This window comes from Lineus longissimus, chromosome 3 (assembly GCF_910592395.1).
Source record: "Lineus longissimus chromosome 3, tnLinLong1.2, whole genome shotgun sequence".
Lineage (NCBI taxonomy): Eukaryota > Metazoa > Nemertea > Pilidiophora > Heteronemertea > Lineidae > Lineus > Lineus longissimus.
The window spans coordinates 950,373-1,072,785 of NC_088310.1; the positions used below are offsets into that span (position 1 = coordinate 950,373).

Consider the following 122,413-nt stretch of genomic DNA (forward strand, 5'->3'; position numbering starts at 1 on the left):
TCATTGACAGAGATCGAAGCTACTTCCCTCACACCAATTCTTGACAAGAGTGGAAGACCTGTGGTTGATGAAAATGGGCAGCTAGTCAATGCAGCAGACATTCAAGCCAATGCGAAGATCTCCCTGTTTGACAAGGAGGGCAAACCACTCTTATTGACAGAGATCAAGGCAACTCCGCTCACGCCACTACTAGACAAGAGAGGACAACCAGTCTTTGGAGGAAATGGAGAACCCGTCTTGCTATCCAACGTCCAGGCAGATCCAGAGATGCCCCTGTTTGACAAGGATGGGAAACAAATCTTACTAGCTGAGATCGACACAACACCCTTCACACCCGTTCTTGAGAAAAGTGGCCAACCAGTATTTGGGGAAAATGGGAAGCTTGTCATTCTGGCTGACATTCAAAGCAATCCAGAGATTCCACTGTTTGACCAGGAGGGCAAACCTGTTACATTAGCAGAGATCAAAGCAACTCCCCTCTCACCAGTTCTTGACCTGAGTGGAAGTCCTGTGTTTGGTGAAAATGGGAAGCCAGTCACTGAAGCCGACATTCGATCTAATGCCGAGTTTCCACTGTTTGACCAGGAGGGCAAACCAGTCTCATTGACAGAGATCGAAGCTACTTCCCTCACACCAATTCTTGACAAGAGTGGAAGACCTGTGGTTGATGAAAATGGGCAGCTAGTCACTGCAGCAGACATTCAAGCCAATGCGAAGATCTCCCTGTTTGACAAGGAGGGCAAACCACTCTCATTGACAGAGATCAAAGCAACTCCGCTCACGCCACTACTAGACAAGAGAGGAAGACCCATAGTTGGTGAAAATGGGCAGCTAATCACTGCAGAAGACATTCTTACAAATGTCAAGATTCCTCTGTTTGACAAGGAGGGCAAACCAGTCTCATTGACAGAGATCGAAGCTACTTCCCTCACACCAATTCTTGACAAGAGTGGAAGACCTGTGGTTGATGAAAATGGGCAGCTAGTCAATGCAGCAGACATTCAAGCCAATGCGAAGATCTCCCTGTTTGACAAGGAGGGCAAACCACTCTCATTGACAGAGATCAAAGCAACTCCGCTCACGCCACTACTAGACAAGAGAGGACAACCAGTCTTTGGAGGAAATGGAGAACCCGTCTTGCTATCCAACGTCCAGGCAGATCCAGAGATGCCCCTGTTTGACAAGGATGGGAAACAAGTCTTACTAGCTGAGATCGACACAACACCCTTCACACCCTTTCTTGAGAAAAGTGGCCAACCAGTATTTGGGGAAAATGGGAAGCTTGTCATTCTGCCTGACATTCAAAGCAATCCAGAGATTCCACTATTTGACCAGGAGGGCAAACCTGTTACATTAGCAGAGATCAAAGCAACTCCCCTCTCACCAGTTCTTGACCTGAGTGGAAGTCCTGTGTTTGGTGAAAACGGGAAGCCAGTCACTGTTGCCGACATTCGATCTAATGCCGAGATTCCACTGTTTGACCAGGAGGGCAAACCAATTTCATTGGCAGAGGTCAAAGCATCTCCCCTTACACCAGTAATTGACAAGAGAGGAAGACCCATAGTTGGTGAAAATGGGCAGCTAATCACTGCAGAAGACATTCTCACAAATGTCAAGATTCCTCTGTTTGACCAGGAGGGCAAACCAGTCTCATTGACAGAGATCGAAGCTACTTCCCTCACACCAATTCTTGACAAGAGTGGAAGACCTGTGGTTGATGAAAATGGGCAGCTAGTCACTGCAGCAGACATTCAAGCCAATGCGAAGATCTCCCTGTTTGACAAGGAGGGCAAACCACTCTCATTGACAGAGATCAAAGCAACTCCGCTCACGCCACTACTAGACAAGAGAGGAAGACCCATAGTTGGTGAAAATGGGCAGCTAATCACTGCAGAAGACATTCTTACAAATGTCAAGATTCCTCTGTTTGACCAGGAGGGCAAACCAGTCTCATTGACAGAGATCGAAGCTACTTCCCTCACACCAATTCTTGACAAGAGTGGAAGACCTGTGGTTGATGAAAATGGGCAGCTAGTCACTGCAGCAGACATTCAAGCCAATGCGAAGATCTCCCTGTTTGACGAGGAGGGCAAACCACTCTCATTGACAGAGATCAAAGCAACTCCGCTCACGCCACTACTAGACAAGAGAGGACAACCAGTCTTTGGAGGAAATGGAGAACCCGTCTTGCTATCCAACGTCCATTCAGATCCAGAGATGCCCCTGTTTGACAAGGATGGGAAACAAGTCTTACTAGCTGAGATCGACACAACACCCTTCACACCCGTTCTTGAGAAAAGTGGCCAACCAGTATTTGGGGAAAATAGGAAGCTTGTCACTCTGGCTGACATTCAAAGCAATCCAGAGATTCCACTATTTGACCAGGAGGGCAAACCTGTTACATTAGCAGAGATCAAAGCGACTCCCCTCTCACCAGTTCTTGACCTGAGTGGAAGTCCTGTGTTTGGTGAAAATGGGAAGCCAGTCACTGTAGCCGACATTCGATCTAATGCCGAGATTCCACTGTTTGACCATGAGGGCAAACCAATTTCATTGGCAGAGGTCAAAGCATCTCCCCTTACACCAGTACTTGACAAGAGAGGAAGACCCATAGTTGGTGAAAATGGGCAGCTAATCACTGCAGAAGACATTCTCACAAATGTCAAGATTCCTCTGTTTGACCAGGAGGGCAAACCAGTCTCATTGACAGAGATCGAAGCTACTTCCCTGACACCAATTCTTGACAAGAGTGGAAGACCTGTGGTTGATGAAAATGGGCAGCTAGTCACTGCAGCAGACATTCAAGCCAATGCGAAGATCTCCCTGTTTGACAAGGAGGGCAAACCACTCTCATTGACAGAGATCAAAGCAACTCCGCTCACGCCACTACTAGACAAGAGAGGAAGACCCATAGTTGGTGAAAATGGGCAGCTAATCACTGCAGAAGACATTCTTACAAATGTCAAGATTCCTCTGTTTGACCAGGAGGGCAAACCAGTCTCATTGACAGAGATCGAAGCTACTTCCCTCACACCAATTCTTGACAAGAGTGGAAGACCTGTGGTTGATGAAAATGGGCAGCTAGTCACTGCAGCAGACATTCAAGCCAATGCGAAGATCTCCCTGTTTGACCAGGAGGGCAAACCAATTTCATTGGCAGAGGTCAAAGCATCTCCCCTTACACCAGTACTTGACAAGAGAGGAAGACCCATAGTTGGTGAAAATGGGCAGCTAATCACTGCAGAAGACATTCTCACAAATGTCAAGATTCCTCTGTTTGACCAGGAGGGCATACCAGTCTCATTGACAGAGATCGAAGCTACTTCCCTCACACCAATTCTTGACAAGAGAGGAAGACCTGTGGTTGATGAAAATGGGCAGCTAGTCCCTGCAGCAGACATTCAAGCCAATGCGAAGATCTCCCTGTTTGATCAGGAGGGCAAACCACTCTCATTGACAGAGATCAAAGCAACTCCGCTCACGCCACTACTAGACAAGAGAGGACAACCAGTCTTGGGAGGAAATGGAGAACCTGTCTTGCTTTCCAATGTCCAGGCAGATCCAGAGATGCCCCTGTTTGACAAGGATGGGAAACAAGTCTTACTAGCTGAGATTGACACAACACCCTTCACACCCGTTCTTGAGAAAAGTGGCCAACCAGTATTTGGGGAAAATGGGAAGCTTGTCACTCTGGCTGACATTCAAAGCAATCCAGAGATTCCACTGTTTGACCAGGAGGGCAAACCTGTTACATTAGCAGAGATCAAAGCAACTCCCCTCTCACCAGTTCTTGACCTGAGTGGAAGTCCTGTGTTTGGTGAAAATGGGAAGCCAGTCACTGTAGCCGAGATTCGATCTAATGCCGAGATTCCACTGTTTGACCAGGAGGGCAAACCAATTTCATTGGCAGAGGTCAAAGCATCTCCTCTTACACCAGTACTTGACAAGAGAGGAAGACCCATAGTTGGTGAAAATGGGCAGCTAATCACTGCAGAAGACATTCTCACAAATGTCAAGATTCCTCTGTTTGACCAGGAGGGCAAACCAGTCTCATTGACAGAGATCGAAGCTACTTCCCTCACACCAATTCTTGACAAGAGTGGAAGACCTGTGGTTGATGAAAATGGGCAGCTAGTCACTGCAGCAGACATTCAAGCCAATGCGAAGATCTCCCTGTTTGACGAGGAGGGCAAACCAATTTCATTGGCAGAGGTCAAAGCATCTCCCCTTACGCCAGTACTTGACAAGGGAGGAAGACCCATAGTTGGTGAAAATGGGCAGCTAATCACGGCAGAAGACATTCTTACAAATGTCAAAATTCCTCTGTTTGACCAGGAGGGCAAACCAGTCTCATTGACAGAGATCAAAGCAAATCCGCTCACACCTCTACTAGACAAGAGTGGACAACCAGTCTTTGGAGAAAATGGAAAACCCGTCTTGCTATCCAATGTCCAGGAAGATCCCGACATGCCCCTGTTTGACAAGGATGGGAAACAAGTCTTACTAGCTGAGATCGACACAACACCCTTCACACCCGTTCTTGAGAAAAGTGGCCAACCAGTATTTGGGGAAAATGGGAAGCTTGTTACTCTGGCTGACATTCAAAGTAATCCAGAGATTCCACTGTTCGACCTGGAGGGCAAACCTGTTACATTGGCAGAGATCAAAGCAACTCCCCTCTCACCAGTTCTTGACCTGAGTGGAAGTCCTGTGTTTGGTGAAAATGGGCAGCTAGTCACTGCAGCAGACATTCAAGCCAATGCGAAGATCTCCCTGTTTGACAAGGAGGGCAAACCACTCTCATTGACAGAGATCAAAGCAACTCCGCTCACGCCACTACTAGACAAGAGAGGACAACCAGTCTTTGGAGAAAATGGAGAACCCGTCTTGCTATCCAACGTCCAGGAAGATCCCGACATGCCCCTGTTTGACAAGGATGGGAAACAAGTCTTACTAGCTGAGATTGACACAACACCCTTCACACCCATTCTTGAGAAAAGTAGCCAACCAGTATTTGGTGAATATGGGAAGCTTGTCACTCTGGCTGACATTCAAAGCAATCCAGAGATTCCACTGTTTGACCAGGAGGGGAAACCTGTTACATTAGCAGAGATCAACGCAACTCCCCTCCCACCTGTTCTTACCCTGAGTGGAAGTCCTGTGTTTGGTGAAAATGGGAAGCCAGTTAATGTAGCAGACATTCAATCTAATGCCGGGATTCCACTGTTTGACCAGGAGGGCAAACCAATTTCATTGGCAGAGGTCAAGGCAACTTCCATTACACCAGTACTTGACAAGAGTGGAAGACCTGTGGTTGATGAAAATGGGCAGCTAGTCACTGCTGCAGACATTCAAGCCAATGCGATGATCTCCCTGTTTGACAAGGAGGGGAAACCAGTCTCATTGACAGAGTTCAAAGCAAATCCGCTCACACCTCTACTAGACAAGTGTGGACAACCAGTCTTTGGAGAAAATGGAGAACCCGTCTTGCTATCCAGCGTCCAGGAACTTCCAGAGATGCCCCTGTTTGACAAGGATGGGAAACAAGTCTTACTAGCTGAGATCGACACAACACCCTTCACACCCGTTCTTGAGAAAAGTGGCCAACCAGTATTTGGGGAAAATGGGAAGCTTGTCACTCTGGCTGACATTCAAAGCAATCCAGAGATTCCACTGTTTGACCAGGAGGGCAAACCTGTTACATTAGCAGAGATCAAAGCATCTCCCCTCTCACCAGTTCTTGACCTGAGTGGAAGTCCTGTGTTTGGTGAAAATGGGAAGCCAGTCACTGTAGCCGACATTCGATCTAATGCCGAGATTCCACTGTTTGACCAGGAGGGCAAACTAATTTCATTGGCAGAGGTCAAAGCATCTCCCCTTACACCAGTACTTGACAAGAGAGGAAGGCCCATAGTTGGTGAAAATGGGCAGCTAATCACTGCAGAAGACATTCTCACAAATGTCAAGATTCCTCTGTTTGACCAGGAGGGCAAACCAGTCTCATTGACAGAGATCGAAGCTACTTCCCTCACACCAATTCTTGACAAGAGAGGAAGACCTGTGGTTGATGAAAATGGGCAGCTAGTCACTGCAGCAAACATTCAAGCCAATGCGAAGATCTCCCTGTTTGACGAGGAGGGCAAACCACTCTCATTGACAGAGATCAAAGCTACTTCCCTCACACCAATTCTTGACAAGAGAGGAAGACCTGTGGTTGATGAAAATGGGCAGCTAGTCACTGCAGCAAACATTCAAGCCAATGCGAAGATCTCCCTGTTTGATCAGGAAGGCAAACCACTCTCATTGACAGAGATCAAAGCAATTCCGCTCACACCACTACTAGACAAGAGAGGACAACCAGTCTTGGGAGGAAATGGAGAACCTGTCTTGCTATCCAATGTCCAGGCAGATCCAGAGATGCCCCTGTTTGACAAGGATGGGAAACAAGTCTTACTAGCTGAGATTGACACAACACCCTTCACACCCGTTCTTGAGAAAAGTGGCCAACCAGTATTTGGGGAAAATGGGAAGCTTGTCACTCTGGCTGACATTCAAAGCAATCCAGAGATTCCACTATTTGACCAGGAGGGCAAACCTGTTACATTAGCAGAGATCAAAGCAACTCCCCTCTCACCAGTTCTTGACCTGAGTGGAAGTCCTGTGTTTGGTGAAAATGGGAAGCCAGTCACTGTAGCCGACATTCGATCTAATGCCGAGATTCCACTGTTTGACCAGGAGGGCAAACCAATTTCATTGGCAGAGGTCAAAGCATCTCCCCTTACACCAGTTCTTGACAAGAGAGGAAGACCCATAGTTGGTGAAAATGGGCAGCTAATCACTGCAGAAGACATTCTCACAAATGTCAAGATTCCTCTGTTTGACCAGGAGGGCAAACCAGTCTCATTGACAGAGATCGAAGCTACTTCCCTCACACCAATTCTTGACAAGAGTGGAAGACCTGTGGTTGATGAAAATGGGCAGCTAGTCACTGCAGCAGACATTCAAGCCAATGCGAAGATCTCCCTGTTTGACGAGGAGGGCAAACCTGTTACATTAGCAGAGATCAAAGCAACTCCCCTCTCACCAGTTCTTGACCTGAGTGGAAGTCCTGTGTTTGGTGAAAATGGGAAGCCAGTCACTGTAGCCGACATTCGATCTAATGCCGAGATTCCACTGTTTGACCAGGAGGGCAAACCAATTTCATTGGCAGAGGTCAAAGCATCTCCCCTTACGCCAGTACTTGACAAGGGAGGAAGACCCATAGTTGGTGAAAATGGGCAGCTAATCACTGCAGAAGACATTCTCACAAATGTCAAGATTCCCCTGTTTGACAAGGAGGGCAAACCACTCTCATTGACAGAGATCAAAGCGAATCCGCTCACACCTCTACTAGACAAGAGTGGACAACCAGTCTTTGGAGAAAATGGAGAACCTGTCTTGCTATCCAACGTCCAGGAAGATCCAGAGATGCCCCTGTTTGACAAGGATGGGAACCAAGTCTTACTAGTTGAGATCGACACAACACCCTTCACACCCGTTCTTGAGAAAAGTGGCCAACCAGTATTTGGGGAAAATGGGAAGCTTGTCATTCTGGCTGACATTCAAAGTAATCCAGAGATTCCACTGTTCGACCTGGAGGGCAAACCTGTTACATTGGCAGAGATCAAAGCAACTCCCCTCTCACCAGTTCTTGACCTGAGTGGAAGTCCTGTGTTTGGTGAAAATAGGAAGCCAGTCACTGTAGCCGACATTCGATCTAATGCCGAGATTCCACTGTTTGACCAGGAGGGCAAACCAATTTCATTGGCAGAGGTCAAAGCATCTCCCCTTACACCAGTACTTGACAAGAGAGGAAGACCCATAGTTGGTGAAAATGGGCAGCTAATCACTGCAGAAGACATTCTCACAAATGTCAAGATTCCTCTGTTTGACCAGGAGGGCAAACCAGTCTCATTGACAGAGATCGAAGCTACTTCCCTCACACCAATTCTTGACAAGAGTGGAAGACCTGTGGTTGATGAAAATGGGCAGCTAGTCACTGCAGCAGACATTCAAGCCAATGCGAAGATCTCCCTGTTTGACAAGGAGGGCAAACCACTCTCATTGACAGCGATCAAAGCAACTCCGCTCACGCCACTACTAGACAAGTGTGGACAACCAGTCTTTGGAGGAAATGGAGAACCTGTCTTGCTATCCAATGTCCAGGCAGATCCAGAGATGCCCCTGTTTGACAAGGATGGGAAACAAGTCTTACTAGCTGAGATTGACACAACACCCTTCACACCCGTTCTTGAGAAAAGTGGCCAACCAGTATTTGGGGAAAATGGGAAGCTTGTCACTCTGGCTGACATTCAAAGCAATCCAGAGATTCCACTATTTGACCAGGAGGGCAAACCTGTTACATTAGCAGAGATCAAAGCAACTCCCCTCTCACCAGTTCTTGACCTGAGTGGAAGTCCTGTGTTTGGTGAAAATGGGAAGCCAGTCACTGTAGCCGACATTCGATCTAATGCCGAGATTCCACTGTTTGACCAGGAGGGCAAACCAATTTCATTGGCAGAGGTCAAAGCATCTCCCCTTACACCAGTTCTTGACAAGAGAGGAAGACCCATAGTTGGTGAAAATGGGCAGCTAATCACTGCAGAAGACATTCTCACAAATGTCAAGATTCCTCTGTTTGACCAGGAGGGCAAACCAGTCTCATTGACAGAGATCGAAGCTACTTCCCTCACACCAATTCTTGACAAGAGTGGAAGACCTGTGGTTGATGAAAATGGGCAGCTAGTCACTGCAGCAGACATTCAAGCCAATGCGAAGATCTCCCTGTTTGACGAGGAGGGCAAACCTGTTACATTAGCAGAGATCAAAGCAACTCCCCTCTCACCAGTTCTTGACCTGAGTGGAAGTCCTGTGTTTGGTGAAAATGGGAAGCCAGTCACTGTAGCCGACATTCGATCTAATGCCGAGATTCCACTGTTTGACCAGGAGGGCAAACCAATTTCATTGGCAGAGGTCAAAGCATCTCCCCTTACGCCAGTACTTGACAAGGGAGGAAGACCCATAGTTGGTGAAAATGGGCAGCTAATCACTGCAGAAGACATTCTCACAAATGTCAAGATTCCCCTGTTTGACAAGGAGGGCAAACCACTCTCATTGACAGAGATCAAAGCGAATCCGCTCACACCTCTACTAGACAAGAGTGGACAACCAGTCTTTGGAGAAAATGGAGAACCTGTCTTGCTATCCAACGTCCAGGAAGATCCAGAGATGCCCCTGTTTGACAAGGATGGGAAACAAGTCTTACTAGTTGAGATCGACACAACACCCTTCACACCCGTTCTTGAGAAAAGTGGCCAACCAGTATTTGGGGAAAATGGGAAGCTTGTTACTCTGGCTGACATTAAAAGTAATCCAGAGATTCCACTGTTCGACCTGGAGGGCAAACCTGTTACATTGGCAGAGATCAAAGCAACTCCCCTCTCACCAGTTCTTGACCTGAGTGGAAGTCCTGTGTTTGGTGAAAATAGGAAGCCAGTCACTGTAGCCGACATTCGATCTAATGCCGAGATTCCACTGTTTGACCAGGAGGGCAAACCAATTTCATTGGCAGAGGTCAAAGCATCTCCCCTTACACCAGTACTTGACAAGAGAGGAAGACCCATAGTTGGTGAAAATGGGCAGCTAATCACTGCAGAAGACATTCTCACAAATGTCAAGATTCCTCTGTTTGACCAGGAGGGCAAACCAGTCTCATTGACAGAGATCGAAGCTACTTCCCTCACACCAATTCTTGACAAGAGTGGAAGACCTGTGGTTGATGAAAATGGGCAGCTAGTCACTGCAGCAGACATTCAAGCCAATGCGAAGATCTCCCTGTTTGACAAGGAGGGCAAACCACTCTCATTGACAGCGATCAAAGCAACTCCGCTCACGCCACTACTAGACAAGTGTGGACAACCAGTCTTTGGAGGAAATGGAGAACCTGTCTTGCTATCCAATGTCCAAGCAGATCCAGAGATGCCCCTGTTTGACAAGGATGGGAAACAAGTCTTACTAGCTGAGATTGACACAACACCCTTCACACCAGTTCTTGAGAAAAGTGGCCAACCAGTATTTGGGGAAAATGGGAAGCTTGTCACTCTGGCTGACATTCAAAGCAATCCAGAGATTCCACTATTTGACCAGGAGGGCAAACCTGTTACATTAGCAGAGATCAAAGCAACTCCCCTTTCACCAGTTCTTGACCTGAGTGGAAGTCCTGTGTTTGGTGAAAATGGGAAGCCAGTCACTGTAGCCGACATTCGATCTAATGCCGAGATTCCACTGTTTGACCAGGAGGGCAAACCAATTTCATCGGCAGAGGTCAAAGCATCTCCCCTTACACCAGTTCTTGACAAGAGAGGAAGACCCATAGTTGGTGAAAATGGGCAGCTAATCACTGCAGAAGACATTCTCACAAATGTCAAGATTCCTCTGTTTGACCAGGAGGGCAAACCAGTCTCATTGACAGAGATCGAAGCTACTTCCCTCACACCAATTCTTGACAAGAGTGGAAGACCTGTGGTTGATGAAAATGGGCAGCTAGTCACTGCAGCAGACATTCAAGCCAATGCGAAGATCTCCCTGTTTGACGAGGAGGGCAAACCTGTTACATTGGCAGAGATCAAAGCAACTCCCCTCTCACCAGTTCTTGACCTGAGTGGAAGTCCTGTGTTTGGTGAAAATAGGAAGCCAGTCACTGTAGCCGACATTCGATCTAATGCCGAGATTCCACTGTTTGACCAGGAGGGCAAACCAATTTCATTGGCAGAGGTCAAAGCATCTCCCCTCTCACCAGTTCTTGACCTGAGTGGAAGTCCTGTGTTTGGTGAAAATGGGAAGCCAGTCACTGTAGCCGACATTCGATCTAATGCCGAGATTCCACTGTTTGACCAGGAGGGCAAACCAATTTCATTGGCAGAGGTCAAAGCATCTCCCCTTACGCCAGTACTTGACAAGGGAGGAAGACCCATAGTTGGTGAAAATGGGCAGCTAATCACTGCAGAAGACATTCTCACAAATGTCAAGATTCCTCTGTTTGACCAGGAGGGCAAACCAGTCTCATTGACAGAGATCGAAGCTACTTCCCTCACACCAATTCTTGACAAGAGTGGAAGACCTGTGGTTGATGAAAATGGGCAGCTAGTCACTGCAGCAGACATTCAAGCAAATGCGAAGATCTCCCTGTTTGACAAGGAGGGCAAACCACTCTCATTGACAGAGATCAAAGCAACTCCGCTCACGCCACTACTAGACAAGTGTGGACAACCAGTCTTTGGAGAAAATGGAGAACCTGTCTTGCTATCCAACGTCCAGGAAGATCCAGAGATGCCCCTGTTTGACAAGGATGGGAAACAAGTCTTACTAGCTGAGATTGACACAACACCCTTCACACCCGTTCTTGAGAAAAGTGGCCAACCAGTATTTGGGGAAAATGGGAAGCTTGTCACTCTGGCTGACATTCAAAGCAATCCAGAGATTCCACTCTTTGACCAGGAGGGGAAACCTGTTACATTAGCAGAGATGAACGCAACTCCCCTCCCACCTGTTCTTACCCTGAGTGGAAGTCCTGTGCTTGGTGAAAATGGGAAGCCAGTTAATGTAGCAGACATTCATTTTAATGTCGGGATTCCACTGTTTGACCAGGAGGGCAAACCAATTTCATTGGCAGAGGTCAAGGCAACTTCCATTACACCAGTACTTGACAAGAGTGGAAGACCTTCGGTTGATGAAAATGGGCAGCTAGTCACTGCAGCAGACATTCAAGCCAATGCGATGATCTCCCTGTTTGACCAGGAGGGCAAACCACTATCATTGACAGAGATCAAAGCTACTTCCCTCACACAGTTTATTGATGCCGATGGCAACATTCATCATGAGCCAGTTGAAATACAGAAGCCAGATGGAAGTGTTGTCCCAATTCCAAAGGAGGGCAGCAATGTTCTTGGCACACTTAATGACATTTGGAACGAAGACAAAGGGAATTCTGCACCAGACAGAGATTCACAGGTGGAGGTAACCATCTCTGCCACTGGTCCAATGCGTTACGTGAATGAAGATGATGGAGTGGAAGTTTCCACTGCTGCTGCGGGAGATGAAGTTCCAGTTGATATAGTCGGGCCAGCTCAAACTATCTATCAAGGAGGCAATGTGCTCTATGGGTCTATTGAAATACAGAATCCTGATGGAACTGTCACCCAAGTTCCAAAGGAGGTGGGAGAAATTCCTGGGGCTCTTGATAAGTTCATTGACCACAGAAAGAAGACTGCTTGTCCATCTGTAGCTGATATACCTGACAATCAGAATGAAAAGCCCCTGACTTCAGAACTCAATAAACCAGTGCCTGCCCACCTGCCCAAGGAAAGTTTCGAAAATGATGAGAAACCAGTCTCAATGGCCGAAATCCACTCTATTCCACAGACCCAAGTTGTAAGTGAGGAAGTCAGGACTCTTGATTACTCAACTGTCACACCAACCGACATCCAGGGAGATCAAGACTTCCCATTGGTCAACAGGAATGGAAAACCAGTCTCATTGGCCGAGATCCACCCTATTCCACAGACCCAAGTTGTAAGTGAGGAAGTCATGACTCTTGATTACTCAACTGTCACACCAACTGACATCCAGGGAGATAAAGACTTCCCGGTGGTCAACAAGAATGGGAAACCAGTCTCATTGGCTATTCCACAGACCCAAGTCGTATGTGAGGAAGTCAGGACTCTTGATTACTCAACTGTCACCCCGGCCAACATCCAGGGAGATAAAGACTTCCCAGTGGTCAACAAGGAGGGGAAACCAGTCTCAATGGCCGAGATCCAAGCTATTCCACAGACCCAAGTCGTAAGTGAGGAAGTCAGGACTCTTGATTACTCAACTGTCACCCCGGCGGACATCCAGGGAGATAAAGACTTCCCATTTGTCAACAAGAATGGGAAACCAGTCTCAATGGCCGAGATCCAAGCTATTCCACAGACCCAAGTTATCAGTGAGGAAGAGATTGTACCATTGTCAGATGATGACATCGAGACTCTTGATGACTTGACTATTATCAGAAAAATGAGAAGTGTAACTCCTGATACAAGGAATTCTGCACCAGACAGAGATTCACAGGTGGAGGTAACCATCTCTGCCACTGGTCCAATGCGATACGTGAATGAAGATGATGAAGTTGAAGTTTCCACTGCTGGTGCGGGAGTGGAAGTCCCAGTTGATATAGTCGGGCCAGCTCAAACTATCTATCAAGGAGGCAATGTGCTCTATGGGTCTATCGAAATACAGAATCCTGATGGAACTGTCACCCAAGTTCCAAAGGAGGTGGGAGAAATTCCTGGGGCTCTTGATAAGTTCATTGACCACAAAAAGAAGGCTGCTGGTCCATCTGTAGCTGTCATACCTGACAATCAGAATGAAAAGCCCCTGACTTCAGAACTCAATAAACCAGTGCCTGCCCACCTGCCCAAGGAAAGTTTCAAAAATGATGAAAAACCAGTCTCATTGGCCGAGATCCACGCTATTCCACAGACCCAAGTTGTAAGTGAGGAAGTCAGGACTCTTGATTACTCAACTGTCACACCAACCGACATCCAGGGAGATAAAGACTTCCCATTGGTCAACAAGAATGGGAAACCAGTCTCAATGGCCGAGATCCACTCTATTCCACAGACCCAAGTTGTCATCGAGGAAGAGGTTGAACCATTGTCAGATGATGAAATCGAGACTCTTGATGACTCGACTATCACACCAGCTGACATCCAGGGAGATAAAGACTTCCCATTGGTCAACAAGGAGGGGAAACCAGTCTCATTGGCCGAGATCCACTCTATTCCACAGACCCAAGTTGTCATCGAGGAAGAGGTTGAACCATTGTCAGATGATGAAATCGAGACTCTTGATGACTCGACTATCACACCAGCTGACATCCAGGGAGATAAAGACTTCCCATTGGTCAACAAGGAGGGGAAACCAGTCTCATTGGCCGAGATCCAAGCTATTCCACAGACCAAAGTTGTCAGTGAGGAAGAAATTGTACCATTGTCAGATGATGAAATCGAGACTCTTGATGACTCGACTATCACACCAGCCGACATCCAGGGAGATAAAGACTTCCCAGTGGTCAACAAGGAGGGGAAACAAGTCTCATTGGCAGAGATCCAAGCTATTCCACAGACCAAAGTTATCAGTGAGGAAGAAATTGTACCATTGTCAGATGATGAAGTCAGGACTCTTGATGATTCGACTATCACACCAGTCGACATCCAGGGAGATAAAGACTTCCCATTGGTTAACAAGAATGGGAAACCAGTCTCATTGGCCGAGATCCATGCTATTCCACAGACCAAAGTTGTCAGTGAGGAAGAAATTGTACCATTGTCAGATGATGAAATCGAGACTCTTGATTACTCAACTATCACACCAGCCGACATCCAGGGAGATAAAGACTTCCCAGTGGTCAACAAGGAGAGGAAACCAGTCTCAATGGCCGAGATCCAAGCTATTCCACAGACCCAAGTTATCAGTGAGGAAGAAATTGTACCATTGTCAGATGATGACATCGAGACTCTTGATGACTCGACTATCACACCAGCCGACATCCAGGGAGATAAAGACTTCCCAGTGGTCAACAAGGAGAGGAAACCAGTCTCATTGGCCGAGATCCACTCTATTCCACAGACCCAAGTTGTCAGTGAGGAAGTCAGGACTCTTGATGACTCGACTATCACACCAGCCAACATCCAGGGAGATAAAGACTTCCTAGTGGTCAACAAGGAGGGGAAACCAGTCTCATTGGCCGAGATCCAAGCTATCCCACAGACCAAAGTTATCAGTGAGGAAGTCAGGACTCTTGATGACTCGACTATCACACCAGCCAACATCCAGGAAGATAAAGACTTCCCAGTGATCAACAAGGAGGGGAAACCAGTCTCATTGACCGAGATCCAAGCTTTTCCACAGACCCAAGTTATCAGTGAGGAAGAAATTGTACCATTGTCAGATGATGACATCGAGAGTCTTGATGACTCGGCTGTCATACCAGCCGACATCCAGGAAGATAAAGACTTCCCATTGGTCAACAAGGAGGGGAAACCAGTCTCATTGACCGAGATCCAAGCTTTTCCACAGACCCAAGTTATCAGTGAGGAAGAAATTGTACCATTGTCAGATGATGACATCGAGAGTCTTGATGACTCGGCTGTCATACCAGCCGACATCCAGGAAGATAAAGACTTCCCATTGGTCAACAAGGAGGGGAAGCAAGTCTCATTGGCCGAGATCCAAGCTATCCCACAGACCCAAGTTGTAAGTGAGAAAGAGATTGTACCATTGTCAGATGATGAAATCGAGACTCTTGATGATTCGACTATCACCCCAGCTGACATCCAGGGAGATAAAGACTTCCTAGTGGTCAACAAGAATGGGAAACCAGTCTCAATGGCCGAGATCCATGCTATTCCACAGACCCAAGTTGTCAGTGAGGAAGAAATTGTACCATTGTCAGATGATGAAATCGAGACTCTTGATGACTCGACTATCACACCAACCGACATCCAGGAAGATAAAGACTTCCCAGTGGTCAACAAGGAGGAGAAACCAGTCTCAATGGCCGAGATCCAAGCTATTCCACAGACCCAAGTTATCAGTGAAGAAGTCAAGAATCTCGATGATTCGACTATCACACCAGCCGACATCCAGGGAGATAAAGACTTCCCAGTGGTCAACAAGGAGGAGAAACCAGTCTCAATGGCCGTGATCCAAGCTAATCCACAGACCCAAGTTGTCAGTGAGGAAGTCAAGAATCTCGATGATTCGACTATCACACCAGCCGACATCCAGGGAGATAAAGACTTCCCAGTGGTCAACAAGGAGGGGAAACCAGTCTCAATGGCCGTGATCCAAGCTAATCCACAGCCCCAAGTTGTCAGTGTGAAAGAGATTGTACCATTGTCAGATGATGAAATCGAGAGTCTTGATGACTGGACTATCACACCAGCCGACATCCAGGGAGATAAAGACTTCCCATTGGTCAGCAAGGAGGGGAGAGCAGTCTCATTGGCCCAGATCCAAGCTAATCCACAGACCCAAGTTGTCATCGAAGAAGAGGTTGTACCATTGTCAGATGATGAAATCGAGAGTCTTGATGATTCGACCATCACACCAGCTGACATCCAGGAAGATAAAGACTTCCCATTGGTCAACAAGGAGGGGAAACCAGTCTCATTGGCCCAGATCCACGCTATTCCACAGACCAAAGTTGTCAGTGAGGAAGAAATTGTACCAATGGCAGATGATGAAATCGAGAGTCTTGATGACTCGACTATCACACCAGCTGACATCCAGGGAGATAAAGACTTCCCAGTGGTCAACAACTCTGCACCAGACATAGATTCACAAGTGGAGATAACCATCTCTGCCACTGGTCCAATGCGATACGTGAATGAAGATGATGAAGTTGAAGTTTCCTCTACTGGTATGGAAGATGAAGTCCAGGTTGATGTTGTTGGGCCAGCACAATTCACTGATCCAGATGGCAGTGTTCACCATGGACCAGTTGAGATACAGAAATCAGATAGAACTGTCATCCAAGTTCCAAAGGAGGTCGGAGAAATTCCTGGGGCTCTTGATAAGCTCATTGGCCAAGAGAAGAAAACTGCTGAGCCAGATATAGATGATATACCAAGGACATCAGTATTCGGTGAACCTGTCCAATCTCATCTTCCAGAGGAAAGTCCAGTTGCAGACAATTACTTGGGTATGGATAGCAGGAGATCTTCACCAGGTATATCAACTGTTCTCGGACCTGCCCAGTATGTAGATGAAGCTGGGAATGTTCATCATGGTCCTATTGAAGTCTTTAGGAAAGATGGAGCAGTTGTTCTCTTGCCAAGCGAGAGTGGGGCCATCCCTGGAGTTGTATCAGCAGCGCTGAAGACCTACCCTGCTGACTCACATAGTGAAGACGAGTCCCAACCACATCTACGCAGTTTCCGAGGTAAAGAGGTATTGATGCAAGACATGGCATCTCAGACAGAAAAGTCACGAAGGAAACTTCAAGACAGATCCAAGTTGAAGAAAAGACAATCATATGGTCTCCAAGATTCTACTGTTTCATGCAGTTCGGACTATAGTGAGGATGACTACAGCTTCATCAGTTCAAGTGGAGTTGACGACATTCCTGATTCCCAAACATCAAGGCTGCAGAATGATTCTGCAACACAAACAGACCAAAACTTAGCACAAACCTCCACACAGACAGTTCCAGTTGTTGAAGCTAAGCCAAGGCAGGATGCTAAGCTTGCTGTTGGTGAGAGCGGCACACAAACTGATGCACAGCTTAAGCCGGGGCAGAAATCAGATGTTGGATCACAAACTCCCAAGATTCAGGATCCACCAACTTATTCTGAAGCTGAGGAAGACACGTGGCCCACTGATCCAGCCCAAGCCACTCAGACATTCTTTGCCTCAGGTGACGAAGATGAATCTTCCGAGTTCTCTGACTTGTCCGATGTGGATGAAGACTACGAAATTGGTTTAGGGAATGAAGCCGGCCGAGGCATTTCAGCTTTACAGAAGAAGCCAGTACCAAGTGAGATATCATCAGTCAGTGGTGTTGAAGCAGTTGTTCATGAGACACCAGTTTCTTGCCTTGTGGATGGCATAACTCAAACAGATCCAACTGAACCTAACAGTGTGGCTGAGGAGGAAGCTGTGATGAATGACAACCAAACACAAACGGAAGCACCATCCCAGGAGTTCCCAGCGATCATGGAAGAGCCAGAAGACATGAGGCCACCAAGGACAGCTCCCAAGCAACATAATGACATCTCAATTCAAACTGATGCTGATCCTGAACCCCTTGGAATCGCTCCTGCCTCAGTGAAACAAGTAGCCACTACTTCCAGCCAGACCTCCAACTTTGAGGACCTGAGGCCAGAAGATGACTCACACGTCTCTGAATTGGTAGATCCAGATACTCTATCCAAGTACAGAACATTTAGAGATAGGGAATCGTCATCTTCACGGTCAGACTTGGGTTACCAGAGTTCTGACTCATTTGTCAAGCCTGACATACCAGTGGTATCGGGACAGCCACAGTCCGTTGAAGTTACAGCAGCACCAGTAACGAGTTTGTCACCTAGAGCCCAATATGATCAAGACACACCACCGCATGTGATGGGATTACCTGTAACACCTGAAGCAAAGAATGGAGCGACCACGACTGCATCCCCAAGAGGTTATCAACCGATTATTCCTGCTGAAGTTGATATTGTTGCCAGTGAAATTGCTTTAGAAGATTATCCCTTGATAAATGGCCACAGACCACCTGGGAAAGGTCTTGTAGACATGACAGTGCAAACTGACTTCTCTGCAGACACAATTCTTGGTCAGCCAGGATGGATACATCCCCCAGCTGAGGAAGTTGATGATGAAGTACCTTCGATATCTGACACGACAGGTATCATCACAAACAACCAGATGGATTCATCAACACAGACAGGTGATTCTCTCTTGGACATTGATGAGCTGCTTCTGTTACCACCTGAAGCTTTCACAGAGTTTGATGAGGAAACTTTGATGAAGATCCTTGATGATGATGATGATTTGAATGACTTCATCGAGACAATGTCGCTGCCAGACTTGACCAGATCAGATAATGACAGCACCCACTTTAGGTCATATAGCTCAATGTCACACATGGTAAACGGAGACAGTTTTGAAGATGACGGCCACCCAAAATCCTATCATGCATCAAGGGCAAGGAGACCATTACCAAGAAGCCAAGTTCTCACTGATGTGCCTCATTTGGCTTTCCATATCCCTGGGCTTGATAAGCTGAAAGAGGAACATGACCGAATGATGGAGCTTCTGAGAAGGTCACACGAGAACCGGGAAAACATCAAGCAGAAGCGGCGCCAGATCAGGAGCACCAAACCCTTGTATGATGATGAGGAGACAAAGGCCTACAGCTACTCCACGGAGAGTCTAGACAGTATAGAATTCTCTCCTATCAGTAGAGAAGACCTGAGGAATGATCAAGAGAAACCTGACTCTCCAGTCCGTGAGCCGTACACCCCGGTTAGTGAACCTCCAGTCTACATACCACCAAGGAGGCAAGAGAACGAAGCCAAACGTAATGGTACCCAAAACCCTGTTACCATTAACAGGACTAATATAGTTAACATTGAGAGAGATATTATGGCGGATACAACAAGACACCGGGAGACCATGGACAGAGAACACCGTGATGTTATAAGGAGACACACCCTGCCGGAAGTTGTTGTCAGTGAACCCAACAAGAGGCAGCTGTATAAAGATGTGGCCGGAGATATTTCCAACTTGTCATCACAGCCTTCTGAGTTCAGGCAGACCCGAGCAAGTCTGGATAGACCGAATGATCCAAGTGTTGCCAAGAATCTAGAAGTGGACAATGAGATGTCACCACACTCCCAAACTAGTAACGGCTTGCCACCTGATGATACCAGTCCACCATACAGGAATGGATTTGATCACCAAGTCTATCATAACAATGTGTCCAGGTTAGAGTCATCCATCGAAAGATCTGGCAGCCCAATTTCTGACCAACTGTCAGAGCCAGGCGACACTGGGTACAGGATCAGCCCCTTGGAGGAAACACCATCTGAACACGATGACCGTGTGCACCAGAATGGAGCGGGAGCCCCGTCAGATGGCTGCCAGACTGACTTCACCATGACTGATGTCACAATGCAAGATGAGGCAAATGAGACCGAATATGGAGAATATCTGGATGAGATGGAGAGATTACGTCGAGAGCGATCTTACATCATTGAACTGCTTGGTAGAGATTACGTTCCATCGAAAGTCTGGATTGAACTGGTTGAGGCCCAACTGAACTACACCATTGGGCAGACAGACACCCTCTTGGATGCCCTGGAGAGGGGTGATGATATCCCTACAAACTCCTTCACCATCCCTCCACAACAACGTGAGGAACACCTGACAGAGATTACCAGCGTTCATTTGACAAACTACAGGGTCCAGTTGGAACAATCAAAACGTGATATTGAGGAAAGACTTGCACATTTAGAGAAGACCAAACCAAAACGACCAAGCAGATCAAGACGAGATCAATTTGGTGACATGAAACGACAAGCAGAAGTTGAGATGTTCAAGTTGGAGCGTGCGAGAGAAGTTCCTCATGGCACGCCATCATCCAAGCCTCCCTCAGAATCTGAAGTCAGCACCAGGTTGTTTGTGACGAGTTCTGGTCAACCCCGCCATCTAAGTGGACATCATTGCCACATGACGCCAGCGCAACATCACAAGTACCTGCAGGATCTGAGGAAGACATTGGTTGAGTCGAGCCAGGAGGTCGATTACTTGGGAAGGCTACCACCCACTCCAAGGTCTCTCTCTGGAAGACGAAGGACGGCATCAGACAGGTTTGTACAATTTCTGTGTGTTATGATATGTTTTATATCTCGATACTCGTCTCAATGATATTCGAATGTTTATAAATTTCAACAGCATAATCGTTTTAACTCCTGAGATTTCTTCTTTCAAACATTGAATCTTCTGTTGAAACTCTGAAATCACTATTCCTTGTGTATGAAAAGTACCCTTCCGCGCTCCACCTTACTTGATTTTCCTTTCGTTGCAGGTATGGCTCTCTACCAGAGTGTAGCCAAAGCAGTCATGATTACTCACCCTATCGTCCTCACAGCCAGGACTCGGCCCGCAATAGGAGTCACACATATGGAAGCCCTCGTGACTATCATCCACATGAGGTTCAGAGCCCCAGCTACGGTAGCCACTCTGACTACTTCAGCCAGACAGGTCGTGGATTAAGACCAGCATCCTACTACACAGGGCCTAGACGTACTCGATCTGCTGATGATGGCAACTTGCAGCAGACAGCTGACTATGTTCACGGCCTCCATGCTGAGCCAGAGAGAATGCTTGCAGAGTACCAGCATGTGCATGAGAGGAGTAAGTCTGAGATTGCACAAGCTCGGGAGAACCTTGGAAGGACCACACCAAGAGAACGATCCAAATCGGACAAGACTCTAACGTAAGTTGCTGAGTTGGTATCGTTTAGATGAGCTGTTGAGGTTGCCTGTTGCCAGGAGATTGGTATGAGTCATTTGATTCTACTCTGACACTATGAACCTTAACAGTTAAATTGATAGATGGTAGAACATATTCAATGATCTGTGGTTCAAATCTCAGTCAAAGCCTGCATGAGTTTTCCGTCCTTCTGCTTTGAATCATATTACCTTTCGTTTTATTTCACCATTTAGTTTCTTGTGAAATCACTTCATGTTTGATTATTTAATGATGCCATCCTCTTTCTTCAGCTTGAAGAGTCCACCAACTGTTTCCTCGACTGCTACCAACAGGACTTTGCGCCCTCCAGAGGACAGACTGCCATCATACAACAGCATGTTCCCAGACGGGCCACCAGGCAGCGGCATGTTCCCGAACAGACCTCAGGACAGAGACATGGAACGGGTAAGCAGACTTAATGATGATACGTTGAATGTGCATCCGGTGGGTTATGAGACATGACTAACCATACTGACACCATTTATGTTTATCATTTGTCACGTTGCTTAGTTCTTTAAATTCTTTCCTTCTGGTGATAGCTTCGTTGCTCCTTGGAAATGTTAGGTAACAATGCAACACAATGATAATTATGAATGGTGCCAGTGTTCTGATATTGGGTTGGATTCTCTCTGAACTAATATGTCTGCCATCATGTTTGCTGCATGGAAATGCATGGAGTTTCTGAAGTGTGTTCTTGGGGTTGCTGGGCTTTCAGTTTAAAGATAATACATCTCTAGCAGGTTGTGATTGGCAACTTCTGTCATAGAACAACATTTGAGCCAGATTTTTTCTAATATCGTTACATGCTCTCTTTGACTGATTGACATTTTTTCATAACCGTTCACAATAAAGCACATCTGAATAACAGCTCTGAGGTCATCATGGTGTATTTTGTCTGGTCTACTGTATACATGGGTTTCAGCCAGCCAAAAGGCATCTTCACCAGACTGGTAAAATAGGGCCAATTTGAAGGCGCCTTTTGACTGGCTTAAACTCGCTCACACAGTATGATGCCTAATTTGTGTTGGGGAAGAACTGGTTGGCTGGGGGTGATGAGTCAGTGACTGATACTTATAGATATTAAATGACCTCGGATCTGCTCTGACGAATCCAAACTAAGATGTATTAAGTATTCATATCCGTCCTCATATGAATACTCAGTATAGAGTTTGCCTTGTATGTTTTGCAGCAGTCCACTCCTAAGGTGAGTCTCCTCTCAGACCCTAACAAAACAACTCAACAAAACATTACATTAGATAAAATGTGTTCTAATGAGCTAATCTAATTTATTTTTGTATAGGTATATTGACACATAACATTTCTCTTAGTCAATCCCTTGAATGATATTTTGGAATTTACATGTATGTGTAAAATTGAAATTCAAGAGCCGACCATTTGTCAACAGCACTTAAGCTTCTTCTCGTCTTCTGTCGACGCTGGTTTGATGAGGTCACATTGAGTGGAAATGACTACTTTGGGACCAATTTGTGCTTAATATGGAGAGAACCCTACGGACCAAGGTGTCTGCTATGGGAGGTTCTACTATAAGTTGGCTTAAAAAATGTTTTGCTCAAGAATTTAAAACTTACAGCCCCATTGAAAGAGTGAAGAGAGTTCTGGTGTTGTTGACAAATGATAGATCTTGTATAGAAGGTGATTGAGGTGCATCTACTTGCATGTTTCATAGTGTAGCTGGTAACTTGTTATTTTGTTTTGATACAGCCATGCACGGTCATTGATGACGTCATGTCATCGGACTCTGAATATGATTGGCCTCTCGTAAGTGTTTTGCTCTGGGAAGGATGTGACGTCTTGCATGCTTTATCGCTAGCTCCTCCTGGTGATGTGTAATAGAGTTATATTTATCCTCTGTTTCTCTTGGCCTAGGTAGTGGGACAAGTTTCTAACCAAACGTATTAAAATGATATTGAGAAATGTTCCAAATTAACTAAATCATGCCTTAATTGTCAGGTTAATTTGAAATACCACACAATATGTTTGGTTTAGGGAAACCTAACTGATGGTTAGGGAAGCAAGTCTGAGTCTTTCAGTGAAGGACAACTCTCTAATAGATTTGAAGTTATGATCCGGGTCTAGTTTGTACAAGGTTAACCATGTTCACCTAGACTAACTCTACTACGCATCATCATGTGGAGCAGTGTTGTCCTGTGCTATGTTGGCTTCTGACCAGCTTTATATCAGCATTTGGTGGTAACAGGACAAGTGGCAATCCAATCCTTTGCTCTATATCCAAGCACTGGTGACCATTCCCCATTTTGAATATCTTACCACAACTTTTGCTGGTGTAAAGCTATTTGTCTGCTTTCTATGTTTAAACTTCCAAACTGTAAAAAGATATCAAAGTGAGGATCTGTGTAGGTGTTTTAGTTAGACCTTCATGTACAGCGTCTACCTCTGAAAACACTAATGAAACGATAGATGCAGGTCTACTGAGTAGTTCATTGAATACTGTCATAGTTTGGAGGTAGATTGTAAATTGACTTCAGTGTACTGTCCTGTGTATATCAACTGGTACGAGCTGATAGACACCATATATCAAAGATATGGAAGACGAGCTGGTTTATACTTTATCTAGTGATGCATTGCTACAGATAGGTTTTGTAATGCTTGACAATTTCATAACTATAAAGCCAACTTGGCAATATGTTTCTTCTTGCTAAGAATTTCACTTGGAAAAACAAAATTCCCCAATTCTGTTTAAATGGCTTCTCTAGAAATGACAGCACTCCCTCTTCCTCTTCCAATGATGTACTTTGGCATCCTTGTAATTGTTGATATTCCGTATAATAGGTGACTCATCACAGCGATCGGAGGCGTATGTCACACAGAAGATGACCCTAAATGGCACCAAGAGATAATGGCAGAAATTGATGTACTCAGACAACAGTCAAATGAACAACCTGCCACTTAGCTTGGAGTGACATATGCCTGGTTTTGCTGTGACGGGTCACATATGTCCACCGATGTGTTATCATGTGACTCACTTCATGTTGTCCTGCATGCAGATTCTCAAGCGAATCACGGCCATCAGTAATGCCATTGCTACTGGTGATCCCAGCCACATTGCTCTGAAGGTACCAGTATGCCATTCGATTGGCTGTGTGGGCCTTTATTCCCATGTTGTTGCCTATTTGTTTTATACCTAACTGGACCGTGGGAATTTAAACAGAACTCTGTTCCTTCATAAAGTCATCAAGTTCCAAAAGGGACCCGAGTTCGATATTGAACTCAGCAGTAACTATTTTTACCTGCAGACAAGAGATCTTTTTGTCCCAGGTAGCAGCAATCATAAACGCAGGTCACAGCGACAATAGATTCACTTGTTTGCTCAGTGTTAACCAAGAAGCTACAAACTAAAAACCACTGGTTTTGGACGATGGAAAATAGAGCTCAAGTTTCCCACGGTCTTGTTGGCTGATTGCGACACTTGATATGCTGTGAATATCTCAATTTGTTGCCACTGCCTACCGCCTTTGCCCTATTATTTCACTTCCTTGACTGTGTTGTTTTTTAATACATCCAGTGAAGCACTTCATGTGTGCTCTACAGTTTATCTGAGGCACTTCCATGCCCACTTGAGGTTTACTTTACGCTTGTGTGAAAACATCTCTAGAGAATAAGTATCCACCAGATTCTTCTACATGTAGTTTGTGGTATCTTGTAAAGTCCTATTCTGATTGATGAGTTGACTTTTTCTGTGATATTGTTTCTTCTGTAATGAGTGGGATCGTGGCCGTACTGCCGGGTTTCAGCACCTTTCTGTAGCAACGTCAGTGATCAAAAGTGATGACTTACACAGCAATCTCTGCTTGTTTAAATGCCGGTCAATGATATATTGTTATAATTGATATCTAGACATGTCAGAACCAATAAAACACTGCCAATGTAGTTGTTGATGTCGTACAGATGCTGCATGCAAAACTCAGCTCAAAATTCCAACTGCTTCATCGTTCATACCATTCGGATTTTTACTGTTGGGGTTTTTACCATTTTACCCAACCAATCATTCTACGACACATTTTCTAAATTTCAGGCGATAGATGCTGAGATTGCGGCACTGAGACAAGAACATCTAAATAGGACAAAGGGCAAGGACGTCATGACCCCAGGGTAAGTGTGTGGTTAGGTCAGACTTCAGATCGAGAGACCATGGGTTTGAATATCTTCCAAACCACTGTTGTTTCCACATAAGAGTTTGAATGTCAAGTGTCTAGTTGCTGCGCCCTGAGATTAGTACTTTGAGCATGACATGTTTAGCGATAAGAAGCTGAAGTCTGATTTTTGATTCGTCAATTCAGTTAACAGTGACAAGAGTTCTTCCTAATGGCAATGCAATATCATGTTATCCAAGAACATGAAGTCCACCACAATATCATCGCATTATTCCTCTCTAATCCTGTTACCAAAGTGGACTGAACTAGTTCAAGGTTGCTTTGAAATTCTCTCCCAATCTGTTAGATGAATATGCCCAATAGATTTGGTCAACAGTTGGTGGTGTATGCAGTTCTTAAGTGCTAAAACCCTCAAGGGTGGAACTAAAATGTGGTCGAAATTCCTGGCCATAAGTGACGGTTTGACCATGTTATAGCAAGACCCAAGAGGTATTCGGAGTTTGAACAACGAACCAACGCTAAGGGTTCAATTTCAATTCTTAAAAACTAGAATAGCCCAGGAGCAATGCATGGTATTTATCATAACCCAGGTGGTTGAGAGGCCAAGACCCTCTCTCGACGAGACTGAAGGTGGATTAGAATATTTGCGTAACGGGTTGATAACCCTGCTTACATAGCAATGATAGTCAGAGTCTATATTTTATGCTGCCCTATTCGTGGTTTTTGTTCGATTATGAGTGAAAGAATTAAACAAACAGGACGACGTGTGTTTTAGGTTCAGTTGATAAATGACGTATGAAATTCGTCCAAATTCCACCAGAATGATATCTTATTAGTTCCATTTTTTCAGGACGAGCTTCACATCGCGCCAAGCGTCCAACTCGTATGATCGTCTGCTGTCGAGCTTCTACCCAGCATCCCCGTCTGTGCGCCAACCTGATATCTACAGCAGTGCTGAATCATTATCGACAACATCGCAATTAACCTCAACGTACCGATCATACAATGATTATGCTAACGATCTCATCACTCAGAGTCGCAATACCATCCGTGCGATTAGTACTGGTAATCTGAGTCAAGCAAGCAGTAAGCGCCAAGCAGGGTCCCGTCACAGGAGTAGGACGATTGATCCACACCGCATCACCACATCAAGCCTGCTCTCCACTGCTAGCACTCTCAGTGACTTGGATCCATATGCCGTAGCTGAGCGATTCCAACACAGCCGCCCCGTCACCTCACACTATATAAAGACACAGTTGGATTACCACCGACACCCCACCTATCAGCCAAATGAAGAGTTATAGATCGACTTTCATAGCTACATATCCGAAAACAATTTAATTTGTGTACAAAAACTTTAAAAAATCTCTTTATACAAAAAGTCACTTTACGTTTATGTCCATTAGTGTGCAAAAAAGAAGACGTTTACGTTGGAAAACTTTATATTTATTCTGTGTTCAAAAATTAAGAATATGTTAAACTTGTGTTAGACCTATAAGCCAACAACCTGGTGCATTTTGAGAGACAGTAATAATATACCATTGCGACAATCATCACACACCCACTGGATCATAAACAACTATGGAAGGTATGCAGCAAGAATGAGTCAGAACTGTGACAATGGTGGACTTGATTCAGTGGTCGTTGCCCAGATCTCTACCAACTGACCAACAGAGCATGGAAGGAAACATCATTAGACTTGGAGAATGCCTTGGAGATTTGGTCAATGACTTGGTAAGTAGTCAATTCATCTCGAAGAAGTAGCAAGGAGGCTTTGTATTAAAGCTGGCGCTATAAGTAGTTACATAGCTCCTGTCTAGGTGGAGGTACAGATGTGATAATGAACATCAAAAAAGTGCACGAACAGTTGGTAAAAAGTTTAAGGCTTGAAGACCTCCTTTACATAATCTCGCTTTGTGTCAGTAATTACTTCCACTACTCACCCTAGAATTTTCTTGCAAATATTTAGAGTCGAAGTTGAGATTTTTGTGATCATGCAAAGAAAAGATTGCAGATTGCAGTTTCATGATTCATGACTTGTAATATACAGAAAAATGTTTATCTTTTCACAAAATATGTGTAGATTGATTATTCATGACTCCTCAAGTCATTTCACTTTGACTTGATTAGTCATGAAACATCAGGTCTACTGTTTGCCAAAAGATAAACATCCCTTTAAACTGATATTCGAACCTATGTATCTCACTTGGGATTGAAATGTACATGCAGAATTGATAAGTGCAAGATACATGTAAAGCTGTTGTTTACTTATAAACAGTCATTTAAAGTCTAGGTCAAAGTGCAATTGGCCTTGATCTACAGGTCATAATCAAGAAAGTTGTCTCAGATTTGTGGCATGCGATAGTCCAATAAGATGTACACATATCTTGAGATAAAGAGGTGCATAAATGATATTTTTGGTGTTAGTTATCATATCACTGATAAATTTTGGATGTGACTTGTGCAAATTTGGATTTCATGCACCAGCTAGAGACATCCTTGCAATGTAAGTGAATGGGAAATGCCTTTTTCTTTTGTTTCCATTAATCTCGCAGTATGAGTATGATTCATGTTGCATTGTCTGAAACATAAACATTTGTGAGGAGTGTGAGTGCAAGCTGATATTTCTCTGCTGCCTCCCGGCCGGCAAGGACAGATTTGCGTAAAGCACGTTTTCAGTTCTGACCTTCATATGATGTACTTTTAACTACTGACTTTTTGGACGAATGTTCCTGTAAAAGACGGATGAAGGAACAGGAAAGACAGATATAAGAAAGACATTTTGGAAGACAATAGACCTTCACAGTTTAATTAAAGTTTGACTTTGACATTGGAATGTTTGGTAACATGTGTTACTCTTATCCATTTTCTCAGATGAACGGAATACGATCCAGAAACAATACCTACGATGTCAACATGAATGCCACCAAAGAGAATAATCCGCCAGTGACATTCTACACGGACGTCAGTGACGAGATGCTCCACCGATCAGGCCAGTTTACCTCAAGTGATTCGTCTGATGACTCATCCGATAGCCAGGTGAATGGTGGTTACTGTGAAAACTCAAGATCTAACATCCCGCCAGAGCTAAAAAAGGTGAGAGATTGTGTTTCATTGGCGACACACCTTGTAAGGAATTATAGAGTTGGGTCCTAGTGAGTTTGAGTTTGTTGTCTTTTAAAAGTTCTCCAGATTCTAAATTCTAAAAAGAAATTTCAAAGCCAAATTTTTGTTGGGCTGATGATGTTTCTTCATTTTGAGCTGAAAAAAAACAAGTGAAAAAAATATTTGGACTTGAATTTTTCATCTGTAGTATGACAAATTTGCCGCAATCAATTGATTAGTTTTCAACTGATAGTAACTGCCTGTACAAAAAACTTAAACCAAACCAAAAAGTGCCTGGAGCTGTGAGGTTTTCGTGCCATGGTTTAAAACTAGGTCAATTATATATTGATATTCTCAGCAATTTCCTGCTTTCCAGTTCAACAAGAGTAACGTCATCCTGTTGATGTGAGAGCACTACTACTAATAACCCAATCAGAGAGACGCTTATGTGCTGCTTTCCTTCCTCAGTCATATGAGAGGTCAATGTATTGTGCATTTTGTGTCTTATTGAAGCATAGCAACGTCAGTATATCTCACAGCGGCTGCAATAAACACGTTTTAGTCATATTGGCGTATTGGAGGACCAGTGGGTACTGCCTTTACATTCTTGTGGGTTGTGTTACAGCAAAGATCGACTACCCTACCAGAGCACATCACCGCCTACATGATAGAGGCTCCGATTGTCAACAATGAGGTTCACTACAGGACGATTGGCAACCAGGCCTGTGCTGAGTTATTACAAGAGGTAAGCTTCAGTCTCGAGCTCAAGGCCTTGAATGATCATACTGTGACACTTGTTTTGTCTTTAGGGAATCTTGAAGACAGATTGCGATTGTTATCATAGAACTCGAATTGATAAGTCTCCTGATGTAACTGAATCAAAAATATCATCAAAACTTGGGGTATTACAAAATAGTACATGTATTTCAGGTGATGTTAGTCTCAGACTATGACATCGCCAACCCAAACAAGTCATTCAAGTGCGGTCGTTGGCGGTATGCCTTCGAGGACAAGGATGTGACCGTCATGACGAAGCAGAACCTCCTGCCGGGTCACCATAGCATCCTGGGCATGGGTCTCATCGAGGAGCGTCTCGACTATGTCTGGGATCTCATCAAGAATCCGTCCTCACGATTCCACTATGATCGTTTACTCAAGGTGAGCTTTGAATCGGATGTTAAAGACCTCTTTGGTAGTCCAGTGAGCAATTATCATCTGGTCTTCAAACTCTCACATGCAATCAGAAGGCGTCATACAGGTGTATACTACAATTGTGAACATCATTTTCAGGGCATATTTTGTACTTTTGACGAAAGCAATAGGTCACTTTGATCACACATCTTGTGCGTGTGATTTTCTTAGTCAGTATATGATTCTATGTCACCTTTGGAGTAGGTCGAAAACGTAGACCTACTTCGTAGTCATGACACTGATAGACACACATGCATTGACCGACAAAGATTTCTATTCAAACGAGACCGGCTGAACCAATTAGTCAAGAGGATGTGTCTGAGTTTTGAATAAACCAATTCTGTCTGATTCTCGGGCTCGAGGCAGCAGATAAACAGGATAAAATCTTGTTGTGACAAAACGGGAAGAGTTTTGGCAAATTGAATTCTAGAGAAATCACATTATTTTAAACAGAAGTAATGGTAGCAGACATCAGAAAAAGGGTCAACTGTTAAGTGTGCTGCCCATCAGTGTGGCTGCTAAGTGTGCTGTCCATGCAAATCAGTTGTTTTCCTGCAAATCTCAGTAGAATCTTGAGAGGCAAGTTCCTGTTCTTGTTTTCTTGATCGTCAAAGTCATAAGGTGCTGTTTATGGCTTGTTTGAGACTTCAAGTGCCAGGCCTAAATTTATGGAGGATTGTTCTCAATGGAAGGTCAAGTGATACTCCTCTTCTTGAAGTCATTGGCTGGGCTATATTTAAAATAATTCAGCATTTTGAACTTCGAATATTGATATATGATGAGTTGATAGATATTGAATATTAGGTTGAAAATCAGTTACAAAGTATAAGGTAGCTTCTCTACTTCAGTAATGTATGAATTGTCGGATTTGAAACCTGCAATTGAAAAGCATTTTGATAACTGCATCATTAGCCAACATGACTATAAAACAAACTTCATCGCCACGTCCCAAACTCTGGAGTAACCCCTGCCCATGCACTGTTTACAATGCACTTCCCCTGTAAGTTGATCAGGTCTGATCTGGGTACTATTGGTAACTAGCATTGACAACACACTTGGGTTTAGCACACTCTTGTGGTCAAAACAACATGTACCAGTCACAGTATATCTCAAAAAATCATTTGAAAATGTCCAAACAACAAATGGTCCAACAAGTGTTAATCTGAGTAGGATGAATCTGGCATACTTTGGCCATATTTCAGCTTCTTCCTTATGTATCGATTGCTCAGATATTGACAGACCGGTTAATCAAGTGTCTTACCTTGGTTGTTTATGATAAGGTCAGACAAACAGGAAAGATAAGACTTTCAGCGAAAATGGTTAAGTCAGTCTATAATCAACTACTTATCATCTTAATTCATGTCAAACCTGGGCGCTTTATCACAGAGTGCAATAAATCATTGATATTCTGGGTGTGATAATGTTTACGCCAGAACATTAAAGCTGAACTGTGTACCTTACTGATGGTCATTCCTCAGCTAACCGGTTAGTATTTCCATATCGAAGATCCTTTTCTGATGAAGTCCTTCATTTCATCTTATTCCAGAAACTCAAGGTGGTTGACCATGTGGATGAACAGACCAAAGTAATCCAATATTTATTTGAGAAAACAGATTGTTTTATGAAACAAGAGCGAGAAATCCTAGCTGTGCAGACATGTCGACAATATGTAAGTCCACATTTATTTGTCGGAACGATAATGGGACTATTACCTAAATGAATTCTTGAAGCATACTACAAGTAGGTTAAGTTGAGAAATTTGAAAAATTTAGGCTGAAAAAGGGCATGATTGAGGATTATTTTACAGGAATTTTTTAACTTGGGGCCGGTTTGAGAAAATGTGCTTGTTCGAATCTTTCTCATCAAAATGTGTTTTGATCTCCTTTTGCCTTCGGTGTTGTTAATCTCAAGATTGTCCTGTTCTGGTGTATGCCGGTATTCATCAGTGTCACCATATATCTGATCGTGGATAAACCAGTTGTCATCATCATGATGATTTCATCACTCTTTCTGTTTTTAAATGACTAATGTGACTTGTCCTTGTTGCAGAATAACGGCTTCATATCAGCGGGCAAGTCGGTCGAACACTGTCAATGTCCACAAACACGCATTCCAAGGTTAAAGACATATGGAACTGGTTTCTACTTAGAACCAATCATCAGAAATGAAAAACAAATGACCAAAGTGACATATCTCTTGCAGGTAAGTTAAGGATAGTGGAACTTAGCTCTCGATTTACAATTTCCACTTTTCTGTTGGTTTTTCACTCTGTCATAACTCATTCAATAAGGCACATGGTCAAAAGTTACTGGCAATACAAGTTTGTCCAACCTGTCCAAACCTTGACTGTGTGTCTGAGAGAAAGAGTTATGACAGAGTGAAAGAGTTATGACAGAGTGAAAGAGTTATGACAGAGTGAAAGAGTTATGACAGAGTTTTGAGAGTTATGACAGAGTGAAAGAGTTATGACAGAGTGAACGAGTTATGACAGAGTGAACGAGTTATGACAGAGTGAACGAGTTATGACAGAGTGAACGAGTTATGACAGAGTGAACGAGTGAAAGAGTTATGACAGAGTGAAAGAGTTACGATAGAGTGACAGAGTGAAAGAGTGAAAGTGTTATGACAGCGTGAAAGAGTTACAATAGAAACTTGGATAACATGTCACGAAGGTTAATTCAGTTCAATTGTTGCCTTTCAGGTTGAAATGCATGGTCTACCTAGTGCCATAGTCAACTATGTGATTAAGAGACAACCTCTGGCCATCGCGTATCTCAGGGGTGTGTCAACAGCCAAATAACTCATTACGATGTCTCCTTGATGGTGCGGTGACCTTGACCATTCTTGTTGCTATGGACGTTGTTTTAAATCTCCATGGTGATGCAGTTGAACATAGGTTGCTATTGAGACAAGCATCATGAGACTGAACATCAAATATGACTTTATCACCTAAAAACTGTGTTCTATTGGTGCTCCTCTCAGGAGAGACCAAGTGTAATAGAAGTGAAAGACACGTACAGAGTAAGACTGATACATGAGTCATGTGCTTCATGTTTTAAAACACATGCTTTTCCGCAAAAACCAATTCAGTAATAACCATCACAGGATCCTCGGGATCTTTGAAGAAACGGCTCCAAAGTGAAACGATTGTTCATTCATATCCGTTGACCTCAATTTGACAAAACATGACATTAAACTCAACGTTGACTTTTGATTGCTGAACGTAACGTACTCTTGCCTGGCAGAGAGTGACAGTTTCTATTTGTAAAAAAAAGCTGCAAAATAGTTTACAAATAGACTCTGCAAAGTATTAGAAGATCAAATATATGTAAATACGTAGAAAAATGACATTTGATGCATGCACTATCTTATGAAATGTTGATGTGTATAGAGCAGCCTCTCTGGGAAGTTATTTGCCTTGGTCCGATTCAGGTTAGATTTGTCTGAGCATTCACATGCAATTCCGTTATTTATGCATATGTAGCTCGGTCAAGGTTAAATTGAACCTGACTATTCTGAAATTGTACACACCTCATTTGGATAAGTATGTAAATAACGCCTGGACACATTCGTCCATTTATAAACTTAGATGATAAGCCGTCAGTTTTCTCGAAAAACTTGAGTTTTATTCTCAGGTTGTTCAACAAGTTCACCATTTTGATATGTTTAGTCTGCAATCGACAACACCTATGCACAATAATTGACTGTGCCATGTTATGGTACTTGATGAAACTTTAGTAAACACGCGATACACTTGGTGGAGTATTAGATGTAACGTCCAATAGGTATTACAGCTTATAGGGTTTAGTTTTGTACAGCAATGTTTGGCCTAAACAAGGAGACGGTGACGTTTAGAAAACGTGGTGTACTACTCCTGACAGTTTTTTAGCTTTTCTTCTCTGAGGAGGAAAAGACTGAATAAGTATTATTGATTCCCCAGGAATTTCGTAAAGAACTTGTAATTAATTTCTATTAACCATTAGATTTTAGTTATGTATGTTTTAGGTTAATAATTTATTTTGGTAGTTTTGCTCCCTGGTCTGTGTAGATACACCATCGCCATCTTATTGCTGCAGATGTGCCACTGGTGTGTTTGCACAGATGACGTGTTATCTGTATTCACAGTATTGTACACATCTACTTCAAAAAATCATGTATGTAAATGAGACTAGTTTTATTTATTCAACCCCTCAGCGGCTGTGTGTGCCTTATCAACAAACACATAGAGATCTTTAGATTTCTCATAGAGACATGACAATTAGGGTTAACTTTGAATGCTGTAATTTTGTATCATGTTACATCTTAATGAAATTGACCAAGAATTGAGGGTATTTTAGTCTGAAATCAACAGGATTTGGCTCATTAATGCGTGAGAAAAAATTCAAAGTTATACACTTAAGACTCAATAGGATGTGTTCCACTATTGCCCTGGCATCGTTTTTGAGCTTTTTCCGCAGTAATTATGCATCACAGTTTCAGTGATTTTCTTGAGTATCCCCTCAATTCTTGGAGGAACAACCTTTCCACCTACAATATGTGGACTGGACTCCTCGAGACAATGACTGAGTCAACGCAGAAAAATGTGGATGAACTACCCCCACTTGATCCTGAATTGACTTCTGATACATTGTCTGGAAGAGTCAGGGAAATGAGGGTGAAAATGAAGCCATTTATTAACCACTTATGAAATCCAGCACTGTGCACTGACGGTCTTGTTATATACTTTATACCGGAAAATTTGGTGGTTAACAGTCGAGTTTTATATTATCGAAGCTATAATGATGTGAAGCAAAGGTGCAGATTTGTAAATATGTAGGAAGGAACTAAACATGTTGAACATTGTCCTATTTTTGTAAGAAAAGACGTTTGTGTAATTAGTATTTTAGAATGGTCAACACGACTGTGATAGAATTGAGAAAGTATTCTTGGTGGATACATTAACTTTATCACACTTCCCACCAACCTTTTGTACTATTGTATAAATGTATATTAAATTATCAGCATGTATCATAGATAACAAGTTTCATTGCTTCAATTCTTTTCAGTTGTGAAGTCGGCAAGAGTGTTATCAGTCGGCAATGGATAGATGTTTCAATAGCATGGAAACCCACATCGTATTGCGTTTAAGCTGCGAGTCCTACAGGAAACTAGCTTTTGATGAGAAGTTTTAGGCTCTCAACCATGCCGAATTATCGGCGGTGAATATTAGTCCTAAAGTCTCTTCCTTTCACCGCCGATAACCAGCGTCAGGTAATCTGTCGGACGCACCATCATAAACAGGTGGCAAATCAAATTGCTCGACACAAAGTCATTGAATGATGGCCTGAAATTGATAATGCCAACCTCAGGATGAGGTTACCCTTCTTCTATACAGCATGCTCCTCTCATTTGGGTCAGGTCAGCAACCCTGGAACCGTTACTCATTCAACACCTGGTCTTCAATTATGATGGCTTTCAGTGCGTGTCCAAGGTTTGGTGCGTGTCTCTTGGGACAACCACGAGTGAGTGTAATGTTAGTGATGTCGCGACATGGACGCGTGGGAAAGGAAGGGAATGCAGGGAGACTACCGATAAAGTAACAGCCCTTCTGATGGCCAATCAGGGGGGTTATCAGTGGTGAAGGGTGGATATAAGCACAACGGTGGAGCGGCATGGCTTTCAACTAGATGTGGAAGTGTAGCTGAAATCCAAGCTAAAATGTAGGGGAAAGATTAGGGGCAAAATGACAGCTGCTTGCAAGTGGGGCAACCAGAACAAGGGACAGTCCTTCATACACTGTAAACAATGCCACCAAAGGTGCTTAAGGGATAATCCTCTTTGGGTATTTTGGACAGGGGCAGCCAGTGACATGCCATAGCAGACACTGGGGAACTTCCAATAGCGGAATACACTGGGACCTCAATTAAATGAAGGTTAAATTCAGCATCAACAAAGTGTTCATCAAATATTATTTATTATACAATAGATACAATGTCCAAGATCATTTCTTGAGAAAGAATACAGCAAATTGATGACCTAGTTTCTGTTCATTTGCGTTAAGCTTTGATTTAAAAACTCGTGACATTTTGACATATCTCCGATATTCTCACAGATACAACCATATTTTTCATCTACGACAATAACCAAATAAGTATGGTGTCAGAAATCATTAGTTGCCAAAGTCTTTCAACTAAAACAAAGTTGACAGACGCCCCACCCCAGTATTGAAGGACGTTGTATGAACACCATCATCATGGTATAAAAGTCCAGATATTTCACTATAGTCATTCCAAGTCTTCAGGTCTGACGGGATGTTTTAAAGGTATCACCGACTTTTTATCAACGTCTCGAGACAGGGCTTTTCTCATATCTGAAAATATAGATAAAAGTTATCATTTTTCTACATGTTCAAAAACATTGAAGGAACTGAATAGTGCCTGGGTCTGACTAGTCTGAGTAAGTTGCAACAGTGTAAGCGGTGATTACAGATCGGTTATTTCAGGTTCTTCAGATGTTTTCTAATCTACGGCCTCAAGAGTACCCAAAACACTGTAAAGATACATCATATTTCACAATAACATACCAAAGGCATCTTCATCCGTTTCACCACTGTAATATTCTATGACTCTTCGGAACACACTGTAACCTAATCGATGGTACATATCCACGGCAACGTTATTTGACACTCGCACAAACAGATCAACAAAAAAGCACCTTTTTCTGAAATACAAAACATACACAAAATGAAACCACTTTCTCATTAGTGATCCATGCTAATGGTAGTTTGCCTCTACAAGTATGATACTGACTCTGATAGCTGGGTAACAATCAAAATTGTGCCGCTGCAAACTGGTAAACAACCAACATTTAACCCTGCCAGTTGGTTATGATGGTTATCACATCAACTTTTTGCGAATGGTTCTGATCATAGAAAATGAATGTGTTTCATTTTTTAGTTTCTTCTAATCAGCACAACATAGAATATCTAAAGTGAGATTCTTACCTATCTGATACTTCCTCTAAGATATTCATGAGTTTCCCAGCCAGCCCAAGACGCCTGTATTCAGGAGCGACAGTCAGAGCTGTCACATGTCCATGCCAGTTATCGGGGTGGCCCTCAGACTTACCCATGACTGAAAATGTTCAATGAAAATTCAGAATATTTCCAACCTGCTGCTCTGAAGACAAAAACTGACTTAACAAAGTTGAAGAACTGGGTGATGATCAGTATTTATATAGTGCCTCCCCAACTTTTAGTAATAACACTAGAGAAGCTTTCATCAACTTCTCTCACTTGGCTGTAGTGTTACTAGTGTCGATGCTAGCACTTCAGATAGAACCCAAACCAACACATCTTAGGTCCCCAGCAGGAGAATAGATGTCCAAAAAAGGTTGTTCAAATCTCTTAGTCTTAGGGACACTGGTTCTACTTCAAGCTTGAAGGTTACTTCAGCCAGGATATGGTGGTCTCTTGCTACGTACAATGCAGTTGAATACTTACTGTAACCCATGATCTCACCACCAGGGGCCTCAGCGACTGTGAAATATTCTGGCCAATGGGCGAGATACTGCATGTAGAATGGAAGGCCGTACTTGGAGAAGGTTGAGGAGGAAAGCAAGACAACTTTTACATTGAACCTAATGATTTTGATTGCTCAAATCTGTGAATAGAAAACATTTTCAAAGTATTGGTTCCTTCAAATTCAATCATTCGTCTCAACTGTCTTCTTTATTGACAGTAATACCGGTACGCTATACATTCAATCGCAGTTTCATCACCCTGAATCTAGATTCTATTGAATTTTGTGTAAAAGGATACAGTTTCTGTAAGAGGGTCCAAATTGCTGAAGAGAAAAGAAGATGAGATGGTTAATGGTTCCTTCAAACAAATGGCTTATGACAATATCGGTTTTATTAAACATTTGTGCAAAGCTAGAGCCAAATTCAACCAATAGACGATAGTAAACTGGCATGTGCCAAAGCAAGTAAAAAGTTGGGAACATTTTTTATGAGACACCCTGTCACTCTGGACTGTTTGTTGATTGAAGTCGGAAGGTGAGCAGAATATTTCTACGAACTTAACACCTTTCCGAGATACCTACATATTGTTAAACTTGAACATGTCATCACAAGTAAATGGTCTAAGAGTTGTCATTTTCTAAGAGCTTCTGCTTTCGTGGATTGTTGTAAAACGGTAAAATTTCATGGTCTTTTCACAACTTTTTTACTTTTGGTGCCGCCACCTGTAGGCCTATGCAGGAATTGAGCTTTTTTCGCTCCCTGACCTTTTCGCCCCCAGTCGTTTCGCTCCAAATCGAAGTCGTTTCGCTACCTGGCACTGCAGGAATGATTCGGCCTGGCTGTGACCGTCTCATCTCTCTCATCATACTGTCAACACGGTCGGGCAGCCAGGACTGATTCGGCCTGGCTGTGACTGTCCCATCATTGTAGTGTCTCCTCCAGGGTTGTGACTGTCTTCGGAGAGTGTGTGACTTACAGACATAAAACTCTCCTATGTTAATGATCAAGACCCAGCAGCGTTGCCCCCCCCCCCCCCCGCTTGATATGATGCAAACGTACTTAAGTTATGACCCAATTCAGTATTAGTGTCTCCTTGACAGAAGTCATTTCTGAAGGAAACGCCGGTACGTCCTCCAAGCTGATTTTTCCGTACGACACTCATCTTCTCTAGTGCTGCCATCTGAGCTAAGAAAATGGAACTAGGCAATTACTAAAAATTAAAACTATCGCCCGTTTTTAGGGCGGGGGACAATTTACAGCTGGAACCCCTGAACCAGCTCCCGCAGATCCGTCATTCATCAAGTTAAAGCAAGTATGAACCTGGTTTAATCATGCGGTTTATCTTAACTATACTATACCTATCAAGTTATTTATATACCCGTCACTTTCTTGCGGCATTTGTCTTGTCGTTTGAATTGACCAGAACCTGGCGACACTGCCGTCTTTCCCACACGATGTGAGAGCCGATGTGACTGCCATCAAGTCAGGCTCGACCCTGGCTGCGGGCCTGGCTGCTCTTTGTCAGGCCGACACGACGACAGAGAGGAGACTGCCAAAACCAGACCGAACGGTACCTGGCTGCCCAATCGTCTTGTCGATGTAGTCAGAACAACATCGAATTGCGTCTTGCCAACCCAGTGCCAGTACCTGCCGTTTGTACCTCTTCGTTTGGTTCGCGAAACCTGCCTAATGTCTTTCCGTGACCACGGCTCAGTACGCATACATATATGCTAGGCCAATCCCACATTTTTGACAATACCAGTTAATTGATCCTTTGACAGAACAAAAGACTCTCGTGAAACCTAATGTTTAAGTGAACGCTAAGCCTGGTAGCGGGGTAGTGCCCGGATGGTGTGACGCGAAATGTATTGTCTTCGGTCATGATCGGTCGCGGTTGATTTGAACGCCAGTAAGTTGGAGTGTGAACTGCGTAGAAGATCACAGGTACACTTTCTCCGATTTCAAACATAAAATGCCTTCGATATTTCGGTAATCAAGTCAAAACTGCTGCAGCAGAAGGTAGGGCGAGGTATCTATGCTTCGTATTGGTCTTGATTGGTTTTAATAGGTTTTAGTAAAAGTCGTGCAGTCGAGCAGAGAATGAACTGCGTAGTAAGAAACTCCAGTCGCAAGCGAGACAAAGGCCTACTACACGGATCATGTGCATCGTTGTATTTCATGTTCATGCTCGCTGGCGATATCAATTGCCATCTCTAATCAATAACCGACCCAAGTCTTGGTCACAGAGACAACATCTACGATGATGTTGATGGTCTCGAAGTGCTGATATAATGTTCCCGGTGTAATTTTTGGTAAGGCGGGACTTGTTTATTTTTGTGATTGATGTGTCTTGCAACCGTTGTACCTTGTATGTCATATCATTTTAGAATAATGTATTTCAAATCTAAACAATTATTCACTTGGCTCCACGATCCCGACTGCGGTGTAGCACCCGACTATAACTGGCATGAATAGGGAATACGCTGGTTATGGATGTCAGATCGTGGTTCCCTGACTTTTGCAAACAATTCCACTGGGCGCATCCCACGCGGCGACACCAAGGACCGCTGGCTGATCTATTGATATGTTCGCAGAAGGGTGTCAAAGTCGGAGAGACGAAGAGCCACTCGTCTCTTGAAGGGGGTTCATTGGAAGTGTTTGCATTTGTTAGCCTATAAAGTTAAACACAAGATTTGAATCCTTGTCTTGGGTGTCTTTGAGAGAACTGATCACACACAATTCCCAACCTACTCGTCAGCCAGCTGACAGATTATTTGGGTCGAACGTGTTGCTGAGATGTTTTTGAAGAGATACTTGTGGCTGTTGGAGAGACTTCTTGCATGTTTAGACAGTTCCATATGCCCCCTCTAAGGCAAACGATGGTAACTAATAACTTGACTGCTGCGGAATAATCGCAGGTTGAAAACAATGGTTTCGCAGAAAAACCAGACAAAGGCTTACTCCACGGATCATGTGCATCATTGTATTTCATGTACATGCTCACTTGCGATATCAATTGCCATCTCTAATCCATTACCATTTGCCCTCACAAATTAAAGACCCAAGTCTTGGTCACAGAGACAACATCTACGATGATGTTGATGGTCTCGAAGTGCTGATATAATGTTCCCGGTGTTATTTTTGGTAAGGCGGGACTTGTTTATTTTTGTGATTGATGTGTCTTGCAACCGTTGTACCTTGTATGTCATATCATTTTAGAATAATGTATTTCAAATCTAAACAATTATTCACTTGGCTCCACGATCCCGACTGCGGTGTAGCACCCGACTATAACTGGCATGAATAGGGAATACGCTGGTTATGGATGTCAGATCGTGGTTCCCTGACTTTTGCAAACAATTCCACTGGGCGCATCCCACGCGGCGACACCAAGGACCGCTGGCTGATCTATTGATATGTTCGCAGAAGGGTGTCAAAGTCGGAGAGACGAAGAGCCACTCGTCTCTTGAAGGGGGTTCATTGGAAGTGTTTGCATTTGTTAGCCTATAAAGTTAAACACAAGATTTGAATCCTTGTCTTGGGTGTCTTTGAGAGAACTGATCACACACAATTCCCAACCTACTCGTCAGCCAGCTGACAGATTATTTGGGTCGAACGTGTTGCTGAGATGTTTTTGAAGAGATACTTGTGGCTGTTGGAGAGACTTCTTGCATGTTTAGACAGTTCCATATGCCCCCTCTAAGGCAAACGATGGTAACTAATAACTTGACTGCTGCGGAATAATCGCAGGTTGAAAACAATGGTTTCGCAGAAAAACCAGACAAAGGCTTACTCCACGGATCATGTGCATCATTGTATTTCATGTACATGCTCACTTGCGATATCAATTGCCATCTCTAATCCATTACCATTTGCCCTCACAAATTAAAGACCCAAGTCTTGGTCACAGAGACAACATCTACGATGATGTTGATGGTCTCGAAGTGCTGATATAATGTTCCCGGTGTTATTTTTGGTAAGGCGGGACTTGTTTATTTTTGTGATTGATGTGTATTGCAACCGTTGTACCTTGTATGTCATATCATTTTAGAATAATGTATTTCAAATCTAAACAATTATTCACTTGGCTCCACGATCCCGACTGCGGTGTAGCACCCGACTATAACTGGCATGAATAGGGAATACGCTGGTTATGGATGTCAGATCGTGGTTCCCTGACTTTTGCAAACAATTCCACTGGGCGTATCCCACGCGGCGACACCAAGGACCGCTGGCTGATCTATTGATATGTTCGCAGTAGGGTGTCAAAGTCGGAGAGACGAAGAGCCACTCGTCTCTTGTAGGGGGTTCATTGGAAGTGTTTGCATTTGTTAGCCTATAAAGTTAAACACAAGATTTTAATCCTTGTCTTGGGTGTCTTTGAGAGAACTGATCACACACAATTCCCAACCTACTCGTCAGCCAGCTGACAGATTATTTGGGTCGAACGTGTTGCTGAGATGTTTTTGAAGAGATACTTGTGGCTGTTGGAAAGACTTCTTGTTTAAACAGTTCCATCTGCCCCCTCTAAGGCATACGATGGTAACCAATAACTTGACTGCGGAAAGACGCTGAGGTGGTTGGAGATGCTTCCAGTCTAAAGTATGTCATAGGGCCTCCTCCGATTTAAGGGCATAAGGACCTAGCATGGGTATGCTACTTGGTGTGCTGCAGATTTTGGGAGCCCATCAGCGGGCACCGTACATTACTGGCTGGAAGTACATGTACTCAACATTAAAATTCACATTGTGATTGTCTAACCGGAGGATAAGTCTTTTTTAAATTATTGAAAGGAAATATTGATCTTGACTCTGTCCTTAACCTTCATTTGTCTCGTCATTTCAGCGGTGATGTACCACGAGGCCGGCCTATGAGATGTGGTAGCGAGAATGGTTGGTGTCAGTCTGCACAAGGACGAGGACGCAGTGCTAAGTTTGAACCGGTAAGAATACGTCGAAATTGCGTACAAAGTTTTCATACTTAGATACCCACTTCATTTGAATGAGAAATATAGTGGAGATCCAATTGCATATCCCAGTGCAAGCAAAAGTAACTTCCAAATGATGCACTATGTAACGTAATGATGGACTCTGATCCAATCGTGCAATTATGGCGGCACGCATCAAACTGGAGATGGATGCTGGTCTTGAAGGCAAACAGATGGTAAATGAAGATTGCACCATAGTTTTTATTATCCTTAATCTGTCAGTGTGCTCCTGGGCAGCCCCCCCCCCCGCAAAACAAAAACTTACATATTTAACTTTATCTTCAGATAGAATGACCAATTGCATTCCCCGCGACTGACTCGCGGCATCATTCCATCGATGTAACAAGTCCTCTGTCCTACTTCTCCAACCCACGGGACGAGGCCGCCATGGAGACGAAAGTTAACTGTGGATCAAGGGCACTCGTATATCAGGATGAATACGTGTAACAGTTTTAAATGCCCTAGGATAGTGTTCCGGGAAAGAATGATTGATTTGCGCTTAGGTCAAGAGTCACAGTAGACCCATACCTTAGCCTGACAACAATGAATTAGGAAGGACATTTTTTCCAGATGAACATTCAAAAATGCTACACCGGTACGAGAGCCTGCTGTCACCGGAGTTAGAGCCTGCTGAACAATCTTTTGTAGAACATCTCTCAATAATGTTTGTATATCGACAGATCAAGACACCATTGTGTCAGTAAGATGACCATTTGAATTTGACCTGAACATATCACATAAAGAATGGAAAGTTTCACAAATGAGGTTGTTGTTTGTACATTTTATCATAAGGCCCCATTCATGATCCATGACAACATTTGACAATGGAGACAATTTTCGTTTGAGATTGAACATCCTCGTCGACCATTGCGACATTTGCGGTCGGGTTCACATACTTGATGTGTCATGTCTATCCAGGGTGTGATATGGCGCTGCAGGGTTGCACCATGTCTCGTTCGGATGTACTTCCTCTCGACATGGTGTATCGTCTCTGCTGGATGTGCCATGTCTCTACCGGATGTGCTCCTTCTCTTCTCGATGAGCCATCCCCAGACACAGTGAACCATGTTTCTGTACAAGGTGTGCATCTACAGGGTGTAACAGGTCTCCTCCTGATGTGCCTTCTCTCCACGCAGGTTGTTCCATATCTCTGCTGGATATGCCAAGTCTCTACATGGTGTCATGCCTCTTCTCGGCGTGCTCGGCCTGATTTGGATGTGACCTCTCTCCCTATGAGTATTGTCGCGATACGGTGATGTTGGTGATGCGGTCACATCGGCTCTCACATCGTGTGGGCAAGACGGCAGTGCAGCCAGGTCCCATTTGGCTTGTGGTTCTGACTGTCTCGCATCATCTCTTACCGTGTCGGCAAGACGGTGGAGCTGCAATGACCGATCGATTTAGTCTGGTTGTGACTATCTCAATACGCTCACTGTGCCGGCAAGACGGCGAAGCTGCCAAGGCCGTCTCAGACAAATGCCGCAAGAAACTGACGGGTATATAAACAACTTGATAGGTATAGTATAGTTAAGATAAACCCCATGACTAAACCAGGTTCATACTAATTGCTTTGACTTGATGAATGACGGATCTGCGGGAGCTGGTTCAGGGGTTCCAGCTGTAAATCGTCCCCCGCGCCCTAAAAACGGGCGATATTTTAAATTTTACACAAATGCCTAGTTCCAATTTCTTCGCTTAGATGGCGGTACCTGACAGAAGACTTGTAAAGATATGATTATGGATTTACCGTGGCTCAATGTTGTTTATCTGCTGGGGAGAACCATATTCTTCAGAAATGACTTTTGCCAATGAGACAGTAGACCGGCCTGGGCCTTCCCTCTAATGGATGTTCCTTTTTGCTACTTGGTGCGCCTTGTCCCCATTGTGTCAGGTTCTACGTGGTGCCCCATGTCTTCTTGATGTGCCCTCCCCCTTCATAGCGCACCAAGATTTTGCGTCTTGTAAAGGTTTAGGGGATACGACCAATGCATGCGAGCACCGTCGGCGGAACCCCAACGCCCGCCCTTTCGATCTATCCGTGGGCCGCGCCACTAGACTGTCCCCAGTATATAGACCACCGAGCCTTATTGGCCGAGCTTTTCTTTACCTTACAAATACTATATACTTCGTGTGCCGACGCACCTTCCATCATACACTTAATTACTGAGCATATAAGCTCCGCCTCCTGTCAGGCCATATTTGGATTGACTCCTTCCGGTACTTTCTTAACCAATCGTGTTTACTTCCCCTTTTCGGACTTTTCTACCTGTAAAGCCTGTGATGAATAAAGTTAGTTAGCATAAGTATATCGTCGTTGTAACATCTCTCTGCATGTCTTGCATGGACTATACTCTGGACCACGTGGACTATATATGATAAACCCGCAATAGGCCGAACATTTGGTGCATGTGACCAGGATTTTCTCAATACGAACTCGGTCTATCTATCCTCACGTTTTACTCGATATCACGCTTAAATATGGCACCAACACCAGAGGAAGTAGCAGCAGACAAGCTTAAACGCATGGTTCACGAGAGAGGCTCGAAACGAGCGACGATGACCAGACTCATCAACAAGATGGAGGACGTGGTGAAGGAACTTAACGCCGAAGCAGCAGTAGACACAACACTAGACGTCACGAAACTGGATCAAGTATTTGCGAAACTTGCACTGGTCCCTACAAAACTGGCAGAGATTGTGGCTCTTGATAAAGATATCATCAAGGCCACCCCAACCGACACCGTAGACCACGCGGTGACGGAAGCCGAGGACTATACGTCAAACGTGGAAGAGAAACACATCATTCTGAAGAAAATCTACGACAGGTTAGCGAGCCCTAAGCAGCCCAAACCCGCGACTCTAGCCCGGACTCCAGCTCCCACAAACACGAGCACAACGCCAACGGTACCGGTAACAAAAAACGTTCATCTTCCTAAACTCCAACTTTCCACCTTCTCCGGTAACATCTTAGAGTGGACGACATTTTTCGACGGATTTACGGCAGCCATCCATAATAACAACGCACTCGGAAACGTACAGAAATTCCAATATTTACGCGCCCAGCTACAGGGGGAAGCGTCTTTGGCAATCGCAGGATTGCAACTAACCGACGCTAACTATGCGAGTGCGATTGAACTTTTGAGAGAACGATATGGACAGAACCACAAACTAAAAGCAGCCCTCATGAAAGCCCTCTGGGACCTTCCCAAACCAAGCGATGAAATTGACAACGTGAAGAGCTTTTATGATCAACTTGAAAGTCACATCCGTGGCCTACGCGCTATAGGAATGGAGGAGAGTTCCTACGGCGACCTACTAGTGCCCCTCATCATGGAGAAACTTCCACGCCGACTGAGACAACTCATCACCCGTGACCATGGAGCGAGAGACTGGCAACTACAAGAAGTCCGCGAAGCGATCAAGAGAGAAATTGACATTTCAATTCAAGGAGACGCCATTCTGGATCTGTGTAATGATTCAAACATTGGATATGCCACACCCACTGCCGCATTTAGTGTTAACGCCACCAGGAATACTAGTATGAGTGAGAAAAAACGCGCGAAATGTGTATTTTGTTCTACTGATAATCATCCCAGCGTCCATTGTAAAAGTGTTACTGATCCAAAGCGCAGATGGGAAATCGTAAAAAGGGCCGATTTGTGTTTTAACTGCCTTGGCAACCATCGGGCAAAGTTTTGCAATTCAACCACCAAATGCCACAAATGTAGGCGACGCCATCATACCGCACTGTGCGATTCATCCCGACAGGCCTCAAATAGATCCTCAAACCCTAGTTCAACCGCAAAGCCCTACAATGAACGGGAACAAGCTAAAACCGCCACAACTGTTCACCAGAAGTTGGTTAACACCAAACCCCTTATGTTGGGTCCCGCAATTCTGAAATCCGCCGTCGCAACCGCAAAATCTCCGACCCGCTCAACTAAGGTCAACATCATTCTAGATGAAGGGAGCCAGCGCTCCTTCATCACCGCAAAATGCGCCAGCAATCTCGAACTCAAACCGCAATCTCGAGAGATGATAAAAATAGCACCCTTTGGGGCCAACGCCAAAGCCGTACGTGCGTTGGATAACGTCATCGTCCAAATCGAAACCGCTTCTCGAGTAGAAAACGTTCCCATGAAAATGCTCATCGTCCCGAAGATTTCAGCACCGATTAGCACCTGCCCCCAAGCAATCTTCGCCTTACCACATCTGAAGAACCTCAAGTTTGCGGAAACCAGCTCCGGGGACTTTATGGAAATTGACATCCTGATTGGTGCGGACTACTATTGGTCAATAGTTGGAGACAAAATCGTCCGTCCCGCAGAAAACACCCTCGGACCAGTAGCGGTCTCATCGAAATTCGGATATCTCCTATCAGGCCCGACTCCCGCCAATATCGAAGGTCAACGCGATGAATACACGCCCGCACTCCTGACGACCGTTCTAAACGTCCTAGCAAGCCACACCCTTGAAGACAAAATAGCACAATCTTACTGGGACTTGGAAACTATAGGGATTAAAGACGACACTGAAGAAAAAGAAAGTGACTTTCTACTCAATTACCGCGACACCTGCCTTGAACGAGACGACAACGGAAAATACGTAGCCAGACTACCATGGTTGGACAACCACCCAATTTTACCCACGAACTACCACGTCGCCAAAGCAAGGACAAGATCGATGGTACGGAAATTATCGCCTGACCTCCTGAGTAAGTACCAAGATATTATTACCACTCAACTCCAACGACATTTCATCGGCAGAGTAGCAAACGACAACATCAACATTGGCCACTACTTGCCCCACCATGCGGTTCTTAAAGATTCATCTGCCAGCACCCCAATCCGGGTAGTATATGACGCGTCCTGCAAGAAGTCAAATGATCACCCAAGCCTGAATGATTGCCTGGACCCCGGTCCAAACTGCCTCAACGAGCTCAACGCCATACTTCTCCGTTTTAGAATGCACCCCATAGGCCTTTCGAGTGATATTGAGAAAGCGTTTCTCAATATCAGGCTCAACGAAGAAGACAGATGCTTTACGAAATTTTTATGGCTCAGTGATCCCAGTGACCCCGAGAGTGATTTCCACACGTACCAGTTTGAAGCGGTCTTATTTGGAACAGTGTCATCGCCGTTCATTCTGCAAGCCGTACTGCACACCCACCTTGACGCCGCAACCTCATCCCGTATCGCAGCAGACGTCAAGAACAACATATACGTCGACAACGTGGTGACAGGTGTCGCCACTACAGACACCGCCATGGAATATTACAACACCGCAAACGCCATAATGAGTGACTGTGGCTTCAAACTCCGCGCATGGACCTCAAATGGTGCTACAGTACGCGACCAAGCTCAGGCTGATGACATCAACGAAACAAAGACGACGGTCAGTGTCCTAGGCATGAAATGGGACACCGGTAGTGACCAACTATCATATGCAAAGAAAGCTGCTCCATCCCCAGATATTCTTCTGACCAAACGCGCAGTCATAAGTCACAGCTCTAGCATTTTCGACCCACTCGGATATATTGCCCCCATGCACATTAAAGCCAAGGCCTTCCTGCAAGAACTATGGCAACACGGACTACACTGGCACGAACCCCTTACAACAGAACTGTCTGAAAGGTGGCGCAAAATCACCATCGAATTGGAAGAAGCCATGAACATCACTGTCCCTCGGAAAATATTGGACAACATTGACCCGCAAAATTGTGAACTACATGCATTTAGCGATGCATCCCCAGCAGCCTACGGATGCGCCATCTACCTAAAGAGTGGAACCCAGGCATCTCTCCTCATAGCCAAAACCAGAGTCAAACCGCTAAAAGCCACTACCATTCCTCGCATGGAATTAATTGCAGCACTCACCGGCTACAGACTAGCCAAGTATACGCTAGAAGCACTCCAAGGGTTAATTCCAATCAAAAAACAAGTCATTTGGATCGATTCTCAGATCGTCCTACATTGGATTACAAGCGATAAGAAACTTCCTGTGTTTGTTCAGAATCGTGTGAATGAGCTGAGGAAATTCCCAGGTGAATTTCGCTATGTGCAATCAAAAGATAACCCCGCTGACCTCCTAACTCGAGGCATCACTGCACAGGAACTGCGCGACTCCCCACTGTGGTGGACAGGCCCCAGCTGGTTGAGTACCGGGATGTACCCACCCACGCCAACAAAACTTCTTCATAATGTACTCTTACAGCAAGCCGCCACTACTGATGACGTACCAGACCAGGTACGAGACGACACTAGCGACCACGCCCCAGATGTCAGAGACCAGACCCATCACCCCGCTACAACACCGCTGCAACACCCGGGTATCGCCAAGGTCATTGACGTCACACGTTTCAGTTCGTACCGCAAGCTTCTCAGAATCACCGCACTTGTCCAGAAAATCGCAAAAGTCTGGATAACAAAGGATAAGACCAATCTCAAGACCCTGATCCAAGCCACTGCACAGGAAACTTCTGCCGCTGAGACACTGTGGATTAAAGCCATACAAACGGACTGCTATCACAATGAGATAGAAATCCTCAAAGGAAAGACCGCCACAGGACCCCTAGCTGGTCGCAGCAAAACACTTGTCAATCAACTTCGCCTATACCTCGATGAGTCAGGCCTGATTCGACTAGATGGCCGACTCAACAATGCCAGAATCAACCTCGACACCAAGTTCCCGTATCTGGTACCACGGAAGCATCCATTCACCGACCTTCTCATAGGCAGGGCCCATGCCGCCCAATTACACTCGGGAATGCGATCTACCGTGGCATGGCTCCGCCAGCGATTTTGGATTCCGAGAATCCGGGAAGCCGTCAACTCACAACTCCGACGATGCGTCACCTGCAAGCTGATTATTGGAAAGCCCTATAGCAAACCAGAAACTCCGCCCCTTCAGGCCAGCCGCATCCAGCAAGCACCCCCTTTCACTGTTTCCGGTTGCGACTTTACCGGTGCACTAAATGTCAGACCCAAGGAGGGTGGTCCCGAGGCAAAATTCTACCTTGCCCTATTCACCTGTGCCATAACAAGAGCGGTGCACCTTGAAGTTGTTCCCGATATGACGTCACAGACCTTTCTGAATGCCTTTCGACGATTCTGTGCCCGCCGCTCCACTCCTTCACAAATGATTTCTGACAATGGCACAACTTTCATCGCCGCCGCCAATGAGATTAAGCAGCTAATGCAATCACCGGACATCCAGGCCCACATGGCCGACCAACGCTGCACTTGGACCTTCAACCCCAAACGCGCGCCGTGGTGGGGAGGGTTCTTTGAGCGCATGATTGGAATGACGAAGATGGCCATCATTAAAACTCTAAGAAGAGCGCGAGTAACACTGGATGAACTGACAACCCTTGTCACCCAAGTAGAAGGCATACTAAATGACCGACCCCTCACGTACATTGGTGACATGGACATCACTGCCCCTCTGACGCCAGCACACCTTCTCCACGGGAGACAGATAACAGGACTTCCGTACGAAGCTACCGACTTGGATGAACTTGCTGATCCGAACTTTGGAGATAGTCTTAACAAACGCGCTAAACGACTGGCGGTACTGATTGATCACTTTTGGCAACAGTGGTCATCGGAATATATCCCTTCGTTAAGGGAGAGACATATTCGATCGAAGCGCGGCCATCGCGAAACCCGCGTAAAAGTTGGTGAAATCGTCCTAGTCCACAGTGATGAAACCAAAAGGGTCAATTGGAAGATCGCTAAAATTGAACGCCTGATCTATGGTCAAGATGGTATCGCACGTGCCGCACAAAATAAAACATCATCGGGAGTGACTAACCGCCCAATAGCGCGCCTTTATCCTCTTGAAGTCACTGCCGCTGAAACTGCGCCGATCGCTGCCCAGGTTCACGAGAAACACAATGAAGCCCAGCAAAACACAACGCAACAGGCACCTGTAAACAACAGGCCACCAACACGCAATGCTAGCAAGAACGCCAGAAATAAGATAATGCAATGGGCAAACGTACTTAATGGCAAAGACGATTAAATGATACGTGTTATTTAGTACGAGTGACGAAGTGGCAGTTCAGGACATGTTATTTAGGGTGTGGCACAACGAGAAAACTGATCCATAGGACAATATACATGTAATAACAATGTAATGAATAGCCGTGTGAACGCGTCACAAGAATTCATATTAGTGCGTTATATAGGACTCTATAGTAGATCATACTACAAACTCATTATTGTCATTCGAACTGTCTCATGCACACTATATTCTGTGCCTTTAGCTGATTGAAATAGGACTTTAGAAATTTGACTACATATACATTGTACTTCGAATTAGTACAAGTCTGCAAGTCTCATATATACTTTGGAGTTTTCGCAATCTCCACAGAGCAATTTAGAGATCCGGTTTGAATACAGGACACTTTAGAAGTCAAGTTAATTGATCTTGGCATAAATACGGTGTAATCTTTCTAGTTTATGATTGTTTACTCTAGGACTTTAACGTAAAGGTGGCTACCTTGACAGCTTGTTTTTACAAGGGATTGGTCCCTTTGATAGCGTACAAGTCATTTTGGTTTCAATGCCAGACACATTTTCCTGCCCTGGGGAGGATGTGCCGACGCACCTTCCATCATACACTTAATTACTGAGCATATAAGCTCCGCCTCCTGTCAGGCCATATTTGGATTGACTCCTTCCGGTACTTTCTTAACCAATCGTGTTTACTTCCCCTTTTCGGACTTTTCTACCTGTAAAGCCTGTGATGAATAAAGTTAGTTAGCATAAGTATATCGTCGTTGTAACATCTCTCTGCATGTCTTGCATGGACTATACTCTGGACCACGTGGACTATATATGATAAACCCGCAATAGGCCGAACACTTCGCGACTCACTAACGTGTTTGTTTTTCACATACATTGTTCTAGTGGTTTTCGGAAAAGAAGGCCTAAAATGTATAGTATCTAAAACAATATTCAGTTAATGGAATTACACTTTTTTCCATTACTGTTTGCTTGATATTGCCCTATTACCCTTTTCATGAATCAATTTTGAGCATTATGTTTACAACGTATTTATTATATCACGAAATAATGCCAAATACTTGCAACTATTTACTATACATTACGGCCATCACTGAAATCTTAGTGTACTGATTGCTCGATAGGTTATTGCGCCCCGGTGCTTATTTCAGTTTTGCTCAACACTTTCCGACATTTCCTAGACATGGAAGGCAATAATATGGACGAGCAAGTATCTGCATTGGCAGCTAAGCTTGCTCTTGCTGTAGAAGTAACCATGAGTCCGAGCTGTAGCCAGCAAGAGCGTATGGAGGCATTTCGTGTAAGTCATTGTTTACATTTCTATTTTCGGACGACGTGATCGATTATCGTCAGGTTCACCAACTCCTAGTCTCTGTGTCATTCATGTTGATTATTTCTTAATATGTTAACAGTCTGACAATAGAGCCATCACCGTCTACAGATTCATGCACTTGATTGGGAACAACGTTAACATAACGTAGTGTTGGCCGTCGTCACGTCACCATGCATTTTTACATCGAATACTGTAACGTGACATAAACGTTGTTCCCAATCAAGTGCATGGATCTATAGACATGATAGAGATGACATAACAAAATTGATCCTACTCCCGTCTCTCGGTTCACTTCACTAAATATATCGGCTATGACTATAAAACCCGCGTTTGCACTTTCAGGGTCACTCACTCGCGGCTTATTATAAACTGCGGGATGAGAAATCGCCGGATGAGTAATTATTATTTTCTGCCACAAGATTTCAACTTCCCTGGACAATGAAAATCAATCACCATTTCTAATGCTGCTGTCCACTTCTCCATTCAATGATAGTAGGGCCGAAGACAATACTATGCAGCCGCATGGTACTCTCACCGAGGTTGGCATCTCGCGATTCCGCATCTCGCCGTTTATGATAAGCCCTCACTCACAGTAGTGGGTGACAAGTTCACCAAATGGGTAAATGGTTGTTTTAAAGAAGTCAACCATAACATCTGCCAATATCATTTCAGTTGATGGAAGATTTCAAGGACAACTCTCCTCTGTGCCCCGCAGTTGCCTTGCAGTTGGCACAAGACTCTCAGCCTGGTCCTGTGAGGCGTTTTGGCCTCCAAGTCCTGGAGAGCTGCATCAAGTGAGAAAGTTTGCATCTCAGAAGATTCCTCTTCTTGCTCTGTTATCAATTTGCGTGTTTTTTCACCTGTTATGCTTCATCAACAAACTCCGTTCTCAAGACTGAGGTTCATTTTGGTTCATATCAGCCAATCAAAATTTGCTATTTTCTGACTGAGGTTCATCTTGGTTCATATCAACCAATCAAAATTTGCTATTTTCTCTTGCAGGTACCGTTGGACAAAATTCAGCACCGATGATAAAGTCTTCATAAAGGACAATGCCATGCATCTAATGGCATTTGTAAGTGTTAGGAATTAGCTCTTCATGGCCTTCTCCTGACTAATTCTTGTAATGTGGCGCTACTCATTTTGGGACGTCACCTCTTTAGAATTGTGTTACCGCTGTTTCATCTTGGTGTCCTTGAGCGAGACATTTTACCCTACTTACTGCTTGATGCTGCTAATGCTAAATATGCTCAAGCATGTATTCATTGTCATTCTTGTGTGTTTTTCACTTTCAGCGAACAAGTGATTTGTTGGAAGAGCCTCAGTACATCAAGGATGGCCTGTCTCGTATCATTGTCGAGATGATCAAACAGGAGTGGCCGCAGCAATGGCCGGAGATGTTGGCTGAGCTGGAGGCATTGTGCCAGAGAGGTGTAGGTGAACATCTCTCAGACGAATTTTGTTACTATATAATTGTCCAATCAAAACTGAGCTGGAGGTTAAGGTTGTAATTAGTAGAAATCTTCTTCTTTTGAATTTACACTGTAATTGAAAAGATTTTCTTTAAAGCTGGGCATCCATGTCAACATCGACAGTCTTTACCAAATCTTCTTGATATGTAGAAGATCTTCTGAAATTGACAATATTGTGAACTTCGTGATTCTGTCACTAACATTCATATCTACCCTTCAGCCAACACAAACTGAACTCGTGTTGTTTGTGTTCCTGCGACTCGTTGAAGATGTGGTAGCATTCTCGACCGTCCCACAGAAGCGAAGGAGGGAACTACTCGCAGGTCTAACCAGTCAGATGCTCAACTTGTTCACTTTCTTCATGAACACTCTTGATAAAAATGTGGCTCTCTATGTTACACAGGTAAGATTTCAGCAAAACGTCACCATCTCGTGAAAAAACTTCATGTATCTAAGATTCTGAAATAAAAACTTCTGTCCAAAGTGATAAAATGTATGACGTTGACCCAATAAACTATTGTTGTTAATGAAATATTTCCTCAAAATGATAGAAAATAGGTTCTGTGACACAAAAAGGGGCTTTTGAAATCTGAAAATCTAAGTGAAACGTTCCTCTTTCAGAAAAAATCAGATGATGCTGATAAACAACGAGAAGCATTAGCGTGTGTCAAGGTCGCCCAAGCCGTTCTGTGGACATTCACTGGATATGTGGATTGGGTTTCCATGTCGCATATCTTTGAAAACAACGGCCGTCTGCTTCAGATGCTGTGCACCTTACTTAGTGATGAACATCTGCAGATGTATGCTGCAGAGTGTCTGCTGCTTATTGTCAGTAGGAAGGTGGGTACTGTTGACATAACAAACATGCCCAAGTGGTAACAATGTGTCCTGTTTCTCTGCAAAATGGTGTTACCAAATGTAGAGAAACAGGGAACCTCCAGAGCTCAGTCATTGACTGGCAATGGAATACCTTTTCGGCACTGTTTACATTCTCTCCTGATCAAGGACAGTTGAGGAATTTCAGTTTAGCCTTCTGCTACAAGTGTACATGTAAGCCACTTCTTTACTTCTAATGTGTCAACGTCTAAAGGATAGGAATGAGGACTTCATATCCCCCCCCCCCTCCCTTGTACCACTCATTTGATCAGCACTTACCTCATTATTCTATGTTCTCCTATTTCGAATTGCAGGGCACAGTTGTGGAACGGAAACCACTCCTCCTTCTCTTCTCTCAAGATGCCATGAACACGATTCTTAGTGCAGCTGTGTTAGTAATGATCTTGCTCATTTCTTTAGCACTTAATCAAATTCGATGTGGGCCAACTCTGCTAGGAGAATGTCCATCATTTTATCGTGTCAGTTGGCTTCCCACGTGTTGGACAGGCTGCCATTCTTAGCTTTTCATATGCTTTAAGTTGTGGCAAAATCCAAATGAAAGGAACCAACTATCACCTGCTCTGGGAATGTTCACATCCTCTCAGTTGGTAAACAAGGGTGACTTATATTATTGGGAAGTCATTCATCCTAGGGTTTTGATATATATTTAGTTTCAAACCTTATTGATTTCATCATTATAGAATATTAACCTACCATCACTGCATAATATAGGCCTACTCTACTTAGGGAAGGTCCATATGGTGTTGTTGATGAACTAGATTGGCTACCCTCTCTCGGAGAATAGCCTGCCTAGGCTTTTGTTGTGTGCTATCACTGCGTGATATGGACCTACTCTATGGGAAGGCCCATACCACGTCAGTTGATGAACTAGGTTGACTGCCCTCTAAATGACAAGGCAGTCAACCTAGGCTTTTATTGGTCTTAACCACCCTGCCGCCACACCACACCACATGATGTGTGCTTACTCACCTGTGGTGGCATTGATAGACAAGGCTGGCTGGTATCGACTTGAGATGTGCTTAATCATGGTAAGGCATTTGAACACTTACTTCTTGAAAAAGTGAATCCTTTTAAACCATCACTGCATGATAAGGACCTCCTCTGCTGAGGGAGGGGCCATATGGTGTCAGGAGGTTGACTGTCCTCTTATTGGGAAGGTGTTTAACTTAGGCTTTTCATGTGCTTGCAATGTTGTTGCAGAGTTTTTATCCTGGTTGCTTGCTTTCTTCAACTTCTACATCATGACCATTTCAGACCACTTGATATTTCAATATGAGCTGGCCATTCGCTATTCATATCAGAGACATGTGTTGAAGCTTCATTTTAACAGTTATCTGTTTGTATTAGTTACACAAAGTGATATAATCTAATGGTTTTGTTGACGATTTGGAAGTGCACTTGTAGGTATCCCTCTAACCTGATTTCATTATCATACTGATATCTGGTGACCATTTGGGTGTATATAACCATCTTCTTTGAAGTATTTCCACATATCTGACCTTTCCATCATTCCATAACTTCAGAGTGGCCACAGCTGCAGCCGTCAATGAGTACCATTACCTTTTCTTGAAGAAACTATGCAATATCCTGGTCGCCATTGGAAACCAACTCTGTGCTCTTTGGGTAAGACACATGTTATTGAAAACGATCGTATACCAGTTGCATTCTGCTCAGCTTTCACACTGGACTGACAAGTGCTATCCCTATTATGGAGGTGTCATAAATGAATGCAATAGATCTGACCAATTCAAGGTTGAAATCAAAATTCTTGAAAGAGAGGGTATCTTGTTAACCAAAGAGTCCTCTGTGGTACGTATCTGTGTTCATAGATTTACACGCAATTGCCTAATTATGGATGATATTTAATTCATCCTATCAACATTTCAGGGCTCAGAGGCAGATGTCCACCAACCGCCAAACTTCTTGAAATATCTGCAGGCAATCTTGGCACTGACTGAGCATCCAAGTCAGATGCTGGGCAGCATGACGCAGCCACTCTGGTGTGCCTTCCTGCGCCATGAGCACATCTCGAAGGACCCTTTGTTCAAGGAGTATATCGTGAAAGTCATGGAGACCGGGCTGACATCTTTAGCAAAGGTTGGTCATACAATGATTACTGTGACATCTTTTGTGGCCTTTAGTTTTTGTTTCATCTTTGGGTCTTTACCACATAGGCAGTAGGGCGAGATGTCCTGCCTAGTATTTCACTACTATAGCTACTTTTGAGCCAGTTGACTTCTGCCTTTGTAAGTGTGATGAGCTTTGTGGTGTCTTTTCGGTAAACTTCATTCCTATTTTTCCACTATTTTCAGGTTGGGTATCCTTCCTTGACCAACAGTCTGAGCTGTGGATACGCCTTGCTCGATTTTGATAACAACGATCGAGAATTCAATACATTCTTCTCAAGTGAGTATCAATATCTGTAGTTTGAATTTAAGTTCCAACAATTACTTCCTGAGTGTAGGAGAGTATTGAAGCAAGCTTGACCCTGGACTAATAGATTCTCCACTTGGTCAAGTTAAACTATGCGGAAGAGAAAATGTGGCATCATGCAGCTTCCACATCGCCAAACGATCTTATCTGTCAACCATCACTTCTTTTGATTTCAGGATACCGAGCAGATGTGATGAATACCATCAGAACGACTACGATTCAGACGCCGTGTATTGCATTCAAGATGGCCACTCAGCGACTTGATGCTCTCCTTAAGGCCCCGCTTGTCATTGGAGAAGGTGGGTCATTCTAAAATACCTCACCGTATCTTTCACCTTGACCTTTCATGTGCCAGTTTGGGCTTTGTCAGTCTTCTTGTCAAAATGAGATGCAGAGGCCTAATAAGCGACACATCTTGGGTTGGATTCCACCCAAGCCATTGCTGAGTTCCCCTTCAGAATCAAGGACTGTCTCTTCATACCCCTTACAGCATCTGTGTGACTTGTGTCATGATAATGTACGTACTCATATTGGACAAGCACAAGTCAAAAAAGTAGATTTTAAAAAGTGGATAAGTAAACATTAAAGGGTATGGTTACAAAAATATTCTCATTTCCAGGGACAGAGACAGACCACTGTAACTTGAGTTCTCCATCGTACATCGAATGGGACGCCATGACCAGCTTTCTTGAAGCTGTCATGTCAAGATGTTCACAGTCACCAGAACCGCAGCCTGGCACCCAGGAAGGTGTCAAGTGGCTCCGCGCTGTACTCTACTATGAGACAAAGGTGAGCATTATGAACAATATAAACACACTCTCCAATTTTACTGAAATATTTTGGTTTGATCAAAATAACTTGCACTGTCTTGTTTTTCTTGTAGGACCCCCTGATCCTCTCCCTCCAGTTGTCGTGCATATCAGCCCTGTTTGAATATCTTGCTCATGCGCCTCAGCTAGTGGATGAAGTGCTGGGAAAGGTATGTAGCCCACCTGTAGTTCAAATTACTCTGATAAAAATGGTCATAATGTTGTTTCTAAATGTAGGCCTAAATCTTAAATAGCTCAAGAGTGAAGTCTGACGCATGTGTCTCTGTAATCGCCAAATGTTTGAAACATTGATTCTTTTACAGATATTTTCCACTGTGGTGTTCAATGTCGAAGGACAGACCAAATCCAACAGAACAAGAGCTGTTCAAAACGTGAGACGGCATGCTTGCTCGGGATTGGTGAAACTTTGCAAGACCTACCCAAAACTGATCATGGTAAGCTTGAAATCATTGTGCTATTCCTTTCTGTCTACGTTAAGTTGTGATTCCTGCTCCAAGTTGTTCAAGTGTAAGATAAGGAAGGTTTCCCTACTGTCTGGTTGCATTCCTTTTGAACTCTAACATTCATCTTGCCAAAAGTTATGGCCCTTGCCGGATCTACATTATAACCATTGCTCCCATGGCTGCTTGCATCAAGTCTTGCCCGTTCTCTCAATTTTGAACCTGGTTTCCTTTACAGCCAAGTTTTGAGCGCATGTACCAGCACATCCAGGACATCATTAACAAGGAAGATCTCCTGTCTTCACTTGAGAAGATCACCCTGACTGAGTCGGCCATCATCATCAGCAATGAGTTCAAGAACTATGAGAAGCAGTCCGCATTCCTTGCAGAGGTTCTCAAGCCGAGCAAGGATATATGGCTGTCCAAGGAAATACAAGAGTGAGTTTTGTACTGGGGCCATAACTCAATGGGAAGACTTGATATTGATGTTCTGGTGGGAACATGCTGAATCCTCTGTTACTAAGCGCAGGTGTGAATGATCCATATATTTGACCAACATCATTCCAAGTTGTGTCGTGTTAACTTTGATGATGGTGTGACAAATAATCATATCTACATGCATTCAATTGCAGTGTGTTCCAAACACCAGCCAGGTTTATGAGCTTCATCGGAGTGGACCAGGCCCCAGTTGAACCAAGCTCAGCAGACACCTGTGGCATCAACAGAGCTAAGGTAGGTAGTTTCATCAGGTTACATTATTCAAGATCTGTGCACAAGAGAGACATTCTACCCTTTGTTCTTTCTCTTTGTTAACCAAGAATGTGCTGTCTGTGTCTCACGGTAGATATACTTCTCTGTTCCAGCTGCAGTACTGTGTGAGTTTCATCCATGCTGTCATCAACAGAACAAGATGGCCCACTGATCCAGAGGTAAGCCTGATACTCTACCAGTTTTGTTTATCACCAAAAGAAGAATTAGCAATAAAGATACAAAGGCTTTAGCTGAGTTGAGAAGTTGGAGGATAGGTGAATGTGGCAGTCATACAGAAAGAGACTTGTATATAAATCCTTGTGACAATATCTTTACAGGAAATGAGAAGTGGTGGCTTCTTCATGAAGATCAGTGATGGTATGGAAGTCCCGAGGAATCCAGCCACACACCAGATTGGGAAAATGTTTGCCAATCTTTTCCCACTTCTCAAGTAAGTACTGTTACACTTTCAACAGGGATGAGCATTCAGCCCTATTTGGTAGCTCATGTCACATCAGTTTTACCAGTGCAACCAAAAAACCAATACATCTATCACGATTGACACTTACCTTGTCGCTTCATTTTCAGGATCTTAAATGACATTTGGCTGCCAGAGAACTTGGCGCATAGACATCCTGAATTCAGCCAAGCATACGACTTGATGGAAAGAGAGAAACTACAGGTGCTTGGTATCGAGCCTAGCCATGTCACAGACAACACAAACTCATGCAACTCAAAACAACCACTGGAACGGATGCAAAACTTCATCGGTCTGTTGGCGGAAAATTCGTAAGTTACATGCAAGAAGGCCAACAATCATTTCATCAGCAACTATTGTTCTGTGTGTATTGTATCGTGTGGAATTGGCGTTGGTCTGTGAAGTTTAATAATGAAATTGAACTGTCTGCTGCAGCTGTGGTGGTCAAGTGAAATCCCACAGCCTCAATCAATCCTTTGTGTTTGTCCTCAGCCTCCTGGTTTTAACTTGATCAATCATTTCCAGGTACCATGTTCTAGGCAATGCTGCCCAATACCTAGGATACGAATTCTACACGAGTGGTCTGTTGACCAAACTTCTGCTGGAGACAACATTCCAAAACATTGAAATCGTGCCTGATCACAAGCTCAAACCAATAATCCGTGTGTTCTTAAAACCATTCGTCCAGTACTGCCCGAAGCAAGCGTATGAAACAGTTGTCCTGCCGATAGTCAACAGGATGGCTCCATTTATGTTGGAGGTAAAAAGGAGGTGTCTTCTATGATTGCTGGCATCTGAGTTCAATGCCATATGTGCCAATTGTTGTTTGACACTATAGACTTATTTATTCCCTATCTAAGATCATTGGCCTACCCTGGCATTGCTTCTGTGGCACAGGGATGCGGTTTCAAGTCTTCATTCAGAGATTAAAGAGAATAAGAATATTGCTTTGGCTAGATAAAGGGCATGATTTGTGGTGTTTCGAAGATTTGAAGGTGGGCCTATTCTGTGATAGACCATTCGTTTTGCCCTCTGAGTTCTTCCCATACCATTGACTTAAATCTCTTGCTTAAAAAAACACAATATAGTCAGCTTTCCTGTGTTGTTATTCTTTGTCCAATTGGCTCCCATGATTCCATTTTCTTTCCAGAAACTCAGTCAGCAATGGCAGAAAATAAACCTGCGTGCTGAAACTTGGTGAGTATCCTTTGAATGAAACAGCACTGTCAGTAGAAAAGACAATCCTGGAAATGTATTGACCGTGTGAACTGTCCAGTGTTCACTGATTGAAGAAGTGGAGTTGCAGCTTGTACTAAATGGTAGTGCAGTAGTAGCTTCCACAGCTTTGGGCCAGCTGATGACCAAGACAGGGCTGAATCTATCAATGAGCCCTGAGGAGTCGCTCAGTCAGATCTGTGGTCAAGTTTGTCTCTCTTCTTTGTGTCTTTTCCAGACATTACAGTGCTATATTCTAATACTAAATCATGTTTAATCCTTGATAGTGATGAGGATGCAGATGAGAACAAGGCCTCCCAGGAATGCATCGATGACCAACTCTGCCGTCAAGTCACCAGAGAGTACATGGAGTTTCTGGTGATTTTGCTCTTTGAAAAGCCCGAGTCGGCCCGTTCAGATCAAGCAGCTGATGACAGCATGATGGTTGAAGATGAAAATCCTGGCACCGTACAGAGGGAAGTGGTTGTGAGTGAACTGGGAACACTTGCTCTCAGATCAGAGGTCAGTAATGTTCAGAGGTTCTTTGCAATTGGAAAAGTTTATGAAATGATTTAGTTGAACAATCAGTGATGCAACGCTATCAAAGACAGGTGGCTGTTGAAGACTGATTTCAGCTGCATGGTGTTTCTCACTGTGACTCTGTCACTGAACATACATGTAATCCATTTTCTGCACAGGGTATCTGTTTCTTCAAATCTCACAGGGATATTCAGGACTGACAGTGTTCTTCCTCTTTCAGAACACCTGCCAGTCGATCGTGCTGACTGCCTACAACGCCATGTCATGGAATGACACCTGGGTATCCCAACGCGCCATATGGATGTGCTGGCCAATCATGAAGCAGCTGATAGCGGACAAGAACATGGTGGAGACAGTCTCGCTGCATCTTTTCCAGAGCATCATGTTGGGTTTTGAGATGCATGGCCAGCATGACGGCAATAGGAGTTCCCTCATGACACTCGCTCTCAATGCTTATGAAGTGCTGGTAAGTGCGTATAAGCTGAATATGTTTTTTACTAATCCCTTTCCAGTCTGACTGCAGCACTGGTCAGTAACAATTCCTCCCTTTCCAGTCTGACTGCAGCACTGGTCAGTAACAATTCCTCCCTTTCCAGTCTGACTGCAGCACTGGTCAGTAACAATTCCTCCCTTTCCAGTCTGACTGCAGCACTGGTCAGTAACAATTCCTCCCTTTCCAATCTGACTGCAGCACTGGTCAGTAACAATTCCTCTCCACTTCTGTCTACCACTCTCACCAGATCATTCCAGTAAGGTCCAAGAGAAAGCCTTTGAGTCGGTGTATCTTCTCTAGGTTTGTAGTCACTGCTCCTTTTCCTTTGAGGATGCTGTCTCAAGGAACAAGACGTAATACAGTTTGTCCACTGCAGAGCTTCGCCTAATAGATGCTCCAAGTATTTTCTCGGTATTTTTCAGTGGGGAACTCTGCCTGAGTTCGTAATTGCCTTGTCTTACATTTCCAGCGGCCGGAGTATCCTGAGCTGTTGAACATCATGTACATGATCCCGAGCTGCACTCCTGAGGCTGTAAAGGTTTGTTCAAACTATTCTGTGGCTTCTTCTTCTTATGTTTGATTTTCTTTTTATGACTATACTACAAAACTCTACAACAGAAATCAATGTAATCAACTGGTAATTGTCTTTTTTCTTTTTACAGAAGTTTGATGAGACCCACTTGTCGACCAATCCTGCCAAGAAGGTGAACGAGAAAAAGAAGAAAGATGCTTTTAAGAAGTTGATCACAGGTGTTATATCGGTAGGTATTTTGAATTTACCTCATCACTGTTCCGAGAAAATTTGTATTTTATCTCGTTGATTTCACTGGCATTTGGCTTCACACCCAATTTTTCCATCTCTTTCAGGAAAACGTTGGTCAGCGTTTCAAGAAGGAGGCCACCTACACCGCCCTGCCACCGTTGTTCAGAAAGACCAAACTGAAGACAGTCAGCCTGGATGAGCAAGTAGACTCTAAACTCGGACTCTGTGCATTCTTTAACACTGATGATTGAAGGACCACAGTTGATTCATAAGATGTCACAATCGCATTTATGACAAATAGACCAAAGCATTTCGGCAGCTCAAATATAAGTGTCAACATTGAATTAATAACCTTTCAACTATGCAATTTGAAGAACCGAGTATCGAGACTGCTTGGGCTGGATTGACTGTTAATACTGATACAGTTGTGTTGCCAAGAGGCACACCTAGTGTTGCCAAATGGCACACCTAGTGTTGCCAAGAGGCACACCTAGTGTGCCAGTGGTGTACACAGATTCTGTTATGTTGTTCTGTTATGTTGTTTTGTACCGTTATTGTTCTGATGTTCTGGCTCAGAGGTACTCACCTGAAGGGTTAAACCAAGGCCACCAGAGTGCTGGTTCTGTGTTCTGGTCATGTCACCATTGTATACTTATAGACTGATTTCACCAGCCTTATTTCGGTCTGTCACACGCTCAGTTTGCAGGGTGGAAGGTTCAATAATACTTCCTCCCAGTGCAGTGAGTTATTGTGCATCTCTGTGCACGAGATATCCATGGCAGCGATCGAGGTGGAAAGCATCCATAGGCATGATAGGGTTGTTGTATGTGTGTATTTTCATGGTAATCGTTGAATTAATTGAAAATCCACCTACACTTGCCATTTTCTTATCACCAGTGTTGTCTTTTTCGAAGCATTTTGGAAACAATGTTCATGGTTGCTTTGTCTTGTTGTTAGTGTAAGAATGCATTTCTGATGTTAAATCTTTTGTTGTTGAGATTATGTACGAGATGTTTATGAAGTAATCCTGTTTTGCAAGAAAATGGTCAGAAAATTGAGAAAAAAAAACAATTATCTGGCACTACTTATGTTGTTCCAGTTATTTTCTCAGTCATGTGGGCATCCACCAATAGCCTCTTGCTCACTGCTCCCGCCATCTTGCCACCAAGCAAACTCTGTTCATTCAGTAACAATTCCCGCATATCCTTCCCTTCGAATACCAGTCATCCAACCTGTTCACGCCACGCTTTCCTGAAACTACCATGGTCTCAATTCACTGCAGAACATGCAACTTTGGCACACACTCATCTATTCCACATCTGGCACATCTGATTACAGCTGAACTGCAAATAACCTGGTCAATCAAACTTAAAAGAATGACTGATCCAGTTTCCATTCCACACCATGGCAACAAGATCAAATTGGCAACAACTGCTGTGTATTGATAAAAATGTATTTATTGTCTGTTTCCAAACCCAAAAATATGCTGTCTGATCAGTTTTCAGACAACATTTTACAGATAAACCTTAAATCAAATGAAATTAGTTCTACTGTTTTATGCGAACAATTCCTCCCACAAAGAAAGAAACAAAAAATCATTACTCTTGCATGATTTTAGATTGGGGAATTGCACAAAGATTCTTCATTATCTTTCACCCATAACCAATGGCAACTGAATGTAAAAGTCAGCCAGTGTTGACACTGAACTCTCTCATTCTATCACTTTTCTGTCCTAGAGTGGTGTCTATTTTGATATCCTCGAGTTGACGCCTCATGATATATTTGCACCTGATCCCAATGGTCACCTGAACACAGAGTTTTTAATCTATCATCCAACGCTCATAAAATAGAAGTCTCTTCAAACAATAATTGACTTCTCCTGTCCATCGCATCATTTTCCTTCCTTGGATGTCATATGTCTCATTAACTGGCTGGTGAATTTTTCTAACTTCTTGACATCTTGAGCATGTTCAGTGGTGTATTGTAGGCACTGAAAAACAAAAATAAAATAGAGCCAAAGATTTACAACAGTGAAATATCAAAGCCTTGGGGAATGTACATGAAGGCGTTTCTTTTCATTCTATTCGTCTTAGCGAACAAGCAATCTGACAGGTCAGTGTTGCAATTAAAAGTGGACTTTTCTGGAGCCCAGAAGTCATGAACTTCACTTACAACTGAATCATCCGTCATTTTCACAAATAATTTTCCATCAGTGTGCCTATACTTGGTCACAAAACGACACTGAAATGGAAAGAATAAAAATTATCAGCCAAAAAAGTTATTCAAACATACTATGGCGAGTGATGTTACAATGGATGCAAGACTAATACCAATGGCTTTGCATTGGACTTGGAGACTCGCCTCGCACCAAGTTAAAGTTCACAGGACATCAGTGATATTCCCGTGGCCATGGACCATGGCCATCGCTCGACTCCCGAGATGCAAGGTATCAACTCCACAGGCACAGCAGAGTGGATCAGTCCAGTCTTCCTGGAATGGCAAAGCAGCTTTATTCTCCAAAAGCCAGAACCAGAAGCAGGATAACTGACTGTGCTGCGCTTGTGGCGGTGTCGACTATCGTCCACTGTCTGCGCCAAATGTCCGTGTCATTGTTATGACTGTGACGTGGACAGACACTGTGAAGTGTGATGGTGATCAGGTGGAAATGCCAAAATTCATTCACTTAATAAAAACTCGATGTATTTCTGCTCGTGTCTCACTGTCTGGGAAATAAAAAAGCTGTCCTGACCTTCATTGGGTCTTCTAGATACAATCTCTCGGCAGCTTTTGCGAATTCCTCAAAAGTGGACAAATAAGGCATTTTTGCAGTTTTTATTGGGAAACATATGGAAATGTGCACACAAAAGTAATTTGTGTACATTTACATGTGAAACCTCCAACAGCAAGGACATGAAGGAAGTGAATGACCTAGGGCTGGTAGCCAGTCGTTTCGCTCCCTGAACTTTTCGCCCCAGTTTCGCTCCAAATCGAAGTCGTTTCGATCGGGGCGGAAGTTTCAGTTTGTTCTTTGGGGGTTTTCTACCTTTCGGTGTCAGTTCATCATATAACTTTTGCACTGTCTAGAGGTACTGGACCCGTATCCCTATGTCAGAATGCTAGATATTCTCTCACATGCAGTATATTTACACGACCCCATAGTCAAATTCTGACACTGATGTCTCATGAAAATGCTGATAAAACAATTTAGAATCATCGGAACTTTTAATAATACAGCATATGATGTCACAACCAGACCTGGCGAGATAACAAATGCTGTTACACCCAGAGCCAAGGACAGCACGAGCAGATCCACAACTGATAATCCATCTCAAAGCAGACCAATGAACGAGATAGCCAAGATCACTTCCGTTTATATTTTGAAAAATGAACCTAGACCTATAATGTGACCAGGCCAATAGGAAGGATCAGGTCTAACATGATGAGAGAGATGAGGCAGTCACAGCCAGGCCGAATCAGTCCTGGCTGCTCCACCGTGTTGACAACATGGTGAGAGAGTTGAGACGGTCACAGCCAGGCCATATCAGTCTTGGCTGCTCCACCGTGTTGACAACATGGTGAGAGAGATGAGACGGTCACAGCCAGGCCACATCAGTCCTGGCTGCTCCACCGTGTTGACAACATGGTGAGAGAGATGAGACAGTCGCAGCCAGGCCACATCAGTCCTGGCTGCTCTTCCAAATTGTCAACATGGTGAGAGAGTTGAGACAGTCACAGCCAGGCCAACACAGTCCTGGCTGCTCCACCGTGTTGACAACATGGTGAAAGAGATGAGACGGTCACAGCCAGGCCATATCAGTCTTTGCTGCTCTTCCAAATTGTCAACATGGTGAGAGAGATGAGACAGTCACAGCCAGGCCACATCAGTCCTGGCTTTTCCACCGTCTTGACAACATGGTGAGAGAGATGAGACGGTCACAGCCAGGCCATATCAGTCTTTGCTGCTCTTCCAAATTGTCAACATGATGAGAGAGATGAGGCAGTCACAGCCAGGCCTAATCAGTCCTGGCTGCTCCACCGTGTTGACAACATGGTGAGAGACTTGAGACTGTCACAGCCAAGCCATATCAGTCTTTGCTGCTCTTCCAAATTGTCAACATGATGAGAGAGATGAGGCAGTCACAGCCAGGCCAAATCAGTCCTGGCTGCTCCTCCGTGTTGACAAGGCGAGAGAGGTGAAACGGCCACAGCCAGGCCACATCGACAGTCCTGGCTGCTCCACCGTGTGGACAACATGGTGAGAGAGTTGAGACAGTCACAGCCAGGCCAACTCAGTCCTGGCTGCTCCACCGTGTGGACAACATGGTGAGAGAGTTGAGACAGTCACAGCCAGGCCAACTCAGTCCTGGCTGCTCCACCGTGTGGACAACATGGTGAGAGAGTTGGGACAGTCACAGCCAGGCCACTACAGTCTTGGCTGCTCCACCGTGTGGACAACATGGTGAGAGAGTTGAGACAGTCACAGCCAGGCCATATCAGTCTTGGCTGCTCTTCTAAATTGTCGGCAACATGGTGAGAGTGATGAGACAGTCACAGCCAGGCCGAATCAGTCCTGGCTGCTCCATCGTGTTGACAATATGGTGAAAGAGATGAGACAGTCACACCCAGTCTGGTTAGCTGCTTTGCTAAGTTGTCAACATGGTGAGCGAGATGAGACAGTCACAGGCCGAATCAGTCCTGGCTGCTCGACCGTGTTGACAAGGCGAGAGAGGTGAGACGGCCACAGCCAGGCCAAATCAGTCTTTGCTGCTCTGCCAAATTGTCAACATGGTGAGAGACATGAGACAGTCACAGCCAGGCCGAATCAGTCCTGGCTGCTCCACAGACTTTCAAAGATACGTAGGCATCTGGACGGGGCCACGTGTGCCAGAGTTTTGAATGCACTGGTCACGTCCCGACTTGACTTCCAGCTTCTCTTCATTGGGTTGCTGCTTTTAGGGTTGTGCGACTCTCTACAACTGTGCTAGGAAATTCATCCAGGCCTATCTCTGGTCCCCGAAGTTGCTGTTAGGCTGCATGTCTCGACACCAAAATAATTCCCAGATCTCACTCATGGTATGACTCTAAGAGAAGATAGACTTGCCCAGGAAAGCACATCTACTTTGCCACTTGTACTTTCCCGGGGTACTTTCTCAATCCCATGAAAAATCCAAGGGAGCGAAACGACTGGGGCGAAAAGGTCAGGAGGCGAAACAACCATTATGAGAAAAAGATTGAAGATAGTTTTGATAGATGTTGTAAGTTATATTATCACGTCATATTTTTTTAAAATTATTCATGTCAGAAAGTGGTATTTAATATGCGTAATTAAGAAGATAAAATAGCTTCAATGGGTTAATGAGACAACTTTCCCACAATGCATTTGCCTTGTCAAAATGGCGTCAAATCAGTGACAGTGAGCCAAAAAAGGAATTAGTCATTCGACATTTTCGTCTATTCAGAGACAATATTTAGCTTTCGATTGGCGGGTGATTAAAGCCATAGTCCCGTTTACACCCAGTTACAATTTGACGTGACGTACACGCTTGCTTAACTTTTATCTGGCACCGAATTGACAGAATTAACATGAGGCAAGTTATTTTGTCTTGCTTTTTGAGATGTGGCTGTGCTATGTACAGTGATGACTGATGTACAGGTTTTGTATTATTGTATTATTATTCTCTCATCACTGCAATGTCATGATGTTGTATTAGATCTGCTAGATCTCCTTTATCTAATAACACTTCACTAAAGGAAGACACTTGATAAGACTTGGCGATACTGTTTACAAATTCAATGACGTTATTTGATTTTGAATTGATTATTGATATTTCTTTTTTCAGAATGGGAAACGTTTTTGTTGTTTTCTTCTGGCCATGCATATATCTAGGTTTAAATTTACATTGACCCTTTGGCTTTGCCAGATACGGAAGTACCACCCAGAGTCTGGCAAACCATGGAGGTAATACCTCCATGGGCAAACAAACCATCTTTACCAAATGCCATAGATATTCATGGTAAAAGATTGCTTGAAACTGAGAGGCATTATCTGGCGTCTTTAACCTTGAAAACCTATTGTAAAGATGGTTTGTTAGCCCGACCCATGGTCAAGGTGGTACTGGCGTATCTGGCAAAAGGCCCAGGCCTATTGTTATAGCCATGGCCCTTGCCCGTGAGATGGCATCATGACCCTCATTTTTTATACAGCAGCCGTATTAGCAGTGACTGATGCGTAAGTTAGCTAGATGCTGGAGATACATGGTCATTGGACTTGGAGCAAATTGTCTGACGATCTCAAAATTTACCAAACATATGATAGTATGGTCAATCTCTCTCTTGCTCTCGACTCCACCCCTCCATCATGTCCTTGCCCTTTTCTAAAAGAGATACATCACAAAAAAAACAAAAAGAAAGGCATGGCATACCAATACCATTACAGTCGTGACAGTAGGGTATCAGGCATTTGATAAATCCCTGCAGATGGCACAGCAAGGCATACCTCTTCTCGGCCAGTGCAAACATTGTGAGGACATTGCCAACTGCTGATGACGTCCATTGTACCAGCAACCAGGCTTTGTGCTTTATCAGTGTTCAAAGGTCTGATGTTCATGTTGGACACAATGTTATAACTTGTACCCTGCATCCTGTTTAATCATGGCTGCTAATGAGGCTGTGTAATCATACTGAATACTGCATGCCAAGTACAATAGCACACAATCACTCATGAACACACATCCGATTGAACTAGGCAGGCATGTTCTTCATGAAATGAATGAGCAATTACTTCTCTGATGCCTTGTTGTCGTCTTGTATGTACATGTATGTCAGATGCCTCTTTCTTTTGTTCCAGAAATTTCAAATGAATAATTAGGTTTTATTTGAGATTTGTGTAGCTAATGACATATTGAAGTCATCTCTTGAATTGGGAAATTATTTATCAGCATTCTTGGTATGGTGGCATTATCTTGAAATGAAGTGATCCAATTCTCAAGTTCTATTCTGTCATTGAACATAGTATTGATACCTTTCTTGATCAAAATCATCTGTGGGAATTGAATCGAATTGAAGTTATCAACTCTAATGTTTGTGTTTGCTTCTCAAATTGCATAAATTGCATACATGATCTGATATGATATAACAGTTGCAATGTTGTAACCCAGTTTTTACTGATACAGTAACTGCTTTCTATAATTCATAATCAATATCATCAGTATACTGTTGGTGTTATCAAAACTGTACAGCATTTTATGGATTTTGGAAATGCGGCACACATAATCTCTCCATTAGGAATATTCTCTGGCTGATCAATCCTTGAAGAAATGAATTTGAAAGTTGACAGAAAGTTGGAAATGATTCAGTATCCTCTGGCCTTCCTGAAAAGTTAGGTTTTCCTTCCTTGTTGGTTTTATAATGAATTTTATGGGATTGGGTGTCCTCAATTCATCCTGGTAATTCATCTCTGGGCTACAACTTACTTCATGTATACCTACTGTTATCCCAGCTTTCTTTCTACAGATCTGTTTACCATGCTAGGCATGTCTATGCCAGGCATTATGACACCATCATCATCATCACCATCATTAGCGTCAGACTTCAACCTTTGCCTTGCTGGGAACACCAGATGACAACACAGTATCATCCATGTCATTGCAGTTGATGTTATGTTTTATGACTCGATGTTGGCCATGATGACATTGACCACCCTTATGTTCATAAGTCCTGCAGGTCAGGGCCTTGCAGAGTGGTTTTACTGACAGTGACTCTGAATGACAATATATCCTTTCCGAACAGTGGCTGCAGTACATGTTTGCGTGTACATCTATCTTTTAGTCAATACTTGTCATCGCCAGTTGTTGGTCTTATCAATAGCATTGATGGACTCGAAGCAGATGTTCTACCTTCACCGAGCCATCCAGCAGTGCTGCCATCTAGAGGGGTAAGGAAAATGACCGCAGTCTTGTCACTGTCGGGGGTTTGGGTGACAGCTTTCACAAACCATAGACAGGTAGCATGTTGGAGGTTCCTTCAAATCCTTTCACTGATGGCAAAAGGCTCTGTCCAATTTAAGTGGACAGTTGCTCTTTAGCAGAAGATCGAGTGACTGAGCAGATAAACCCAACCAGTGCCTCAGGTAGGGAATGCTTGCTGTACATCAAGAAGAGAGATGATGGTATGGTGGGTTTCAGACACTGGCACCTTATGGTGTTGATGGACATTGCCAACTTTTGTCATGGTCACCAACTGTCATGTTAGAGATGGGTCCTCAGCCATGTCAGCAGTCCCTATCCAATGTAGCATGGACCATGTGGGCCAGGGATAGGAGTGTGCAAAGTGACTTCTGTGGGATTGCCACCTAAAATGGAATTGCATGTATTTTCAGTGTTGACACAGCCTGATCAAACAAACTCTGAATATACTTCTGATGTAATTTTGGTAATTACCCGTGTTGGTCTCATTCATAATTCCTCTACTACACTGCATGCATTGTTGTATACATAAAGGGTGCAGTAGACAGTACATGCAGTACTTATTGTACATGTCCTTTCTTGTATGAAATCAGCAGGTTGTAATGTCAATGGATTTCAACATTAGGTTATTGTCTCCAATTGTCTTCTAAAAGCTTAACTTAATGTTGGTGTAACTTCTCCTTCGTTCAAGCAGAGATAAAATCTGCCATAAACCTACAATTGGCATGAAAAACTTGGGGCTCTTAGGACAGAACTTTTGGATGGAATTGAAATGAGTCGGATGTGTTCTAGACAAAATGTGGAAGGAAGTGTCTGGAGATTTGACTGTCCTACATTAGTCTTACATCATTTCTCTCGTCTATTATGAGAAGAGATCAAAGATGATCCCATCCTGACTTAATCTGTCACATGTTAATCCTGCTGTGGTATTTACACCTGATGATATAGTGAAAGCCTTGCACAATGACAAGAACACTAATATCCATAGCTTGACATTTGCCACGTTTGCCAAGCTCGCTGGCTTTTAGATGTCTATGAGATCAAATGGTTTGTCATGTCTATGTTAAAAGATGCAATGTACCATTGATGGCCTCAGAACCTGTTGCCATGGAGCAGCCTCTCTTTAAAAAGATCGCCAATAATTATTTGTCTTATGAACCTGATATCACGTTATTTACAGATTGCTCCTAGGATGGTAAAAGATACTGCACATATATATGAAAAGTTGATGGACCTTTCGTAGTGTGTAGGTCTCTTCCTTCTTAGATGATGGTGCAAAAGGAATTTTGACAACCTGAACAGTGTTACACCCTGTATCTTTGCTTGGTGTATATTATCTGCATACATGTATGTAAACATGTACACATTGACTGCTCTTGAGGAAGGTGTATGTACATGATGTATGCACCTGCTGGTGGGATGGTTCTTCCTTCACGTGTTTAACCCCTTCATCATGGTGGGTACTTGGTTATCTTTCCCGCTAATGTCAAAGACTGACACCAAAGTCCTGATGTAATGATATGTTGACAGTTAGCCGAGACCCATACTATTGCTAAAGTTACATGTATTTTTAGTAGTTCTCTGTCTTTTTCAAAGTACCCAAGGTATGCAAGCGGATCTTAGTTAACGATTTTTTGATTGAGAGGAAATAGTTGTTCTGCTCTGAATTGACATTCCTCTCTGTCTGGACCACTACGTGGAGTCTGTGCAGGCAAATGTGAGGTGAACATCTTTCTTCGACATCTGCAGAGACCAAGTTGTGGTTTTGCTGACTGTTGATATAACCTTTTCTGGATGTTTGTTGTATGAGATGCCGCCTGACTTCGTCAAGTCTCTTGTGTACTTAATGTTTGTCAAATACATAGTACATTCTCTTCGAGTTTGTTCCATTATCGTTATCGCTGATTGTGGCTCTGACCTTGTACTCGCCCTGAAATCTGTTGTTGTTTTAATACTATATATTACATCAGTTGTTTGCTCCTGCAGCACAGTTCTCTTCATGGTATTGATATGTGATGAGGGCTGCTTAAAACCTGCTTTAAGAAGGGAGCCATCTCAGCAGTATCGGGTATAACTAAATCTTGACTTCCTATTAGTATTGCATTCACCTTCATGAGATGGCCCCTGATCAGTTTACTGACATTACTTGCAGAGGTAATCCATCTATTTTTAATGAAATGTAAGACGTCAGTGTGATCAGCAATGTATGACTGGGGCTTCCATACCGTTGGATAACAGGTCAGATGCATAGGCTTGTGGGAGAAGTACAATTGGAAGGAGCATGACCAGATCAATACACAGTTGCTGCCAATCTGAATCAACAGCATAGTGGAGTTAGGTTCGCCTCCCGATACCAATCTATATGTCTAGGCACAGCAGCAGAAGATTGAACAGTTTAAACTTTATAAAACTGCCCCTTGGAATCTTGGAGGATACATTGTCGAAATGTTTTCAAGTGACAGAAAATGGCTATTCTCCGAGTCAATTTGGATCTATCGTATTGTATGCATATCCTGTCTGCCATATGTCTCTCCAAGACTTCCTGGTTAGCTTTCAATAAGTAGGTCAATACCTGTGCTGAGCAGGAACACACCTTCTTTTAACAGGCCAATTTTGGAGAAATAAAAAATGATCAAATCTGTTGAACACATGATTTGACATAAAATGATTAATGTGCAGAGCTAGCAGTGTATTACTGGTAGAGCCACTGATTACATACTGAATCACCTATTCAAACTTGATAAATGATGTGAATGTCTTTTACAATTGTCATGACTAAGTAATATTCAATCATTCATCATTCATGGCGATCCATTTTATGTCATTACAAAAACCCACAAACATTATAACAATGTGAAGTACATTGATTGCTCATGATAGATTTTAGTCATTGATCTGTTGTGTGAGCTGCAGAAATCTTGATCCTGATTGAAAATGTAAAGGTTATCTCACCTAAAGTAGATTTATATCCTTCTTCATTTGATACCCACTAGGATATGAAGACAGGATGTGAATGAGTTGTATTCAATATGAAGTTCTTTGATTGATCAAGTAGCATTCATATTCTGTTGAGTTACCATTAAATCATAGGTTTTTGGTGGGCTGTTGGACTACAGAATTGTCAATTCTACATTATGTTATTATTTTCCCAATATCAAAGCACTTTTCATTTCGAACAACCTTTCAATGCATTTGGAAGTGGGCGTTCATATTAGGGTGTGAGGAACAGTACTGATATATTGGCTGTTAGTTGCGTAGGAGGGTCTAGACTGCCGAATCTTTGAAACTGGTCATAGCTCAAGCTAGAAAAAGAAAATCTAGTTATACAGATGTTTTTGTGCTAATGCTCGTATTTGTTTGAAGTAGGCTTTCATATTGATATCAGTTGAGGGTGTGGGTGGAAGAGAGGGATTTCTTCAAGAGGTATTCCTCCCCCAGGTCTTTCACAGCCAATCAAGGTGATGGATGTTTATCTAAGGTCAGGTTATGTAGGGGAATACCAGTACTCTTCTTGTATGATTCCATTGGATCTGTTGATATACAGTGGGTTAACTTCCCAGTCAGATGTGTTCCCTACCTGAGATGCTTCCTGCATGAGCTGGCATTTCATCTAATCCGACAGGAAACTTTGGAGCTTCAACTCTTCACCAGTTTCCAATCAGTTTCGCTGAGGATTTGTTTGAGTTGGATTCTCTTCTGTTGATTTTCTATTTTCATGCGGTTTTCACTCGTGTAGGCTCTCTTTAACTTTGGTCGAGTACAACTTGAGGCAGCTGCAGTATTTCATTCTTTTTCTGAAGAATTCCACCGATTTTGATTGAACTGCTGAGGTGAATTTGGAATCTGTCTCGAATTTAAATCACTCAGTCAAATTCCTCTGGGAGAAGTTTCATTTGTGTACTTTGTGTCCTAAACGATTTGATTTGTGATCACAGCTCTGATATCAAATCCGTCAAGAAGATTACATCCGATTTATTGGATTTACTCATCAAGCTGTTCCCAGTGCACTGGATCTACACACGTTGTACAGTCACCCTGTACATTGCCTTCATGATTATACAGCGTTATCTTGACTGATTGGTTCAGCATTACTCATGCAGTCATCCCCAGAGGAAACAAACTCAGCCCACGCCAGAACGTTTTCTGAACACACTCAACACATTGTGTGATTCGTGCTCTGCAGCCAACGCAGACATAGGTTTAGACTGGGTCGTTCTTTGTCAGTTGGATACAGTTGAGATGCCAGAAGCCATGGACGGATCAAAAGATGAAATTCCCAGGTAATGTATTGTTCTTTCATCAAGATGAGCTGGTGGGGGGGGGGGGGGTCAACTACAACTCACACAAAATTTATGGACTTACTTTACACTTGGTTTACACCATTGACATTGTTTACTTGTAGATGTCATATTTTTTAGGCCCTATGTTAAATGTTTCTTGTTGTGCTCCTGTCTGAAAATATATGATCATCACGCTCACTCTGGATACATCCATCATCACCATGTTTCGAGAATACCGATCTAGCTTTACCTACAGACTGTAGCTCTGCCTGTGATACTAAGCTAGCCTTGCTAGTGTGTGCTAGCTGCTACACTGTAGTCTTGGCTATGCTAGACATTGTGTTGTCATTCATTGGATTTCGTTTTAGCGGCCGTTTACTTGGGGTTGTTCATTTTGCTGTCGGTGTTCGTGGGAAGGAAGTTACGAGCCATTCGGGAGTCTTCGGCAGGCGGGATGAATATCAAAGTGTAAGATATTCTCTGTTCTATCGATATCTTCACTGAATGAGAAAAACTAAGGGATAGTCTTGGTGGGGTCACGCCTACTTTTAGGGTAATATTAGGAGGCCTATTTAGGGTAGCATTTGTACCCTTTACTCAAGCTGTTTTATCACTGGATTAGTTCCTCATCTACAGGAGGAAGAGTGACTGTTTTGTTGATTACCTAATAGTGGAAACAGGTGACAGACAAGCTGGCCCAACTCATTCTGAACCATCAGAGGTACTCAGTCCGTTAGCTTCCCTCCTTCACCTCGGTGTAACAGCGTCCAGGTCGGCAGAGTTTTTGAGATCACCAAGTCTCTCACCGATACCTTGCTTTTGGTGAAGTGATAGTAGTGACGCAAAGGCGTGAGAGTTGGGATGTTTTGCGGCATCTGATTGATCAGTTTCTCAATCGGCCATTGATTGATTTCATGACAGCAGCAGTTATCGTTCATTGAGTCTCTGCCGCTGGTGTTGTCAGCAGATCACTCTCTGTGGAGTTTTTATCATGGCGGATCACATGTTGAGTCATGTTACAGCGTCTTTTAATACCATCGAATAACGGGCGAGACTTGTTTGATATCTTTGTGACCTTGCTTTGGTTTTGGCAGAGTTAGCTGATTTAACGGCATTAGTAACCTTGGAGGCCAGTCTCATCAACTTTTTTTAGACCATAGGCTTAGGACAATGGGCAAGGATTATTGGGCGTCTTTTAGACCTTGTTCTTGTTGTTTTTGTTGCGGCAGAGTTTTAAACCAGAGTACAACATTGGCTACGTTGAAGGCCATTAGTCTTTGTCTCAGGTAATGAAGGAAATCTTGTATCACAGCAAAATCTATAGGAGAGAAACCGATCTTGTTAATCAACAATCCTTACTTCATTAACTCCGCTTTATTTGACATTTGAGCGCTCCAAGTATGGTTTCAGATTTGTTGACTCCGTCTGAGTCAACCTCGGTTCCATAAAATCACAGTGTAAAGTTCTCGGTATCACTTTGGTGGTGATATTCCTGGTGTACGCAAATGTTCACTTCTTCGTCGGGCAGAATAGAATAATCTTTTAACCTGTTCTGTGCTTGCAAAATTCGAAGTATCTTCTCCTTCACTTCAGTCTTTGCTCTTCATTGTAATGCGTATCACTGCTGCTGCACACTTTCAACAAGCATGTACGCCCGGCTACTCTGACTTTAAGGTGGAACAGTTGTCCCCCAACCAATGATATTTCTTTGAGTTTAGATCTCCTGGTGTTGATTTCACCCACCGCTTTGATCAAACTCTGTCCATACTTCCAGCTAATCCGTCTATCAGATTTGTCTCCTAACCAATGAAATCAGCTTTTCATTATCAAACATGAAATAATTCAATTATGCGCCAAACTCCGACCATTTTTAAATTGCTCTTATTCAATTTGCCTCGCTGACATGTGGTGTGTTTTAATTTTGATTCAGTTGTGCTATCGTTTTATACAGACTTCACCGAGTTCTATTACCAATACATAATGGCCGTCTGCTCCCGATGAAATATTGTGATGTGAAATAAACCGGAACATGCCTCTCGTAAATATGATCATGGTTGCTATGGTGGATTTGAAAAAATGGCTCATATTTCGTGTTCCTGTGAAAGGATGTCAACCCTTGTGAATGATGGTTGAGTTGGTATTCAAGTCTTTCTTTTTTGTCGTAGATTGATTAGTTTTCTGTGGTGATCATTGTCTGACCACATCTAAGGCACATTGACAAGCATGTCGTAGTCTAGTGTGTATATCACTGTTCAGTATTATGTCACTACCACTACCGTCACGATCCAACACTTGGTCTGAATGCCCCCCTTCTTGGCAAATCTTGTTTTTTCTCAATATTGGCTTCCCGTCCTCGGTGTTATGCACTTTCACCTACTTTTTGAAAAAATTGATTTCACATTCTTTAGATGGGTTATTCTCACCCAGTCGGATCACGATGTTGCAAACTTGGTGATTATTATGTTGTTATCGTGGAGCAATGTTTGAAATACCGGCATTGCTCCGACTCTGTGGTTTGGAAGGTTTCTCCAGGGTGCTCACCTGCTTGGCTTCTTCAAGTCGAATAGACCTTATGACTTCATCTACAGAACTACAGGCAATGCTGATGAAATCTGATTATCAACTGGCTACTAGTGCAAACCTGTTAGCTTACATGTTTTGAAACAAGCATTTCAGAAACTAACCTAGGTATTAAGGGACAGTTGACATAGACAAGTTGTAGGAATGAGTGAGGGCATGCTCTGAACCTGACAATTATTGTTACAAGCCTTGAATGCCAAGAGGCCTATCTAGGCCAGGGTCTCTTGTACCAAATCATAATAACGTCATCAATGAATGGAATAGTGTCATTTTGCACTATAACTTCATTCAATCAATGTGGCCATGGCCTACAAATGTAGTAATTCAGCATCAATTACTTCTGTTAGTGTAGAATTCTGGTATCTGGTCATGATTTCACACTGGCCTACTACATGATCAAGTACAATCGCTCGGGAGACAACCGGAATAAAATCAATGACTGATCAAATTCTAATCTCCAGAGTCATAGGAAACTGATGTCACAACCTGCTGATGTCTTCAGACATCACTCAATCCAGCATCCTGTCTCTGCTATTAAGAAGCTGGTTTGGAGATTAGCCCATTGTGCCCCGTACTGAACATTCTCAGAATCCTCCGATAACAAGACAATAGGCTCATCTGGTTGTATCGATGTACATCTAAAGTGTAGGTGTGGATGATTATTTCTGGCATGCTGTGAACAAAATGCCAGCTTATCAATTGATTAGACTGCGAAAGGTGGTGAAATCTTGACAGGTTTCATTTACCATTCTGACTGCGAAGGGGTTTGACGTCACTAGACCTGTGATACAAACAGAATACAGTTTCAGGGCAGTGTTAACTGTACAGATATTGACTAAGTTGTGTACTGTTGGTTATAATCAACATTAACATGCATTCTACACACACCTATACAATGGATGTAATCAAGTGTGACATTTCAACAGATAAGAAGGCTGGCACTTAGATTCAGGTATTGAAAAGAAACCTACGATTATGATTGTTTCACAAATGTCATTATTGACGTAACATCATCACTCGTTGGCAATCTGATCCAGTCTGTGTTTATTTATAGTCACTAGCTTGTTCCTGCTCAAAACCTATTCATCGATCACCACACAAATCAATTTCAAATCAATAAAATCATATCTGAATATTGCCCACTTCAATGCAGTTAGGGCGAGGGGGGGGGTAGATGTAGCCTAAATATAGACAGAACTTTCAGCTTCTTAGTTTCCTCTGCTGGTATAGCTACTCAACCAGGAAAAGATAGCACCACAAACTGTGACATTTCAAATTACTGAAATTTTTCATTTATCCCCTTTAGCTGAGAGTTGTTGTAAATACCTATTTGGTACTTCTTCAGGTTGGTAAAGCTGTGTTTCATACACATGAAATACACAGGTAGAAAAGTGCAAAAAACTCTCCGGATTGATTTATTGGGGAATAGTAGCTTACTTAGATACAAGGCTATATTGGAAAAGGGAAGCTGATATCTACATGGAAATGTCATTTGTCATTTATTTTGTGACAAGTCCCTGAGTGATTTGAATATGGTTGCTAGCTGCAGCAATGGTTTGTTGGAAAGATGCTTTGAAGGTGATTCGTGAGATATCCAGGATTGTGATGGCAAAGAGTTAGGCCTCGCTTTCATCGTCATAGTCTTTGGCATCCAAACCATTCTGCTAGGTTTAGATTTGATGACAAATGCTCATGATGAGCCCACCACCACCTTCTTCAGCATCCCTAGAGTATCTCAGTCTTGTCATGACTGTCAGCATCTAAACAGTCACCAGCATTGGTCATGTTGGTGTAAGATACCCGCTATCAAACAAAGATAGCTGTGGAAGGCCGATCTCTGCAAATGTCATGAGGGACATCAAGTGACTGGTAACCTGATAACTTTAATCATAACAACCGACCAGGAAACAAAAACCTTGATTGGGTATCAACCTGATCATGATCCTGCTCCAGGTCTCACAGTAATTTGAGATAAGACATGTTTTAGGCAGCTATACATAACAGATTGAAAGTCATAAGGAAAAATTTATTCCAATTAATTCACAAGTTTATTAAGTGTCTGTTGTGTGGTTCTTCCTGTACTGAGTGGTTGACCCACTTTATACTGAATAATACTGACCAAAACATCTCATACTTTACTGAATAATACTGACCAAAACATCTCATACTTCATGATATTGAAGAGGACTAATTTGATGAACCAATTAAAACGAAGTGTAACATGATAATCAGATGATACAATTACAATCACTTCCTACATGTCCTATACGCAGTCATGTTTCGCATATATTGGTGTTCGTGAGTCCTATACTGGCATTCTGAGTAACTGTTGCAGTGTTTCCATGAAAGTGCTTCATCCACAGTAAAAAACCTTTCCTTATACTTTTGGAATCTAATGTCATCTAATCTCATGTATCCTAAACAGAGGTAGGCCAAACACAACATTCTACACCATTCTACCATGCCTGCCAAACTTATGATATCTTGCTCTGAGGGTGTTGGCCCAACTGTATGGATATCACCTCTCAACGGAATGACACTCCTCCTGTCTGTCTTTGCCGCAAGGCGCAATTTCTCTGCAGGTTTTCTATGAAGATGACGATGTCCAAAGTTCCTGAAGAGTACATCATTTCTTAACCTATTGCATGTGTTTGTTTGCAGATGCCATTCAGGAAGAAGACAAACACGACTGAAGAGTACATTCTCTCTTTCCCTCTCATGACATGTTTCTTGAAAAACATTTCCCATGCGAAACTAACGTATTGTTTTCATTCTACTTTTTCAGGTGAGTTGAAGGCATTGTAGTGAATTGGTAGAGGTAGAGGTTCGTGTAAGATGAGGTAGGGCTTCCATCTCAAAGTGACTTGACTTGACAAAGGTCCAATTCTTCTGTCTCTGCTCTGCAAACTCTGTTTATACCATCGCCACTCTGAGGCCCTCCTGGTCAGGCAATGATTGGAACAATACACAGGTGGGAGAGGATCCCAATGATTGAATTCTGATCAAAACAGGCGGTGGGTGCTTGGATGATGAGATTGATTTATGATGCAATATCAATCAAGTGTTTACACAGATGAGGTTCTGATGATCATTCAGCTAGGATTAATTTATACTAAAATTGCCTTTTCGGTAGGTGGTCTGACATGATGTCCTTGCACCAGTCACTGTAACATTTACTGATTATGTACTTGCTCACTTTCTAATGAAGCATCTTGAGGAAATCAGAGGGTGGTGTATGATGGAAAACAAGTGGGCTTGTGTCATATTTTACTGGCTTCAAGTTGGTAGGCAACATTACGACTGTGTCATAGGCAGGTTGCCATGGAAATGTACGCTTTATTCACCAATGTCTCACCTTACATGAGTTGTCTTGGATGTTTCATTAGTGATTGGATTTAGAGCCTTGTCGTTGGTCACAAAATGTGAACAACAACCAAAATCTGAAGACTGAGAGTAGAATCCTGTTGAAGAGAATGAGCCTGTGTTTCCATGATCAGCGCAGGCCAAACTCCATCCAAACTGAGACCATAATAGTTGGTTCTTTCCCTCGCCATTGCTTGCAGAATCCCCTTGACCACACCCAAAACTGACATTGTCGGTGTTGATCTACAACATGTAGCCCTCAGCCAAGCTTGGCCTGCAAATCGTTGATGGGTGGTCAACTTGTGTCTCCTCTTGAAGGCAATGAGCTGGTGTTGCTTGCCACTCAACTCACCAAATGTGCCTGTGTTGCCACCCACTCACTCACTAAGCGTGCCATGATCCCCTTGGCCTTGACCGTGCAGTTACACTACAGTGATCAGAAGCCATCAATACCAGGGAACTGCAACACCAACATGGTTTCATCTTCCCCTCAGTTAGATCTGGTGGTCTCATTAACTGATGACTAAACCTTGTGTCTGGGCAATCTCGAGGGAGTCTCTCATTATTGGCTGGAAAATGACAAATTCACAGGTGTGTACCTTGCTATTGACACAAAGATAATGAAGGTATAGAATATTACCATATAGAAAAATGAGTGTTCTTGTCCACTCCAAGGTGAGGTGAATGGTTGCTGTATTTCATGACCGGTTGTAACTGGTTCTGGTATGCAGATTGCTGGTGAGTTGTGGCATGAAATCTTGTACGCAATGCAAGATTGGTACTTTCATCATCGTGATACTCGTGGTAGCCAAAGAATATGAGTTGGAAGCCTGCAAAGATGTTCCAAACATCAGTCTCGTTTTAGTTTTCCTCATGAACCATCTTAAAAGATGACATGAACTCTTCCGTAACCTCCCCATTCTCATTTAGTATGTCTAGTCTTCCTCATATAAAACACAGGTTGTGTTCTGTAACATCAGAAACCTTTTTAGCTCAGAGATGAAGGGAAAAAACTTGCTTTCAAAAGATACCTGTAGGAATCCTGCCTTCTTCGTTATGTTTGAGCCCTTTGAGGTCGGCCTACTTTCTTCTCGATATTTGATTACAGTACATCCATCCACATCCCAGTGAGTCCGGGGAATTCTCATAATCTCATACTTCTTCCAACCTTTGTAAAGATGGTCTGCTGGAGCATACATATCATGTCAGAAATACATGAAATATTGTCAGTCAGTTTCTCATGAAATGAATATTGTGTTCTGGTCTAAGCAAAGCTTTGAGAGATTGTCTTAAATGGGCTTTGTAACCCATTGATACTGAGCAGGGGAGACCAGGTCTGCTATAGCTTTACTTCCTAATCATCTCGTTTGCCTCGTCTCTGATATGAATTTGTATAATAGAAGTCAAAGCAAAGGAAGGAAGAGATGCCACAGGGCTTGTCTTACTAGATAGCTAATGAGGACGGGAATTCAAAGGGTCACAACATTTGGAATCCAAATACATGTATTTTTAAAAACATGTTTATCCAGGAGATTGGAAGTACCCTCAGTATCGGCATTGTCTCTAAAAACAAGGAATCACCACACGTCTTGCCCGGCTGACGACCGCTTTCAAATAGTCACCATCAGTGCCAACTTTCCACCTGATGAAAAGCTGAGAGACTTCATTGCAAGACAACGCTCTGTCCTTTCTGTACTGCTTACTCCCCAATGTACGACTGATAAGTGATTTATGTTGTGTCGTGTCTCCTCAATCTCAGTATAAGGAATGGAGGCATGAAAAAGGTAGAACTTAATTGCCCAAAGGCATTTTTCAATCACTGAATGCGCTATCATAATTACCCAGCCCATTTGGGGATTCGCTTCATCTGGTAATTTTTTCCTTCAATTTCATAATGATTCTAGTAGTGTAGAGTAGAGAGGCAGTATTGTGATGATGATATAAGCAACAGCAGAAACCCACAACGTTGCTCACTCTCCGGATGAGGCATGACTATTTTGCCACTTCTCCCCCTTGTCTCGGTAACCTTATCTTATCAGGAGTTGCGTGTCCTCCACTTATCTTATCAGGAGTTGCATGTCCTCCATTTCTGTGTCAGTCTTCCCTTGGTCACCTTATCTTATCAGGAGTTGCATGTCCTCCACTTCTGTGTCAATCTCCCCTTGGTCACCTTATCTTATCAGGAGTTGCATGTCCTCCACTTCTGTGTCAGTCTCATTTGCCCTCGTGTTAGCTCCAGGGCGGTACCTGATCCATGGTGATGTCACAACCTGGCTCATGTTGTTGGCAGTCTTGGGTGCTTGGTGTCACAATCATATTGCGTCTCCTGCCTAGAGAGAAGATCAAAAAGGTCTGCTGCTTTGACACCTGGGGTCTGTACAGGCATCGCAGGTTTGGGAAACTCAACATAAGTTATTGGTGCCCTAGTTTTCAGACATGTAATGGTGTTTGAAAACCTTTACTTGAGGTTACATTTGAGTATAGAGGAAATGTGCTGCACATCCAATTCAAAAGTTCTTTATGAACCTTTATCTGATATTATCCAATATCTGGAATTATTCGTCTTATCCTACTCGGGCAAATATTTCTCTCCTTCTAACATCATAACGTTTGGCAAGATTCTCCGTGCCGTTTACATTACCTTGAGCATGTTAAGCCCTCTGGTTCCTGGAGATGCTTTTATAAGATATCAACATAACATCAGGGGCTGGAAACCTTTTAGTCATCATAGGGCCTCATTCTTAGAGGGGGCAAAGGGGAAACAGGTGTGGTCCGCTGATAACCAATTATTACAAGGTAGTTGTTTTTTTGCCAAGAATTGATGAAGACTATGAGTTCTTGGTTTTACTGATAGACATCCTGTACAACCCTCGATCCTTGCAAGGCACACCGTGTCACAGCATCAGTTCATCCAATGTCACAGCATCAGTTCATCCAGGGTCACAGCATCAGTTCATCCAGTGTCACAGCATCAGTTCATCCAGTGTCACGGCATCAGTTCATCCAGCGTCACAGCATCAGTTCATCCAGTGTCACGGCATCAGTTCATCCAGTGTCACAGCATCAGTTCATCCAGTGTCACAGCATCAGTTCATCCAGCGTCACAGCATCAGTTCATCCAGCGTCACAGCATCAGTTCATCCAGCGTCATAGCATCAGTTCATCCAGTGTCACAGCATCAGTTCATCAAGTGTCACAGCATCAGTTCATCCAGTGTCACAGCATCAGTTCATCCAGTGTCACGGCATCAGTTCATCCAGTGTGACGGCATCAGTTCATCCAGTGTCACGGCATCAGTTCATCCAGTGTCACGGCATCAGTTCATCCAGTGTCACGGCATCAGTTCATCAAGTGTCACGGCATCAGTTCATCCAGTGTCACGGCATCAGTTCATCCAGTGTCACGGCATCAGTTCATCCAGTGTCACGGCATCAGTTCATCCAGTGTCACGGCATCAGTTCATCCAGTGTCACGGCATCAGTTCATCCAGTGTCACGGCATCAGTTCATCCAGTGTCACGGCATCAGTTCATCCAGTGTCACGGCATCAGTTCATCCAGTGTCACGGCATCAGTTCATCAAGTGTCACGGCATCAGTTCATCCAGTGTCACGGCATCAGTTCATCCAGTGTCACAGCATCAGTTCATCCAGTGTCACGGCATCAGTTCATCCAGTGTCACGGCATCAGTTCATCCAGTGTCACGGCATCAGTTCATCCAGTGTCACGGCATCAGTTCATCAAGTGTCACAGCATCAGTTCATCCAGTGTCACAGCATCAGTTCATCCAGTGTCACAGCATCAGTTCATCCAGTGTCACGGCATCAGTTCATCCAGTGTGACGGCATCAGTTCATCCAGTGTCACGGCATCAGTTCATCCAGTGTGACGGCATCAGTTCATCCAGTGTCACGGCATCAGTTCATCCAGTGTCACAGCATCAGTTCATCCAGTGTCACAGCATCAGTTCATCCAGTGTCACAGCATCAGTTCATCCAGTGTCACGGCATCAGTTCATCCAGTGTCACGGCATCAGTTCATCCAGTGTCACGGCATCAGTTCATCCAGTGTCACGGCATCAGTTCATCCAGTGTCACGGCATCAGTTCATCCAGTGTCACGGCATCAGTTCATCAAGTGTCACAGCATCAGTTCATCCAGTGTCACGGCATCAGTTCATCCAGTGTCACGGCATCAGTTCATCCAGTGTCACAGCATCAGTTCATCCAGTGTCACAGCATCAGTTCATCCAGTGTCACAGCATCAGTTCATCCAGTGTCACAGCATCAGTTCATCCAGTGTCACAGCATCAGTTCATCCAGTGTCGCAGCATCAGTTCATCCATTCTCGTACCACAGCCCACTCTCTGTGGCTTCCGATTCTATGTAAGAGAATCAGACATAAAGTAAACATCTCAGGTAGAAATTTCCTTCTTGGCTTTGCCAGATTCGCAGCTCGTTACATTTGTAGCGGGGATGTATGATATTAAGTTCTCCTTTTGATAACCGAATATCCAATATTCATCTTTGCCAGGGTATGAGAAAGGTGGACACCTACGGAACTCACCGCCCACTTGTTAATCAATACAGATACGAGGTTTGACATTATTATAGTCAGCTGATGGTATAAAAGCCATGGTATGGGTTGGCATGCACTTCTCCTTTGTCTATTTGGACTGTTGGCAACATTCGTTAAAAGGGTTCAGAGCAGGGATTCATAATAACCTCTCAGGTGGTTCAAACGTAGCAGACTGCAGGTTGTTTTAACCTCCATCCAAATTAGCCTATTGCCTCCTAAGACAGCCTCTTCTACTGGTATCCCACTGTGATTGTGCAGAGAAGAGGACAGAGTAGCCACTTTAAATTGCATTCGTAGGTGAAGTTCATCTCAGGAGAAGAATCAAAATAAGAAAGCCCTCCTGTAGTCTCAGACTGTGGCTCTTTCCCCTCTCTTCAGCAATCATTGCTTCTCTGGCCCCAAATCCAGAACAGCTTGATTGAAAAACGGCTGGATTACTTTTAATGTCATAGTTCAAAATTCGATCGAATTTATTGCCAAGTGTGCCATTATAAGTTAACGATAATAAGTGTTCACCGCCCGAGGGAAGCCAAGTTTCCGATCTTGAACTTGAGCTGTGAGTTGGAGTCATGCTTGTATACACAGTTTGGTCATATTCAGCAAATCAACGGTAATCTGCTTATAACAGACTTGAGGGTAATGTTGAAGAGATTTGACCTAAGCTATTATTTGCCAATTATCTTTCAATTATTGTCCTATGAAAGAACTGTATGTCTTTTTCAACAGATTACATGCCTTTTGACCAACCGTGACAAATCTAAAGAAATGAGAGATTATTGCCGACTTACCCTTGCGACTTGCACTTAATACTCAGCATTGGTCTTGCGAGGGAAAGCAAAGTCTCCTACAGGGCTTGAAGGTGGATACAAGTAGCCCATTGGAAAACTCATGAGCTTGATCAGTTCACCTTCCAGCAACATGTTTGCTTTGCTCTCTGTTACAAGTATGAAAACATTCATCGTTTCTGTAACACTTGAACAAGTGACTGATCAAACATGTTATGTTATGAGGTGAAGGAAACACCACGAGCGACTTGCCTCTGGTGTCTGCTCTCAGTGGAACTTGGGTGAAGATGGGCAGGTGTTTTCAAAGACCAACTACTACTGAACCTTCAAATAGCTGTCTGTATCACTTGAAAGAGTGTCTGATCACACATTGCTATGTTATGAGTTGAATCAAAGCTGATGTCTGCTCTCACAGCTAGCCTGGGACTGAGTCCATCCAGGTTAGCTGGGCGGTGAAATAGAGCTGTTGATCACCCTTGAAATCTCTCATCAACCAACTCTTGGCTGCATGTAGTACCCTTTCTTTGAAAACTCATGAATACTCAAGGAACTCCTTCATTGCAGAGCATTTCCAACTTATCATAATAGTATTAGTTCCTTCCCTTAACAACAGATGGCATGGACAGTATTCTTAACCAGTCTGGTTACTGGTCACAATGGGATAAATTATGTACAGGCGATCACATAACAATAAACTACATCTTGGAAGAATACAGTGGCCTTGCAGTTTTGAACAGGTTTTAGAAACTGCCATTGTTTGATGTTATTGTTCTGCCCGAGATACAATAAGAGGACAAATGTGATCTTACTTATGTATGTTTCACACTGTTATAGTACACTTTGCACACATCAGCATAGCACACTGACTTTGTGGCTATGGTTGATGGTCATACCCTGGAGAGGTGACCTTCTGTTACCCCAGCACTTAGCTCAAATCAATACCCTGTTGTCACTTGGGAACTGGCCACTTGTCATAATAATACCACTCTTAATTATTCACTAACATCGTTAATAACTTTCATGGTAATGAGCTGAAATATCTGGGTAATGCGGATGTTCAGGCATTTCTTTGGATGTAAACTTTGCTAAGGTTGTGAGGGATGGGTTTGCTTGGGAAGGGGAAGGGTGGAGGTGGAGATGTCATACTGATGTTGATGTTATGAATGAATTGACAGGCTGGTGGTATTCTCAGTTTTGATGGCAAAGCAACCTCACCTTGAACTGTCACAAACTTAAACAGCTTGACAAAAACATCGTTATGTTGATAGCAAAGGTCGGAGAAGTGCCCCGTCCCAGCACCAGCGAGTAGTCAGAGTGTTCATGGTCACTATGATTGGAACTTGAAATGTACGTTGAACATCGCAATCGATGCTCTTCATATAAGAAAATAATGAATGCATCTCTTGCTCCAAAAACTTGTGTTGAAGAGTGAACTGTCCAATGAATGATGTTGTTATCACAGCTCTCCTGATTTATGATGATAGTTTCTATTTGGTGTCTGATTATGGTGAAGTGATATATTCTGTCAGGTCTTGATGTTTATGGCTTACCTGACTGCTCAAGGTTGATAAGAATAGGAATTAACATCGAGCTGATGAGGTAGCAGGAGCTAAAATAGTGCTGTCAGTTATACTTGTAGTGTAACATAACAGCTTGTGGTTTTTGCTTGTCACAAGCAGGTGCTGCCATCTGAGTATTGAGGGTAGAACTGATTCCAGTGCCATACCCACCAGTGGCAGCCAACCACTTGTCAGGAGCAAGCTCTCCTTAAAAGTTCCTGAAAGCGCCTACAATCTTGACCTTGAGAAATCACGTTGTACAATCCATCTTGTTAGTGTCAATACTAGTGCAGAATGACTAAATCTTGTTGGGAGATATTTGAGTTGCCTATACCAATAGCAGTTGATATGATCTTATTTGGTCAGATCAGAGATGCTACGTCATTAATCTTTATCTGGTGAATGAAAATGTCTCATATTCTTCATGAAATATTTTGTTCCAATTTCCGGTCCTTGAAATATGTTACTTCTCCTATGGTGCGGTGTGATTTTCAATTTGATGGAAATAATCTGACCTTCCAGCCAAGATCACCATTGGTGATCACTTCATGTTCAGTGAATATGACTCACTTTTCAAATAAAAATGAAAAAAAAGCAATGTAACGGATGTGATATTTATTGAGCGATCTTAAGTGGCATTATCCTGGTGGTTCTCCCAACCACAAGTGGTTTCAAGTCAGCACAACTCAAACATGCAGCATGGACCGTCGAGATAACGTTGGTATACATCGGGAACCATACACACACATCACGCCACTGGGTTTATACAGCAATGTCGATATCCTAAATGCACTGAAGTCCTCAAGTGATTCATTTCGGGGATGTTTTGGTGAACTGAGACTCGAGCACATTTCACCCATTTGCGCAGTGGTAATGATTTTCAACCCGTCATTGGTATATACATGTACATACCCATAGACCACGATTAGTCATCTCACGATCGTCCCGCAGACATGTCCGACTATAACGATAAAACTACACTGATGGCCGCGGCGACTGACGGGTAAGATTTATGTGTTTATCATCATTATCGTTGCAGGATCTTTCTGTCGGAGGGCGATCAATCTCTGGAATACAAGTCACTCTTAGTTGTGTATATGAAGTCATCTTACTTTCCTGCTTTCAATTGGTAGCGGTTATTGGCCGTGTCCTTTCAGAAATTCAGAATGGGTGTGGATTTTCCCATCTGAAATTGTCAACAAGATCTCTGGTAGTTTGGCCTCTTGGTCTTTATGCCCTCTCCTGGTACATGTATGATCAGCTAACCAGTAATGAGTAGTTAGTATGAGTGGATGACATGCAAATGTTAACCCTTGACTGGTCACAATGATTCCTCTTGTCTTGTGAATTCTCCCAGAGGCATTCTGTTTCCGATGGGCTAAACATGCTAGAGTCCGATTTCATAATCTTTTTTATTCTGCTGTTATTTGTCAACTCTGTTCCTGACCTACACTTTCCATTATTTTGTCAACTTGAATCACAGACGCACTATTAGAAACTAAAACATGGTCAGACAATCTGTTCTTTTGTCTTCTTAATCTTACTAAAAGCAACACATTCGATTAAAATAGCTGATCAGATTTTAAAACCAACTTGAATGATTGATTGCATGGTCAGACTGATGTCTTGATCAAGACCGAAATCCAAATAAAAACAAAACTTTAGGAATTCACTTTGAATAAAAACAAGTAGTTTGTATTGAGAAGGGTTAGAAAGCGTTACACAGAGTCTTACAGATCCTCCATATTTGGCAATACACCTCAAGTATTGTGTTAAAACCTTTGGGGAGGTCCTATAGCCAGTTCACAAGTTAACATATTAGGCCCTTTCGTTTGACAAAATACAACTTTATGGCCTGTACTCAGTCAAATGCGCAGTTAGATTTGGCGCGATTGATAAGTTGTATTGTAGTGCTTCTGTTATAAGGGAATACATTGGATTACACCATGTCGAAGCTTGTGACAGTGTTTGAGGATGGGAATACAAGGAATGGCTTTCTGCGGAGGTCTAACAGTAAGAGAATGAGTCGACGGTAAGATTCAAGCCCCTCACACAGATCCATTGGTAGAGTGGCATGATTTGATGTAGAATCTTTGCATTATCAAATCGATCGCACTTTATATATTGATTAAACTGATGCAAATGTTTCTCATCAGTTCAACTTGAATTCTACGAGTAGTATTATCTATGAAATATCGTCCTGAGCATCATCAATAAATTCGCATCTAAAATATGTTTCACTCCACATCCTCACCAAATTCTTTTTCAAACTTCTTTCCATTTCGTTTCATTATTGTATTTCGTGAAAGTATGTTACTCAAGTGTGCATTGCCATGGCAACATAATCTGAATAATTGATTTGAACAATAAATATCAGGATTTTGTTGGCATGGTATACTTGAATCTGTAAATAATGTATGGAGTATGACGAAGCCCGGTTGAAGAGATGAAATGCTACATAATGCACCCTGCCTCTGGGGATGATCTTTTTAAGAATGCTCAATAAACAGCCATTTGGCTGTACACTTGACAGTATCTGTTACTGCATGCTCTGATGTACAGTTTGTACTGGTGCATGAAGTTTGTATCACATTTATAATGTGCTGCTTTTAAATCACATCTTGGAACCACTATACAAGCTCATCGGACATAATTATCTCTATAAAGCTTGTTACATGAGATGTCTGGCATCATTTCTCTCCCCCATCATCATTCTGTGGTGAATATTGCATATTCCCCATCAGCTCACACCAACCAAAAACACCAAGCTTGTATTGACGTTGCCAAAAATACATTGATGCTCACAAATCATGTTGGACAGTGTGTGTGTCTGATGTCTAGAGATCGATATACTACGTAACGATGCTTTTCACTTGTATTGTTGGCCCGGGGAGAAACCATGGAGATCGTTCAGCTGAGACACAAGCCTCAGAGGATGCTCCTTATGTACTCTTGTTCCAACTTGTATTGGAAGATGAGATTCTTAACCCCGGAACGTGGACAAATAGCCAAGTCAACATGTACTTTTAAAAACATCTTCATATACGGCCACCTTATCTCATTGTAGTCTCCTAATTCGAGTTAACTGAGTTGTGTGACCTACCTCTTCTCTACCACAAGTAGAGACAGAGGTCAGAAACTGAAAGTGACACAACCTGGATAGTCCATGACTTGATACTAATGATAGTAATCATATCAGTCGATTAAGCTAATTGAATGGTTTAATGTTGATATCCAGTGGAAAAGAACAAGTGCAAATATTGAGAGTGATCAAGAAGCAGAGATTAATTGATGTCAAATCAGTTTATTAATATGTCCAACCATTGAGGTATGATGGCTTTGATTGACATCAATTGAGTGCATTGATTGACATCAATCAAGGTAATGGGCCAATTGAGATGATAGCTACTGCAGCATTCTGATATCTGGTAGCCACTTATCAATGTTATTGAATATGGTTCAGTTGGTGATGACCTCACCCGACTATTGATCTGAGTAAATCCTTGTTGTTTTGTCTGGCAAAGAGCTGCGGTATGTGTCATGCTTTGTGCCATGGGCTCATGATACTCCAGCCATCGGGCTCATAGTCTCGATACTCCAGCCATGGGCTCATGATACTCCAGCCATCGGGCTCATAGTCTCGATACTCCAGCCATCGGGCTCATAGTCTCGATACTCCAGCCATATGGCTCATAGTCTCGATACTCCAGCCATCAGGCTCATAGTCTCGATTCTCCAGCCATCGGGCTCATAGTCTCGATACTCCAGCCATGGGCTCATGATACTCCAGCCATCGGGCTCATAGTCTCGATACTCCAGCCATCGGGCTCATAGTCTCGATACTCCAGCCATATGGCTCATAGTCTCGATACTCCAGCCATCAGGCTCATAGTCTCGATTCTCCAGCCATCGGGCTCATAGTCTCGATACTCCAGCCATCGGGCTCATAGTCTTGATACTCAAGCCATCAGGCTCATAGTCTCGATATTCCAGCCATCGGGCTCATAGTCTCGATATTCCAGCCATCGGGCTCATAGTCTCGATACTCCAGCCATCGGGCTCATAGTCTCGATACTCCAGCCATATGGCTCATAGTCTCGATACTCCAGCCATCGGGCTCATAGTCTCGATACTCCAGCCATCGGGCTCATAGTCTCAATACCACTCAAGCCCAGTGAGCAGACTTCTTTGACTGTTTCATCGAGCTAACTTATTGGGTGAATGTTGAATGGTAACACGTGTTCAGTTTATGATATTGGATAACTCGGTATCTAGGTAAACTGGCGGAGTAGAGCAGCGCTAACTAGCGTTGCTTGTGTTGCTATAGTCGGAGGTGGTGAGGGCTGAGTGTGTTTGTTGGAGTTGTGTTGTTTTGTAGTTTCGAGGCCAAGGTCTGTGGATGTTGTTTGAGTCAATGATGTGCCAAACTTTACTGGAAGCTGCTGCTCATGGAGTCAATGCATTTATAGCATAATCTGACATCAAGTTTGGATTGTTCTCTAGCTGTTTCCATGGATATTCTGTTGTTTCTCCTCAGCTGTATGTATCCCCGTGGATAAGTCGGATTCGTTATCGATGGCTGATGCCCACGTTTTGACGGGCAGGTTATTAACGTCACTTGTTTCTGCCGGGTAGGTAAAATAGGCCTGTCTTTGCATTCAGTGATTGTTGTTTTTAAAAACTGTTGCCAAAAAAGTTTTATCTGGTTGATTTGTTTGATCAGGTGAATCTGGTGCAACTTATAGGCTTTGATGAATGTGGACATGAAGAATTTCATCAGCAAGATCTATGGGGTCTGATTGGTGATCTCCAGGTGACCAATAGGTTTGGCTGAGTGATGAGTCTTCAGCTATAGTTGAGCCAACTGGTGACCACATTACCTAACTTAATCTGGCCCACATGGCTGGTATCAAGAAGCATGCTTATGTTGCTTGCATTATCGTATCATGCTCTGGCAAGAGAAAAGACAAATTCTTACTGTTTTGTGATAAAAGGTTTGATGTGATATCAAAGCAATATCAAGAGGAACAGACATCAATCAAAACTATGCATTATTCTTTTTGTGTTTCATTAAAAAACAGGTGTCAGTTTCAGCCTTTGGCCTTGTGTTGTGTGTTGAGAGTTATCTTACAAACACTATTGACATTCCATCCGATATAAGGGTGTTTCCTCCTGAAGCTAAAAATGACATTTGCAGAATCAATCGCTCCCATCTCAGATAAATGCTATGCTCAGATTTCAGTTTACTATTGTTGATTTGTGAATAGTAATCGATTGACGAGCTGTTTTCCGAGGCACCTGGAATATGCTGATTGATCTCTATTCATTGAGTATGTAGCTGTATTGTATCGGAAATATCTGGCAACGTTTCACGTTTTCTCCAAAAAAGATGTGTGTGTATGAGGTCTATGAGTTGCGGCAGCAGGGACCCTGCTGATTGCGGTTTAATAAGCCATCTTCAGTAGGTTAAACAAATCGCAGTCAGGCCATCTTTAGTAAGGCATGGAAACATGGCAGTGTTCAGCCTCCGATTCCTCGTTATTCTCTGTAAATAGAATATAGTAGTGTCATCCATAACTCGAGCAATATGGAACATTGTCAAGTATATACTAAGTGCATTGTTGTCAAACCAGCTGAAAACTTGTGCACAAACACTCCATTCCATTAACCATTGTTGATTTCAGCAGCTTTAGGACATGTGACGAATCTCCTTGGTAACACTTCCCATCCTCCACTCTTCCGCTGCAGTCTGGCTCGAAGAAACAAAAAAAAAGTATCATGGGCTTGGCAAACCATTTCCAACAAAAAGTAAACTTGGCAGAGATAATGAAGCCATTGATTGGTGTGAGGAAAAGGAAGGGTTTAGACCCTCTCCCATAGGAGTGTTTGGCAAGCCCGTACTGGAACGTTGGTTGGTACATTCATAATCAGCCTGATCCAGAACCATTTCTGTAGAAACCGAGAAACTCACCTAATGAGGGACACTTGGCTGTTTTCAGCAAGTTGGGAGTGTTGAGGCCGAGCCTCAGAGCCACCATCAAAGCTGTCCTGAAGAAAAGTTTCAAACCAAAACGTATTAGTGCAACGTATATCAAACATGACATTGCATGAAATTGACAATTCAGTTGTGAAAGCCAGCTTTCTCAGTCTGAATGAAAAGGTCTCTCTTGGTGAATGGTAATTTAGTAAATGTGTTTAGTCCTTGGTATCTGTACCTGAAGGATTGATGACACCTTATGGGGTGTTAAAAGGGAAGTAAATCTGACAGTAAAGGATGGTGTAATCCTTAATATGGTGATAGGATTCTCCTTGTGGTCATATTATATTTCCCTTGATGGCCATTAGGCATGGTTGCAACAGGATATTGATGTTGGTTTCCTTGTTGGTGAGATTCCAGATGATTCTAGACTTGGAGGATACAGATGGAATATTGATACAAAAATGATGTGATATTCATAAAAGGCTGGGGTACAAGAGTGTTGGGTTCTCCTTTGCTGATTCCCCAACCCAGTCCTGTTGGAGGAACTGATGAGGAAAAGTAGTTTGTGGTGAAGTGTTCGAACGTCCCCTTGCAGACTCAGCATAGTGTTACTGTTCTAAAGTGTTACTGTTCTAGTACTCCCTCTCTGACAGACAGTTATCTCATCAGATTACTCACCCAATTGTAGTTCCTGATAGATCGAGTGCCAACAGAAGAAACTGATTTGAACAATTTCTACCTTTGGCGACACATTATCTCTTGTTCAAACAGACAAAGTACATCCTTCGGTTAAAGTCGGAGCTGTTTCCGTTCACCAATGGCCTTTTTCAGAGGCAAGCTTTTATCCTGTTGGATGTACTTTACTGGAAATGTCAATGACATGTCTAGTTATTGACGTGTACTCTTTCATTAATAGCTCTGTTTTTTATCATACGACACCAGATTTGGGCAAAAACAGAATGGGTCTCCTTTACGAGCCTGATGCTTGCTGGTACTGGCTAATGGAGTTAACTTGTGATGCGTTGGTGGGAGATTATGATGAATCAAACAGAGGTGCCATCCTTTGCAATGCGACCCAACATTGTCCTATAATACGTGCCTATCCTTCTTTTCTCTCCTCCCACATACACTTAAGAAGTACTAGGTGAAATGTTCGCCTCAGAAGCAGTAGGCCTTTGCGATTCTGTACATGTATTGACCGGGTAATTTGCTGTCTTTGTCATCAAAAATGCAATCGGTCGGTGTGGTAATGCCAGTTAGTGCCTGCAGCTTTTCTACCTACAGCCAATACAAATTCCAACTGATTATTGATTCCTCTTCTTGCCTCTACCTTCATTTCATATGTCATTGTTTTCCTTCATGAACCATTGCTTTCTTTTTAACAGGTTATCGATGAGTACAGGTGGCTACTCTGGCCTTCTCCATCATCAAGATATGCAGCATATCATATTGTTGTTTCTCTTCTCATTGCAGTGAGCACTCGATAGTAGCTGCGCGGGCATCTGTGATGATATATGACGATGCCAACAAAAAATGGATACCGAGTGGTTCATCTCAAGGCCTTTCCAAAGTACACATTTATTACCACTCTGTCAACAATACGTTTCGGGTGGTCGGACGAAAATTACAGGATCATGAGGTATGCTTTTAGACATCATTTGTGAAAAATATGGGTTGGTATGTTGGAATGCTATCTGGGGAACTTACACATCCGAAACCTGAAGATTCCTCACACAATCTTTCTTTGGTCAGTCTCAACTGTGCTCAGCCTGGTGCTCTGATCTCCTTACCATCATGCATGGAGTGAAACATTCTGTGTCCAACTCTTACAAAACCTTTACAACAGGGTGATGCTTGGATAGGGTTGTATCAACAGGATATTGCATTAACGGTCCAAGCCAGCTTTATGATGAGCCATTTTCCAGATTGATTTCCCCTGGCTATGATGTGGTATTAAATGGTGTTTTGTCACTGTGATGCCGTCGTCTGATGAAATCTTTATTAGTTTGTGATGAGCAACAGATTGCAGATGAAATAGAAATAGAAAGTAACGGTATCTAGATATGTTTTCTATTCTCCTCTGTGGTGAACTTTAGAAAAAGAGTCGGAATATCGATATCTGTCATGCCGACAGTACTTAACATGAAACTCTCATGACAAAAAACGCACTGCGATACTGTTACCAATGGATATATTTTGATAATCTGCAGCGCATGACGCAAGTTATTCGGTCAGATTCTCTGACAGGCTCCCTTGAGGTCTGGCTGTTCACCAGTTCTCATGATACCTCACCTCCGAGGTATTGGCAGACGTATCCTGTGATTGCTGGATCAGTGGATCCAATGTTCGGCGATGAGCTGATATTGAGCTGCAATGAAAACAACTTACGGCTGTTTCCTTCCGGGACTGAAATATTTTCATTGAGGTCACTGCTTTGACCTACTTTTCTAGGTCACATTATCATCCCATTTGCCCCATCATCTCATTTCAGGTTGTGATAAACTGTGCGATCCTGCGAGGGCTAAAGTACAACCAAGCCACATCCACATTTCACCAATGGCGGGATAACAGACAGGTCTATGGACTCAACTTCACGAGTAAGGAGGATGCAGACAAGTTTGCCCAGGCCATGTGCACGGCATTAGAAAGCCTAGTTGGTGGTAAGTAGATATTAGATTTGGCTCAGTCTCTGCACAAGCTGAGCTGTAACAGGTTCAGTGGTCAGTGCAAGGTTCACTTTTGTGATGGGAGCCTCGAAACTCTGATATTGCATGTTGAAACGTTTTGACATTCAGAGATGGTGGATTATCATTGACATTCACTTGGCTGGCTTGTCTTCTAAACATGTCTGAATCATAGCCACGTAACTTGATAGATATTAACATGGTCTTAACCTCAGATTGGATCGGTGGCGCAAAGATTCAGGTTTCTGGTTGGCTGAAGCTGACAAGACGATTGCTTGAAGCTCCGATATAACCTACAATAGTCATGCCAGTTGGCGTTGTTATGAATGGATTGGCCGAGATGTTCCAATTGATATTCCATTATCATGTTTGGCGCTCCATCTTTCCTGTCTGGGAACTCTGCACGCCTGTGGAATGATGAAGTACATTGGTCTTGTTGCATTATTCATCAGATTGAAGCAGATGAGAGTTTGCCTTGTCTGCACTGGCTGGTTGCCCAGTATAGATTCCCATGCAGACGACACGTTTTATCATGTTGGGTCGACTCGAGTCCGTATCGCAATAATCAAATTTGTTGAGTCATATTTTCTTCTCAACCAACCGAAACAGACATGACAGAAACAAAACTAATGAGCATTTCCTACAGAAAAATGTGTAGTTTGTCAGCTGAGATGACATTGTGAGAGATTATCCATTTTGTGTTGATTTGGTTGGGTTTAGGACTGGCCAGATTTGTTCTGAGTCATTGTGATGTAAACAGTAATCCAGATGACCAACAGATGAGATATGTTTTATCTACAAGTCCAAATCAAAGTGGCTGGGATTATCCTCAATGGAATAAGAGTCAAGTCACACTTTATGGAGTCTGGCTCTGAGCAACAGGATTTAGATTGAGTCAGACTTGAGATGATAGGATCTGAGTTGTGTCGAGATGTGATGTCTGTGGCTGATTGCATGTACCGACCAAGTCCAAAGTCTGTTGTCAAGTTTTAGAGTCACGTTGTCAGACGAACCTTAGTGAGCACCGTTCTGTGGCTGAAGCTAACTTCCACGCCATCATTGTATTCCATTAGCCAGCACAAATCATCTACATGGCCTTACCCAGAAACAGTCTCCTTGCCAATCAATGACGGCTTGTTATGATAAACCAATGGCAAGCTATTGGATCAGGAAGATGTGATTACTGAGCAAGTGTCTCGTCCTCTCATGCATATCTCACCCTGTTCTACGTGCGAGTTTGAAGTCATAGTCGGCACTGATTGATAGGGAACAACTCCTTTCATTGCCAAGCTCATTTCAATGCTGATTTTATTACAAAGTTGTTTTGATTGATTGTTCCCAATAGGGTTTGCAGCTGGTGTATAGAACAGGCTCTACATTCTCTGCAATGATATGGCATTGAACATGTAATTACAGTAAGACAAGGGGTGAACAGGGTTGTGATTTTGGGTATGCCTGTCCAGGTTTTGCATGCACGTTGCTACTGTTGTCTTTATGGTATGTTGACTACGAAAGGACTGCACTTTCTGCAGGACCAAACAGCCCAAATTCTGAATACCCTTGATTACAGATGGGTACGGTTCATTGCAGTCAAGAGTGTACTTCACTTCGCCAGTTCCACGGTTCCATGATGTTGTGTTCAAGTGCTAGCCTAAGGGGTGCATTCAATGAATGTAAAGTGATTCTGCTCTATGTTGCCAAAGCATTCAGAACATCTTTGCTGCAATCGTTCTATCAGGAGTTCACCACCTGGGTGAGATACTTACTGCTAGTGCTCTCACTTTATACCTCTCGAGGTGAAACATAACTGTTGCTACTTCATGTTGATGACACGCTTGAAGAAGCAGAAGATAACTGGGAGTAGCAAGGTGGAAGTTACAAATTGTCTGTTGACAAAGAACCAGCTCAGCGGGAAAATGGTGTTCACAAGAAGTTTTCAGTGAGCTAGGTGGCTGCAAGATTTCATCATGCAAAGTGAAGTGTGGTTACTTTTATGGCTTTCTGGGCATTGTTGTCTCAGTTTATGAGGGCTTCACTCAGACCCCCTTGGTTGGTTTGCTCTGTGGGGAGGGTACTCATTGAAATCTATTTGTTCTGAGGAACTCAATATCTTGTGGACAGACAGGAGAGATTGTCCGAGTAATGTAACGATTGAATTCTTTGTTTTCCCAAGTGAATTCCTCAAATGCTAATGCATTTGCTCTGGTTGTATATACTCAGTGAGTGGGAGTTCCTCGCTGGCTCATTAATAACTCATCATCTCAGCCAGGTACCTGACACCTCTACCCTCTCAAAACCTACCAGCAGTATGCGTTATTGAAGTTCTTCATCAACAAGAAATGCGTGTCAAGGGTATTGGCTTTTCTCTTTCGTCATCTTGTTCAAATACAACCCATGATTAGCACAACATAAAACCCTCTGCTGTGGTCTGCATGAGACATTTCCAATGATTGCTTGATGTATTGGTCTTTGTAAACTCAAGGTTGCCAAGCTTATGGAAGCTAAAGATATCAGTGAAACATCCAACCAATATTAGTCTACCCAGGGTGAGATTTCAAGGCTCGTATCCTCAGCCGTTATCTCATGTCTCTTTGCAGCGTCTCCGCGGCCGAGTCAGCCGATCTACCAACAGCCTCAGATACAACAACCTCCACAAGGACAACCTCAACATCCTCCACAACATTTCCAACAGAATGGGCCATCAGAGACGCATGTGTTACCGCCACAGCAGGTGCCACAGCCTCCAGCTGCACCTGAGCCAGAACAGAGGTGAGTGTCCACTTGTCAAGGCTATATACAGCCAATCTTGTCTTAAAGACAAATCCATGAAAATGACGCTATCAGACACAATTAGTCTGTTCAGTCTTAGCAGCTTGCTCAAGAGGAAGAAAAGGTTGAAGATCTGAGAGAAGTAGGTCAAGTAGGTTCTAACCTACTTTGATGGCAAGCCGGACCTACGGGCTGGGGCATCCCTAATATCTGTAACTTGTCTGACCAAGTCCTCCTTTCCATTGCAGGCCACCACGGGAGGACTATCAGACACATCAGAGGAAATCATCACAACCAAGTAAGTTCTCATGTGTGTGTGTGTGTGTTACATCAGTCTTGAGTATTGTTTAGTGAGGTGTGACTCTTGTGGCATTGTCTGACGTGATGTAATCGCGTTGCTTGACCAAGTTCTGTTGACACGGATCACCGGTCTCTGATGGATTACCGGTCTGAATCAGACAATAAGGTTCTCATTAGCTCCATGTATTCATTGATAAATGACTGTGAAAGTTCCTGTAAAGTGTTTGTATTTGCTATTGTTGACTCGTGCATCACTGAGCCTGTTGTGTAATTAGCAAATATGTTTGTATATGTTCACTACCACTATGAGTTCTTTCCCTCTAATACTACAACACCGCTCTGCGCTCCTTCATGGCATGAACAGGTGAAGAAATCTCCTTGAAATGAGCCAAAAATGGAAAACAATGTCAAAGAAAAAACAGTCATTTAGTAGAAAGTTTTGATAAGCTAAAATGTGACACTGTGCCTTTCCTCTCTTGTAGCATACCGAGACCAGATGATCGGCACGCCCCAGGAAAGTCAGCCCTCCACTCTACCAACACAAACCCCACCACGCTCAACACCACAAGTGACATCAGCACCGCCAGCTCCACCACCAGCGCCCCCTGCCCCTCCTGCAGCACCCCCGGCACCCGCCGCACCAGCGCCACCTCCCGCACCACCACTACCAGCGCCAGCTAGCAAAACACCGACAAACACAGGTAAGACAAACGCGTCGTGTCAAGTTGTTGGCCACTGTCACAAGACATGCGGCATTCTCAAATATAACTTGCTTGTGTCAACAAAACAAACAACTTCACTGTTTTATGTTAGTGTGCCTTGTGTCTTGTCTTGTTGTACCCTGTGGAGCTGTTGGATGAAGCTGGTTAACTTTGAAATTTAAAGTTAAGGTTTTTGGGTTTGTATCCTGATATCAACAACGCTATGGGTTATCATCTGACTTAACACTCAGTTGACAGAAAGATATGTGCTTAGAAACCCTGAGTAAGCTTAGAACGGTGTAAGTAACCAAACAGCTTATACTTATAGTAGATATCTCTGAATGACAATATCCTGATGATAAATACCTTTCTCTTGTCCAGGTGGTGCTCCCCCTCCACCAGCCCCTCCACCACCACCCCCTTCAGGTGGAGTGAAGAAAAATGACGACGAAGACTCAAATACGGGAGGTTTCGCTGCGGCTTTACGCACGGTCCAACTCAAGAAAACTAACAAGGTATGACTGAACATCACCACCAAACTTGAAGATTTCTCCGAATGTAAGGGTGAACATTTCAAACACCTGATGAAATAGTATGAACTGTGAGCATATGACACAGGTGACTCTAGTAAAGGTAGTCCTGCTCATCTTATGGTTTTGTTTCTGTTTCCAGTCAGAAAGTAAAGATACTGTAGATAATGAAAAAGAAACGCGTGGCCACTCGCGAGGACCTTCCATCCCTGGCGCCGGTGATATGATGAGTGAAATGGCGCGACTCCTCGCCCAGCGAAGACGGAAAACGGAAGGAGAGCTGGTTAGTATCATGTGAACTGTGAACGTGTCCGAGGCCTCTGCTACAAGGTCTCTCCATATTGTGGAGACCTTCAGGTTGGGTCTACTTTGATGAGTCCTTCCATAGCATAACACAGAACCATGGGTCTCGGCGATTGTCCCAACATCCCAAAAGTGGATAGCCCACATGACTTGGCATTTTGTAGTCTGAATCTTTCCCAATTCACTCTCTGTTCAAGGAGTTCATTACCTCAGCTGCAAGAGTGGCCATTGGAAATAATAAGAAATGATGGTGTTTCTGGCTCATTTCAGGTCATTGACCACTGTGGTCAGGTGTTACTAGAATTGGCCAACCTATGGAAGAGCTGCCAATCCCTAGAACCTGCAGAGGTCATATGTTTTCAACTTTGCAGAAGAAATTACCCCATTTAAAACCACAAACTCTCCACCTTCTTTTGTGGGCTTATTTTATGGGTTATGGGAGTTTGGCCTCAGTTGCTGCAGCTATTACTGTTGAACTAACCAGTCTAATGCGGTCATCTCATTTCTTTCTGATCCCGTCCAGAACCCAAGGTTTGTCATGTTGTTTCCCTGGATATGCTGTTGGTACTCAGTATAGCATGGCAACTCCTCTAACTGCTATGACCAAGCTTCACACCTGATCAGACCTGATCATCTTGAGTACAAGCCATTGCAAGCTGTCATGAAAGACGTCTGTTCTTGAACAAATATTTGTCTTAAGTATTGCTCTCTCATCAATACCTAAGAGAAAACGTAGATTGATGTTATCTGATTAACGAATCATTCTTTTTTGCAGGATGTTGACGGAAGTGGCTCGCAGTCACAGAATCAAACTAATGCACCAACCAATACTTCAACCACTCCAAATAGTACAGAGAAACGACCGTGGGAAAAGGGGAATAATAATACTAGTAACGGAAATAAACCAAACGGATCAGAATCACCTAAAGTGAATCGAACGTAAGTAGATTCTGTAAGGTTCCCAATACCAACTAACTCTTTCTTGCACTTCTACTAATATAGTAGAGAGTTGTCCAAGTCCTCTTGGACTAATGATGCTGGTCCAATTCTCACCCAGCCATGATTTGTACCTCAATATCGTGCCGTTTATTCAATCCATGAATGTTTTCTGTGTTTTTTTCATTGTGGCTTTTTGCATAACGTTATTGTCGCGTGATCGTGTGTAGTTTGATAGAGCCCTGTTTGTCTGCTTTTGCTGTTATCACCTGCTGCACTTGTTCAGAGATGACCATTTAGAAGAAAAACAACAGATTCATAGCGTCTTACCAATAATGATAAAACGAGCCCCTGATTGAATGATGTGATCTAATTGCCATTTTGCGTCTCCTCCCTGTACACAGTAGTGGCACTCCCACTGACGAGATCAACTTGAGCTGCAGGACCTCGTCGTTAACCAGATCTCACAGTCTCGCTCAAAAGTACAGTATTTGTGTTTCATAGACCAGTAGTGACACCTAGCTACGGTCTGAGACTGCACCTAGACTATCCACTGACTGCCTGCAGTCTCTTCACTGCCTGGAGCCTGTCTCCCTCTCTCTCTCCCCCTGCTGTTCACCATTGCATCAAGTGTTACACCGGAATGTGGTTTTTGCTGTCATAGTTTTCCTTCTCTCAGCCCGTATCATCAGACTCTGATCTTCCTCTCAGACTTGTGTAAACATGTGGCTGCTGGTACCAGATTCTGCCAACTCTATCCTCATTTGTTCTTGTGATAATTCTGTCCCCGAAGCTATTTTGAAACCTCTATCTTCTTTCCTCTTACTTGTGGTGTGCTGCAACATTGATTTATTACATAGGTCAACTAGTTAGATAGGTGGTTGGGTCAGATAATATGCTATTCAGAGATTTAGAAAACATAAACTGAAACGATACTCTCCACCTATTTTCACTTCCTGGGGTACACTTGCATGTCAGCTTGCCATTGTCTGCCTTCTACCAGGTAGCCCTGGTGCTGTCCCATGGTGTGTGCACTGTCCCATGGTGTGTGCACTGTCCCATAGTGTGTGCACTGTCCCATGGTGTGTGCACTGTCCCATGGTGTGTGCACTGTCCCATGGTGTGTGCACTGTCCCATGGTGTGTGCACTGTCCCATGGTGTGTGCACTGTCCCATAGTGTGTGCACTGTCCCATGGTGTGTGCACTGTCCCATGGTGTGTGCACTGTCCCATGGTGTGTGCACTGTCCCATGGTGTGTGCACTGTCCCATGGTGTGTGCACTGTCCTTGGTCGTTAGAATGCCATGCTGAGTCCCTACTTATCAGACTGAAGACAATACAACCAAAACCTGACAATGTCATGTTCTGTTCAAACTCTTAGTGCTTTAGATGTTTTGCTTTTCATTGGATTTGTGAGTTTGATTTCTGCTTGTTCTTTATCTTCATATGAATCAGTATTGGAAATTCATTTCATGCGGTTGAGGAAGTTTAAATTGGCCAAGAATGCATGATACTGGTGACATCTATCTACCAAACTTCCAACATGATACTGGTGACATCCATCTACCAAACTTCCATCAAGATGAGACTGTCTCGCCTTTTCCGAGTTGTATTGCTAACTCATATTTTTGTGATTTCAGTAAAAGAATAATGTCGTTAACGAACCAGGAGCCAATAGTGAACGGTGCTATCAGCTCACAGGACTTAGAGATTATGAAACAAGAAATCATTACAGAAATGAGAAAGGAAATGCAAAAAATGAAAGAAGAAATTATAAGAGGTATGTTTGTTAGGTTGTGATTGTGGGCTGATCACTTTACTTCGAACTTCCTTGTACCAGGTGCCTCTGCCAGGAGAAGAGAGATTCTTCATCATGGTGAGAATCATGAGATGCTTGTCCTGGTCTCCTGTCTCCCTCACTCTAGACAGAGTCACAATGCTAGCTCACAGGGATACATAACTTAGGCTAATCATGTTACAGGGCCATGTTATGAAAATGGGTATGACAAATTGGACTGTAGTCCTGCATTTGGTCGGGGTGTTCTGATCCTATGACCAGGTCATTTTGAGCTGGACATTGAGTGGGGCGTTGTCTTGCAGAAAGTGGTCACAAATTTGTTTCCCTTGTTCTCAGGATAGCTCGGATGAAATTATCTACTCCAAATTCATGAAACGTTTGAACCTAATCAACATCTTCTCTTCTTTCAGCTGTTATACAAGAGAAGAAGTAGGAAAGATAAAACAATTAATAAATTGATATTCTGATTTTAAAATCATATTGTGCTGGTGCTAAACTTTCATTGAAGGAGTACAGTACATTGGTGCAATGCTGTACTGTATGTATACGCGAGTATACTTCTCATCTTAAACGGCCTGTACCAGTCGATGCTCGCCCAGGCGACGCCAACCATGCGCGGGCAGGGAGAGACGTTTGCCTCATTCTGGATTGCATCGTGTTACCCCAAGTTTCCGATTCCAATGATTTTAGACGTTCTTGATTGATGTTTCGATTGGACATCTTTTCATGTTCATGTTAGTATTATCGTGAATGGATAACACCTGATAAATAGATGACTCTTGACTGACATAGCTGGGGGTATCTATTTAAGGTATGATTCATACAGCGGATGTGGTTCTATTTATTTTCATAGCATGAAGGTAGGATACAGAGAGAGGATTACGGAGACATGGATTAGAGAGAATGGAGGAAAGGAGGGGTTTATGTACATAATGAACGAAGGATGCACTGATGTGTTCTCTCAACACGTAAACGGTTCAATACATGACCCAAGAAATAATTAATATAATAAACATTGTATAGTTATGCATTTATTTTGTAGTCTAAAGCTATTTAATGTATTGTCACTAATACTGCCAAACTCTCATATGGGCAGGGCCCATCCTTCTAGTGGTACATTTGCTCCTCAGTTTGACCTGCACGCGCTTTAGTTGACTGTATAGGCTCTCTTAGTTAATATCTCAATTGATCATATGCCACAGCACCAGCTTCCTTACATGTAGGTAATGAATTGATAATATGATCAGTTTGATAACGTCAATGACATTAGTAGTACACCTCAAATCAAGTTGATGAGTTTAAGACTAATTGTACTATCTAGCATAGTGTCAGACATCATCGGGAAGTTAGAACTTGTCAGATGTGTGCTGTAAACTTGATATGAGGTGTATACCCTTCAAATAGTGGTGTGGCTTAGTTCTGTATGCAACCACCATGACAATAATTCGTTCACCAGGATTCTGTGTATCGCATGATTCTTACACATAAACCTGTTCTTAACGACGAGATGGATATATGCTTCGCCAAGAGGCTTGAGTTACAGCAGGGTCATTGGCAGAATTGGTTGTGCTCTTTGTTCGGGGAGAGTGGTGTACATTGTTGGTATGGAGTGTAGTGAACATGTAGTGTTGTTTTTGATAACTTTGTACATATGAAATGCTGCCTTCAATAGACTGGATAACATATAATACTCTTGATTTGTTCTTAGTTCTGCTGCTAGGTGGTGCTGATAACAGATTTGAGCTGGGTTTTGGTTCAGATGAAAATGTCATTCCATTTTGGAAGTTTGCAGTTGAGTGAAATGATGGTAGACAATTCTAGTCCTTAGCTTTGTTCAAATCTAGTTGTTGTCCCATTGGCTGCTTTTGACTGATAATAATAAAACTTGCAATCCCAGTGTAATAACTTAGTAAAACTGTACATACTCTGGTGTATATTGATTATATTAACTCATATAAGCCGCACTTACACCACATGAAAATGGACCACCAATCTTGGTTCGGGAACCAATGCCGCACCATCGAAAATCCACCAAGCGCTTACACCAGCGCTGCAGCTAGTTATAAAATCCGGCTACAGATGGCGCGCAAACAATAAGCAGTACGCGGAAAGCCTTGGCAGAAAGCGCCATTTCGAAAGCGCCGCCTGGAGCCGAACCATCTAACTAGCTAATTGCCGATCCATTTGCGCTTACACCACGACAAAGCCGAGCTTTTAACAAGCCGGGCGAATTTGGACCATCAAGCTTGGTGGGACAAATTCGCTCGGCAATTTGTATCGGCAATGGATTGCCGAACCAATTTGTCGCGGCAATGTGGTGGTGTAAGTGCAATTGGTCCACCAATATTTCGTGGTGTAAGCGCAGCTATTGTGTTGGCGCTGTGTATATATTTCATAATTAAGCAATAAGATGACTTGGTTGAATGCTGACTCTGCCAGTGGTTCATGCTGTAACTCGTGTGATTGTCAACTGTGATCACTATACTCTTCTCCAAGTTCCTTAGAAATGCTCATTTTGGCCGAGACTTTTTTGGTCAAGTTCGAAGAGAGTCCCCTCTAATTATCAATCTTTATGTTAGTCCTTGTCACCCGTGTTTATTCCACTCCCAACTTCATTGTGACCATGAGGCTCCACACACTGGATAGGACTTGCATGGATTATAAGTTATGTTGCATAAAAATCAATCCAAAAACAAATAAGTGACATAAAAAAGTGACATTTCTCAAGAACTTGGATAACTTTAGGTGTTGTATGAAAAATAGTCTAGATACAGCTTGAGAAAGTTGTGAATAGTACTGATATAGGTGAGGGGCATCGTCAGATACTCCTTGGTATGTCTTGAACAAGGTTAACCTATTACTTGTTTTCAGTTGGGTGTTTTAAAATGTATTGAATCATGGAGCAGGATAGGCCCTATAAATATCCTAAGAAAGTGTTGCTTGCTTGCACATAGTACTGAATGATGCATGTACATTTGGTCGCTTGAATACTCACAATGCTGTATGCATTCTACACTAGTCAGCTTCTATAGCTTTCCTCCATAATTGCCCAATTTGCTTTTGTTTCTAAACAGTACAACGAATGCTTTGCTTTTTATGTGCAAATGAAGTGTTGTGTTTGAACTTGGATGTCAAAATCGAAATAAACTTTGGAGTGGAAGGAAAATCACAAGCAGCATTGAACTCATTTTCATCAACTTAGTTTCGAGTTCAAATATCTGAGATCTGGCCTGTTCAATGCGAGTGATTACATCTTAATAGTGCCATCTGCAGGCTGGTACTGAAGTTATCATCATGTTCAAAATGTCACAGCTTTTGGGTACAAGTCATGATTTCGTAAGTGCCTTGCTATTTTTATGATCATTTCAATACAGCTTTGACACATACTGTACAGACAGGTATGTTCTCGTCATTCTCGAGATTGAGGGATTCCAAGGATCACTTCTTGGTTTCTATTCTTGGCTGTCTGCGAGAGTATTAGAAGATTGACAGAATTTGCCAATAATACGTATCTTTCCTACGTCTAAAGTTTGAAAAATATGAAATGTAAAAAAGAGTTAATTGAATGTGTGTATCATGTAGCTTTATACTGATTTCTGCTCATGTAGTTGGTTTGTGCATGCTTGTACTGTCGAGACCACTGAGGATCTTGATGGGATGTGAGGGTTCACTAATGTTACATCAACCAGATACCTTCATTAACCTTAAATATTATCATTTGAGCTGGACCTCACAGTCGAGGTGGCGTTCTCAACTTCCACACTTTACCGAACAATCACAAACAATGCTCATGGCTTTGACAATGATTACGGAACATTGGCTACTTTTAAGCAATTGAATTTGCCAATAAAAATATTAATGAACTTCACCAGTATTGTGCATGAGACTTACTACTGTTTCCTTAATCATGACATGCAATGGCTTATACAGGCTAAGTAATTCAACTCTAACACTGTGAATAATTCACTATAATCTTGATTAGGGGTTCAAATATGTAACATAATCAAGTAATTTATGAATGAATTGTGCTACACATCCAACTTGCGTCATCCAGTTAGTTTGCTGTTGACAATGCCCTGTTTTGAGGGCTAAATATGCCCTGTAAACAAGCCATTTCTCTCACTGTGCAACCTGCAATCATCATGGGGGTGCTCAATGAAACCATCCGTTGATAGAGGTAGAACCCAAGCTCATAGGGTGGGTTCAAAGCTTCAAGTGTCTCGCCTAGCTCCTATTGGAATCTCCTTCACACTGGCTCTTCAAATTGAATATTGCGTTGACAGGGACAAGAGACTCGTGGCATTCTACTCTGGTAAATAAAGGGTGAAAGGAAGTGAGTAAGTGCCTTTCATCCTCATGAAATGTCTAGGACAATGAAGTGCGACAAGGTGTCTGTCGCCCAGAACGTGTATATTCAGTTTGCTGACCAGGTCATCCTTGTGTATACTGTAAGACTTCTGTCGGAGACATTGGGTGATATGAATAAAGACTAGCAAATGCTTTTACTCCGGTTTTGTACAGAAAGGCCTAGTGTAAATGTACATGGAGATTTAGATAAAAGCATTTGCTAGTCTTTATTCATATCACCCCTTGTCTCTGAAGGTGCTACTAGCTTGTAAATGAGAGAAAGGTGGACATTGCTCAACTTTAGTGAATGTTCCTTGCTTATATTGCACACTCTTCTCTGTGGGCGTGTATGTAGAAAGAGATCAACTTTACATATAACACAGGTAGTGAAGACAACAAGAGACTTTAAAAATGTGTTGGAAATAGTATTCCAGAATTCTAGAATTTCGATATTTAGACGGGTCTTAAGATATGTTGATGCTCACCTGCTAGAGCCTTGAAGAGTTTTGAAATACAAAAAATGAATTTTATCTTATATTAAATAAAAGTAGATGAGTTAAGATATATTTATCTGAAACCATTGGTTCCAAGACGAAAATTTGGTATTGAATCCTTTGACTAATTCAGTGATTCTTTGTGCATGATGGTCTGCAAGTGATGAATTCCATGACCGTCCACGATCAGTCCTCATGTGTTGGCCCTCACAGCTATCTAATATTATGTAATGTAATATATATCCAGCTTCGCATGTCCAAATGGTTGAAATATGTACCAGTTTTCATGGTATTTTGTAAATATGAGAATATTATTTGGAATTTCTACTGGTTTCTGATCAACTATGGTGTGACATACTTGAAAGCAGAGCTGGGTTAAGTCGAGCACATGTTGATTAGTGAAAGTGAAACAACTTTGTTTTGAGTACTGATGAATGTAAACAGAGTTAGCAGAAAAATTTCATTAGTTTATCCATTGATTTAGAGGCAGTTTTGTTGGGTTGCCCTGTATAATGTTGTATAAAGCTTGTTACAGTTTTTTTGTGAAAAACAATGGATATGTTATTAGTGCTGGCTGGTGAAGTGTTAAGTGTTATCAAACCATAGTTGATGAGAGGTCTGATACGATCTGTTGGACACAGAATATGGAAGAACTTTGGTTCTATCTGATGGTGTCTCTCTGTAAAATGGAATGCAAAAGTTAGCTTCGTTTCATATAGAAATCAAGAAATGTAATAAGTTATACTGGATGTGACTATTTGCTATATTAACTGTACATGAAAGTGATTTGTACGTAGAGAATTTAGAGAATTCCTGTAGTTTTGTCTCTCTATCCTGACATTTTCCTGAAAGGGTCCGAGCTGTGAACAAGAGTGTCACCATTGTGAACTGTTGCAGTCATCTGTTGCACAATTTTGCTGGGGAAGTTTAGCAAAATCCTTAGTTAGGAGTCTTGAGCTTCTAGTTCAGGTACAGACCAGGGCTCATTCAAAGGTTTGTAGTGCAAGTCTTAAACTTAGCACCTATTTGTGCTCTGCCTATGATGTAGACCAGATTTGTCAGGTTGACCACAAAGTTGGGTCTTGTAGCTAGTCTACTTACCTGGCGTGTTGCTAAACCTCCCGAGATGTGAAGACAGATACTTTTGGATTTTCTTGATGTTTTTGCTTTCATCATGTCTATGAAAAGGCTTCTGCCCAGTTAAGGAGTTAGTGTGAGGTATTGGAATGATAATCACACTGTCCTGCCTTCAAACATCTTGATATCATCACCTAATACCTGGTAACCTTTTGGTTAGTGAGTTCATTTGCCAATAAGCTAGTTGTTGTCGTGTTGTTTGATCTTGTAAGCTATTCTTTGAACATCTGGGATTATAGGACGAAATTGGTCATTCAGACCATGACGCAGGAGCTGAGTGTACCAGCCTTGGGTTAGGTATGGACTACTTGTATCATGTCTGTCTTTATGTTAAGGTGCTCACATTTGCTTCAGTGCATTGAAGGCAAACACAGCTGCATGTGACTACGACACATAGAGTTGCCACCAAACCCATTAAGGTCATTGTCTTGGGACCAGAACTCAATTATCTTACCAAGGAAACATTGGCATCATCTTTAATATCTTGCTTACTGATGTGCAGCTTTTTGTCGAATAAGAAAGCTTTGGAGTCTTTAGACCAGTCATAGACAGAACAATGAGTTTCTCACCCTAACTTGATGAGAAACCTTTAACAGAACTCAGCAAGTTTTGCAGTAAGTTTCTCATTGTTGTTGTCATCAAGCCTAGGTTAGCTCCGTTGTGGCTTTTGCATAGACATTTGCAACATCATAACTAACAGGGCTTGACCATTTCGATCCAACCACTCTCAAAACCATTTATGTACATTATGTCAAATTTCGGAATGATGTCCCATTACTCATAGTTTCACTCGTGGTTGCGTGGTCTCACAGCCTGTGGAGTTGGTCTTTTATTTTGCACCTTTTCTACAATGACTAATATGTATAGCTTTTTATCAAAATCCTGTAATTATGAAGTTAAACAGAACAATAAACTAGCTGCTCATACAAACTGTAAAGTTGTCTTTATCCGATTCCTATGTTGTGATGTGTGACAATCTTGTCATACCTTTGGCTCCAAGATGCCGTGTGTCATTGTGGACAGGAAAACATGTCCTTCGTTCATGAACGAAGGTATCGTTTGTCCAGATGTGCTGCTGACTTACGTGAGCTACAGTGTACATTGTGCCATATAAAGATCTGCTGCAGAATGAGCACAAGACAGTTGGTGAAGTGAGGTCTGGCTGTGACTGTCTCATCTCATTCGCAATGATAACAGGGTGGTTGGTGAAGCCTGGCCCGATGTAGTCTGGTTGTGACTCTCATCTCTCTCACAGTGTTGACAAGACGGTTGGTGAAGCCAGGCCCTATTTGGTGTGGTTGTGACTCTCATCTCACTCACAATGGCGACAGGGTGGTTGGTGAAGCCTAGCCCAATGCGGTCTGGTTGTGACTCTCATCTCTTTCATGATGACAAGACAGTTGGTGAAGCCAGGCACTGTTTGATCTGGCTGTGACTGTCTCATCTCTCTCACAGTGTTGACAAGACGGTTGGTGATGTCAGGCCCTATGAGGTCTGGCGGTGACTGTCCATCTCTCTCACAATATCGACGAGACGATTCTTGAAGCCAGCAGGACATGATCTGGCTGGAAGTGACTGTCTCATCTCTCCCACAGTGCTGGCAAGACGGTTGGTGAAGCCAGGCCCTATTTGGTGTGGTTGTGACTCTCATCTCACTCACAATGGCGACAGGGTGGTTGGTGAAGCCTGGCGCTATTTCATCTGATTTTGACTGTCTCATCTCACTCACAATGTAATTGTGACCATCTCAACTCTCCTACCATGTCAGCAACAGGTTAGTGCAGCCAGGCCTGAGTCGGTCTGGCTGTGACTGTCTCATCTCTCTCACCGTGATGGCAAAACAGTTAAGCTGGTAGGCTTGAGTCAGTTTGGTTGTAACTGTCTCACCTCCTTCATCGTGTTGGCAAAACGGTTGAGCAGCCAGGCCCAAGTCGATTTGGTTGCGGCTGTCTTATTTCTCTCACCGTGCTGGCAAGACGGTGGAACACCCATGCCCAATTCGGTCTGATTGCAACCGTCTCATCACTCTCACTATGTTAGAATGACAGTGGAGTAGCTAGGCCCGAGTCTGGTTGCAACTGTCGTCTTATCTCTCTCATTGTGTTGGCAAAAACTTTCCTCAAGGACTCTCCTTGTGACGAACAACTTTCTTGAGAGGCATAGACTGTCCGAGTCAGTATCATCAAGGTAGCACGCTGGCCCCTCCCAGGTAACTCCAAAGTCGCGCTTCATTACATTAGAGACAGTTATTGTCCTATCAGGCCAGTCCACAAGTGTCCAAATCAGCCCGAGTAGCTCTCTCCTGTCGCCGACAGAGTGACAGATAATGATGAGACAGTCACAAATAGACCGACTGGGGCCTGTCTGCCCTACCGTGACACCAACACCTTGACAGAGATGAGACAGTAACAACCAGACCGACTCGGGCCAGGCTGCGCCACCGTGTCGCCAACACGATGACAGAGATGAGGCAGTCACAGCCAGACTGACTCGGGCCTGGCTGCTCCACCGTGTCGCCAACGCGATGACAGAGATGAGACAGCCACAGCCAGACTGACTCGGGCCTGGCTGCTCCACCGTGTCGCCAACACGATGACAGAGATGAGACAGCCACAGCCAGACTGACTCGGGCCTGGCTGCCCCACCGTCCTGTCAACGCGGTTACACAGACGAGACAGTCACAGCCAGATCGACTCGGAACTGGCTGCTCCATCGTGTCGCCAACGCGATGACAGAGATGAGACAAATACAGCCAGAACGATTCTGGCCTGGCTGTCCCACCGTCTTGTTAAGGTGGTGACAGAGGTGAGACAGTCACAGTCAGATCTACTCGGAACTGGCTGCTCCACTGTGTCGCCAACGCGATGACAGAGATGAGACAACCACAGCCTGGCTGTCCCACCGTCTTGTTAATGTGGTGACAGAGGTGACAAAGCCACAGCCAGATCAACTCGGGCCTGGCTGCTTCACCGTCCTGTCAACGCGGTTACAGAGACGAGACAGTCACAGCCATAATTATCTATTCGGTCCTGGCTGCTCCACCGTGTCGCCAACGTGATGACAGAGATGAGACAGTCACAGCCAGACTGACTCGGGCCTGGCTGTCCCACCGTGTCGCCAACGTGATGACAGAGATGAAGACAGCCACAGCCAGACTGACTCGGGCCAGGCTGCTCCACCGTCCAGTCAACGCGGTTACACAGAGGAGACAGTCACAGCCAGATCGACTCGGAACTGGCTGCTCCATCGTGTCACCAACGTGATGACAGAGATGAGACAGTCACAGCCAGACTGACTCGGGCCTGGCTGCCCCACCGTGTCACCAACGTGATGACAGAGATGAGACAGTCACAGCCAGACTGACTCGGGCCTGGCTGCTCCACCGTGTCGCCAACGTGATGACAGAGATGAGACAGTCACAGCCAGACTGACTCGGGCCTGGCTGCTCCACCGTGTCGCCAACACGATGACAGAGATGAGACAGTCACAGCCAGACTGACTCGGGCCTGGCTGCCCCACCGTGTCACCAACGTGATGACAGAGATGAGACAGTCACAGCCAGACTGACTCGGGCCTGGCTGCCCCACCGTGTCGCCAACGTGATGACAGAGATGAGACAGTCACAACCAGACCGACTCGGGCCTGGCTGCCCCACCGTGTCGCCAACGTGATGACAGAGATGAGCCAGTCACAGCCAGACTGACTCGGGCCTGGCTGCTCCACCGTGTCGCCAACACGATGACAGAGATGAGACAGTCACAGCCAGACTGACTCGGGCCTGGCTGCCCCACCGTGTCACCAACGTGATGACAGAGATGAGACAGTCACAGCCAGACTGACTCGGGCCTGGCTGCCCCACCGTGTCGCCAACACGATGACAGAGATGAGACAGTCACAGCCAGACTGACTCGGGCCTGGCTGCCCCACCGTGTCGCCAACGTGATGACAGAGATGAGACAGCCACAGCCAGACTGACTCGGGCCTGGCTGCTCCACCGTCCAGTCAACGCGGTTACGCAGACGAGACAGTCACAGCCAGATCGACTCGGAACTGGCTGCTCCATCGTGTCGCCAACGCGATGACAGAGATGAGACAGCCACAGCCAGAACGATTCTGGCCTGGCTGTCCCACCGTCTTGTTAATGTGGTGACAGAGATGAGACAGTCACAGCCAGATCAACTCGGGCCTGGCTGTCCCACCGTCCTGTCAACGCGGTAAAAGAGACGAGACAGTCACAGCCATAATTATCTATTCGGTCCTGGCTGCTCCACCGTGTCGCCAACGTGATGACAGAGATGAGACAGTCACAGCCAGACTGACTCGGGCCTGGCTGCCCCACCGTTTTGTCAACACGGCGACAGAGATGAGACAGTCACAGTCAGACTTACTTAGGCATGGCTGCCCTTCCGTGTAGCCACCACGTTGACAGACATGAGACAGTTACAACTGGACTGACACGGGCCTGGCTGCCCTTCCGTGTTGACAACATGGTGAGGGAGATGAGACAGTCACAGCCAGGCCACATCAGTCTTTTTGGCTGCCCTTCCGTGTTGACAACATGGTGAGGGAGATGAGACAGTCACTTATTGAATGGCTAGTGCAATAGGTGTGTCAGATTCCCTGACGCCACTTGGGAGGTACCCGAGGGCACATTGTCCTTGTTCACTTATAAAGATGTGACTTCTTGGATGGTCAGATAGGGCAACAGCTGTCCAAGCAAAGGTACCTTGGTGTCCTTATTCACATAATGAGATCTGGCACAGGTGGAATGGTCAAATAGGGCAAGGTGTCTCAGGTGTCCTGGATGTGACTCTTCCTGGGAGGCATCTAACCACACGCGACACAATTCTTCCACTGTCGCTTTATAAGACATTTTCACATCCACTGACCATATCTAGTCACAATCAAGACTTGTAAATTTAGGCCAGTCAATAGAGGGACAAATGCTGAAGACGTTGGCACATCCACTGACCATATCTAGTCACAATCAAGACTTGTAAATTTAGGCCAGTCAATAGAGGGACAAATGCTGAAGACGTTGGCACATCCACTGACCATATCTAGTCACAATCAAGACTTGTAAATTTAGGCCAGTCAATAGAGGGACAAATGCTGAAGACGTTGGCACATCCAATGCTCCGTTCTCAAGTCACAATCAGTGAAATGCTGTCCATGAAATTCAAGCGTTTATTTGCTGAAGGTCTCGAGACCTCATGAAAAGGACATCAAGAGGAAAAATAACCAGGAAGTCAATGTATAAGGGAATATAATCATATTACTTCACATCAACTCGAGTTCTGATACAAGATATCTATCTACAAGGTTCCAACATTCTCCATCAATTATGCAATACACAACAAACTGGAGCAGAAATTGGAACGTTTTCTCTCCTGATAACATGATAATATGATGTGTTGAACAATCTAACGGAACTTGAGCATCCGCAGAAATATGATACATACATGTACAATGTACTTTGCAAGTCACACTACAGTAAAAATGTAATAAGGCCTCACTATAACGTCTCATCACAACAAGATGAAGAGTACGTGTCATTCATGACTTTCAATTTAGAAGTGTTTATCCCATGCTAAACAGACAAATAACTGGACCAACACGACGAATAAATTTATAATGATACATTTGAAATACTCAGCAAAATAGCCGAAGAAACAGACACAGGAATAGATAGTTTAAAACTGCTCTGCAAACATGCTACAATTGAAAGGTATTAAATGAAATATTCGAAAATGATAAAAGCTAAAAATTTGGTAAATTCATTCAAGTACTTATCCTGTTAGCAACGGTCCAATGATTTCATGGCAGTGATATTTAGGACTAGTGACATCTACGACACAGGAACGGAGACTGACTTTCATCACCACGGTGATGTCATGTCCATCACCAGAGTATTCCTACTAATACCACTAACAACACAATCTAATCTCACATATTGCAGCTAGAGAAATATGCAACATAGGTTAACTCAGATACATGAAACAGCGCTGGAGAGCGCTAATCAACTTTACACAAGGTGTGTAAGTTTCTGTTAGATTAAAAACAAACCATTTTTCATACGATATTGATAAATGTGCAAATTCATACCTTCAGTCATGTTTTACATGAAACATCTTAATCAAGCTGCATAATTCTCATTATCTAATAGGAAACAAATACAGATAAAGACACTATCCTAAAATGCTACAAATATGCAAACACACGACAATGAGTGAAACGGTTCATTTAAAAGTACATGTAAATATGAGTAAATATGTACAAAATTAAATAAACCTGTCCATTACTTACAAAGCGGATTGGTTCAGGCTGCAGGATAGACTATTGCATATTTACATACATGTAGATAGATTTGTACAGAGTCCATACATTGTATTCAATCAATGGATATTCTACTTCCTAATTATTGCATCATTGTTGAAATGATAATGTCGCTCAGACATTTCTGGCAGGATGGTCAAACAATATGACATGGTTCTTAAAGGTAAGGCGGTGATACAACTGACGATGATGCAAAGCTTGGCCACTTGATCCATCTTCTTCAGCAATTTGATGTTACAAGCATGTCACCTTCAGACAGAGAAGGGGCTCAGCCTGATCCAACATACATGGTTTCAGATGTATAACACAAACAACCAACACCACAAGTCGTGAGGCATCTATCCGCATCTGTCACTCCATTGTATCACTCGCCACTTCTTGGAAGATATTAATCAAAATCCACATCAATTGCATTGCAATACATGTCGGCAACTTCTCAAACATAGGAAAAACACGGCTTCCCTGGCAAGCTGAGGCTCAAATACCTTCTCACAGCTTTTCCTATTGAGAATTTCACCAAGCCATAACAAGTTATTTTGATCCCAGTGCGGCTCACAGCCCATTGAACCTAATTGTTCTCTATGATATTGGTCCTTAATTGTTGCTGAACCTCAACAAGTGGTGTGTTAACCAACAATCCATTAATCCAACATTTCCAACATGAGGCAGCTTTAGAAGATGAAGGGGAAGATACGGTACTTGACGCGCTCACAGTACTGATCCCAGCTTTAGAAGATGAAGGGGAAGATACGGTACTTGACGCGCTCACAGTACCGATCCCAGCTCTTGCCATACTTCTTCTGACACGAGTGTTCGTCACGGTATTCTCGGTGGATGAGTAAGATGAGGAAGTAGATCGGATACCAATACGGAATCAGGTGGGCAAAACCACACGGGAGTGACCAAGCCAGAGCCATGATAAGGTCCCCAAGGTAGTTTGGATGCCTGCAGAGTCCCCACCAGCCAGATACCAGCAATCTCTTGCCCGCCGATGTGGGCATACTCTCAAGGTCTGAAACACAAATTGTAACGTTGCATGGTCATTTCAATGTTGATGATACAAAGACGGGTTAATTTGACACAAACAAGGTCTCCAACTGCCTATAACACACACAGGAGTGAGACTCCAAGCCAAACAATTTTGTATGGAAAATATGAGTTGTTTTTGATTTGAATTCATGAATTCGCTTGTTAAAGTGACTCCCTGAGACTTACGTGTCAAAGCTGGGTTGTATGGATTCTTCCTGAACTCGTTCTTCTGAGAATTTGATCCACGGAAGATGATGTAACCAGTTACTGAAACAATTAAACAGGACATTAATTTGAGTGAGAAACTGATAATCGGGGATCAGCTGAGAGGTAACTGCACTGTGCAAGCAGACCAAATGATAATTCACAGTAAGGGAACTCACGATTGAGAAGGAAGATGACAGCCAGTCCAGGGAGAGACCAGAGGATGGTGTGTTCAACCAGGTAGCGAGTCTGCAGGCAGTAAAGGAACGGAACCCAGGCCAAATCTCCAAAGGCTAACATGTATCCAAACCCTTCTGTTGTGATGTCCATTGTAGTCAGGATTGCTTCCTGCAAAAAGATGCGACAATAGTTCTAAACTTGATTAATGTTACACAGGTCAAATATTAAAGATTGGTGGACTTTATTGTCCAGTTCAGAATATGCACAACAGGGTTATGAAGGAATATCGGCCAGTAGCTGTAAGCGATATTGTTCTCCTTTCAGATTCAAAGTACTGCGACCAACACCCACACAAGAGATCACTTGGTGACAAGCATGAATGGGATAGTCAGCTTACAGAAGAAACATCCTCCTCATCATAAGATTGGACATGCGCCTCGTGATCACGACACTTACCTCAAACCAGAGAGCATCAGCCACATAGAATGTCTGGAAGGCGACAACCATCAACAAGGGGTAACTCGGTGCTTTGTGTTCGATGCAATCCTTGGCTATGAAACACAGGTTGATCATGACCCAGCCAATCAAACCTGGTCGTAGCTCGCAGAAGAATTTCAAGTCGAGGCTTCCAATCCTTGGGTTGAGTTCATGTCCCATGAACAAGTCGTACAACACATGACCTGAAACAAACAAATCATCAAATCACTCAAGTTTTAAATTTGCTTCGACTCGAACCAAGGACATCTACACCTTAGCTACCTGGAGGTACATATGTTGACATAAAAGAGTCTTGTCCTCAAAGCTATTTAGTGAGACTGAGAATGCTTCAGAAGAGGTAGACAATGGGCATGACTGTCATGAGTGATTTGGTCGTCAGATTGATAGCTCATTTAATTAAGTTAATCAACCAATCAATTCCCGAATGCCCACACAGTGGTCATCAATATTGTTCCACTCACCAGTATTAGCCCCAGCAGCCAAGGCATGGTTTGGTGCATGTCTCGCCTTGAAGTAGAGAGCCATGGACAACACAAAGGAGAAGATGATAGCTGTGGTCATGAGGGCCAAGAACTTGTCATACACAAAGACTACAGGCACTTTGAAGTAGACTGCCACTGCAAAGGCTGCCATGCTGATCAACAGAGAAAGGAAGCCTGCAATATAAAGAAAAACATCCAATGGAAATAAGAGAAACACTTGGTTGCAGGGGAAACGTTATGCGAGGATTTAGGATGGCAGAAAATGCAATTATCTGAGCTTGGCAGGTTGGTTGAGACCGACTGTTTGTTCATTTCACTGCCGTCAGCCTTTTTGTGAAATCTGAATCCATCAATTTCCTCATGGTGTCATTTAGGCTCATCTCATCATAGGGTCACATTTCTCACACTATCAGTTACTGCAAAATGAACCTACCATTGCATCTGTAGCTCAATTTCTTCCCGGACCTGAGAAGCTGTCCTTCTACAACTTGTCCAAAAGGCAGCACTGCTAACACTGCTTGGAAGGCAAACCACCCCAGGAACACCAGTGTTGCCTTCAAGTCGAAGAAATCACTCCACTTGCCTGAACATGGAGGAAGTTTGGTCAGTGTGCACGAGTTCTGAAATAGGTTAGATCAAAATTGTATATCAGAAAGGATGAAAGTAAGGCATTCAAGGACAACTGCTTCAAAAGTACCCATGGTTGTCATCTTGCACACGTTAGAGAGCACGGATATAAGCAGATACCATTCCTCTGCTCTAAATAGTCATTTTTCATTTCTTCTGCCCATCATATTTTCTTATAACCAATTGAATCAGTCAATTACCATCAAAAAGGTAAGGTAAAGCAAAGACACTGGCTTCTATTCTTACCTTTGTACAAGCCATATTCACATAGTAGACGATAGTTGGCAAGAGGAGGGTCATGAAGGCCGCACCAATAGGGCCACCAAATTCAATCTCCTTAGTCTTACCAACACGTTTGTGAGTCTCCATCGGCATCTCTTCGAGTAATGGTTTCACCACCTCCTACAAACAGGACAAGGATAAAAGTAACTGCAACTTGTACCATTTTGGAAGTACATGTATATTTAAAAAGACATACACAATCGCTCACCTTGACCATGGAAGACAACTTCTCTGAGGCCTACTTTGAAGCGACCTTTTCTAATGTCTGGCACAAAGTGATCTTATTGTCAGGTTACTATTGATGGGGTGAGTGATTCTTCTTACCGGTTCTTGTTTGGCAGCTATTCTTAATGAATGTCTTGTTGGTGTGACAGCTCTTAGCTCGTGGGCAGGCTCAGCTGGTGGAGGGACGTCTGTGCCAGTGTGTCTCCGTGATTGTCTTGGGGGAGTCGGCGATGGACTCTCTGCTAGTGGTTTCTCTTGCCTAGTGGGAGTTTTATTGCCTCCACCACGACTCTTGCTCCTTGGTCGTCCACGACCTCGTGACTTTGAACGGCTTCGCCTGCCTCTTGCCGGGGATGCCTTCCTGGCCGGAGACTTGGATCGCGTTCGGAATGAAGCTTCCGACTAGAACAGAATGCCGAGGTTTAACATGAGATTCATAACAGGTCGTATTCAATATCAATCAAAGTGAACATCTCATTGAAGTAGACAGGAGTAGCTTATTACTTTCTTCTCATCGTTTAATTTTTTTGAATTTGTAGTGTGCATTATCTCCCAATTGAAAAGGCTGAATATTTTGAGCAGTGATAATAATAATGCTGGATTACGATTATGAATCATTTTTTAACAACATTACATTACATACAGCTATGTATGGATGTGCCACACTTTCACCTCCAAGTTCAATTCTATCAGCTATCACCAAATACTACAACCAAAGATTAATTGAAAAAACACATGCATTGGTTCTGATTGCATAGCAATACAAACTACCTAATTGTGTACAGTATGCACCAAGGCATTACGAGACAGATTATGCAATAAAACACCAGTCTGAATAATGGTTACATGTAGTTTGAAAAGGGCAAGAAGGGTTAGAGAGAAGCAGGTGAAGTTCTACTAACTTGTATGATAGACAATGCAAGAAGGAAAAACATACATTTTGTACTTACTTACCTATCTGACCAAGAGAAATGCTTACGAAAGATCTTACCAGCACAATTACATTTAGAGAAAGACCACTCACCAGTAAAATCAGCTGATCGAGTGTGTTCCACACATAGGCCTTGGATAAGCCTGTGAGTTGGTATGCAAACTTTGACCTGTCAGATCAGACCACTGGACATAGGCGACCCAGGTTTCTCCATTCACTACACTCCCTCTTACCTCATGTCAAGTATAATCTAACCACTTTTGTCTAGTTTGAACAATTGGGTAATATAATGCATACTTGGGGTTTCCCATTTTTAATTTATTTGACAAATGGTAATCATTGAACTGAACTGAATTCATACATAACAATGTACGGCCATGATATTTGTTTTTACATCATAGCTGACATTTTAAAACTCACCTTATCCTTTTTGATGATGATGATAATGCCTGACTGATAGTATTCAACAGTGCACTAAATTCAAGAGACTGCTCAGTTGACTTGAACCATGGTAGTTGAAACGTAGGCTGTACAAGTCCATGGATCAGTCAAGGCATGAGCCAGCACCATCTTAGCGGCCAGGAAGGGTGTGGGACCAAAGAGAAAACAGCCCGAAGAGTAAGACTGAGAGAAAGCTTTGTAAAGCATATTATAGGAACACACAATGATATCTCTCTGATGAGCTAGCCAGCAGACACAAAGTTGAAGCTTACTCGAACTTGCTTCTCCAGTAACATCCTTGTTGTACCATCCTCAAATTCTAAAGTGTACTCTTCTACATTGTCAACTACTTTGCAGGGATACCAGAGACCTTTGGAGCCACTCCAGTGAGCAAAAACGTGCTCCCCGACCCCATGTGGGAGGCTTTTGGCAGCACTGCTGGTCATGCTAGGAATCTAAACGTGGAGTTGTTCTAGGTCTAGGAGAAAGAGAAGAGTGCCAATGGTAATGAACAACATCAAGCATAACACGTTAGTTGCAGCAGAGAGAAATGGACTCCTTATTACAAGAATTCACAATTTTCATTGGTCATTCCTTTGCACAGGAATGACCCAGTCCCACTAAGCAAAGGTGGCCTAAAATCGTTATCACTGAATTCGTGTATGAGGCAAACAGCAAAACCAAACAAATAAATCCTGACACACTTCTTTTTTCTTTTTGCCCTATCATCTACTAGTAAAAAGTATAATGAAATACTGAATATAATCAATATTCCTAACTTTTCTCATTGTAAACCATTGCCATTGCCATTCATTGACTATAGTTTGTGTCATTATCTGAGACCAGTGCCAATTAGCCTCAATTTCAAGTTCAAACAGAGAGTGTCTTGTCTCAACTCAAGAAGTATGTCATTAGGATTGCATGCAAGGTTTATTAAAAGCAACGAAACAGAAATAAATCACCTAAGTTCTACATACAAGACAACATCAAAACTGTGCTCCCAAGTTAAGAGGAAGGTATTTTTTGGCTTCCAATACATTTCTTGCGTGTCAAACATTTCAAAGATGATATTGAGATGAACTTGAAGCATTTTGGTCCAGCGAATTGCCCGGATGGGAACACCAACAGACTCCAGAGTTGGTATAAACTTACTTTGGAAATAAAGCCAAAAAATATTTCTTCCAGATGACTTGAAAGAACAAAGGAGTTTAACAGTAACACCGCTGTACCGCTTTTGGCTTCGCCACTGCAGGCATGCTAAGATGATCAAAGATTCAACTTGTATCTTTCCTGGATAAAAAGTCATGGACTGATGTGAAATACATGTATCATTGTTAATGTATGTTATTGTTACAAGCATGAAGATGTTACAAATAAATTTAAAGGTGAACACCAACCCAACACCCCTCGATCTAATGTCTGTCTTCATGACTTGACTGGCGATGACAGTAATTGACACAGGCTAGTCTGAGGTGACTCCCACTCCCAAGTCATGAAGTCCCTTTCTTATAATAAGTTTTTAGTTAAGAGGCCTGGGCAACTTAATTGTTGAAAACAAAAGGGTGTTTCCAATTCCCCAGTAGTTTGTGTCATTTTTTCGCCCAACTACATAAACTATAAAGGCACCATTACGACGGCATTTGGCATTCGGACATTGTGATTGTCATGATAGAGTGATAAATTAACCCATCGGATGATAGGACGAGTTTGAAAATTGGGGCAGCCCGGCAAAAGCGACGGCAGCGCCATGTTTCTTGTTTGGATAGCGACCGGCCTTGACACAGAAACAAAGGGCACGCACTTTTAGCCCCAATATCTACCGATCTCAGCTAAAACACGCATTGAATACACTAACAAAACAATCCTGATTTCTTAAAAAATCCATAGCTTACCTAGATTTTTGAAATCGGAATAGGGTTTGCGACAAATTAGGGGTAATTTAGGGGACCAAAACGATCTTTCACAATATACAAGCCGGAGAGAACCGACGCTTGGCGGGCTGCGTTGTGATTGGCCAACGCTAATTGGTCAACGGTGATTGGACAAAATTAGATCAATCCCTTTTCTATGCAAATGATGTAAACTTTCGGTAGCTGATAGCGCTGAAGAACAAAACAAATAGCGTGTTCGATTACTAGCGCCGCGCTTACTCGAGTAAGGTCTCATTAGGATTTAGTAAAATATTTTAATTTTTTTGTATTCTATTCATGCGCGGCCAACCCTAAAAGATCATTGATTTCTTGGTCCTCACAGTATCCCAGTGGTGATTTAGCAGAACTTGGCAAAAACATGTTGCCATTGGGGATGGTGAACAGAGCTAGGAGCCAATGCGACGCTTATGAATTCGTTGTCAGTCCTTTTTTACTTTTTGAATGGAGCCTGCCGCC

General features: G+C 43.3%; 6 protein-coding genes and 1 long non-coding RNA gene across 17 annotated transcripts; 5 read left to right on the plus strand and 2 right to left on the minus strand.

The window, feature by feature from the left end:
• Positions 1 to 26,572: 26,572 nt before the first annotated feature.
• On the plus strand, positions 26,573 to 34,563 carry LOC135485200 (uncharacterized). 2 transcript variants are annotated; one of them, XM_064767012.1, is made up of 7 exons: positions 26,573 to 26,987; positions 28,128 to 28,349; positions 28,984 to 29,103; positions 29,289 to 29,516; positions 31,096 to 31,218; positions 31,599 to 31,751; positions 32,251 to 34,563. In XM_064767012.1, exons 1-7 carry the CDS (start codon positions 26,874 to 26,876, stop codon positions 32,347 to 32,349), a joined length of 1,059 nt encoding a protein of 352 aa, XP_064623082.1. In that variant the 5' UTR covers positions 26,573 to 26,873; the 3' UTR covers positions 32,350 to 34,563. The 2 variants fall into 2 exon arrangements, with proteins under 2 accessions (XP_064623082.1, XP_064623083.1); XM_064767013.1 differs by lacking the exon at positions 26,573 to 26,987 and adding an exon at positions 27,682 to 27,759.
• A 922-nt stretch (positions 34,564 to 35,485) lies between these two features.
• On the minus strand, positions 35,486 to 37,776 carry LOC135484732 (N-alpha-acetyltransferase 20-like). The gene is made up of 6 exons (XM_064766391.1): positions 37,631 to 37,776; positions 37,348 to 37,372; positions 37,030 to 37,120; positions 36,532 to 36,661; positions 36,112 to 36,248; positions 35,486 to 35,898 (listed from the first exon to the last, which is right to left on the minus strand). The coding sequence occupies exons 1-6, from the start codon at positions 37,681 to 37,683 to the stop codon at positions 35,813 to 35,815; spliced, it is 522 nt and encodes a 173-aa protein (XP_064622461.1). The 5' UTR covers positions 37,684 to 37,776; the 3' UTR covers positions 35,486 to 35,812.
• Positions 37,777 to 38,787: 1,011 nt separating this feature from the next.
• LOC135484991 (uncharacterized) lies at positions 38,788 to 42,797 on the plus strand. 3 transcript variants are annotated; one of them, XR_010446504.1, is made up of 3 exons: positions 38,788 to 39,078; positions 41,895 to 41,991; positions 42,322 to 42,797. It is a non-coding gene; the product is annotated as an uncharacterized LOC135484991 (long non-coding RNA). The 3 variants fall into 3 exon arrangements; XR_010446505.1 differs by having other exon boundaries at positions 38,788 to 38,993; XR_010446503.1 differs by having other exon boundaries at positions 38,791 to 39,068.
• Positions 42,798 to 44,514: 1,717 nt separating this feature from the next.
• LOC135484415 (uncharacterized) lies at positions 44,515 to 50,058 on the plus strand. The gene has a single exon (XM_064765839.1). It carries the CDS (start codon positions 44,515 to 44,517, stop codon positions 50,056 to 50,058), a length of 5,544 nt encoding a protein of 1,847 aa, XP_064621909.1.
• Positions 50,059 to 51,192: 1,134 nt separating this feature from the next.
• On the plus strand, positions 51,193 to 62,791 carry LOC135485206 (exportin-5-like). Its single transcript, XM_064767022.1, has 26 exons — positions 51,193 to 51,363; positions 52,069 to 52,190; positions 52,399 to 52,471; positions 52,692 to 52,829; positions 53,089 to 53,271; positions 53,490 to 53,708; positions 54,059 to 54,135; positions 55,289 to 55,388; positions 55,653 to 55,862; positions 56,078 to 56,171; positions 56,375 to 56,497; positions 56,818 to 56,987; positions 57,082 to 57,177; positions 57,331 to 57,462; positions 57,707 to 57,906; positions 58,101 to 58,200; positions 58,332 to 58,397; positions 58,557 to 58,669; positions 58,807 to 59,007; positions 59,222 to 59,456; positions 59,847 to 59,893; positions 60,199 to 60,433; positions 60,672 to 60,917; positions 61,414 to 61,482; positions 61,607 to 61,705; positions 61,812 to 62,791. Exons 1-26 carry the CDS (start codon positions 51,247 to 51,249, stop codon positions 61,956 to 61,958), a joined length of 3,612 nt encoding a protein of 1,203 aa, XP_064623092.1. The 5' UTR covers positions 51,193 to 51,246; the 3' UTR covers positions 61,959 to 62,791.
• A 10,433-nt stretch (positions 62,792 to 73,224) lies between these two features.
• LOC135485212 (vasodilator-stimulated phosphoprotein-like) lies at positions 73,225 to 109,728 on the plus strand. 6 transcript variants are annotated; one of them, XM_064767030.1, is made up of 12 exons: positions 73,225 to 73,951; positions 94,266 to 94,431; positions 95,284 to 95,452; positions 98,074 to 98,245; positions 98,494 to 98,543; positions 99,028 to 99,246; positions 99,628 to 99,761; positions 99,919 to 100,059; positions 100,855 to 101,018; positions 101,420 to 101,497; positions 102,656 to 102,795; positions 103,224 to 109,728. In XM_064767030.1, exons 1-12 carry the CDS (start codon positions 73,911 to 73,913, stop codon positions 103,244 to 103,246), a joined length of 1,497 nt encoding a protein of 498 aa, XP_064623100.1. In that variant the 5' UTR covers positions 73,225 to 73,910; the 3' UTR covers positions 103,247 to 109,728. The 6 variants fall into 6 exon arrangements, with proteins under 6 accessions (XP_064623100.1, XP_064623101.1, XP_064623102.1 ...); XM_064767031.1 differs by lacking the exon at positions 73,225 to 73,951 and adding an exon at positions 74,368 to 74,419; XM_064767032.1 differs by lacking the exon at positions 73,225 to 73,951 and adding an exon at positions 79,362 to 79,371.
• A 4,318-nt stretch (positions 109,729 to 114,046) lies between these two features.
• LOC135485215 (delta(14)-sterol reductase TM7SF2-like) lies at positions 114,047 to 122,023 on the minus strand. Of its 3 annotated transcripts, none has more exons than XM_064767035.1 (10): positions 121,919 to 122,023; positions 120,299 to 120,504; positions 118,754 to 119,056; positions 118,394 to 118,549; positions 117,954 to 118,140; positions 117,500 to 117,694; positions 116,997 to 117,220; positions 116,540 to 116,708; positions 116,343 to 116,423; positions 114,047 to 116,139 (listed from the first exon to the last, which is right to left on the minus strand). In XM_064767035.1, the coding sequence occupies exons 2-10, from the start codon at positions 120,470 to 120,472 to the stop codon at positions 115,856 to 115,858; spliced, it is 1,773 nt and encodes a 590-aa protein (XP_064623105.1). In that variant the 5' UTR covers positions 120,473 to 120,504; positions 121,919 to 122,023; the 3' UTR covers positions 114,047 to 115,855. The 3 variants fall into 3 exon arrangements, with proteins under 3 accessions (XP_064623105.1, XP_064623108.1, XP_064623106.1); XM_064767038.1 differs by lacking the exon at positions 120,299 to 120,504 and adding an exon at positions 121,256 to 121,283 and having other exon boundaries at positions 121,919 to 122,014; XM_064767036.1 differs by lacking the exon at positions 120,299 to 120,504 and adding an exon at positions 121,256 to 121,316 and having other exon boundaries at positions 121,919 to 122,014.
• Positions 122,024 to 122,413: the final 390 nt, after the last annotated feature.

Excerpts from the sequence above, each read along its gene's own strand:
- LOC135485200 (XM_064767012.1), top strand. The coding sequence starts at position 26,874 with ATGGTGGACTTGATTCAGTGGTCGTTGCCCAGATCTCTACCAACTGAC. Across the intron at positions 28,350-28,983 it reads TCCCGCCAGAGCTAAAAAAG|CAAAGATCGACTACCCTACC; the intron begins GTGAGAGATTGT and ends GTTGTGTTACAG. Across the intron at positions 29,104-29,288 it reads GTGCTGAGTTATTACAAGAG|GTGATGTTAGTCTCAGACTA; the intron begins GTAAGCTTCAGT and ends CATGTATTTCAG.
- LOC135484732 (XM_064766391.1), bottom strand. The coding sequence starts at position 37,683 with ATGACAACTCTTAGACCATTTACTTGTGATGACATGTTCAAGTTTAAC. Across the intron at positions 37,121-37,347 it reads TGGACCCTCTTACAGAAACT|TACGGCCTTCCATTCTACAT; the intron begins GTATCCTTTTAC and ends ACCTTCTCCAAG. Across the intron at positions 36,662-37,029 it reads TGGTGAGATCATGGGTTACA|TCATGGGTAAGTCTGAGGGC; the intron begins GTAAGTATTCAA and ends GAACATTTTCAG.
- LOC135484415 (XM_064765839.1), top strand. The coding sequence starts at position 44,515 with ATGGCACCAACACCAGAGGAAGTAGCAGCAGACAAGCTTAAACGCATG.
- LOC135485206 (XM_064767022.1), top strand. The coding sequence starts at position 51,247 with ATGGAAGGCAATAATATGGACGAGCAAGTATCTGCATTGGCAGCTAAG. Across the intron at positions 57,463-57,706 it reads CCTACCCAAAACTGATCATG|CCAAGTTTTGAGCGCATGTA; the intron begins GTAAGCTTGAAA and ends TTTCCTTTACAG. Across the intron at positions 57,907-58,100 it reads CTGTCCAAGGAAATACAAGA|TGTGTTCCAAACACCAGCCA; the intron begins GTGAGTTTTGTA and ends ATTCAATTGCAG.
- LOC135485212 (XM_064767028.1), top strand. The coding sequence starts at position 91,388 with ATGGCTGATGCCCACGTTTTGACGGGCAGGTTATTAACGTCACTTGTT. Across the intron at positions 99,247-99,627 it reads CAAAACACCGACAAACACAG|GTGGTGCTCCCCCTCCACCA; the intron begins GTAAGACAAACG and ends TCTCTTGTCCAG. Across the intron at positions 100,060-100,854 it reads GGAAAACGGAAGGAGAGCTG|GATGTTGACGGAAGTGGCTC; the intron begins GTTAGTATCATG and ends TCTTTTTTGCAG.
- LOC135485215 (XM_064767035.1), bottom strand. The coding sequence starts at position 120,472 with ATGACCAGCAGTGCTGCCAAAAGCCTCCCACATGGGGTCGGGGAGCAC. Across the intron at positions 117,695-117,953 it reads ATTGAGCTACAGATGCAATG|GCTTCCTTTCTCTGTTGATC; the intron begins GTAGGTTCATTT and ends TTTATATTGCAG. Across the intron at positions 117,221-117,499 it reads GGCTGCTGGGGCTAATACTG|GTCATGTGTTGTACGACTTG; the intron begins GTGAGTGGAACA and ends TGTTTGTTTCAG.